The following is a 118,950-nucleotide window of genomic DNA, read 5'->3' on the forward strand; positions in this document are numbered from 1 at the left end:
GTACAACAGGTATGGACAGAAAGCATGAAGCAGCAGGTTTATCAATCTTTATTGTGTGGTATGAAAGGGACAAAGTATTTCTGCAGTTCTGTCCAAACCAATACAGCAATGTAACCCATTAACACAGTACATGTATAGCATCTCAACTAGGGATTGCATTTAGCATTAACATTGACAGAAATCAGAGCTCACACATAAAGTATGCCAAAGTTATGTCATTTATTTTCTGTAGTAGTTTGTACATCTTTCATATCAATTTTATTTTATACTGTCATAAAGCAATTGTTGAACTGCTCCTATTTTTGATTATTTTCATTACTACATGGATGATCCATGATCATTATTGGGGTGTGTGGGGTAAGAGGTTGATATACTCCCCGTTTTCATCTTGGATGCTATTTTTGTTTCCTTCAATTAAAAGCACGGTGTTAATGCAAGTTGCCATCCAAACTACTCAACATCAAATTGTAGTATCTCTGCAATATTGTGACGATCGAGATAATGGTAGTGGGTGCCTGTTCAGAATTGATCAAAGCACTCCACTACACGGACACGGAGTATTATGTTTTAACTGTCAGTGCTGCGCAAACTGTAGTATATTTTGTACATATTTATTTATTTGAGTACAAAAGACCACCCTTTCATCTGATTATTAAATTGAATTATCTGCTCTGACATGTGTTGTATCGTGTTTGATGTTATGTGTGGATAAGTTTTTACTGAGTGTCAGGGATTGAGTTTAATAACTGTTTTGGCAATAAGGAATTGAAGCATTTTAGCATTACTGATTATTCCTTGATCCATATCAACTTTTTCAAAAGCCACAAAAATATGTCTGTCCAATTGGTCTTGATAACATAAATTGCATTACATTTTTAATCATAAATCTCTACATTTGTACTCACTTCAAATTCAAGTTCCCACCATCTTCAATCTATCTAGCCACAAATTCATCCAGCTACGTAATGACACCCGGGCATGCACCAGAGACCTGCTCGTGAGCCGGGCAGAGGTGTTAACGGGGCAGACACGAATATTTTGGTCAACCTTCATCCCCCACTCGCTGGCACAGATTTACGCCACTGATCGTGTCATATCCACTACTTTTTTTCAGCTTGTCCAAGGCTAACAAAGATTTAAAAGTCAAATCATTGACAATAATGAAATTTAACATTGGAAGTTCTTAAAACAATGCAAACAAAATCATCAAGGCAACTGCATCAACTTCAAAGGCAAGTTTTGTATTGCTATAACGCATGATATGCTCTAAATAGCGAAAAGATTGTATAGCGCCGGGCCGCTGCGCGTCTTAGGGTGCGCGCAACGTGCAATAGATCAAAAAGGTTGGATGAAAATTCATGGTGAATGGAAATAAAAATGCACAGTTATGCATAATAAAGGCCACGCAATGCTTCAATTGATGTATGCCGCGTGGCCTACAATCCTCCAATCAAATGACGAGGATCTACTTGGGTGTTATATAATACAATATAAACCATTTTTTTCCAGGATGTCCTGCTTCAGATGCAACTCCACTGATGAGTGTTCAACATCATAATTTTAACATACAGATCTATTATTGTGGGATAACCTTTTTTTCTTGATCCATCCGGTATATTTCACTAAGGCAAATATTTTGCGACAGACATGTCTGCAGACATTCACGTAGATTTTCACTTATTTCAATTTGAGATAGACTAGTTTATAATACATCGTTGAAGGGCAAAACTCAATATGGAATTGGTGTATATTTGATTAATTAATCAGATGTCAATAAGGGGTTGCTTTAATTTTAGGCAAATTATAACTATCCTCCCTCTGTAATTAGTACAGCATTCAATTTAAGACACTCAACATATTTCAGTCAAAGCAGTCAATTCATGTTTAGTGTGTAAGAAATCAAAATCAAATTTCAATCTTAAGTTCCCCCCCCCCCCAATCATATTTTAAACATACCAATCCATTTTGAATTTCTGTTTGCATACACCCAGTAGAACCAATTCAATTCGAGTCAATGACCAAAAGTACATCACTTATTTTTAAAGATTGTTTCAAATATTTCACAATGATGTGGGCTTCAGGAATGTTCAACTTTGTTTTAAAATCACTACATGTAATAGCTGTACGACTCCTGTAAGTCTGTGACTGGCATTGATTTCATGTCTTAAAGAAACTTGATATGTGTATATACTTTCACTACCAAGTATCAATCCAATATCAACAAAATGGCACGTTATGTCTAGTCTGTTGGCTGTTGGATTTCAGAAGACATTAAGATTTAGAAACTTTACATTGTACAAAGGCATGAAGAATGAACTCAAATTCCAGCACATTTCAAATTGTCATTTCACTTTATTTTACTTATTTTAAATATTTATTACAATTCCCTTTGAGGCTAAAACATCTAGCAAAAACCTCAGTACTCTAAAGCCTATTATAATTGCCAAAGCAACCAGTTTCCATGAAAAAAATTATTCAACGTACTGTCACTATAAAATATAAATTCAAGAATCACCGATACAAAATGTTGTAGTTAGAAAAATAAATTTGGCATTTCAGAGCGAGATTAAATTTCAAACCTATGCAATTAGCAAAGCTATTAGGACATCATGCAGGACCATAGCCAGACAGGTCTGAGGAGTGCATCCTGTTAGAGCTTTTTTTTTAAATTAAATCTGATTTTTTTTTTAGTGTTTGACCATGTATGCATTCAACCAATGTCTGGATATTTTTTTTATCAAAGGACACATTCAAATTTAAGTAAAACGTTCTGTTGGAAAAAACATTATCCAAGCATAAAGAAATTTTGTTAAAAAAGATTCAAAATGGACAGCTAAAAATTAGACCACATAAAATGGGTGGCTCAGCACCCACCCCAGCCCTGGCTATGGACCTGGGGCCATATTCATGAAACCTTACTAAGCCTAGTTGCTTACTAAATATGCATGTAGTTGCTTACTAAGCCTAGTTGGAAACTAATTGATATTCATGAAACATTGCTAATGCTAGTTACATTCTAAGTTTCTTACTTAAGTTAGTGTAGATCCAGGGCAACTCTAAGTCACTAGTTGGCAACTATATCATTTTTTGTTGTGCCAGACTTGGCTTTTTAGGTGGTTTTCCCCCTCCGGTTGCCTTCTTGGACTTTCTCATAAGGTGTTGGCTGAGAATAGCCGCCCATGCATCTTTCTTTTTCTTGTTAGTGTTTGCATCCTTATGCTTAATTCCTCATACTTGTCTGCCATAATGAGTTAGAACTCTTCTTGAGAATAATTTGCCTTCCTTGCCCTTTTTACTTTATATGCAAATTGCTAGAGAATTTGATGTTGATTCACTTACTTGCATTACACAATTTTTTCCTTCTTTTTTTGCTAATCCACGCAAGTGCTGGACATGGATTAGCCTAATGCACCTGTATGTGTTGTCATCACATTCCATACATGCCCACTCCATCCAAAGCACCCAAATCTAGTTACTCAGGTATGCAACTAAATTCTCCTAGTATGTCACTAGTTAGCAATGTTCTTAGTAAGGTTTCATGAATAACAATTTAGTTGTCAACTCCATATTAGACTACTAGGCATTTTAGTATCCTACTAAGGCCTAGTTGGCTGCTAAGTTAGTAAGGTTTCATGAATATGGCCCCTGCATTATAGTCTAGTTACTGACTATAAGTATTGTAACCGGCCACTGATGTAATTGACTTGAATCAAGTTGAGTCATTCTAAGGCAGTGACTTGAGTCAGTCATTAGGCAAACAAGGTCCTGTGCGTCTGCCTTACTGAAATTGTGCAATTATGTTGAGTCAAAGTTTTGCTTGAGTCGATTCAAGTCAGGCATCTTGACATCGTGCTATTTTAGTTAGCACACGCATAACAAACTGAGATTAAATTCTGCAATGATAGTATGACACCGTACTAGGAGGCCCTGCTATGGAGTACCGAAGTGTGACATCATTTAGAACCAGAAAGTGTAGGGCAAACGAATGGAGTACGCGCGCGTGTTGGTTCACGGGCTGAATCACGTGCTAATGTCTTTTACACACATTTACTGCGTGTGACGTATTCACTCCGGTACTCCATGACATACACCTGCAAGCCAGCTAACAATTTGACATGAAGTAGGAACTGGAAAGTAGTCAATGCAAGTCATGACTCAATCAAACTTGAGTCAAGTCACTTAACTTAAGTACTAGACTACAATAGAGGTCATAAAACATTGGTGCTAAACAATTTAGAGTTTTGTTCAAAAGCATAACTTATCTTGTCAATGTATAATTTCAGTTTAATAATGGTAATTTTCAGAAAACAAAAGAAAAGAGAGTTCTTTTCAATCGTTTTCATTCATGTAACTGCAAACTGCTATCTACTGGTCCTGAAAAAGTACAAATGGTACGAAAATGCTCACTCCACCACGTCTCGACTTTGAGTACCTCAAAACAGACTGAGGCCAATATTCCAAGGAAATAACAAAATTCATAAATTATTATTTTTTACAGATAATTTATGCTAAAAAGTTATATTAAAAATAATAGGGAATTAAATTTGAATTTTGCATGAATTCAAAAAGTTAACCATTTAGTACAAACGTTTGTAAGATTTTCAAAAACAAACTATACCTTTGGTATAAAGTTCAAATATACACATAAATCGACTGTTCCTTAATAAATGTACTTATTAAAACCAAAATTTCAGCAAAATTATTTGTGCAAACTCTCTGATGCAACCTTTGAACCTCAGGAAATTGGGCCTAAATTGACAAGACTAATCTTTACATGATATTATTTGTAATGAATGTATATTTAAAATCCAACAAGGGAGCTTACTGCATTAATGCACACCTAAGCTTTGTTTAATCATTTCTGACCAAGTGTGGCTAATACACTGACCAAATGGGGACAGTTAATTCAAATCTCCACACACAATAGAATACAAATGACTGCCAAATAAAAGTATCTTTCCTCATCAGTTTTGTGCCTTACTTTGGTCATAATTCAATGTGCAAACCTGTAACAAGTTGAATTGTGCTCAATCTTGGCCATAGTTTAGGAAGGCATGGCCAATAGCTGTCATGTTTTCCACATTTCTCTGAGACATATTGAGTACAATTCAGAATATGAGTTTCACTTGGTGACAAATACACCAATGCGCTTACAAACATCCCAACTGGCCTTATATTCAATCTAATCCTCCAAATGAAACACAAACCTTTTCACAAATAAAAAACATCAGCCAACAATATGATGCAAGCATCCCAAGCAGGGACTAATAAATTAACTTTATGTACAGCTATTTCAGTGCAGAGAATTTTATGTTAGTCAAAGTGCATGTGCTAGGATGATACTTATGATCAAGAGGCATTTATTATGGCTGCGGTTAGGTTGCACATGTACTATACACAACGCCTGAATAAATCCCCTACATCTGATTGGTGAGTTGTTGATCGCGTCATTGAATTATTCATCCTAACGCACAGCGCGGCTGCACCGCAAAAATAGAAGTTCCATTCCACTGTAAACAGAACTTCCTTTGCACGGTCTCACTATTGGCTGCACTCAGGTGGCTCTGATGCTGTATACCAGTTTACAAGTTACCAATCAGATGATGAGGATTTATTCAGGTGGTGTACAAAACCAATAATGAATGTTTCACATTCGTGCAATGGAAAGAGTAATTTCATTGGAAATAGATGGGATGTTTCATTCCACTTGGTTTCGTCTCGTGAAATGGAACTTTCCATCTGTCACCACATGAAATTCTTACCACTGCACTCATAAACATTCCTTATTTGTATACTAATGAATACAGGCTCACATCTAAAATGTACAATATTCACTCTAGCATCAGCTGGATTACATTTTGACTGACATCAGAACAATTGACTTGGACTATCAAGAGTTCAAGTCAGATGTGATTATTCGAAATTGAACTGAAAACTATGTTGCAATACAAACCTTAGCATTTGAATGGAGGGTGTATCATTCACTAATACCAATCATGCTCTGATATCAACTCCTCCAGATTTTTGTCCATCAATGCATTGGTTTTGTCTATGAGTTCTTTATTGCCAGGGTTTGGATGACTGGCTGGCTTAGGTGTAGGGACTTCAGTACAATAAGCCTTACATGCAACCATGGACGGCACAGCGCTAGCACGACACAGTCTGGTACCTAGACTTGTCTGGCTGTCTAAGTGGCATTCTCTAACACTAGAATTAGTGAATGTTTGTGTACAGCTTGATATGTCGCTGTAGGTCATTGGAGTAACTACATCTGGCCTGAATGCACTACCTCTGGGTCTGCCATTCTGCAATTAAGACAAAATGAACCAATTCAGAAGTGTTTAATTTAGTCAGTAATATGAAAGTGTAGGTATTCTATATATTCAAGGCAAAAACAAAATATACACCTAATTGCTATACAGTTATATGCTGATGTGTCTTTTGTATCACATGAATTACAAACATAAAACACAATAGGAAATTCTGGGAACGACAAAAGAAATCTCAATCCTACATGAGTAATATTACGAGGTATTATCATGGACTGGTGGTTTCACAGGATGTCAATTATACCATTCAACAACCCGGTACATGATACTATGTTCAAGTTAGTGTGGAAATTCAAGCCAAACATACATACATGTACAGGTACAAAAACATGAAGTTTTTGTAAGACCACTTTTGTACAGACTAATTGGGTGATAGCCATTTTCTGAGGTGACACCAGGCTCATGCAAGAGGCGCTCAGGTACATGTACTAGGTAGGCACTCCAAGCTCCCTCGACCAATAGGGCTAACAAAATGCGCACGTGCCTCATCTTCAAGAACGCATGCGGCATGCGCGTCGACGTGGTTCCACCATAAAGTACTCACACAGCACACAGCAGTCAATATAGGTGCAAACACATCCATTCTCTGCTCTCACAGGTTCCCAATTTGTGACAAATCCTCCTCATGTCCTAGGACTGCAACCACACAGACTCCAATCTATGATCAGCAGAGTGACTTACACATCTTGAATTTAATACTCTAGACCACGAAGCATAAAGCTAAGAACGTTGCCAGTTGGATATACATGTATATTAAACTTATATATCCACCTCCGACTATCATTTACGTCCGAGGTTCAACAGGGTTGAAGTTAGTTTAGAATTCTCCATTATATAACTACATGAGAACAAATCCAGAAAAAGTAAACAATAAATAGTCATTATACTTATATATATGGCAGTATGTGGCAGTTGGGTTTCTGAATTAGGATATTCTTTTGAAGCAACTTACATGTACATTAGACGTATGTGCTGTGAAGGGCTGACTGAGACTCCTCACTTGGCCTGTGTCAAACAAATGCAGAATGAATGGAATACATAGATATAGAAAACAGAACTCACACATAATGCCATCAAGATCCTTGGTCAAGAAAGTTAAGTGTCTTTTTGATGAATGTCTTTTAAAGAAACACAGACTTTGGCACAAAACATAAGAATTCTATCACATTCCACATAGTATACATTGTCTGCTAAATCCTCCACCCATGGCCTAACAAGGAAAATGCAAAGAAACAAGCAATTCTTCCTTGCAGATGCATCATGGGATGGGGTATATAGGTCAGCAATACTAGATCCAGACTGTGACTCAACCAATCACTTACAAGCAGGAATTCTAAATGCTTTTCTTGTGTGTGTAATGTAAGCACACTTCACAACATGAACTGATTTCACAATCAAGTCACCGATTAAAACAATTCATGTGAAGACATTATCTTGACAGATTAACGCTAACATAGGAGCAACAATTGTATGTTGCGACAAATTTTAACCTTTTCAAACAATGGCTTTAAACACAGAAACTTATTACATCATGTGCAGTTATAAAACACAATGTATGCAACATGAAGCAACTAAAAGCAAACACACTGAGCCACAGGTGACAACGACACCTTGACCAAACAACCATTACTCAAAGGACCAAAGCAACAACTACTTTACCTTGTAAACTCTGTCGATAAATAGTCCATATGAAATGATGATCAGCAAGCAAAACATGGTTGGGGGAAAATAACAGAAAAATATTGCAACAAATAAAAATGAAGTGATAGGAACTTGCACTTTATCCAACACGAAACATGTAAAGACCAGTTCATACTTGGCGCAGAGGGAATGCACATGTCAAGTTATGACATCACGCAAAGTACAGTGTATTCACATTGAGAATTCACAAATGTTGAACTCATTTCAAATCGGGGCAAATGTCACAGCGAATGCCTCTCGCTTGAAGTATGAAGCAGCCCCAGATACACGTAGCTGTAGATGTGCATTGCTGGTGTTAGTCAGCAAGATATAGAGGATGTACAGGCATGTAACTGGCAAGGAGTTTGAACTGATGGTGGACAGCAAGCAAGCATGTTAGACATGCATTATGCAAATCAACACATCCACACTTGCTCCAGTGTTGAACTCTGCACATCCTCTATACATGGTATGCTTCTAAACATGTTAACATTTGTTCAAATAACCATTCATTAAATAACCTCAAACACGTTTGTCTACAGTGTACTTTTTATTAAACGACCTCAGAAAATACAGGTGTGATAATCAAATGTTTATCGAACGATTTCTACTTCAGTCCATTATGAGTCAATCACAAGTCACGGGATGAATGCTCCTTTGACACTGTGTGGGTTTTGAAGATGAAACATGTACCCGTTGTTTTTTTAAAACTCTACCTTTGGTGTACATGCGTGCGTTTAAATTTGACTGGCAACTTACATGTTTGAGGTATTTATGGATGGAAATGCAAGTAACAGCCTTCTCAATGCACAGCACTTATGACTGAATGAAGAGGAAAACCCTTGGCATGTACATAACCAGCATGCAAATATGCAGGTGCAAAATAACAAAAACACTGAACATTTAAAAACTGTTCAGTTTGCAGCAAAACGAATGTTTGTGCTGATCAAGTAAACTGTGAAGATGATGACTGTAAATCAAGCAAACAGTGGCATTAGTTTATTAAAAGTGGGGAAATCTGGCCCTTACCTTTTTGTGTCCCAAAAAAAAAAACCTCATATTTTGGTTCTTAGGCAATTCAACCCTTAACGTGACCACATTTCTCAGTGTTAAATACTGTAACCCGGAACATGAGGCAAATCCTGCATATTTTTATCAAATGTGGAAATTTTATTTAAAAAAAATAATAAATAAAGATTGATTGGAACCTTTTTTGTAAAGTTCTAATACCAAAACTGTTTGATCATTTTCAAAACCCTTCAATGAGTTGCTGAAAAAGGGTTGAAAATGCAGAAGTTTTAGGTGTGAATATTCTCAAGGCACATTACATGCCTTCCCTTGTTTCCCCCTTTTCTTCCCCTCTCCCCCTCTCACACGCCCCGCCCCCTCTTTAAGACTCTCGTTTTCCTGTAGAGGTGCAAGTCACCTGTTTCATCTTGCCACTCACTGGCTTAATCCTTAATCTGACATAATCCTTTTAGCAATTTATTTCTATTATAAGTTTTAGTATTTTTAAATCTTTGATACTGTATATCTTGTAATGTTCATATTTTTGTTAGCCAGTGGAAAAATGTAATAAAATAAAAGTAGAAAAACATGCTTTCAAAACTCACTTTGCACACAGTGCATTTCGTCATTGAAGGGAAACCATTTCAACTTCATTCAATTGCTAAATCCCATCCAAGGTCCATGTTACAGTGCTTACCATATGTCTGCTGTGTACCAGTCACATTGTTTCTCCGTGTATCTTCATGCATGCCTGGCATGCCTGGCATGCCTGGCTGTGTTACGCCGTTTCTTCTGATGTCTTCATGCATGCCTGGCTGTGTTACGCCGTTTCTCCTTGTACCGGTATCTTCATGGGTGCTTTGCCGTGACATACTGTTCATTCCATCTTCACTTCCATGTATGCCATATTTCTGCCATGCACACACTGGTGCTTTCTCAGTATTCTCACCACCTAAGAGTTGAGATGAGTATGAGAGCCAATTGTTGGCAACGTATGATTCACGTCCAGCGTTTTGATTCCTATTGAGGCTTGTCATCCTGCTGTGGGCATCACATGATCTTAAGTTGTCAAGAGTCTTCCTGTCATTCACAAACACATCAGCTGACATTCTAGACCTAGGTACATGTATGTGTGTGTGAGTGACCTGTGATTGGTTGGGTCTCATAGCAAGTCCACCATAATTCTCTTGCTTGGCAGACTGTGAGCCTTTATCTTGCATGTACAACTCTTGAAGCTGCTGCTTGAGTCTGTCAACTCGACTGCTGTCATCAGAAGCTTCTTGTAAGTTGATGAGATTTAAATCTTTGGCCACTAATGGTGGCTGACTTGGACTGTGAACAAAGCACAAAGAAGAGTGTCATTTGTTAGGACAGTTAACCGGCAGTATCGGCCCAAGACCCCTATGAACTAGTCGGTAATGGTAACAAAAAATCATGTTAAATCATGTAAACAAAAACATAAATTAGGGCATCAAACCAATGTTCGGCTGAGGGAAATAAAAGTGCTTTAGATATGATCAGATATTTTTTTTCTGAAATCTTAAAATTTCCTAGATTTTGCTTTACAATTCAAGTCACAAGCATTGCTGCAAAAAGACATGGGTGACTGTGCACATTTCCATCACCACAACCAATAGTATTGTTTAAGATTTTGAGCAAAAAGGACCATACCACCATATATCAGAAACGATAAATGAATGTATGTGACAAGTGTACCGCATGTACATGGGCATAGTACCACTTCTGTATGGGTTTCTTATTGTGTTGGCTGGATTAGTCGTCGTGTATAGTATTAAGGATTGTGCGCATGACAAGAATTGCTGACCTGGCAGGAGACGTGTCCTTCTGACCAACAGGATAGGCATCCAGGTCACGTAATATAGTCAACCGTCGATGAAGGTTTCTGGACTGTAGCACAGCAGTGTTGTATCTACTGTGTAGTAACTGTCGCTTCTGAGAAGATATGCCATCCAGTTTCAAACATTCCTTTAATTTGGCTGCAACAAAAGAAGGTACGTATGAAAGTAAACTGATTAAAACAGTGCACAAATGAACAGTAGCATACAGCATTTCAAACAAATGTCCTAAATTTTGTCATATGAAATATTTTGATCTCAAGAGCATAGGGATAAATCTGGCACCGTCAAGTTCCAAGAATGTAGTATTGTTTTTTTGTTTTCGGACAAGAACATTTTGAATCATTATTATGGGCAAACACCTATTTAAAAAAAAAATCAATCAGATAAAGTCTTAAGGCCAATGAAAACAGCTCTCCAACAAAGTTCAACAAGATTCCCAAAATTTCTGAAAACTTCTCATAATCTCAACAAAACCTTGCACTCTTGATTTCTTGGGAGTATACTAACCCTATCTGGTCAAATTTCAAATTACTGATTTGAATGTTAAAAAAAGAAGCATGTTTTAGATTACTGTCATTTTGTTCCCGTGTTATTGTTATACTTACTAACTGATGCAGTGCAGAGAGCTAGAGCTGTAGCTAAGTCACCAGCATCTCCCTTCAATCTAGACTGAGCCTCCAGATCAGCACATTCAGCACAAATCTCATCACAGACAGTATCCACATCCTGTAGCCCACTCGATGCTTGGTAATCATATCCGTCTGTTTGCATCTGTTGAGTGGATTCTCTTGCTGTATCCACACTGTCTAGTGGATAGCCTGTGCGTGTAGATGTAGGTGTCTCAATGGAATACACACTACCAGAGCTGGCACTGGATCGATCTCTGCTTCGATACCCAGAATCTCTGCTTGCAACTGAATCTCTGTTTTGAAGACTCTGACCTGACACCAGGCCTCTTCTGCTTGTTTTAGGATCAACGCTGGTACTGTGGGAATTGTCGGTGTGTTGTAACCCCTGACTACTTGTATTTCTAACCAATGATTCAGACTTATCGTAATCCCTGTCTATCCTTTGCATGTTCCTCTGCTTAGCTTGGTCCTGATTGATGTTCTGCTTGTCTGGCTTTAAGATACTATCATAGCCATATCGATCAGTTCTTGCTGCCAGTGATAACTCTTGATCTGATGTGACTCCATTCCTGCCCTGCTGTGACTGATGCCCATTGCTACTCCCCAATGATACATCACTGGTGCTAGACCTCTTCTGCTGGATATTATTCTTGATAGCGCTGGCCAGTATTCCTTCCTCGGCCAATGCAATGTTCTGCACAGACACTGACTTACCAGCTCTCAAATCAAAGCCTTGGTGTAGATTGGGTACACTGCCAAACTGGGCCTTGGTTTGGTTGGTTGGAAATCCCGCTATTGGAAGAGCCTTGTGGGGTGGCATCATGTTAGCCAACCTATTAGTCTGACCACTGATTGGTTGCCTATCTGGGATGCTAGTGGGCACAGTGCGTGGCTGTGAGTCCGGTAGTGTACCGTTACTAAATGAGCTGTGACGCTGAACTGTATACTTGTTATCAATATTCCGCCTTGACTGGGATGCAAGGCCCATCGTATGACTAGGACGTCCACTCCAGGATTCATGTCTCTCCAGTTTCTTAGGATGGGGCATTTGGGTGACAGCTGTCATACGATGAAGAGGATGAGTAGACCTGTCATTTCTATCTCCTCTTGGGACAATGGGAGATGCAACATGCATGTCAGATACCGGGAAACCTTGAGATCTAGTAAGTGACACATTGCCAGTGACTTCCTCACTCTGATGTGGATAACGTGAACTCATCATCAGATCATCAGCCAAGCTATGGCGTTGATCACCTTGCATCTTTGTTCTACTCTGTGCTACTGATGATGAATTTGGTACAGTACTGGTCGTATCAGTACTTAGCTGGTTAGAAGTTAGAGGCTTCTGAAGGGTCCTGTAAGATCCTTCATTTTCGCGTACACTGGTCTTTCCAGCATAACTGCCTGGGCGTTTGTGTACTGAAGACTGACTATTTTGGCTTGTACTATGCCCACCATCCCGCCTAGTCTGTAGTTTCTGCACTGCATCATGGCCAATCTCTACCACATGTTTCTGTCCTGGTGCTGCTGTATCTTGGCTTGCATAGACTGGCTTATACTCCACAACTGGCTGCATTGGCTGATATTTGCTCAAGTTTGAAGTGCTACGAGGATCACGTGCAGGATGGGCTCTTGAATTTTTGTCTGTGGAGAAAGCGATAAAAAAAAACTTGATGAAGGTACTGATCACATCTTATAGAGAAACAATACAAACTGGTATGTCTAATGTGAAGCAATATTTCCTAAGTACACCCATATTTTGTTTATCTTTGTTACAATGTCTTCAATTCTTTGAAGGCTGAAGAGGACTAAATAGCTGGTGAGAATGTCTACTGAACTACTAGAAAAGTAATCTACACTCATTGTGTCCGGACAATCCAACAAATAAAAGTCCTGATGAGCAAAGGAAGATGTGATAGAAAACTTGCAAGAAAAATGAGAGAAAGAAATGTGGTGCATCCTCTGAAACAAATTGGGAGACCTTCAACATAAACCAGGATAGCTGAGTCGGTGAGCAGGAATACAATGATTGGATCCTGCTCAACCCATCATTATATCTGATGGTTGAGTCCAGCATCAGGTTGAATGTTTCAAAGCTGTTTCATTGAACCTTTCTTCCTACTGACAAGCTGAACGCAGCCCTATGTTTTTCCCAGCCTGTTGAATCAATGTTCCATGCTTGAGGATTAAAGACCAAGTACAAGATGAGATACAATTCCTACCCTTATTCTTGGAATACATAACTTCTGGTGTAACTGGAGTTAGTTTCATTTATTGTTATACTTGTTTCTAGTGGGTCCCTCGGTAAGAGATGAAGAAGGAAATTAGTTTTAGAGGTGGGAGGAAAATCATGGATTAATATTCACGGGGAAAAAACCCATAATCAGCAGAGACTGAACACCCACAGACATGTAGACCCTGGGCAGAATCAAACCTGAGTCACAGCTGTGGAAGGTGAGGAAAGCATCACTAAATTAATCTGATTCTCCCGATGCAACACAAGTATGTGTGGTCCTCTCTAACTTTCTGAACCTTCGTACAATGTTGCCTTCAGACCAGAGTTTTAGTCAAAACAATATAAACTGGAGGTTTTTTTACCAAATAAATTATTTAAGCAATCAATAAATGATGTACACCTGCATCAGATAGGCCCAACAACTCAATGCTTAAATGTGTTGCATTGTTGCATGTGAGATCAGATATAGAATCATGACAATGTACCTGTTGGACTCTTGAGCTGTGTGTAGCCAGGTAGTACTGTGGATTCCTTAGGAGCCATTTCTGTAGGTACTGGGGTGCCATCAGGGTTTGCAAATAACAGTAGCAATGGCTGTGAGTGACCACGCTTACATCTGTTCACAACATCTCTCCAATTAGGTCCAACCTTCATGAAAAATATAGGAAAGATGCATAGTAGATAGAGATAGAAACCTGAAGACTAGCATAAACAGGTAAAGACTAATCTTGAGCCTGTCACGATTGATTCTGAAACCTGCACACACAACAGAACACCGTTTGGTCAATCGCACTATCAGTGCATATCACATGTGCTGAACTTTAAGTAAAGTGCACATTTGTTTTCCTACTTACATGTATGCAATGGTATGGCAAGTACGACATGCAATTTATAAACAAGTTTGGGTAGTAGTCAACTTTAACCCAACTTTAACAGGCATAGCTTAATGTTCAATTGTCCTGTATGTACACAAAATCTTGGACAATCTACAGATTTTCTTCAAAATTTACCAATGCAGTAACTTTTTGTGGTTTTGTTTTAACCGTTGCCAGAACTTTCTGTGGGTTTAAGAAGTGTGAACTAACAGTGTATTATCCTGAAACTCTGTTACCTGTTTGACCGTTGCATCATCAAAGTACACCCAGAGTCTCAGTGCTGTGTTGTAGAAGAACGTGGAGTAGTGTTTGCCATAGTATGTTACCACGCCAACCAAATGAAGGGCAGCTCGCTTGGCTTTTTCATCAACTACAGAATTAAACAACTGAAAGCAAAAAACGACAACTACAGATTAAACTCTTTGCTCTAAATTTTTTTTTTTTAGTCATCTTCAAATGAACCTTGTCTCAAGACAATCAAATATAAAGATGAATGAATGGGAAGTATTATTTCTTTCATTTCATGAGATTCGTTGATGGCACAGATGTACAGTATAACAATTCCATTCATTTATGAGACTAACATTTACCAACCACAAAAACCAATATTGTAATTTCAAGTCTTCTGAAGTACATGAAAAACATTGTCATAGCTTTGAAACAGGTTTTAACAAGTAACCAGTAATATTAAGGAAAGATATTTTTAAAACTCATCAGATCTGGGTAATCGTTGCAAAAGATGGAATAAACTTAACAAATTTGTGAGCATCACTTTAGAATCATCTAATCCCATATTCTTAACTAGAAGGCTATAACTATTGGTTGTCTTACATCAGGCATTCGTAGTGATGTACCAAGACACTGGATGACGTCCACAATGTGATCCTTCTCTGGACGATCACTGTCCCAAACCAGGCCAATAGCAACTGCAGGGAAAATATGGATCAACAATTCAGACATTCAGCATGGAAGGGGGTTGTGCATAGTATTCCAACATTAGCTAATAGTGGTTCAAGGTGGAGTAGACCATTTGCAGCTATCCAAAAATTAACAGACCAAATCATTGTGAAAAAGCTTATTTGGTTACAGATAGTAATGACACTAAACTCCCTGTGAAATTATTCCTTCTGGAATGCTGTTATTTTGAAGAAAACAACAAAAGAAGGTCATTTCCAAAGATGTGTCAAGTGGCACATTTTTGGAAATTTCCGTGAATGGCAATGCGTTCTAATGTGTAGTTGGTTTGCAATTGGGCAAATCCATGAATGGGTGACAACCGGTTGAATGAGAATCATGTCCCGAATGCCGATTTCAGGATTGTGGCATGAGAGGGAGCAATTCAAAATATAACTCGGCAACTTTGGAATTGAAGTGGAGATCCAGAATATTGTGTTTATGTTTGTTCTGTTTTCTTGAAATATACAGCACTCACAAAGCTAAAACTTCATCAGGTTGGTTATTAAGAATCTGCCTTTAGATTTTGAGCACTTTCGTTGGTTCAAACCAAAAAATGAACAAATTACAAATGGTCTACTCTACCTTTATTAAACTAGCCACACAAATAGTGCCTGGGGTGCAATGGGAGGGAGCCGGAGGGGGAGGGGCACCCAATGGGTTTCAAACTATAAAATACAGTTTTTGTTCTCCCAATAGTTTTAAAACCATCTTTACTACAATGTCAACATTTGGGTTTGGCCGATAGACATATTCAACACCTCGATAAAACATTTACACTTACCAACATCGGGGCAGTTCATGAGAACCCTTCTTATGTTGATCTTCTTTCCACATTCACTCTAATAATAAACATACCAAGTTGAATCAAATTAAAAGGCTTGTGACAAAATTCCTAGGTAGCTAGGTAGGGAGGATGTCTCCCCTCATCCACCACCTTGCTCCCATCAGACATTATCCATGTACACAAAGCATGATGTCATTTCATATCACAGCTTTGATTTCTTCTAGTATCTGCAAAGCAAGTTCTATAAGGAATCACTCCAGTTTCTCATCACAAACTGAATTCTTACCCTGATACCCTGTTGCTTATAAACCTTCTCCCTTCATGCGCAGCATCAATATTTCTACTTTGTGAACTGTTTCTTCATGTTTCTGAGGTTCTTTCTCTTTCCCTTCTTTGTGTAGCCCTAACCTACGCTGGTCTGTCCACCAGTCAATTGATTGGCTATTTTCATAAGCGTTGGTGTAGCGGTATTTCCTTACCTTCCACTGCTGTGACTCGGATCTGAATCCCGCCTGGGCCAACATGTGGATTGGCTTTTCAGTCCCTGCCTGATTCGATGGTTTCCGCAGAATATTCTTCTGGGGTTTTCCTCCCACCTCTAAAACTGCAACTTCTTCTCTGTAAACTGTAATGGTAGTTTGCGAACTACAGTGCTAAGGCGCTTTTGAGGAATCCTTGGTTTCATTACCAGAAATAAATATTAATTTTAATAATAATTATTAAAGAAAACAAAGGTGCTGAAATTATATCTCAACACAAGAATGAAAATAGTTTGAGCAAAGAGAATGCAAGCTGTCTTACCGGACAATCTCGGATGTCTCCTACTGCTCCTGCATTCCTCAACACATGACCAAAGCAGACAGAGCTACTCCAATGGTGTCTCTCTCTTAACTTCTTGGCCTCGGTGCTACAAAGATACATGGACAGACAAAACAGCAGAACGTTTCATATTACTAAGGCTGGACCTGACTAGTGACTATCTATGAATGATAGGGCTTGTTTGGCCCTATCTGAGGTATTTCTTAGGGCTATACAGAGATCAAGGTGTATCTAAAGCAACATGCAAACCACAGCCTGTCTTCACTTCAGGAAGGAACTTTTAGCGGTGAAAGTGCACATTAGAAGTTCTTCAGTAAGTTTTTTTTGTATGAGACCAGATCCTCCAATATGGGTCTGGAAGGACGTTATTTTTACATATCTGTTATTCATAGCAGTAGAAACAGCATATTACCCAGTATGAAATCTTAATATATACGTGGAAATATGTATGAAATCTTAATATATCCCAACATTATGTGGGTGAAGTTCCTACTGACCTGTGCACAAGATTTGTCAAAAGGTTGTTATTCAAAAGTAGTTTTAACTTGTGACTCATTTTGTTGGGTTGGGTCACATACAGGGTGAGTTAAAAAGAAAGTGAACTGGATTAATGAATTCTTCCCCTTAAAAAGCAATCAAATTTAATACACCAATGAAGCATGTATTGTGGAAAAAAGAATCACTGAAATTGATCCATGCTATCATCAGATGCAAGTTTTACTAAAAGAATCCACTTTATAAGCTGCCCATGCTTTGAGGTTATTCACCTGAGTGAGAACCACAGATTTCACACAGGCACTCAAATTTAAATGAGATTTCTATCATTTGAGTCAAGTATGAAACGTTATTTTTACTGTCAGATTTGTGTTTTGTATACAAGGAACAAATCAAGTCTTTGTTTTTAAAAGATGATAGGAATTTGGTCTGTTTTCCTGTGCAAATTTCATTCATTCATATTTTTTTCTAACTCGGTCACTTCCCTTTTGATTCATCTTGTATAAAAATTAACAATTGGCAGACATACATAAACATGCTGTGCAAATACTAAGCAAGTACTTACCATATAGCAGTACAGGAAACATAATGTACCATTTGAGTGAAGGGAAAGGGCTCTGATGTAGCTCCACATGTACAGACACTCTGTCATCAAACATACAATTGATGCCAATGTAAATCAATTGTGTTGTTAAGTCCATCACAAGTCAAATCACAAGTCCAGTCACAATGAACAGGGGATGAACATTAACAACAAAGTCTTTGACACGGTTCATGTAAATAGCTTGTGGCTTGACTTTGAGGAGTGATGGACTTGTCAGGTCTTGTAATGGATTTGAATATAACACGACTTGAAGACAGTTCATCATAACTTGATCGCAACAGATCAGCAATTTACGCAGGCATGTACATGTATATAGACTACAATCCCATAAAGTGGAAAGCGTCTCAAAAGAGGAATTAAGATACAAAACAAGACATTTAAAAATAAAAATATTTCTAATTGCATCTAGTTTTTCAAATAAACTGTACAATGAGACATTTGTAATCAACACTCTTTGCAAATCTAAAGATTTTAGTGTTAATGCTAGTGAACTTGAGTATTATTATATATTCCAGTAGGCAAGAAGGTTCTGTTGATTTTTTTCTCTGTACTTGCCAGTTGGGTCATACCAACTGATATAGTCACAGACTTCACCTCGCAAACATGTGCGCAAACATGTGCACAAAGAAAAGCCAGGATTTCAGTTGGTACCTAGGCATCCATACCTTAATGTTTTGTGAAGTTGTCAATATACAATTTGTCTTTAATCACACCATAGAACTGTTAACATTATTTTCTTCAGCAAATATTGCTGATTTCAACACATACATGTATTCATGTGGAATACTTACATGTTCAATGAGTGTCATAGCAAACTTGCGATGTGGGATGCAGTATTTAGCATCACACAATTCCTCCTTGATATCATGGGCAAGATGAAAGTGGATGCGAGTCAAGATATTCTCCTGTGCAGAAAAGCAATCAGCAGGAATAGTGAGGGATATTTAGAGTGCGGTAACAGCCATTTTGTTTGACACATATCCACATACATACACATTTCAGTGGAAAATTGATAAACATACAAAAACGAAGTTGGCATGTCTGAAACCCAACTCTATTTTGGTCCTTATTCTATTTGATTTAGCATGACTCTGGAAGGCTAGTCAGAACGAGGCATTACTGACTGGATTGACTTGACATAGACAAATCATCAAAGTTATTAGATGACATGGGAACACGAACAAGTTGCAAAAACCATGTTCACTATTTCCTCACTGTTCCCATGTTACTTTTCCTTTGAGAAGATTCTGCAAATATCCAAACGCCAAAACCTCTGACTTTTACAATTTTGCAAATACACATTGTTAATTTACTCCCCTTCAGATTATTTAAAATGCAGAGCCACAATATAGCAGAGAGTGTCCAATTCTAACATAAATGTAGATCACCCAAAATTGAGTATATACTTCCGATGTCAGGTCAGTTGACCAATTTAGATTTAGATGAGACATTTTAAAGGAACATCTAACACTAGGTTCAGACAGGCGTTCCAGAGTCGCGCCGAACCAAATGAAAGTCTAGATTTGAATTAAGTGCGTCCAAAGTCTGACGTCTGAAACAATTAGTATTGACCTGACGCGCTCGATGGCGAAAGATCGACTGTTGGAGTCGTTAGAATGACTCAGGAGCGACTTGGTTTCAGACGTCGCTCTAGTCATGAGCCGAACTCAATGCAAATGTATGTAAATGTATGTAAATAAGTAGTGACCTTCAAAAATAAGGACTGCAGGCAATGTGTTTAACGCGCGACGCTTATAATTTGAAAGTTTTCTTTTAGCAGATTTAATCCTTTCAAACACGAGATTTTGATGTCGTGTTACAAAGCAAAAACTTACTGTACGTCCCACTGTCGCCCCAATACAACACAACATACATTTTTTTTAAAGCGGAAAACCGAGACTTCCAGTATCCATGTTGTACAGGCACGGCGCAGTCTTGAAATACAAATTCTTCGTACGTGGCGTGACGTGCAAGAGATAACGCGAGCGCACATGGCGTACGTGCTAGCTGTCTTCTTCGATACACGCGCATTTCGCGCAGTACGCTCTCAATCAGCGTCGATGCATCGATTACGTATTACCATCGACGCTGCATGTACATGTATTAAGTTCGCCTGTCTGAAACCAAAATTCTAATAAGGTCGACCAGGAGTCGCGCCTAATCTATTTGGTTCGGCGCGACTCTGGAACGCCTGTCTGAACCGGGGGTAAGTAAGACCTCTGTGATCTAATGAACACAATGCCAATTATGGCACCTTAAAGACACAGCCCTTGTAAATACAGACATTCCTTCTTCTTATGTGAGTGAAGTTTACGGTGGGTTTTTCCACACCTCATCTAAAGAATACCAGAGTGAAATTGGTACCAAATTGCTGTCAAAGGTCTTGCAAAATTGTCTCTGTTTGAGAAATGGAAACACTTATATATTTTTTTTAATTTTTGATATCATATATTTTGTAGCCTAATAATTTGTTGCTGCGTATACTTACGAAGCATTCGGCAGCATCATCCATACAACCCAGTTGGAAGCGATGTTCATCTTGGAATGCTACAGCCATTGCTTTCCTGAGTGCATCGGGAGGAAGGGATTGTTTCTCACTGTACCTCAACTGAGTAAATAAGACCTTCAAGCAAACCACAAAGCATACAAGATTAAAACTTTGCTAATGTCACTAAATTTGCCCCCCAAAAACTTTGAATTGATTTTGTTTAATACACAGTGCCTACATTGTATCTTATATTCAGGTGTCAAACAAACTCACATTAAGAAGGGTGTGAGACTTTGCAGAAAGCCCTTAAATTGCACTACTTGTATAAAGAATGTTATCACAATTATGTCAACTCACAGCTACACATTAACCTCCAGCAACAGCAAATTCCATCTCAACTATCCAAACAATTCAACATCTAGCAGGTTAACAACTGGGGCAAACTGAGGGCAAACTGAGGGCAGACTGAAGGACAATCATGGCTCCTATTCTCCCTAAGCAATATTAACCCATAATTAAGCACTTGTAATACATTGTATTACATTGTGCTTATTCTTTAACCCTAACCGCCCTGAATCCTCCAAAATCCTTTTTGCAAATTGGAGGAATTTGCAGGATTGAGGTTACATGGCAAAAGTGCGTTGCTGATTTCGGAGTACGCACTTGTGTTGTTTATGCTCAGCCTTGCATAAATTTAGTCCTTGATTATACTTGACATCCTCCGCACTGCTCCAGGATGTCACTGCCTCTGCCTCAGCCTATTGACAGGCATAGCCGGAGGATTTTGCAGGATTCAGGCAGTGGTCATCCCTCCATGGACCATATTCAAGAAATAACGGAGGAATTTGCAGGATTGAGGCTATATGCTATTTTTCCATGAGGCCAATTGGAGGATTTTGCAGGATTGAGGCTACATCCTAGCAAAAAGGCCTAGGGAGTTAGGGTTAATAAATCCATAAACCCTACAGTGCTGGGGCCGTTTTGGGCTGTACAGGGAGTAACGTGCAGGGTGGTTTTGGGGCTAACAGGAACTCATTGGTCAAAACACTTGGACACACTGTTACACGAAGAGACCAATCCATCAGCCCTATCCACTGCACACCCATGGGCTACAACACTTGGGCCTCTGCAGTACCGCACTGCATGTTCAACACAGGCACGTCACATGTCAAGCATGTCAGACATTTTGTGGATGCAGGTTGCACATAAATCACTGGGAATCATACATGTACATTGGTCTATTGGGCAGTAAGTACGTAGAATCTATACATGTGCATACACTTCCATGGAATTACAGATTTGAAGATTGCTTACCTTTAATGCACAAAATATGCAGGCTTTACCCATGCAGGCATGCCCTCCCATCTCCCGAAAACTCCTTCGAAATACATCTAAATGCCATAGTACCTGCAATCATGGAAACAGACAATGTCAACATTCTCAGACTTCAAATGTCAAATACATTGCACTAGACCTACAAATACACGATGCTAAACATTGACTGCTATAAGTAGCCCGACTCTATTACAGCTGTGAAATATGCATAAACCATGTAAACCAACCACTGAATACAAGTTATGTTCATGAATTGTATTCTGTTTTCATTGAAGCATAAGAAAACAAGTAAAGCAAGCATTGCAAATAAGTTCAATTTCTTTTATGTAAACATGAACAGCTCTTTGCACGATATTGCTACACTGTATACTGGAAAATGGCAAGGCTAAACATGCATACAGTGTAACAAAGTCTCTGTAGTACCATCACTACGTATACGTACATGTACATGTACATGTACATGTGCATTGTACGTGTACATGTAGGGTGCTTACTTGCTGCCTAAATATTACTTCAAGTATCCTCTCTTTTTGTACTCAATGTAAAAAGGGCCTATAAATGTGCTTTAATGTGCTGTATGGAAAAATAGAAATGTACGTAAGAAAATGAGGGGGGAAAAAGGTTTCATATACGATTAATGACGAGGCCAAAAATTTGTGTGTTTGGGGCAAGGCCCTAAAAAGTATAAAGGTAGGTAGGAATATAATTTAATATTGGTAACTTTTTGTTTGCCTGTCAAGCGTTTATTATTATTATTATTATTTTTTTTTTTTTTGGCATCAAAAAACACATACAAACAACAAACATAAAAACAAAACAAAAAACAAGGAAACAAAACAAAAGCCAGGGGCATATGCCTGGAATTTAAAAAGTTTCCCTAAAAACTGTGGCCGGAAGGCCTTCAACTCCAATACCTCTGGCTACACAACTACATGTATAAAATTGTATATAAATCTATAAAAATCTATAAGAATTTATTAACAATAAACACATAATATTCAAAATGGCAGAGGTTTAAATGCTAAAAAGTTAATGTCCCCATTTATACAAGTTTACTTTGTTAACAATATTCCGTTTACCTCTTTAATTGTTTAATTAACCAATAACACACACAAACACTTTTACATTTTTAATTTTTTGTCAAATGTGGCAAAAAAAGTTCTTAAAACTTCAGACATATGAGATGTACATGAGCATACAAACCTGCACGGCACTGTTTAGGAAGCAGTTATTTTCTCCAGGAGCATTGAGTAGACCTTTAGAGAATATGACAGAACTGGTGTTCCTTGGTTGCCATACACGAGCTGTTGTTTGTTTGCTCCGACTGGCAAGACTCTGATATAAGCTTGCCATTATATTACTCAACCCTGTCAAGAAAAAAACACAACATTCATTAAAATCCCAAGTGTTACGTTTTACATGAAAATGCTGATGAACGGCAGAGTAGGCATGTCTTTTCCATTTCCTTCAGTGCACCAAAACATTTCAAAGTTTGATTGTACTCACTTCTCTGTATGATGTGGTTATAGACTAATTTAAAAGCCATTGTTTAAGTGGTGGCACCACGTCTAAGCGCATGCTGTACGCGTTCTAAAGGACAAGGCTGGCGCGCTTGTTGGTAACCCTATTGGTCCTAGGAGCCCGGAGTGCGTGTGTACTACCTGAGCGAGACAAGGGCAAGCCTTGTTCCTTCTCAGAAAATGGCTGTCGCCGGATTAGTTTATAATCAAAATGATGAAATTGTAAAATACATTTATTCTCTTTTTCAAAGCATAAGATTTCCTTTTCTGTAATTCGATGTGTAACTAATACTCTCTTCATGTGTGAGTAAATCATTGAGACCCAACCTCTTGCATACATGCTTTTTAGTTCGGCGACTTTAGCTAGGCCTATTTAATATTCCAGACAAACTAGACGGTTAGATTTTACTTCCGCACTTAGTCTATAACCCATTCATTTGTACTTGAAATATGATCCACCAGTGCTACAGGAGAAAAGTTTGCTGTAAAATACGTATATGCGTGCAAGGTACCATAAGACCCTCCAAGCTGGTGGGAAACTACACTCGAGACAAAACAAAATTCACAACACCAATGTAATGATTTCATGTTGCGAAATATTTAGCAGTCATGAAATATTTTGAGATGTCGTGAAATGAAGTATTTACATATTTGATGTCCCTTTAGGGACACCATAATTAGTGGAACTTTACACCTAGCCAATGCTACGTATGGTACTTTCATTCCTCTGATCAATAAATGCATTGTCTGGCATCTTCTGCTGTATCAATGCAGTAAGCCACTCAAGAAAGTCATTGTGGATTGAGGTTCCACTGCATTATCAAAATGATGCAAGTTGCTAGGGTTACACAAAGGAAAGTATGAATTGCTTGTGGTATTTTGTTGGGTCATTGTAAATTCATGACCCAAGGATGATAAAGTGGTGGGAATAAAGCTTTTATGTACTTCTTTCCTAAAAGAAGTATAACCAAATAAATACAACAAATACAACGTAATGAACATGAGCGAGTCTTGTTATTCTACTCAACAATGAGCGCCAGTAAAATAGCGTCAACAGCAAACTTATTATGCACATTTCTAACTGATGACATCATTAAACCAGAAGTAATGTGTAAATAAAATGTCTTTTGAAATCTATCGATCCCTAAAGGATGCATTTGTTCAAATAAAATAGTTCTGCGCTCCATCCCCCTGCGTTTGTAACAAAGAAAAATGCAAAACCTCTTGTTTTTCTGGAATTATAATGTCAAATTTTTCCCTGAAGATTAATTTTTGTACATTTCTCACTTGTACCAAAGCAAAAGTAAGTGGAATTTCTCTTCAAATATTCAACAATCCTACGTGTATTCATGGGCATCGCCAGGATTTTTTCCAGAGGTAATTTTTTCGGAGGTGGGTGGGGGGACATTTGCCCACCCCACCCCCATTGACACCCCTGTGGACGCCCATGTTGTTAAATGTGCATTAAATTAACAGCAATATGACTACACGCCTCTTCTTTTTTTTCCTTTTTCGGGGTGCTTTTTCATGCCCCCCTCCTGGCGACGCCCATGCGTGTATTACAATGTATAATTAACCTGTCCACATTATGTCACTCAATATAGACAAAAATAGCTCCAAACTAAATATTGCAAAGAAAATTCTTCACGATTTACATACTAACATTTAAGGCAATACGTTTATTTATTAATTAAATGAATTTAAAGCTCGTCAACAAAGAAGTTGTGCCAAGCTTCTCCTCTACAAACGAAAAACGGCATTATCATCCCTTTCTTCTGAGTATCTTCATGGAAATGTTTTCTTTTTGCCCTTTTCAACATCTACAAGATCATCCTTGTGGTTTACATGTATGACCCGTTGCATTTTTTACAACAATATCGAAGACACTCTTTTTATAATACTATTCACATCATTCTTGTTGGATTTAACCATTCAGTTCATAGTCTGGTTCCAAGAGCCAAAGATTCTCACGTTGAATATTGTCAGGTCAGGGAACCAGACGGTCCTCTGCCGTAACAAAAGCCACTGCATTTAATTAATGCCCACAACATAAATTATAATTTTATCATCAGATTGAAAACAAAAATTGATGCGGGCAGATGGCTACTTTTTTAAATTTCTTTTTGGTGTGCAATTCTTAATGCTATGGGTTCCGTGCGCTAACAGAAGAGGGCGTGTTTTTACCACTTTGAGAGCCCCTTGGACGGCACACCGCGCATGCGTATGGGACTGCTTCGCGCACAAAGTACGCGCGACTTATTTATCCTGAATGTCTACAAAGCTAAGCCGAAGCGTCTTCGCGCGTGAGCGTCAGGCGTTGTCGGCGCGAATACGTTCAAATTTAACTTGTGATGGTCTCGCAGACTAATCCCCGCCCCCAATAACTTTGGATCATTCGAAATATGCAGTGGATGGACTGGGAACCAGTCCACCGGCAGGTCACCCCCAACTCTCCTTTTCTGGCCGTTGAAGGGTTACTTGTGCACGGAGCGTACAGCACAGTGATGTACAAAACGTACATGTACATGTCGACTGCACATGCATTCAGAGCACGTCGCAAGGGCCACAGGACCAAGAAGGGGAGCTGTTGCAAAGATTTTATGAGATATCAATGCCAGAAATCTCCTTCAGTACCCAGTGTCAATGATTCTAGACCAAATTTATAAGTTGCCTGAAATGGTGTACATGTAAACTTCTGACAAAGTGCAGGAACTTGTCCCGAGCGTGTTCCATCATTTTTCCTTTTTACTAACTTGTATTACGGAATCGCCTCCAAAAACAATCGTAATACATTAAAAATCGCCACTGAAACAAGGCACTTTTATCGACCAAGAAAAAAGATCTCGCCTTTCAAGCATTAAAAACAAGCATGTATGTATTGATGATTCACTTTTAAACATGCAATCCCAGCTTTGGATTAACTGTTAGAGAAAAGAATACATGTACTTGTACATCACGCACGGCCATTTGCTCATTGTTGCTCGATCATACGTGTACATTGCGTGTTCAGTGCGTGCTGCGCAGCAGTGCACTGATATACCGATTCCCATCACCAAATATATCCACAGGTAGAATGCTATAAGAACAGACAGGAACTAGCTGCACTAGGCCACAATGACGACGACCAATCCCTGCACACGTGTTTTTCAAGGTTTGGCAACGATACGTAGTTAATAAAAAAAAGCTTTCAAGCAAACATCGTTTCACATTCCAAACTTTGGAATGTCATCAAAATGAAGATTTGTTAGTCTGCAAACTTGATTTCTCCTTCCTCGTGTTATTTTGAGGTTTTTACGCCCATACATGACAACGCGGCGTAAGCAGCGTTCAAACCAGTGACACTGACATGACTGAAATAAACATTCACAAGTCCTCAAAGTAGCATATATCTAGCAGGCTGGGTGGGTTTGGCAGGCCGCGTTGCAACTTATTAAAAAACAAATTGAAAAATAAAACATAAAATGTTTAGCAAGAATTCTGTATGGCCATCACACATTCGCCGCCATCTCCACTAGTTTTTAATATAATTCAGGTTTCAAAGGGATTCTCTTTATGGGCCGGGGACAAGGCAACCATATCCTGCCTTCAGTTTATTGTGTGACTTTTCTGCCAGATGCCTCGATAAAGGAAGACATCCTATGTCTCAAGGCAAATTCCCCTAGGACCCATTTGCCATCTACAAGGCGGCCACATTTGTATTTACGGCGTCCGAAATCTTTCCTGGTCCACTGATGGCTTTGGTGCTATACTGCTGGACTACATGGAGGTAAACTTCGTGGCAATAGGTAAACCAGTCGACAACAGTCTCACTGCTCCAGACAGGGCTCTGGAGTGCTCTGAAACGTGCAAAACTAAATCAGGCCCACTTTACTCACAGTTTAGCCAGCAAATTTCTCCAGAAATTCCACTGGGGCAAAGAAAATATCCTCAGTATTTCACCAACCAAGTTTGCAGACTTAATTCAATTTTTAAAGGAGACTTTTCTTCAATATTTTGCACATGAGAGGGAAGTCAAGTGATTTCAAAATGGGGCTAAATACTAGACTGGTACATGTCCAACCATGGTCCAACTATTTGTAAAGACTAACCTCTTCATTCAGTGTCAATAGTCTGGTGGCTTGACTATGGAGAAGTGTGTAGTAAATTAAGACTAGTTCCCGCTTCGTGCCACATGTTTCTTCAATTCTTTTGGTATGATTGATTGATGCAGTGCTGAAGCTGTGTTGGACTGGTTGTTTTAGGTGCCAGTCTATTTTCTTGTTTTGCATGCTTTTAATACCTTAAATTTTGGGACTCTCATACACAAAATTGAGAGTCCCAAATTTTCGGACTATCACTGCTCATGCCCCTGTTATAACTGGCTTCTCAAATTGCTGCATCGTTGACATCCATGCAGCCCAGCAGTATGTCAGAACCAGGTTTTGTCGAAGGGCAATCTACTACTGGCGAACCAACTGCCACAGTGGATATTCAAGTTACTGGAATAACTGCTGCATGATCTTTGGATTCAAGACGCTCTGTGGTGCGATCTGAGGCCATATACTATTTCTGACCACTTTAAACCCTTTTTTTTTTAGCAAAAGGCTGAGGGCCAATCGGGCAGGGGCGTAGGTAATCACCGTCAATCTCACGTACTCGTCCGTAATGTACTTCCGGAGTGAATGCATTTGGCATCATTGTCGGCGTTGCCAGGCAGGGGAATTTTGTTCACCCGTTCTTGATACCATTTTTGTTTGAGACTACCAATTTAATGAGTGATGTTTGATCGATTTCTGCTGTTCACATGTTAACAAAATGAGGTTATGAACCAACCTGAATTTCCCCAGACTTAGTTTTTGGGGGGTTTTCTTTACTTTTCTTTGTTTACGTAAAAGAACATCGATTACGGGTTAACCATAACCATAACTGCAAAACATAAGGTTACATGAATAATTTCAAAACAAGAAATTTGCAGGCGTAGATACCGGGGTAAGTAGTTAGAGTTAGGGGGGCTACAAAAAGTCACTTTGGAAAATTCGACAAATGACAGTCATTTCCAAAAACTAAAAAGCAAAAGTCATTTTTGAACGGAACAAGTAAAAAAAGCGAGGTGTCCTAAATTAACAATTACCCTATTTAGGAACAAGACCCGTTAACTTCACAATTGCCCATTCGGTTGACAACCGACACATGTGCACCCATCAACTTCCGTCAAAAAATAGCAACGGCGCTAGGCCTACCGCATACCGCGCCGGTAGTAATTCCAAAATAAAGAAGTGTGGTTTTGTTTTGCTGCTTAGCACCAGTGACCACTACACGTCACTCTAATTAAAAACTGTCTTAAAAAGCGAAGTATATGGTTCAGTTACTCACTCTACACTTTTGCATACTTACCAAGAGCATCGAGCAATGAAGAAACGGTGAAATTGATAATATTTAGATGATTATTAAGAGTTAAAAACTAATGTAAGTAGGCCTACACATTGTCGTTCCATGGTAAATGCGTGACATTTGACATTGCGTACGTCGACGTGATTAATCCAAACATTTGTATGGTTGCCCCAATCGGACATTCTCGGTTATTTCACCGGGAGGAGGCGATTATTTTTTTTCTGCAACCAAGTATAGTCCATTTCCACAATGCGCATGCGTCAGTTGGTTGGACGGTACGGTTCTTTACGAAAATGAATATGAAATTAAGTTCATCGATCAGGACGTGATTAAACAAAATTAAGGAAAGACAATTCACATCTGGGGGAAAAAGACAAAAATGTACTGCATAACAATGAACCGTTCCAAACATCTCGCGACGGCAAAAGCTGCTCCTGGCGTATCCCTAGTAGACTTGTCGGGGGATGTGGATGGTGTATTGAAGGTCGGAGGGAGATGGTGTTAATTGAAGAATTCTCACTGACAGGTGGTATCCGGCGGAATTGAACAGAATGAGGGAAGATGGAAGACAGCCACTTGTCTATCTTTGTGAGTTCCTCTGGAACAAGTCGGATGGAGATGCGATGGATGTTGTACGTCACGAGGTCATCAGAGCTCTTCCACTTGCCTATAATGAGATCCACGAGATCGCCCACCGTCTTGATCCCACACGACAGAAGGCGAGGGGATAGGAGCTGGTCATTCTCAAGATGGTTTTCAATCAATGTACTGTTAAGTGGTAGATTTAAGATAAAATTAATAGAATCTGCAGAAACAGCCATTTGGGCTCTCAAAAGAATCCAAGCACGTACAGCATCGCTGTAGAAAACCGAGAGATGGGTCAGGAATTTAGTTTCTGGTCTAATGAAGAAAAGTTGGTATAGTCAAAAAGTACATTCCGATAATTTTAAAGGAAATACTTCATGAATATAAAAAAAACGGATGGGAAGACATGTTCAGAAATTTTTGAATCGTGGTAAACCGGTAAACTAAGGCCACCTTTGTCTGGTGATTTATACAGAATGTTTTCTCTCAGACATTCTTTGGAGTTCATTTAGGATATCCTCGCGGGGAGAGAGAACTGCAAGGCTATGCAGAAGTTTAGACGTATAGCCACTTGGTTTTACCTCTAAAGGATACAAATTTGGACAGACCTTTCCAACGTCCAAAGGTCTTTTGAAGTGTGTCACGCAGGTCTTCCAGTTTAATTGTCGGTAATTGTGGGAGTTTCCTAAATGAACTTCAAGGAAGGCGAGGCCTTCGCTGTTCCACTTGAAATTTAAGGGGTTATCGGTTCTCTTAGCGATGGTGAAAAGCAGTCAAGAAAGAAGGCACCCCTGCCTGATCCCTTTTTTCAAAGGGGAACGGTGTAGTGAGGGAGTCCGCAAATTTTGTCGAGGCTCTGAGAGGCAAACGTTGTAGAGGACTTTAACATAATCTATGAAGCGATCTCCAAAACCCATAGATTTAAGGACAAGAAACACATAACGGTGATCAACATTATCAAAAGCCTTCTTCCGATTGAGGTTTTTAAGATAGGTAGGGGAATGTTGGCAGAGTTAAAGTAAAGCAGAATATCTTTGATGAGATTGATAATATATATTGAACTACCAGGAATAGTGTAGCTAAGTGATTGACACTATCAATCAGCCTATCATAATAGCAGTTATTTTGAAAGAATCTTATAGTCAGTGTTTAACAAAGATACCGGTCGCCAATTGGCGATATGGAATAAATCACCTTTCTTAGGGATTAAGGTAATGATGCCCCTTCTACAAGAAATGGGTAGATGTTGACAGTTCATCGATTCATTGAAAGCACTAAAGAGCCTCGTGTTTAATAAATGGCCAAAAAGATAAAATTCGACGGTATAGACCGTCGAGACCAGGGGATTTGTCTGAATTGAGTTTCTGAGAGGCCATTTCCATTTCTTCAATGGTTATGGGCCCATCAAGGTTTTCAGACTTATCTGGATAGAGTTTGCAAATATCATCGAGTAATTCATCAAGAGAGAATTCATCTATCTCCGCACGACTATAAAGATCTTTATGAAAGAAGTCGCGCGCACCTGATTTAATATCAGGCTGATGTTTGGTGATTACACCTGATGTGGACGAATTCTAGAGACGGTTATAGAACCAGAGGTACTTCTTTTTTAGATAGAAAAAGAATGAGAACAAGTATCAATTTCATTGATATATATATTTTTTAAAGTGATGTCACAATAAAAGCAGGCACTGCGTACACCGCCATCTTTTCTTTAAAAAATGGTCAAAGTGGTCAGAAATTGCCTGAGATCGCACCACAGAGCTTCTAGAATACAAAAAATCGGGGCCCTTAATTAAGCGGGCCCCGAAACCCACGCCGTAGTTTTGGGAACCCACTTTTTGGGGGACCAACATTCCCCCCCCCCCCCTTGGATCCGCCCTTGTTCTTTCCATGGATAAAGACCGGGGATGGATTAGGGGGGTAGTATTTGCATTGGAGGTATAGGGATATTTTGTGATTTCTTGCAATTTTTAATGATGTGACCGCGTTCTCCACAGTTAATGCACTTGACAGAATCATTGGATATGTACTCGGTAGTTTGTTCCAGCGTAAGTGATATTCATGTGATCAGGGATGGTGACATTAACATCGATTATAGCATGAACCTGACGCCTGTATGACATGACATGGGAAGGGCTTTGTTTCTTGATACCCTGAGGTATGGGGCGGATTGGTGAGACGGTTTGCAGAAGCTGGACAGATTTTGTGCAAGGATTCGGTTCGGGATTCGAGGTATGGAGAGAACTAATCGTTAAGATGGTTGGATTAATGGCGTCACTTCATTGAGAGTCATCATAGTAATACACCATGTACCACACAATCTTCACTGCATCTGTGGTCTCTTATAGTATAAAGCCACTCTGCCGTTTGAAATACGGGAGGCGGAAACAATGGCATCGGGTGAACAATGCTGACCGTACGCTTCTCATGCGACTCTTTCCCGATCTCCATCAACATTTCGAACTTCAATGGCAGGCGCGGTTCTAGAGCCTATATTATTTTTAGGGAGCTATAGCAGGGATTGATCCAGAAATGTTTGCAGGAGGCGTGCTGAAATGTAGAACCGCGCCTGTTTACTGGTGTTTGATTCCGCACGGCGGAGGACGGGCAAAGGAGCTGGTTCATCTTGCAACCTACTTCATCATCAGTCTCAAAGCCACCATTTATTTTCTAAACTCCCAAAATTCGTTTCCTGATCCTCTCCTGGTATGGAAACATCGTATAAAGAGCAAAATTCTCGTAGATTTCCACTTCTCTCCACTTCTTATTCCTCCATGCTGCTATACATGCAGGTACAGACGTTTCTTCACCATTGTACAGCAAATTTGGCCACCAACATCTTTGCCTGCTTCATCCGTCTCGGATCTGTTGTCGACGACTCAGGGGTGGATCTTGCTTTCAGGAAACGGGGAGGGGAGGGGAGTGGTGATATCAGAGTTGTAATGACTCGAGTCAATTTTTGGTGACTCGACTCGAGTCCCTAGGCCTAATGGTAAACAACTCGACTCGACTCGAGTCACTGCAAGCAAATGAATCGACTCGACTCGACTCGAGTCCCTTACCAGATGACGGACTCGACTCGACTAACACTCGAAGGCTAATAAGACTCGAGTCCCAAAAATAAAAGCAATACTTTGCGAATAGTATTTGCAATGACTTACGGTGCAAAATATGTACGCGTCACTTTGCAAATACAGTACGGAACAGCTGCTTGTCATGTACAAACATACAACTTGTCACAGACTCCCGCCTCGTGGTTCTAGAACGCACAAAATATTATCCAGGAACCGGATTTTAAACGCATTTTCCGATTCTTTTTTTTTTTTTACAGCTCTTGGATTCGAACGCCGGCTAAAGGTGTGCGCTCCTTCTATAACTTTTGGTGTACAGTGTTCAAATATTCCGACTCGAATTGACTCGAGCTACATATTTGACTCGACTCGACTACACACTGTGACTCGATTCGACTCGATTCACTTCTTTAAAATGACTCGACTCGACTCGACTCGAGTCACAAAAATCAGTGACTCGATACAACTCTGGGTGATATGAAGGTGTGCCGAGGGCACGTCCGGGCCACGGGGATGCCCCCTTTCGAAATCTCAGATACTTTCTTACTTTCTCCTGCATTCTGCAAGTTGAGGATAAATTTAGGAACTAGCATTCCTTTTATTGTTTTTGACCCCCACTTTACTAGGATCATGTCAACGGCTTGCCCCCCCCCCCCCCCCCCCCACCTCGATCCGCCACTGCGGCTATTGACTGACGATCTGTCACGCCATCTCCTGGGTTCTCTGCGGTTGTACTTGCATAATTTATTGTAATTAACTACAATTTGTATTTGATTGATCTCCTCCATTGGTGTTATTTTTGCATTCCCATTTTACGATTCATAATGTTTTGTTTGACCGCGTTTGCAAGGAATAGACCTATATTTCTGTTTTATTTCATCTCACTTTGTCATGTCGAGCCCCGCCGCATTTATACTTGGTTGCAGAAAAAAAATAATTGCTCCACAACGCCCTCTTGTGACCATTCCGTAGACGTTTATAGCAATAGTGTGTACCACAAGCGGCGCGCCACGCTAGCAATAATCTGTAATACGAGTCCTTGGGACGGTTCTTGGGACGATCCCACGAATGGGGGATATGAACGTAAGTATTCCAACACAAGTTTTGACAAAGACATTAATTTAACGAGACATAAAATTTAAAAAAAACAGTATCTACTGTGACTTATACCATGGACCAGGGTGATCATTAATGCAGTATTGAATAACGGAAGTGCGCAAATGTCTCTAGTTTTCCTCGTACACTACGCGTAGTAGTACGCTATGTATCCTCGATCCTCCTATTTCTGCACAGATCATGCAGATAAGGCTTTAAAACCAAGTAGCTTAAAAACAGCAAAGCAACCACTCTTTTCCTCAACAAAACTTATATTGTTGGCTTACGATCATCCACCGTACCGTTTAACAAAGCGAAATCTCTTTATTTGTGGCAGCAATCGCAAGCGGGGAATTCCAATGGCAAAGCATGCAGTTTTGGCGTTGTCTGGTTGTCAGGTTGTAGAAAATAATCCTGCCTAGTTCTGCGCAGGGGACGCTTCATGAAAAACATGTGCTGTCCAGGCCATGTAATTCAATATAAACTTTTTTTTAAAATAATTTAGACTTGTTGGCTTTAGGAAAATATATTTCCTGAGCTTTTCAAACATATTTTCTTTCTTTTTCCTTTCTTTTTTCAATGCCAGTACACAGTTTTAGTAATTTCACGATTATTTTCAAAATCCCATTTTGGAGATTTATAAAAAGGCCTACATTTACATATTTACATAAATAGATGTTAAATACATATTTACCTTTTAAATGTAGATCCCAATGATATTGTTATTCTGATCATCCAATCAACAGAGACAGTTTTTAAGATGTCAGATTTTAAAACTTATGACATCCAAAATAATATAAGAAATGTGTCTTTTTAGTTGCACCGTAAGTTTTACATGCTCGTAGAAACTGCAAATTCTTATCTATGACATCTTGACTATAATACTGACGATATTGGGAGACCAAGAAAGGTCACCTTTCGGTCATATTTTCGACATCTGCAGGCCCGGAAGCATCTGCCTTCATTTGTACTTAGTAATTAGCTGTAAAATGCCGATATTTTTCCTTTTTTTGCCTGAATTCCCGGTAAAGCCTTCAATTTCCACATTTTTTTTGGCTGCTGGTTAAAGTTCATGCATCAAAGGATAGGATCCCAGTGAAAGTTTGTCATTTTTTAGGATGCACGCCTTGCAAACTATAACTTAAATGCGAGTGCGCTGAAATAGGAGCGCGTTGCTTTAGGAAGCCTGACGGGGTACTAAAATCATTGTAGTGTGTTGTTTTAAAAGGCGTCCCTTTTTATTGGGGGAAAAATTCGGCTACCCGATTACCACTTTTTTCAATTAATTTTCTAGCGCCAAAAGTTGCATCTTTTATGGTTATTCCCTCCACTTTCCCTCCTCTACTCTCACCCTCTCCTTTCCTTAATTTCTATTTATCAATCAGTCACTCACTTCATCGAGATTCAAACCTCGGACGCTTGCTTGATACACGAGACTCTTAACCGCTAGGCCGCGCACGATCGCTGTTGCAATGATCAATCTTTGGACGTATTTGAAGTATCCATTGAAATAAACTAAATATTCATGAGAAAATAAATATTCATAATGACGTATTGTACTATCATTGGCCGGCTCATGCGACATCTCATGCGACGTCATGGTTATCGATGTCATGCGTAGAACGTACCGCTGTTCCAGACACTTCAATCAGTTTTGACCGGCTGCTTCAACTCGGATCTGCACTACTTGTGCATGCAAAATTTGCTCTAAAAACACATTTTTACTAATTTTTTTTCGCATGTCCACTGTTTCCTGGATTCCTCTTCAAGGTTGAAATCACAAGGTGAGGTGAAAATTTGGATGTTTGGCGGCAGGTAAGTGGTGATCGGTTAGCCGAATTTTCCCTTATTGGGTTCCTTGCTTGTGAAACCACAGGCAAAGAGTGTTGCAACCTGACGTCACTTTTTTTCTTCATATATCATCTCAATAGAGGTCAGTCATTGCAAAAATGCTTTTTTGTGCCAATTAGTTTTTTTTTTGGCGATCGTGTATGTTCTACGGGCCCGGTTCCTTTGTCCGAGTAACTAGGACTCTACGAATCGCCGTTTTTAACATTTGGACATGGTCCTAGTTGACAATCCAACTAAATATTTGTGAAATTCTTTCTTGTTAGTTGTTGTTTTTTTATTTTATTGCTTTATTTAAACAAGAAAGAGATCGAGAATGTTGCCGCTGTTCGATCAGCAGAAGTATCGCAAGCGAGGCGCACGGCCCGCTGCAGGCCTGCGCCTAGCTGGCGGCACTGTACCTCGTGCCGTCCGGCCAATGTGACCGTCGCTGGCCCAGTGCATGCCGGTCAATGGTCCTTCCATCCACGGCCACACCGTGTCCGTGACATCATGTGTCCGCGCCTGGCCGCACAGCAGGCCATGGTCCGTGATTCAGAATGTGTTTTAGTGGAGTGTGCCATTTTTACGCAAATTATTATTTACGAGTCTAGAGGCCTAGTGCTAATTAAATCCGACATCCGTGAAGTTTACAACTAGCCAAGAAATCTGTGAAAGAAACAGAAAAATTTGCAAGAAAATTCAATCTTTTTGCGTGCATTTTCCCATAGGGACTGAGCCGGTTACAGACCGAGTTAGTTACGGACCGAGTTGGTCACGGATCGAGTTGACCTGAAACCATTGAGAAAATATGTATGTCGTACTCATCCTAATAAAGGGCATGGTTTTGAATTTTTGAGGAAAATTTGGGTTTAAAATGACGATGACAACAACAAAACGCAACATGAAAATAAAGATGGCGATCACCGCGTGATGTACCATGTCTACCATGAGCACGCAAGTCGCGCTGCACGGCACCAACTGGCCCCTAAACCGCGTAGGAAAATCGTAATTTCTACCCCAAGAAATCAGATTCATAGGGTTTGTGGAAAGATTTCCGTACTAGACCTCCACTTTTAATTAATTTTCAAGCGCCAACTTATTTCTCCACTTTCCCTCCTCTACTCTCACCATCTCCTTTCCTTCAAGGCTTCATTCCTCTTGATTAATTAATCAGTCTCTTACTTAAAGGTTTAGTCCATCATTTGTAATCTGTGCATTTTGTTCGTTTGAAGCTTCGCCGAATAAAAAAAAACCGAACTACTGTACTAACCAAAATGTCCAATGGTGTGTCTTAAGACGCACCATTGGAAAGGCCTTCTTTCGTTGATTTCTTCAAAATGACAGCATGCCAGAAAGAATAACTTCACCGGGAGTTTAGTCCCCTTACTATCTTACAACCAAGTATGTTTTTCAACAATAATTACGTCAGTTACTTTTTGGATAGCTGCAAATGATAGACTGTAGCTTTAACGGAGATCCATCGAGATTCGAACCTCAGACTCTTCTTTGAAAGAGAACACTTTTACCACAAGGCCGCACACAATCGCTTGTTGCAATTAATCAATCTTTGGACGTATTTAAAGTATAAGACTAATGAATAAAATAAATTAAAATAAACCAAATATTCATGAGAAATTAAATATTCATAATGACGTATTGCACTTTCATTGGCCGGCTCATTACTTTCAACTTGATCATTATCGGCCTTGGCTTCATGTCGGTACGTTTTCTTGGTTGTCCAAGGCGATGTGATCGGTCAATGTCAGCTGTTTGCAGGTTAAGATGAAGTTTGTCATTGATGGTCTGTATGACAAGCTTTTCTGTCTTCTCATCCGATGACTATTTAATACCATGAAGCAAGAGGCAGTTCCTACGACTATATTGGTGATCCGTTGCTTTGGAGGATGTTTTTTAAAAGGGAAATATAGTCCAAGAACCATTTGGTTGATGGTCTGGTTCCGAGACCAAAATCAAACGATCCCGACATCGGTTATTGTCAGGTCAGGGAGCCAGACGGTCAACTGTCTGCCATGACAATCATGAGTTGACACTGAACAAAATAATAAAACCATCTTAGGCAAGATGAAATTGACTTCCTCTAATGTACATTAGACTTGCACCTGGTTCTCACTCAACTGCATAGCTTCAAAGCAATTTAGTGTTCTATGGACAGCTGCAAAAATGGCTTCTGGGCAATTCCACACCAAAGTGGACATGACACCAAAAAATTCAAATACATGTGACTTAAACAAATTTGGCATCAAATGAAAGCTAAAAGTCTATATTTTCAAGATTTGAAGTCAGAATTTTATTTTTTATACATTTCGGTACCAAAAAATAGGATTATGTAATAATCCTGTTTTAATCCTAAAAATGTGATTAATAGTGATATGAAAGTATTCTACCAATAGACACACAAAAATATGTACTAATGCCATCAGTTTCTGTCATGAGAAAGTATTGGTCTTGAAAAACCGACTAAAACTTGTTTTTAACATTTTGCGTAATTTGTTTCGCTTCAGTGACTTCTAATATTTCAGCCTTCGAAAATGTCCTTCCGTTACCGAAAAAGTACATATTTTTAATTTATTTTTAAAACTTGCAGTATGAATGCATTGAAAGTTATTGTGCAAAGCAAGTTTAGGTAGGCCTTCAATATGACATTATAACTGACACTGCTGTTCTTCTTGTTTTTTAATTACAATTAATTAAATCACGTCCTTCCGTTACCAAATTGGTAACGGAAGGACGGTAACGGAAGGACAAATCGTATTTTTATCAAATGTTACGACATTTGCGCTCATGTTTGAAAAATGAAAATCACTGCAAATACATGCATGTACAATGAGCATTGAAAGGACATTCATGTGACCCACCTTCACAAAAGCGGGATAAGCAGGGCAAGGTGTTTATTACAAAGGAAGGCACAGGCATGTACAACATGTACAATGTACATGTACATATATGCTGATGTACCAGTACATGTACTTGTACATGTATGGAGTTGTTGCAGAAAATCAAATCATAAAGTTGCTGCCATCAGCATTCATGGACAATAGAGAAAATACGAATTCTGTGAAGCCATTCCAGAAGCAAATTAAGTCAAAAATGAGATGGCAGAAAGTACCGGTACTTTGGGGCACTTTCATTCAATTTACATGTGTAAGATATGTGAGGTGCAATCTTTGACAAATTATGCCCAAGTTAACAATTTCAGTTTGGATGTTTATAAATTAATTGTTACTAAGTACTCTAAATCATTGTAATTTGATTTCAAACATTGATTTTAGAGTTAAATTAAAAGCAACACCTAACTGAAGCCATCAGTTCTACCGGTAGATGTTTTTACCTTAAATGTACCGTACATGTAGGCTGGTCGCCCCCCCCCCCCCCCCCCCCCCCTTTAGGTAAACCTTTGAACCTACCGGTATTATTATTAAAAGTTGTTGGTGAACATGTAACCAATATACTCAAGAGTTCAAAAACTGTGTATTTAAACTTTTAAGGATTGAGGTGATGGGTTTGAAGTCTATTTCTGTAGTAGTCCAGTGATCGTGAATTATGTGTTTTGGGTTGTTTTCGTTTTTCTTTTGTTATCATTAATAAGCAGGCTTCTATCTTTATCTCAATAGTTTCTTGGGTATAATTATTTATGCCAGGTCTGCATATTGTTGATTTCACATTCACTTACACAATTCAGCAATTTGTTTTACTTGTATAATTAGTGTAAATTCACATTTTGTTCATGCTATAATTGAGTAAACCTTTTGTCCTTCCGTTACCGTCCTTCCGTTACCAAATTATAATCTGCTTAAAACGTTGTAATTATATTACCGAAACACTTAAAGTCAAATGAAAGGCGGTATAGTATGGATAAAGCTTCAGGGATTCCATTTCCTACCTTTAAAATATAATTGCCCCATAAAATTCACAGAGTTTACGCAAAACGCGAGTAAGTTGAAAAACCCTTGTCCGTTTTACCGTCCTTCCGTTACCGACCTCATTAATATTCATAATTCATAAACGGGAGGCATTCATGCCCCCCAAAAGTGTGGAAAATGAAAGTAGCATTATAGCAATACAATTGTGACATTTGTTTGCTGTAACCATGAACAGTGTCTGTGATACACACATTTGAAATTTTGTTTAATGAGTGAAAACGTCCTTCCGTTACCGTGGAATTGCCCTTCTTTTAGTAAAACATGCATTACTTCTCATAGCAAAGATCAGATTTCTTATAGATAAGTGGAAGAACATACTTGTTTAATATGTGCTTCTTTAAACATGTATCTTATTTAATTGGTTTTCAAAGGGGAAAAAATGAATCCTGGTCACTTTCTTTTTGACTCACTCTGCACGTGTATATCACATATGTGTCATGTAAATAGTTATGTTGACTTGATAGTTATGTTGACTTGCACACGTCCCTTGACCCACTGTACATGTACATGTATGCATGCCTTCCTTCCTGAAAAGGTCACATAACTGCAAGTACATGTAGACTGGAAATCTGCCAAATCTACATTGTGTAATACTATAGGCCTAACTGATGTAGTACGTATTACATATGAGTTCAGAACATTGTGAACGTGAATTGAATTCTTCGCGATTGTGAAACTTTTATTGAACATTATATTTCTATGGATATACACATTTTTTTTCAATTTGAAAAATCAAAATGGCAATGAAACCAAACTTATTTTCAGCACTTTACATTTGTAAGATGTATATTATTGTCACACTTTGAGAATAAAATGGGTAAGACTGTTTGAGACCAAAATTGATGTTCGTGTGTGTAAAGTCTATGGGGAGTCATCCAATTTTGCAAATTTATATATATGTTCTATTCATAAGATGGAATTTGCGTCGGGGTGATGTAAATTTAATATTAGCTTTTGCCCCGAAAAAGGGCAAAACCTAATATTAAATATATGCTCTAACAAAATTGGTGTTTCTTGATCCAAAATGTTTTTTTTCCTATTCAACATGGTTGCAGTGACTTACAGTTTTCTGCATTGTACATGTAGTATACATCATTGTACAAGGTGGAAAAGTGGCATAGAAATAGAATACTATCTGAAACTGAAAGGCAATTAAGCATGTATACACAAAGCGCAGATTACCCAGTAGGCAGTCACTGAGGGTTGGGTCGTGATCAACTTGAGAGCAGCAAATTCACAGGGCTTTCTTTGCCATAAATATGTATGGACATACAGAGCAAACTCAGTAAAATATTAATTAACTATAATGAATCCCTGTACTGCCCCAAACTGCCTAAACATTCTATGATTTTGGATTAATAAAGTGCAGTAAAGGTGCTTATAATGGGTTATTGATTAAATTTAAATGTTACAAGATAAAAGAGGTATTTGAATCAATGTTGGTTTTCTGGTTTAGATGTTTGTGTTTCATTCAGTGTTTCTACAAAATAACTTTGTTTTACGTTTATTAGACGTGTTTCACAAGTACCTTTATATTCTTTTTACAGTGTATGTACACGTATACATGTAGTTGTGACCTTTGAGTTGTTAAACAGCATGACCATATTAATAGAAGAAATTAGCATATGTCTACCCTGCAACAATTTTTGTTTGTTCTTTTTATTACTCTCTTGACACTTCCAAATCAACCAGGTCTGATCTTATCCATTATTACTATGTGTACATGTGCCTCATACATATTCATGACTGAAGAGCCAAATTGTCACTGATCTTCTCACCACCATGGTTTACGCCAGATGCTTTTTTTGCTGTTTACCAAGCGCGGGTACGAGTATTCATGCACAGGCTAAATACGCATGTGTAGTAGACTGTCGCACAGGTTAGCTGTGCGACAGTCTACTACGCATGCGCTTTACTAAGCAACCATGGAACTGTCGCACCAGTGTAGTACACACGCGCGAACATCACCCTAGCTAGCTACACATGAAAAGATGGTTGCACGCATAATGTTAATTAGCGTTTTCCCCAACTCAATGATGCTGAACTGGAGAATATTGTGGGCAGTAAAGATGCCTCCTGTACTTACAAATCAGTTATCCACAATGGGGTAAACTCTCAGGAGTTACTGTATTGCAAACGAATTGAAAGTTTCTGAGGTTGAGCATTATGAGCAATAATATTCTTCTGGTGAGCTGGACAAGTTTCTTCGAAGATTTTATGCCCGCGAGGTGCATACTGCAGCAAGAAAATTAGGCTACTGAATATGCATGAGCTATAGTAAAACAAATATAACGTGGTTTATTTCAGGTGGACAGTCCATATTAACTCCCCTTTGTATTGGAAGTTGACAAACTAGTTCCCTCGGCCAACTTCCAATACCTCGGGGAGCAAATATCGACTGTCCACCCTCCAACCATGTCATATTTGTATATTGTTATCTAATCTACATCTTTAACATTTGCCTGATACTGTCTAATCATCCTGGTTTCAGGTTGGTGGTCATACCTAATTGTAACTAATACTGACAAGTGTCAAATAAGTCAACAGATGGTGGTAATAAACTCCATATACACCATAGTATACTCACTAAGGCTTAGTAAGAAAATGATGCCTGTTATTGTAACTTTTTTCTTTCTTTTCTTTGTTTAACTTTTCAACAGATATGAGTCTTGGCTTTGTGTGTACATCGATGTGAGTCTCCTCTAAATACTAAAGTAAAATGGATTCCCGTGAACTGCAGGAGCACAGAGATAGGTTGTATAGAACCATTATTCAAAGGTTTGTACACTTTCTAAAACAAGTCTCTACACTATACCATGTATGTAAGATGTTCCAGTGCCCCAATGCCCTTAAACCTTGCATACATATTGACCCCTTTGAAACTTAGTAGTTTAACATGATGTCCCCATATGCCTGATGGTAGTCAAGAAAATCACCATCACTTTGTGCTATTTTGAAGTTACATGTACATGACAGTTATTGTCATAATTATGCATGTACCATAAGGAGATAAACATACATAGGGATTTGCATAATAGTTAAGATAATAACCCAGCGCAAAATTTGGTTCAATATTTAACTCGGCTACACACGTTTCATTTGTGTGCATGTAAAGCCAATGTCGTACCCAATTTTCTAACCATTTACCACATTTGTCTGGACAAAATTGAATCTGAGATTGTACTCTATGTCTATGTACATGTAAGTGTATGTCAGAGCTCAAAACAATAATTGTTCTTGGTCATTTTTGTTCCATCAACTTTTGTGTCACATGTCATCTTCTGCTGTTTGAGAATATTTGTGAATACATGACAAGAAAATTGGCAATTAGGAATATTATCATTAAAATTGTGAGTTTCCAAAAGACACTGATAATTGTGTAATTAACATGGGTCAATATATGTGAAGTTATTGTTCTCTTAAAATTCACACTTTGCTCACAATTGTATCAATCCCAGTGGTTTTCAAAAGTGGACAGTGGTGATTCATAATGTCCTAACATTGCTCTTCTGCAGAACCTGAGTTAGTTAGAATCTTGCCTGAGTTTGTGTTGGCTTGTCCAATTTAGTATGAATAGAAACCCTCAAACTATTTCATCATTCAAATCCATACAAAACTCACAATGCCAATTTGGCCATAGACCATACCAAATTACGTGCATAACCTGTATGGTATTGTATGATGAAATGACATTTTAAAAATGTATGACAATTTCAAGTGTCTTTTCAACTTAATAGTAATACACTAGAATGATACATGGTGAATGAAGTGGGAATCAATGAACACAGTTACCCCTTTCAAAAATACCAAACCTCTGTATTTGAATGCCATTTCTATTGTTTATCTTTGCAGTGCGGCATTTATGTCTCACTTTAGAACATTCAACACACATCTGAGAGACAGCAAGACAAACCAGCAGCTACAAGTGGTCCAGGTAAGCCGACAGGGAATGACATATTTGTATTGCATTTTTATTTCAGTTTCATGAACTGAAACCTCCCCAAAAAGAGTGTATTTGACCTTCACCTCAAAAATTTATTACTTTTCAATACTTGTTTCTTTCAAGTGAACAAGAAAACAGTGGAAAGCATTCCATCACAGTTTCCTGTCTTGATGAACTCTAACTCAGGTCAATTTATATTTTCTGCTGTCTCTGTAGGAGAATGGTGTGCATGTTCTATTTGGCATGCTTAAGATTTATTGGGGAACGCAAAAAGTGATACACCTAAAGCAGGAAGAGCTGAGCTGGAAACGTCGGAGCACACGTTTTGCATTTGACAATGGATTGGATGAAAACCTCCTGAGTGCTATGAGAAGTGGTGATGAGAACAGACGTCCAAGCACAAAGCTACAATATCTTGAAGAAGCAGGCAGTCAACATAGCCAGCAGCATAATGCAGGACCACCCAGGGGCATGCACAGAGGCAGGAGCTTTGATATGGCTGCAGTAGAGGGAGATGCCGATGAGGGACATATGGAGGAAGATGGTGATATCGTAGCAGATACTGTGCACATGAGAACGGGTCAGTCCTCTACGATGCCACGCAAATGCAACCTGCAAAGAAGAACAATGTCATTCAGTGGCCATCTCTACAATAGTAAGGTGAGCAATGACCTCTAAAACATCAGACTGTAATTGCATTAAACAGTGGGAGTAGATTCCAGTGCCATACATGTAAGTCTGAGTCATTCTCATGACTAGAGTTGTGATCACAAGTCAGCCAGTCCCACAACTGACAATCTAATCAAATCAACTATGGCACAGGAATTTCGTCTCTCTGTTCATGGCCATATGATCTGACTTGCTGCTGACTTCTGATTGACTTGATTGTCTACAACTCTGCTTTTGACCCAGCCCAAGGCGAGGGCCATTGTCATTGAAAACTGCTCCATCACACTATTATTCTCATTCATTAATGAGTACTGAAGTGTACGCATACATTTGTATTCTGGTTCACCACATAGCTTACGTGTGTGAAAACATCAGCATGCGAATCAGCGTCTGAACCAGCACAAAGACAAATGATATCAGACTTCGGTGCTCTATACCTTTTTTCAGAAACTTAAAAAAAGTTAAAAAATAATGACAAAATTCGGATGATGTTTTGTGAAACAATTTTACGTTATTGCTGTCCATGTTGGGGGGCCATTTCAATGAACAGAGAGTCTGATTGCCATTCCTCGTCCCCCCCAACAAAAAACCTACAAATATTGAAGAATACATTTTCGCTTTCAAAGAACATAAAATACATTTTCGAAAGCAGAAATTTATTGTCCTGATTCAGGGGCCAAATTTATTACAGGCCAGTTTTAAGCACTTCTCAGCAGTGTTTAAACAACGGTTTAAAACCACCGACGTGACGGGCTCTCGACCAATAGGAATAGATAAACTGTCTCAGGTATTTATGAAGTGCAGTTTACATGTTACTTGTCATTTCTCAGACTGCAGTATTCAGGCCTAAATATGGAACCGTATCCAATGTGAGGGTGTCAAGCAGACAGACTACAAATGAGGTCATTACCCTGTTACTCAAGAAGTTTGCTGTGGAGAATAGAGTGGACGAATTCAATCTCTACTCGGTCTTGCATCATGGAGGTTGGTACATTTATAAGATTGAGATGTTATGTTGTGTTTCATGCATTCTTTAAGAGACCTTTCTTTCGCTTCATCACAGCTTTGATTTATTGACGTGCAGTGGTTGGCAAAGTATGAGTGGACACTGATGTAACACATCGAAGCCCATAGCTGATGGTACAGACATAATCATAATCTTTGCTGAGTAACAAGCACTAAATGTCTACAACTTGTGCATTATCACAGATACTGATAATGCACAATCCATTGCATCACAGGTACATACATGTACTGACAATTTCAAAACTGAAACAGAACTGGATAGTGCACAAGCTCATCAGAGATCAGGAAGAAAACATGTAAGCAGAAGGCCTACCACCTCACTATGACTCAACGTAGTCTTTACCATTGTAATACCATCTGTGGGTATGATCTTGCTAATCAATCAAGTTGTTTCATTTCTCATTTTCAGAAACACATGCATTCCAATTGAATGACTTCCCACTGCTGAAGAGAGTGCAACTGGGTCCAAATGAAAATGTTGCCAAGATATTCATAAAGGAGAAGAAATCGGATGAAATCTCCCCTGAGGTAGGTATCCTGACCTGGTTCAGCCTCACTGAGTGCCTTGGTTGGGCTAGCATGGAGGTAGTCAAAGAACTGTGAGTTGCTTTGAAGGTGGTCAAAGCAAAGATCAAACAGGAACAGTTTACTTTATAAAACCTGCATACAAACAGGCAGTGCATGTATACCTCCTTCATTGATGTGTGGTGCTCGACTGCCATGCTATCTTCTTTCTAGAACCTGATCTAGACATTCAAGAGGCTGGCATGATTATTGGCTGTATTTAGCCATTATTTCCAATGAGTTAAATCAAAATAAACAGGCAGTTTTGCATTGGAACATTAAGAACAAAAGGCAAATGGTCTGATGAAAGTATCTCCCCTTAGCTGAATTTGAATACATACTGTACAGTCCATATCTTTGTTACATGAAATGACTGTTAATGAATTTGCATTTTAGGCCCCGTGGATTAATTCGATTTGCGTGCGCCCCCGTGCGCACGCGTGCGCACGCGTGCTCATGCGTGCTACCCCGTGCTGCACGGGTCTGCCCGCAATTGCGTGCCGTTGCGTGCCGTTGCGTGCCGTTGCGTGCCACTGCGTGCCATTGCGTGCTTATGCGGGCTATTGAGCACAGGCAAGGGTTGCTACACTAATCCCTAGATTAACGCTGACAAAAGAAATTGGGTAGCCGGCCAAGGCGGCACCAGACAAAGAGGTTGTGATAAATAATGAAAGGTTTGCGATGAAAGGGCTGGAGTTCCAATGACATAAAAGACGTTGGTGCCTGGCAGTGCCACAATGCATGGTGTCTGGATTACTCTTTTATGATACGTGACATTACATGTACATGTACTACACTTTACGTACGTAAGGCTAGGCTATTTTCATAGCTTTTTTTGCGTCGTTTGATTGAGCTCCAGACATATTATATTTATTTTTATTTTTCGTTGAGAGCTTCGGTTTTAATTGAAAGACACCGAACGTTCTTACTGTAAATATGAACGTCAGTTGAAAGACTGCTTTATTTATGTCATTATTCTTAATTTATATTAATCTGCATTTTTAAGAAAGTTCCACTCCATTATTCAAGTTAAACACCAATTATTGAAAGAGAAAGAATACACATCATCAAGTTCATTTTCATCATTCAACTTTATAGTCCTCCGATCAAAAGTCATGATAGGCACTGCTGTACATCAATCATAGGCCTGCACGTACGTATCGTCATGATATGTTGATAAAGTAATAGGCCTCATAATTGGGGCCGCGCCCATTGAGAGTCAAGTTGATTTTTTTGTTGCAATGGCGATCGGTATTTTATTTGCTGTAGGCCAATGCATGCACAATTGAAGTTGAATGTTTTGTTCGTTTCATTGTAACTGTTGTATCCATTTTCTCATTGACATAAAAAAAAATGTTATGTGCTCTCAAATTTTCAATTTTGAATTACACCAACCCAAGTAAAATTTGCACTGACGACATTCCGGTACCCTGGCCGCGCGGATGCCAAATTTCAAAAGTAAATACATGTATCAGGTGTGTTTATGTTTATGAAGTTGATACTCCAATCAATCAAAGACTGTGACTCACATTTACATAATTAACAAGCAAACCGCGTAAAGATCGTGAGACTGTCATGGAGACATGATTCGTCGCCGGCCCCCAAAAAGTATTATTCACGTTCCCAGTGCCGGCCCGGCAAAATCTAGTAGTCAAGCTCCAGGAAATCGGTCACAAAATATGTAGGCTACAGCGAGTGGACGTGAACGTCCGTATGACAGCAGCAACATTAACATATGTCATATTTACCAATCAACAAAAATGGATCTGACAGTATTGAAAACAAAAACAAAAACACAGAAATCCCCCCCCCCCCTCCCGTGTATTAAGGAAATTCGAAACTGGGCCGCCTATTTTGGGGGGTATAATTTCACGAATTTTTACGGTGCGATCTAAAGAATGACTGAGGGCGCAGTTCAAGATGGCGGCGCCCTATGGCAGAGTCCGAATCATGCCTGGCGCGCGCCTACGGAGTACGGTTGCGTTTGTTTTTTTTTTCTTATAATATTTTGAGTGTATATTATTCATGAGCTCGGTGATATAGTATACAAATATTGAGTGGCTATGGGAGGAATATTATGGTATAATCGTAATATATATTATGGTTGCACGGCGCGTTATTTTCCCGAGCTCAGCATGATGAGGCCGATGCCGAACTGGAGAATATTTATGGACAATAAAGATGCCTGATTGCCTCCTGTACAAAAGTATGTTGTACACAAACTACTGCATTTACAGCTGCACTGTATGGTAAACGAACTGAACTAGTGAAGTTGAGCAGTATGATTTTTTTGGTGAACTGGACAAGTTTTTCAAAAAAAAAAAAATTGGTGGCGCATACTGCAACGAAAAAAAAAATATTATTTGCTTTGTTGAGAAAAAAAATGGCTAATATTAGTATTAGGATCAGATGGGAAGAGATTGGACTGATATTGTCCAAGTCAAATTGTAAACTAAATTTAACTAAGTTAAAAAGCGAACACAGTATCTAACGTATGTACGATTTGTTTTTTTTTATTCTCAAATATTCACTATTCATGTTCAAATTTTATATACACAAAAACAAACCATACATTTATATAAAAATATAGATATACATATACACATATTCTGCTGATAAGTGCCTTATGGTACGAAACAGTCTGTCCAGAAGAGAAATATGCCAAAGTTTGATTAGCTCATATTCTGAATTTATTGCATGATTATAGCTCTACAGAGATGTATCGAGTACTTGGATATACATATATGTTCTCAACATTTATTACATTATCGCAAGACATGTGCCCGTAACTCCATGCTTCCCTAAATCCCCATTTATTGAAGATGAGAATGATTTTTTTCCAACAAGTATCTTAAAGGAAGATACATTTGCCAACATCAAAAAAAGAAATTATCAAATTATAACAGTATAAATGAATGACAGTATAAAGCATCCTGTAAATCAGACTACAAGAACATGGTTGGTTTTCTTTGATTGTTCCAGCATCTCCAGTCCCAAAACGTGAAACAAGTCAGTTTAACAATATTTAGCGTGTGTTCCACTAGTTATTTTCAATACATGTTCAATGTACATAGTCAGACTCGCAATGGATGGACCTTTCTCAAGTGATTAATTTTGTTAGTTTTTGACGTATACACATACGGCAAGGGGCACTTGTCACATCTTCCTAAGCCACCTTCGATGTAACGTGGTAGGTACTCGTCAGGTGCACATCTCTCCGTCTGAAGTGCCTCATGGAATGTTCTGAAGTGGCCTTCGGTGTGTGGTGAAGGTACAGGAGAAGGGAAAGTTCTGATGCAACCCCAAGCACTGATGTCACGTATGGGGTTTTCGTTGCAGTGTACGCATAACTCACTGTGGCATTTGGAAAACAGGAGCATGCCGATGCGTCTGTCCATATGCATATGAGCAAAGTCTACCTCAGCTTTGATACCTGGGCTGTTTACGAGACCTGAGTAGGATCCATTGATGATCGCACGAGCCTCATCGTAGTCGTTGAAGGGGGCATTTGGAGTCCCGCTTGGGATGTTCTGCACCTTGACTGGATGACCTGCGAAGGTGGCATTCTCCCAGTAGCCAGCCAGGTTGTCCATTGCCTTGTCAAAAACCTATTATGAAATCAACACAAGATACAAAACAAGACTGTAAAAGTACAGGGTTCCCCCACCCCCCAAAAAACGAACCCTCATGCCATCCTCTTTGTCACAGCTTCCAAAAAAAATGCATCAAGGACCTGCAACTGCATTTTACAATTGTTATCTTTCATCAACGAAAACATCCTTCAGATTGAACTTTTTTTCTCACCTCAGAAAGCTATTTTTATGCATAAAGCATTATGCATACATAAATTGGGTAGAACTGATAAGCTGGCGGCCATTTTTTAATGTTTTACATGGCAGCAATCTTTGAAAAAAATTAAAAACAATAAGCCACTCATCCTCCTTTTTTTTTTAAAGAAACCCGGACAATCCATTCATTTTTTTTTTTACTTGGCCTAAAGTGTTGCCAGCATTGTGCATTTACATTTTTGAATTAAAAAGGAGAAAGTTTACACTGTCCAAAAAAGTTGTGTGTACACGTACCTTGTACTCCTTCTGCTTGCGTTCACCTGCAGACAACTCTGTTTGATGGCAGGGTGGTTTGTTTTCGCCCGGCAGGGTGTCATCAAGGTAGACTGAAGTAAGCAATCTGGTCAAGGGTGACCAGACATGCTCAATGGGGTTTCTCCTAGAAAAACCAGGGCAGTACGAAGTGATGATCATCCCATCCAGGTTGAGTTGCTTGAAGATCCTGGAATAGTACACCTCCTTGGTCTCGTGGTTTACGTTGTAGTCAGGACCACCATCAACAATCAAGACAACGATGGTCTTCCCATCATCCTTCAACTCCGTTGAGAATCCCATGAGGTCATTGGCATGTGCTTCAATGGTGCACGGCTCCGATGGTCCTCTGTTGATGACAGTCATCCCTATGGTCTTTGGAAGTCTGAAAGAAAAAAACTTCAAAGTGTCAAATTGCTGAAACAAATTTTGTGGCAATGTGAATTTTGACTTTTTGGGGTTTGATACATGGGCCTCGCCAGGATGTTTTTTTATAGGGTGGTGGGAGTGGGGGAAAGAACTTTTTTCCCAATATCTTTGTAATGTACTTTCTGTAGCATATTCTAAAGGGGGGAGGGCGGATTCGCCACCTTTTTTTTTAATTGGCCGCGATTGGACTCAGGAAATGACATAAAAGCTTATGGGCTATATCATGATATGGGCTAGATGCAACAGACAAAGAGGCCAAAATGATGTCACTGTTGAAAATGTATCTGACCAAAACAGGTAAGATAAGATATATAATGTGCAGTACAGAATAAAGAAGAAAAAAAACTCACTCAAAATGTTTTCTTCCAATTTTGTCTACGGTCAGTTGTGGGGGATGAGGTGGCTCCAATCTCAGGTAACCAGCAGGTGTGATCAGATATCCTGGGGTCGGAAAATCATGATCGTAGTAGTTTGGGACATCGTTGGTAGGAAAAATCCGGCAGATCTGTAGGTGGCGGTCAACGGCAAGTGTCTTTGACCCGACCTTCACCTTATTTTTGTTGTCTAGGGAAAAGACTGTGGCTGACTTGTCAAACTTGGCTGCCATCTCCAAACAGTATCGGACCCGTGCACTGAAGTAGTGGTCGTTGTCATCTGGGGAAGACCGGCTGTTTGATTTCGGGGGCACCTTAGCATCAATCAAACCCGCATACTTCTGTGATGCCTTGAAGCGTCGGTTAGGGGGTTGAAACCAGTGGCTGATGGTCTTCTTGTCTGAAATAAGCAAATTTATAACATAATGAAACAAATTATTAAGTATGCATCAAAAATGAATACATGTACATGTATTGCACTCATGTATGGCGAGTTATTTCAAGGTCATGATTAGCTCCCCAAGAACTGCAACAAATGACAATGATAGAGGAATGAAATATAATGTTATGCCATCTTTCTGAGAAAATGATTTTCTTTGAACTGAGATGATGGAATCATTTGGAATTTAGCATAACAAACCAGACGCGGGTCGGCTATTATGAAATGAAATTAAGAAATATCAAAAATGCCAAAAAATGTTAGCATTGTTTTATATAGGCTACCTTGATCCTTATATCTTAAAAAAATATTGGAAAAGACAATTTTAAAAGATCAATTATTTAAATGTACCTAGTTTGGTGTTTGATTCCTTCAGTTGTGGAACAACAGTCATGAGGTGGTCTCGCACTTGACTCAAAGAAACGCCACATGTTCCATGAGACCTTCTTCGCCGGTGGGCTTCAAAACCATTGTCGGTTATGAAAGATCTTGCAGAGTTCACAATTCCAGGAAATTTGTCTGCAAGTGCTTGACGACCACGCTTCCTGCCTCTCGTCTTGTCAGTTGAAGAAGCACCTTGAGTTGTCAGTGGCACAGTAGGTGCTTGTTCTACAGTTGGCCTCAATCCAAATTTCTCAAAGTTGATCTGATCAGCTGAACTTTCTAACCAAGCGATGTCGGCATTTCCAGGGTCGCCACTTACCAGACCTGGATCTAAATTTTCTCTATTTTTGATGAACCAATCTACTAACGCTGCCATTGCAACAAGACGCTATCATGGAAGTAAAAATGACTTATAGTTTTCTTTACTATAGTAGCGTGTAAACCTTTGAACTGAGCATAAGATGGGCTTGCATGCTGGTCAACAATGGCCAACTTCATGGTTATTGCAGGTGCACTCATTAGCATTTTAATTGATGCCAGGTTCCTACATCATGTCCTAGAATTCTGGAAAACATGCAAGGTCAAAACCACATCAATGCGGCATGCATGTTCAGCAAAAGCACAAACGTTTGACTTGACAGCCCAGCGCCCCTGCTCATTATCCAATGGGTGACAATGGAACCCGAACCGTGACATGCATATGCTGAATGCCATGACATGCTGTACCGATTCCTCCATGGTACACCATTGTCCGCAAGCTGCCATGGCTGCCTCGGAAGCAAGCACACACGACCCGCGTACTTGTCCTATATGTACATGTGTACATGTATTTACTTTCCATCTCCATGGTCCAACATACAATAATTCAGAAAACAATAATTCAGAAAACATCAACAAGACAAGAAAGAGTGACACCAGTGCACTATACATATGCACTAGTCATGCCACTTGCCAGTCATTATGAAATCAGGGTGACCGTAAGGTTAGAGCCAAATTCTGCTAAATGCGCATCAAAAAACATGTCAGATTTATCAAAAATCCGCCAATTTCCCCAGAATTACTCGAAATACACTATAAACGCTTAAAATATAGGAAGATTGGTGGTATTGCCTTAATTAAGAAATCTGAAATCTGCCCAAACAACGTACCCATTCTGTCATTTTCTGTCAAACTCGTTTTGTAACAAAAATTCTTTCAAAGTTAGCCGAAATTCGGCTAAAACGGTCACCCTGATTAAAATCCTAGTGTGGTGCCGTAATGCGGAGATTGAGAGTGTGCTTTCTCTGTATACGCAAACGGAATAACGACGTGCCGTTTTGTATGGGCGGCCAAAAAAAATACATAAATTTTAACCACGATTTGCAACAAGATTGATAATTAAAAGACACATTTATTGTTATGTCTTGGGATTGCACAATGTAATTTTAATTTGTATGCCCTAAGTGATTATAGTGTTTGTAATATTCCATGACGCTTTACTGGACCTTGAGATTATTTTTTGGGATAGAGGAACAATTGGCCGGCCGTAGTTTGTCATGATAACAAAACATAAACATTCTCCATGATTATGGACAAAAAATAATCAAGTGATTTCTGAGGTGTTTTGCATTGGCATTTGGGGCCTATTAAGTACTTATAGTCCACAGTTACTGAGCGATCTATGAATAGGGAGACCATTGATAAGTCTTATTCATTGTAGTCAGCACTCGGCAGGATGTTTCCAAACATCGTGGTGTCACAGTCAGTATCCAACCAACATGACCAAGAGCATGAAGAGTGCCGCATTTCAATATGTGCCGCACTGACCGCATTCATGAACGTGATGAAGAAAGAAACACAGCTTTGTTCCAGTTGTTGTACCACCATGGATGCCCAGTTGGTAGCAAGACGCACTCCGTCCTCGGCGGTCTACTTTGATCATCGATGGCATTATTGGTATTGGGTGTTTGGTGCAACTGCGTGGATAATTATGCGCAGTCATTGTTCACAGTTCTACTCTCCACTTCATTCTGTTCGGCAGTTCTGCTCGAGACAAGACTTCTTCACTTCCATGACTATTCTGTTTGATGCATACTAGCATAGCATATCAAAGTTAATTGTACATTGACTAGCAATATGGCTTCTGTTCTTGTGACTTGGCTTGAACCCGAAGAGAAAGCTGGTACATCCGAGAGAGTTGCAAGAAACCGCGTCAAGTCAACGGATGAACTGCGTGTAAACATGACGGCTGATGTTGATGTTGCAGGAAAGCGGTTTAAAGCCATCATTGTTCACATTCACAGTAAGTAAAGAGTTTGCAGTCCTTTGAATAGAAATGCATCTATTTATTGTACGTTTTGGTGGATCGAAAGAGCATGGTTTATTTTTCAGTCCGTACCATTTTTATTTATAAAGTTATGATAAAGACAGTTCGATTTTTCCACATCATGAAAATAGACTGGCACCTAGTATTAACAACCAGTCCAAAACTGCTTCTGTATTGGATCAATCAACCATGCCAAAAAAGAATTTAAGAAACATGTGGCACGAACCGGGAACTGGTCTCTATTTTACTACACATTTCTGGATAGTCAACCACCAGACTAAAATGACACATACTGAATGAGGAGGTCAGTCTTTTCAAATAGTTGGACCATCGTTGGACATGTATCAGTCTAGTGTTTAGCTCATGTCCAAAATATTGACGAAATGTCTCCTTTAAAATTTGAATTGAGTCTGAAGACTTTGCTGAATGAAATCTTTGGAGAAATTTGCAACAGATTATTCCATTGAGAAATGTTATTTGTGGAAAAAAAAATAAACGGGAATTGTAGATTTAGAAAAAAAATGGCACGTCCCTTGAGTACAAATTACAAATTGATACAATGGGGTTAACATTGTTCTGTTTTCTTTTTTTTTTTAGCCCGCCGTTCTCATCTTCAGCAAGTTCAGCTACCAGACAGTGGGTCAGATTCTGATTCTGATGATGTGCCTCTGCAACAACTAGTGACAAGACGAGCCGTTGGCCAAGCTGACACTGATGTCCATATGGAAGATGTTTCTGCTACACCAGATGATAGTCTGCCATCATCTTCAGCATGTCGGCCTCTGCACTTCAGCACCCCATCGCCAGCAGTGAATCAGTCCGCTTCTGTTGACGATGAATCATTCATGTCTCATGGTGATCTCGTTCGCCTTCTTCATGCAGTCAAGAAGGAACTGGTAGAGACAAAACAAGAAGTAGTCCAGACCAAACAAGAGGTGGCCGAGTCAAGACGGGAGATGAAGATATTGCTGACCTCTGTCACCACCATGTTCACTATGGTGCGTGGCATGTCAGCAATACTTGGAACTGTCAGCACAGGGCCACCTGCATTCTCTCTGCCAACTGAAAACGATGAGCCACAGCCTGCCAGATATCACGAGCATCAAGAGCAGCAGGCGAGAGGGAGGCCCCAACAGCAGCCAGATGAGTTGCCCCAACAGCAGCAGGAAGAACGGCCTAACCAGCAGCACGAAGAACAAAGACCTCAGCAGCAGCCTGCAGAGAGGCCCAACCAGCAGCCAGAGGAGAGACCTCAGCAGCCGAGACAAGGACCACAGCGCCAACCTCTGCAACTACGGCAACCACTTCAGCCACGTCAACCACCACAGCCAACTGTTCCACAAGGAGGACATGGACCACATTATGTCCACAATGATGACCACACGGACAATGTCGTCATTGGCTCCACAGACGGTGGCTCAACTCTGACTCTTCCTAGGAAAGACTATGAGTCTGTGTACGACAAGGCAACATGTGGAAAAGAAATTGTAGTGGGGCTTCTGCCAAAGGCATTTACTCTGGAAGAACTGTCAAACTTCAACTACTTTGGGGGGTCAGTGCTATCAGGGGGTGTTTCTGTTGAAAAACAGTCTCTGCGCAGTAACCACAAGTTTAAGGCAATAGTGATGCAGGCCGAGAGAGAATTTCCAGGATGCACAGTAGGTACGATGACAAAGGATATCAGGTATGCAGTCAATGCGAAATGTAGGAAAGCCAGCCAGAAGCTACGTTTGACTTAAATTAAATAGATAAAACAGTTAACTTCAGAAATAATGCAAAGAATATGTAATGCCCGCAGTATCTGAAAATAATAGCCAGTGGAAGTCATTCCAGTATACCATTTACATTCCAGCTTTAACTTTGTGTAAATTTTATTGACCTCTCGCCCAGTGTACATTGTATTTCTATTCTAGTGATTCACTTTCGTCAAGATAAAAAGAAAACTTTCTCTTTGAAAATATGTGTTTGTCAACAACTGTTTTCGTATGCAGCCTTGATTTATGTACATTGTATTTTTCACTCTGGCATTGCTGATAATAATAATAAATTGTTATAATAATACATAGTCTGAACCCTTACAGTTGCCTATCAAATATTGTTGTTTGGGGAGATTTTTTTTTAATACATTTTTTAATGAGGGGAATGTTTCACTGCAAGACTCATGATAGTGATGAGGAAGTTGTTTTTTTTCCACTAGCTCATACGTTTAAAATATCACTGTTCACATAATCTTTTGTTTTTAGGTGACAAGTATTTATTTATTATACATGTGTATTTATGTTTATAATCTTCCTATGGGCTTGTGAAGAAATATTTGTTCTTTTCATTGATCGTACATGTGCATGATACCTTTTTAATAAAGTCATTGATATGTGAATTTCAAATTGTGTGGCAAAATATGAAATTTTTAGGGCACTTAGTGCTATTAATAAGCATATTAGTGAAGTTTTGCTTTTGGTCCCCAAAAAGTGAAGTGATGCACCATATTCCACGAAACTTTACGCTGAAATTTCCAACAACTTCTAGAGCCAAATATGAAAAGATTCCCATATCTGGCCATCAGTAATTTTTCCCTTAAATGACCTATCAGCCATCAAAAAGTGATACTATATATGTCCTAAAAAATCTAAATTTGCAGGGACAAGTTTTGAATTGAGAAAACACTTAGAAATTTTCAGACCTGCAGTCCCGTAGGGTTTGTGCACAGGGTGACAAATGATTACCAGATATAGGAATCTTTCCGGCCATTTAGTTAATCCGGTGTTTATCACCTCCCGCCCCGATTTCCACGCAGCCCTGATTTTTTTTGGCACAATTGCAGAATACCCCGCCACTCAATCTACCAAAAGTATAGTTCCGATCCCGCCCAGCACAACGCAGCACACGGATATGTGTCCACGCATTATCCCTGTTTATAAAAACCACCACCGCGTGTCAGACAACGTCTGGCAATGGCCGATCCCGCTCCACACAACACGGAACATGCGTGCACGCGTTATTACTGTTAAATACCGCCAGCCAGACTACATGTAAGTCTGACACCACTTCCATCAGCGTACAATACCATGCGGTTGTAGACCAGTCTGGCTGCGTCTCGCCGTTTACAAAATTCTCTCATTTCGCTTCTGTACCCCGACCTTTAAAATTTCTTTGCGGCAAGGTGCGGCAAGCTTTTAATAATTTCTTTTGATACCACTGTTTCAATAAAAGTCTGCACTTAGTTCTGGGTACGAGTGTACCAGTCCGTACCATTTTTATTTATAAAGTTATGATAAAGACAGTTCGATTTTTCAAGTAGATTTTAATTCTACACGGTGTTTTAAATGAAAGTACCGGCTCACGCGGTAATGTTTGGGGCATTTCCTGTCCTTTCCTGGGCACTTTTATCATTTCGTTAAAATTTCCTGTCTTTTTGGAACGCGTGTAATTATTGGTACCACCAGAGTAGATGAGTCATGCTTGGCCCTGCCAAGTGTTTACAATTAACTAATGAGCGGATTAAGGGACACAATGGCTAAAGTCCAAGACGATGTCTATTGTGCATTTCTGCGGTTTGTTTGTAATGTTGTACCGCCTGGCACTGAGTCCGTTTGCGTGCCACTGCGTGCAAGTCCGTGCTAATGCGTGCCGATGCGTGCCGATGCGGGCCAGTGGGTTCAAAATCTCCTTTGTTCGAGCTTGCCTGCGTGCGCACGCGTGCGCACGCGTGCGCACGGGGGCGCACGCAAATCGGAATAAATCCACGGGGCCTTAAATGTTTGTGATAATCTTTCTCAATATTGTGAGTTATAAACTGATCAATAGAGAGACTTTGGATGCACAATAAGTACAACGTTTCTATACTTGAAGATGTTTGATGAATTTCTAACAAGTTGAGATTTTTGCAGATTCTATCAGCAATACCCGCTTATATGCCTGCCAAACATTTAAAATGCAGGGGAATTGGTTGATAGGTTTTCTTGAGGGAATAAATATGCGCTTGACCAGTTTGAAACAAGTACATTGAAAACCGACTAGGGACCTGGACATGGTCCAGGATAATTGCCCAAGCCAAAATTGAGGGCCACTATCCACAACCAGGCCCCTAGTCGGTTTTACACATACTTGTTAATACCGGCCAAGCACATTCCCAATTTATTCCCATTCTTACATGTAAATACCTTTTTGCTTTCAAAAGTTTTGACAGAAAAGGTATTTATTAATGGGAATAAATATGTGCTTGGTCAGTATTAAACACTATGTTTGAGACCGGTTGGAGTCTGGATGCTGATAATGACCTTTGGCTCGGTAGTTATCAGCATCCAGGCTCCAACCGGTCTTAAACAGAGTGTTTAAAACCGGCCAAGCACTCATTTATTCCCTTATTAAATGGTCGATTTTTCAATATCAAAAATGCTGATATTGAGGGAGCGTGCAGAACAAAACAGTTGTTTGGATGATGAGTTGTTTGGAGTTTTATTTAGTTTTTAATGTGTTGTCCAAAGGGTTACACAGGTGAGTGTTATTTGGAGCTCATGAGGTGAAGGTGAAGCGTCTCATTGTTTCAATTTTCAAACTGACTAATGCTTCTACCCTTTACCCATAGGACTCGGGAGTTTGAAGTCCCCTGTATAGTTTTTACTTAAGATTAATGTTGTAGTACCTTTTGCTTCCTTTCATGATAGGTGGCAGGATTTATGAATCTTCGAATCCCTGAGTTGGAAGCCATTTTGAGAAAGTTCCAAGAAGAAGAAGAGAAAGAGGTCATGAAGATAAGACAAAGGTAAAAGTTTATTTATGATGAGGTCAGGAGAAATTTGCTGTCATGGACTGTTTTAAATGAAAGAATGGCATGATAAACCTGCTGAAATTAACATGTTTAATGCACACACCAGTACTCATACTCGTACACGAGTGCAACTCGAGTACCGGTAAGTACTTGGCCTGTACTTAATTTTCAGTACTAAAAAAAAACAAGTACTCGGCTCGTTCTCGCACCTTCGTACCGCGGCATGTTGTTGATCTTCGAGAGTCCAGCCGGCTGTCATCACCGTGTATTTAAACTAACATCCAAAATGTCTGCCTCATCAGAAGTGGCATGTACGTAGGTTTTTTTCTTATAAATCAAGTTTCATTTGGAGAACATGGAGAACCTGTAAACGATTGAGAACTTAAACCTGTGTCACATTTTTAAACACATCTTTGTAATATGTTAATAAAAATCAAGGAATCAAAATGAAATTATCACTCTCCATAATTCATGTGTACGTTTCTTGATAAACAGGGTATGCAATGAAATAATAGCTGTAACATAACTTCCATAAATGTTTGATTTGGTGTACAATGTACTCGTACTCTGCCCGTACTCGACTACTTATGTACTCGTACTCGGGCCGCACTCGGACCCTGAAAAGCTCGGACTCGAATTTTTGGCCCAGGACTCAATGACAAAGTACTTGGACTCAGCCCGTGCAGCCATGTGGTTGCGAAGGCCTTAGTGTCGCTGTTGTTAGACAATGTTAATCCAATACGTACTTGGATGCTACAGACAGGGCAGTGAAATTCATGCACCCAAAAAAACATGGCTTTTTGAACATTGTGTTTCTCAGAAAAGGTGCTCAGTATTATTGAAATATTAAATTATAACAGAAGAAGAAATTCTAAACTTCATGTCAGTGAAAAAATCGCCATCATTGATGCCGAAACGTCAATACTGGTTACTGGTAAAGCTGACCTTAAAGTCGTGAAGAAATCGTTCGAAAATGTCTCCAAATCTATGTATTTATCTCAGTTTCTAGGAATACCCACATATTGTTATTTCACAAGTAGTTGAACACTGATATCATATAAGCATATTCCAAATTTCAACTTTATCTGTTGTTACAAACGCTTGTGTTACACCTTGAACTATCTCCAAGGAAAATTTCGATGAGTTTTTTCTGACCAAACTCACGAGCATGGTTTTCAGGTTGGCCGATTTTGGGGCAACAATGACGAAGCGCATATTAGCATATTCATTAGCATGACTCGGCATGACTTCGAGTGGGTCTCGTTATCGACCAATGGAAGCCGGGAAAAATAGACTCACCTTGTAGATTTCAAAGCATTACAATGCCAACGCAAGAGTACCCGACTAAAATCAGAAGTCTCAGGCTGTCCATGGTAAAAGTTTCCAAATGTTGTGGCTGAAGACCAGTCGGCTGTTTTGAGAATGTCCCTGGTGGAGACACACGCTGATGCTGCAGCAGAAGTGGATGCACTTCTGCTTGAATGTGCTTTAAAGTGTTCAGTGTCTATACCAGCTTGTGGCATGATGTCTTTGAGCCATCTAGTAATAGTATTTTGGACTGGCCATCACCCCGGTGAAGTTGGGTTCAGTCAAGATATTCTTCCAAGGCTCGTGAAGCACGTGAACTTTGCGGCCTTTCCTAGCCTGGAGGCAGCTGATCCATGTCTGAAAATGTAGTTCCTGTCTTGCTTGTGATGAGAGAGGAACTTCTGTTTCATAGTTGTTGCTTCTGTAAAGGACAGAGATCTTTTCCTGTTGGAGGTTTGGATAAAAAAATTGGAGATAAAAATGCTGCCTGTATTCTTGCCGATAATCTGCCGAGAAGACTGGTTAGTTCTCGAGCTGTAACTTTCTCCGCAGTCAGGATATTCTGGCAATGTGTGATGATTCTGTTAATCTTGTCTCGACTTAGGGAGAGGGTGAGGCTTTTGGGATCTAAAACAAAGCCTAGAAATTGTATGTTCTGTGTTGGTGTTAACTGCGACATGGTCTCGTTCACTACGAACCCGAGATTGTGAAGTAGACTGCCTGTCTGCTGTGTGTTGGCTAGGCATACCTGATGTGAAGACCCAAAGATAAGGATGTCGTCTAGGTAAAATGCAGCGGATACCCTGTTCTCTCAGTGTCGAAGCTACCGGTTTCAGAATCTTAGTGAAAACGCGAGGTGCAGAGCAGAGGCCAAAAGGGAGGCATGTAATTTGGTAGATGACTTCCTTCCAGATAAAATGTAGGAACTTGTGATGATTTAGATTGATTGGGACCATTAAGTATGCATCTTTTTAGTCAACGGTTGTCATGCAATCTTTCAGTGATAGAAGATCTTTTACTGATGAAATGTATTCCATCTTGAAGTTTTGATAGGCAATATGCTTGTTCAACGGACACAGGTTCATAACAGGAAGAAGATCCTCTGTTTTCTTAGGTACCAAAAAAAGGAGGAGATAACTGTCCATGAACTGCAGATTCTGATGTGATTGCTCCTTTATTCAGCATTTTCTGTATCTCTTGCTCGAAAAATGGTAGCTTGACTGTCTGACTGGGCAGGGGTAGAAGGTGAAAAAAACTTGACTAGGCTCTGACAAGAAATCAATTGTATAACCAGAAACTGCATCAATGACCCAAGGATCATGAGTGATGGACAACCAGTGAGATACAAAGGACTGAAGGCATCCAGTAAGGGGTATAGAAAATGCTGGGGTGCTAATGCGATGGTTAAAATTACCAGTTAGTTTTTGAACTGGAATTTGATGACTGTGATAAAGATCCATGTTTGAAGACACAGGATTTTCCAACATTTGGATTATAGGTGCCTTTGTATGGCGTCTGGTTGTTCTGGTAGCTGCGAAAAATGCCTCGGCGTCGAGGGGACTGTACAATTCCTCCTTGTAATCCTCGAGCGTGAGTTGATGTGTTCTTAAATCTTGCCACCAAGAAGTGACTTGATCTGAGATGGGGTTACCTGAATCCTTCTTGTGTGGGTTGCGGAGAAGGTTTTTCTGCAATGGAGCAGCTGAAGAGATGTCAGAAATGACGGACATATCATCGTCATCGGAATTGATCAAGATGGCGTCAGTTACGTGAGTTACATTGGCAGAGCATTGGTACTCGCGCTCCGAATTCACGCTGCTCGTGTTGGCGGGAACTATTGGAGCCGACGGCTGTTGAATGAGCACTGGCAGAGTTGTAGCTGGAAAACCCCATAGTGGAGGAAAATAGTATGACGGAAAAACTAGGGCCCAAGTGGGGAAAACTCAAGTTGAAGCACGGAATGGAGCTTGAGGGTATGCAACCGGTACCGGTCCCCAAGGGGGAACGGCAGAGGACCCTAAGCTGGGTGAGTCCATGGTTGAGCTTGGTAACTTGCACTAGCTGGAAAGGAACCCACTGATGAAGTGGGTTGACTAAATACTTGTTGCTGGAAACGCCGATGGTGCTGTGGTTACAGCAGCCGATGATCATGGCCGAAGACTAGGTTTGGGATATGACGGTTCACAAATCTGAGAGCTGCCAGCCCCAGAAGGGGCTGGTGCTGGGTGCCCTCCCGCCGGCTAGCCCCGGGCTTAGGGCGGAATCGACTCACCCTGGCCAATTTCCCTCACTGCAACAGCTTGGATATCTATGGTGTCGTCCTCTGGTGGTTTGGAGATAGTAGACGGTACAGATGAGCAGTGACTTAGGCATTATGTCTACTAAAAAACTGAAGAAAGTTGATGTAAAAGTGTTGAGAAAAAAAAATGTACATAAATACACTAGAAATACCGGAGGTGGTCCTATCAGACTGCAACACAAGTAACAAAAGACAACGTTCAACAGGGAGCATTGGGCTTTTCACCTACGCTACTATTGTGAGAACTTTTGCATATTAATGAGGGCTTCAAAAGGTGGATCAGATTGCGTCACAAGGGACAATCTACATGGTGAGCCTATCCGGAATTGGCGTAGTATAATCCATCCACATCAACAGTGTCAGTCCTTTGTGTAGTTTGTTTGTTTTATCTCGTGATGTTATCTTTGTATTTTCCAGATATGTCCAATACAAGGCCAACCTCCAGAAGAAGCTTGCATTACTGGCAGCAGAAATGTAAGTAGATTGCCTTGGTGGATTAAATGATCCAGCCCAATTAAAGAACTGTGTTTCTTTCTGTTGTTTTGGCTTGCCAGGGAATTCTACTCCTTCCCCCTTAAACTGCCAAATGTCAACATCTGATGTTGCATGATGTTGAAGGACTTTACAAAGGGCCAATAAAGTATTACTTTCCACAAGAGTGATGAACCAAGTTTGTCAGCACAGCACAAGAGAATGTGCCGCAAGTTATCTGTAGGGTTTGGATTTGTGGTTGATTTTTGAAGCATCACAGTAGAAGGAGTTTTTGGAGTGACGGAGTTATGGGAGTTGAGTTTAAATATACATGATAAGGTTACGGTTAATATAATACAGTATTTTTTTCATAATAGATGTAAAAGCTGAACAGAAATGCTGAATGGACTAATTATAAATGGGCTAATCCCTTTCCTTTCAGCAAATAACTGATGTATGCATTTCTATTCACATTCATGCTCTTCAGTTGTTCAACAGTAAGAGCTATGCCAATAGCTTGTTGTCGTGTGGAACAACTTTGTAGAACTTACTGCGCTTAACTCCATTTTATCTGTCTTCCTTTTAAAAACTCAAATCTCAGGTTGAGAATTTCTGATTCTCCTTGTATTTTCATCTCCAGTTCTGGGTAGCCAGTTGTTAATAACTTTTTCTTGTAAGTGGAAGTACCCACTAGGTTTGGTACTATTGTAAGATCACTCCCAGCACCATTGTATTAAATCGGTACAGTCTAGTTTCAGTAAAAGCTTAATTTCATTTCTTTCAAATTCACAAGTGATTTTGCTTTTGACATTTTTCAGTGAAAAAGAATCCAAGTCCAAAGGCAAACGCAAAAGCAAAGACAAGAAGAAAGGCAAGGACAAAGGCAAGGGTAAGAAGAAATAGAAGCAGATAACTCCAGCTGGCTGACAACGTTGACCCAAACAATTACAGTAAATATCAATGGCCTTGAACAGGTATATTGCTGTCTACTGTTACTTCATTTGAGACTACATGATTTAGATTTTAACCTATGGGCAGTTCCAGCGTTATGAAAGGAAGTGAAATGTCCGTGACAGAGCCAATTAACCAGGATATCTCATTAATGATTCAGAGAAATGATCCAAAACTCCTAGTCTGCAATCTCCTTGACCATTACTAGATGATGGATGTATAAGATTGGAAAAAAATACATTTTCAGGTTTATTCACTGAGCTCTTAAAAGCTCTGTCACAGACATTATATCACACTGGAATTGCCCCAATGACTTACATTTGACATGTTTGGGAATGGAATGGGGCATGAAACAAATGTAGTACAATTGCTATACGGCCATACTGATACAGTGTATAATATAAAATAAACAAATAGTAGAACTTCAGGGGGGGGGGATGATGCACAATCATTGCAAGCAGGTCTTAGTTGTTGATTTAGAAATGAGGGAAAAGATTGGCCATGTGTAATATAACCCATGTTTCCCACCATTGATATTATATTATCAATTCAAAGGATGTAGAAGTGATTCTGCACAAGCAATGATTGTAGTGGACTGTTACAGCCTGTTAATTGATAAGATCGGTCACAAGAATTAAGGTAGCATGACAGTGTATCCTTGAGTTTACCATATTTAGTATTGACTTGTACATGTACATGTTTTTATGCCAATACTACATAGAAGTGTTTATGGCAGAGATAAGCCAGGCTTAATCCATTTTTAGTCAGAAGCAACATTTTTTTGTTTACTGTCAAGAATTTTCAAAAACGATACCCACAGAAACACACGTAGAATAGAATAGTACATGTATAGAATGGAATAAAATAATTGTCTTAGTCAGGCATTAAAAGATGCAGGAAAATTATCTTCCTCAGTTATAAACATTGTTTAAAATTCTATTTCACTATACATGAACAATTACACCAAAAACTCAGGTAGAGTTACAATTGACCTATCGCCGCTTGCGAGTTAGCCACGCCCCTTAGACAACTCTATGGAATTTTGTAGGTGAAGTTTTGTTTGTCTCAGATTTTGTGCGTTTCGTGTCCATTTGTATATTACGTAATTGGACAATATTCAACAAGCTGCATTGACGCGATTCTAACGCGATAGGTTAATTACATTACAAATACACAGTAATGTTAATAAAAACAACAAACACAAAACACGTAATATACCTGTGTAATGTGGTGCTTATATAGCGCTTTATACCAAGGGTCTCAAAGCACTTCACAATTACTATTTACAATTATTACCCCTGTTCATCAGGCCATGAGACCAGTTTCTGCAGCAGCTCGAGATCAGCGCATTCTGGTCTCTACCTTCACAGGTACCCATTTGTACACCTGGGTGGATAGAGGCAACTGTAGTAAAGTGTCTTGCCCAAGAACACAAGTACCATGTTCCCCGTCGGGGTTTGAACCCACGTGCCATGGCACGTGAGTCGAACACTTTAACCATTGGTCCACAGCTCTCCACTTCCAGTGCTTAAAAAAATTCAAAAATACTCTTAAGATTAGAATGCATTAAAATTTCAGATGGTTAAAATACAGTTACATACATGTACAGTGGAACATCGCTATACCAACACCGCTATACCGAACATTCGGCTATACCGAACATCATCCTTGGCTCCTGATTTTTGTGTACAAAATGTATCGAACATTGTTGTTGAAAATGTCAACAGAAGAGCGACAAGTGACTATTATTTTTGCAAGGAATAGAAGGGGAAAGCCACCCAGTGCTGTAGGTAGTAAGCTCAAAACTGTGTAATTACATAATTCAATAGTCGGCACGTGTTCAAAGTCGTCTTCCAGTAACTACCAGGGCATGCAGGGTGAAGTTCTGAAGGGCGCTATTTATTGAAAAGTGAATACCAGAGCACCGGCAGCTTAAATTCACTATACCGCCAAACTATCACTTTTACGAACAATTGCTTTGGATCCGGCGATGTTTGTTGTATAGCGGCATTCCACTCAAACAAAGCATGCAGGGTCTTTTGGAGTGATTATTGTTGGAAGCTGGAGTTGTAGACATTGCACTCCTGAGTAAGAATGAATTCCAAAAAGATTATAGTCTTAGTGACAATTTGACGGACCTTATCAGATTGGTTAACGATAACAAATGAATTCAGTGGGTGAGAAGAATCATTCTTCATTTGCTCAAACTTGGTATGTAGTGTCTTGTCCAGAATATCACAGCCAGTGATCTTAGAGGCCATTTTGGTCACATGCTCAGTCTTTTTACAGCCCTTAACATGAAGTGAATGGAACCAGACGACACAACAGAAAGTAATAATGGACTGAATTGGACTACCATAAAATAACATCAGAATGGTATCATCTACACTAAAAAGTTCAGTTTCCTTGCAAAAAGCATTCTTTGTTTGGCCTTTTTGCACATGTTTGATATGTTAGCATTCCAGACCAGACGATTATCAATGATTGTTCCCAAGTACTGACATGTATATTCAGTTACCATATCCCAGTTTCATAGGCTCAACGGGGTTTCCACCCCTCTGGAAATCCAAAACAATTTCTCTCTTCAGCTGTTAAATGGATGAACACACATACCAACAGAGAGACACCAAAGCCCTAGCAGCCTCATTGGCGTAGCAACTAGTGAATATGACTACACACACATCTATATATGGGGATGTATGGGGTACCACAATTTGTAGACCCTTAGTCCATAGGGTTTCATCTGAGGGGTGCTGAGGTTAATATCGAATTATGCCGGTTCATACTTCATGCGAGAGCAAAAGAGAAGTGAATTTCATGACGTCACTGATTGAAGTTTCTTAGTGAGGTTTGCCATTACCCATCACTTTGCATTGAAATTCCTGCTCACAATTTATATGCAATAACTCACATACCGACATTGTATTTTGTTCTTTTTTTACCCAAGAAAGACTTTCTCTTTGTATTAAGTTTTATAATTAAAATATATATTTTGGTTATGTATATAAATGTACAAACAATGAAAATTTCCATAGCATCCATATTTTTGATTTTTGATACATACACTGTGACAATATAAGAAGTGTAAACAGAATTTTATGAAATACTCTAATGCTCAATTGAAAGATTTGAAGTGGAAATTATATTTTATGAATATTTTGAAATGCCTACTAGAGACAATAATAATACAATATTGATGTAATATAAACAGATCCATAGACATGGAAACATTTATGACATTCCCATTATTCTGTATATTGCAGATAATCTTAAGCTTTTGAACCGTTTGCACCAATTTGTTGCACCACTACAGAGCCTTGGAGGGGGCATGCGCAAATGAACAACTACTAACGGAAACATTATGTTACTGTTTGAGATATTTTTTCTCTCACCTTGTCCCTTCCTGGGCTCCGTATGCAATTCTATATTTGATAACTTTTAAACAGTCATAGAACTGGAAGATTTTCTTTTGTTTTAATCCAGAGTTTATTAAAGATGTATCATGTTGACCTATGCATATTTCTGACACAATGTTAAGATTTTGTAATTGATAAAAGAGCAATAAACTTGTATATGATGTTGTAGTCTATATTACAGTGTCCATTTTCATTCTGTGCATATCATTGTTGATAATTGGGTCATGCCTCATATATGTAGTCATTGTCTCATCTTGGAGCAGCAACATTGTGTTTATTTCTTCCTTTCCTGTGCTGCTCTACAATGCTGAACAACATGCATGCTCAAAGAAACACAAATGAAAGTGTGTTTATAAAAGAAAGAGTCTGCTCATAAAGCGTGAGTACATGTGTATTATTGGGTCTGTTTTGTGATATTTTAATAGGATTAGATATTAAATATTGTATCTTGCATTTAAAGACAGTATACACACTATTGGAAAAACCCCAAGGCCAGAAAAAAAAATAGTTCTGCTTCCGGTTTCCTTACCTACCCTATTCTGACAGCCACTACCCTAATTTGTTCATGGGAAAATGAGAAAAACAAAACAAAACCATCAATTTCTACCTTTTACCCTTGACTACACGCAGACGCCTCCATATGATCGTACACACACACAAATTTGGCCCAAAAAAAAAATTCCCTACCTACCTACCCTATTTTCAAATGCCATGTTATCGGAAGCGGAACTTTTTTTGGCCTAACACTGAATCAAGACAAAAGGTAACACTGGTAGATATTGGGGATGTACATTTTCTACAGTTCCTAGGAAATCAATTTTGTTTAATGTGGTCCGATTTGCACTTGGTTAGTTAAGGCTCAACGACATCGTCGATATTGGAGTTTATACTGTTAATCTTACACAGCGCCCTCAAGTCTAGCCCCATAAATGTGGCCAATTTACTGGACTACTTCCGTAAATAAAGGCCACACTTGGAACATGTACCCGAAAATGTAGAACTTTGTCAAATTTTGATTTTCACATCAATGCTTTCAAAAAAAATTGCAACAAAATATCTTTTATATAAAATTTCTGTTTAGAAAAAAGTATTGTGTACTTTCAAACCACTGTATTTTAATTATTCAATTGAACAATGGGAGCGGTTGAGACTGTTCCCTCCCCACATTCGAATGGAGGGATCGGGAACCAGTGCATAGCTAGCTTCACTTCTTTGTACATCTCGTCTTTGAACATCTCGGAAGGCCTACGAGCTATCCAGATTTGTTCGGCAAATCGGCCACGCTGCAACGAAGAGCGCCTACAACGGTCAGATGGTGTCCAGCCCTATCCCCACCCCACCCGGCCCCCACCCCACCGCCACTCCAACCCCACCCCACTACATGCATATGATATGATTAAGCGATGAATGGCTTACCGGAAAAGAAACTCCTCTACCTTACAACACAGAGGGTCTGTCGGCATTTTATTGTCATCCCCCCCCCCCCCCACTCCTTCAAATCAGTCTCGCTACGCCCCTGCCTATCAGTGGTGTACACCAAGGGTTTCATTTGTAGAGAATGGCGCCCTTTGGGAGTGCTTTCGGGGAGGGGCAATCAATGGGTTTTAAACAAAAAGCCTAATATTGCTCACCTCAAAGGCTGACTGGGGGGAGAGCATAATGGTGTCCAGGCCTTGAGCGGGGGGATCCATGCCACCCCACTCCTAGCCTTTAGTCAAGTCCCACGCGCTTACCCGGACACGTAACGCATCCCGGATGCTGGCACGTAAAAAGACTAGCAAGAGCGGCGAAGCCCCGGGGGCCTTTACTATCTCGTGGAACTAATTACTTATTCATTTATTCACGTAATATAAATCAAGCAATATAAACCAAGCAATATAAACCAATCATCTAACGGTGGCTTGCGGTTACCAGCAACAGCACGTGCGCCATCGCGCGAGTGCTGACTGGCGCCAGACGACGGCTGATTTACGTTAGTAATTCTACATTTTCATTGGTCAATTCACAACGGGTAATGCATTATGCATGTCTACCAAATCGGTAGACAAATGTTAAGAAAAACATAAGCGTTCTCCACGAGATGGTAAAGGCCCTCGCGGCTTCGCCGCTACGGTGCTAGTCTTTTTACGTGCCAGCATCCGGGGTGTGTTACGTGTCCGGATGGTCCGGGTATAGGCGCGAGGGACTTGACTAAAGGCTATCCCACCCCTTGATCCTGAGACAGTCATCTCAAGAAGCTGAGGAATGGAACCGTATTCCATTGGTTTATAATAACAGTGCAGAATGCTTAAATGTCACGGGGTGACAGGCCTGACCAGAGCGTGTGCTGATGAGTAACAAGCCGCCTACTTCCGCATCAGGCCGCCTTCCAACCACTGCTCTATTTTAAGTGTCTTGGCGCCCTCGTGGCGATCAAAACTTTAATACCGCGACCACCAGTGGAAGTCTTCTAAGTATCCATGACAACTATACCAAAACCATTTGGGACCAAAGGGGATTTCAAACCACATTTCGTTTTGGGAAGGCTAATGGGCCCAGAGTAAGAGAGGTGAAGAGTTGCTCCCGTTCAAACTTTCAAATTTGTTTCAATCCATGATTGTAAACGTTTCAGCACCGTATAACGGAAAATGCAGCTCTCGTGAGTTATTTTGTGGTATATGAAGCAGCAGTTGATCAAAGAATAAATCTGCAACATGTCTTCGACCTCAATCCCCCCCCCCCCTCCTCCCGGAAGAAAAAAGGATATTACCGGGGGATAGTCTGAAGAGGAGGAATAGAAGCTAGGGAAAAGCTGAACCGCAAAATATCATTTCATCCCCCTTCAATTACCAACTTCCAAGCGGAGGGGGGTAACCCATTACCTCCTTACAATAATAAGATAAGAGCCCAGTGTAATAAGTTATTTTCACATGAGACTGCGATTTAAGACCTCTCCAACTGAGTTTTTACCGATTTTCATTTTCAATCTTTTAACTAAAGAGCTGACTGTATAGCAACCAGACCGGCGTCTATGTAAATTGTCGGAAGTTGAACAACTGCTGTAATTGAATCGATGACAACTTCAAACCACTAATTTGACGGTCAATATTTCCTGGGGTATTGTCTGAATACTAACCGGGTCTTGTTGGAAATGTTTTGTCGATTGACAGGGGTGGTATGCGGTGTAAAAGGACGTGTGATATGCGACCTATGATAAAATAAAGACCCATGGGAATTGATTTTTCATCGACTGCATCGCAGTTATTTAAATCGTGGAATGTGTCACTATGAAATATTAATGGCGATGCCAATAAGCCCTTTGAAAAATAAACAACAGGTGGCGCCTTTTAAAGGAGCAGTTATATATCTGCGGATTGGCAGAAGTCTTTCTTCGTCTCAGGCTAAGGACACTCAGATAGCTGTAGGTCTACCTCTCTGTTGGATTGACCTATACTTGAGAAAAACAGTTTTCTTATGAATTTTGTGACGCCATACTTCATAGCTTTCGACCTTGAGGGCGCTCTACCACGTTTATTTGGCGATCGCCGTCACCCATGGCCGAGTCTATGGACGTTTGGAAATGAACAACTCATTCATAGACCATTGTTGTTCAAAGGCAGCTCATACTTCCGTCTTTGAGAAAGTCTCTCAGAGAATCCGTGTTCAGTAGTTCGATGGGAAAGTTATGTTTATTCACAAAAAAAGAAAACACGCCACATTATCCATATACGATCTTTGTTATTATTCGGTTAATAATTACTACGATACGAAAACGGCTACTGTTGAGCTTCAACAGTGGCCTAAGTATGAGGTACGCTATGGATCGTAAGATCCCCGGTTCCAATCTACCACCCACTATTTTTCATCTACTACTTTTCTTTTCCAAATTTAAAGTTGTAATATTTTTTAATTTAAGGGAAAAGAAGAGTCCGAGAACCTCGGGGATCCATCGAAACTATATATGGGTTCTCTGAGAGACGTTCTCAAAGAAGGAAATGTTTATCTGCTGTTCAAAGTAGGTGGCAACTATAGACGGGATAAAAGGTTGAGCTCAGCAGGTGCTCCGTTGGGGTAAAAACTGAACCGCGTTAATTAATTGTTAAGTTTATTTTAGTCTGTGTAAGTTTCTAAACTACAATGTATAATCACTTCAATTGTTGCAAACAGTTAAAAAAAAATAGGTCACTTTGGGCAGTGATCATGTTTTATCAAAAATATATTTTAGATAAGTGGGTAACCTCCACTTTAAGCAGCACGCGAGACCCACACAGCAGTGTGAGACCCACACAGGGAGTTAATTCCACTTTTCACCCGCAACTTGTCCGGACCTCTGACAAGTTGTTCTTAAAGCCGCACTTTTTGTCCTCATCGACCCATCTTGCTTATGTAATGCCGCTCGGCCAGCGCGTGCGGATCATTAAATAACCGTGGATCGATATTACCTTTAAGACCTGCGTGCCACGTGGGCGGTTCCTTGGGGGCACACTTGGGGTAGAGTCGCGTGGGGGAGGTGTTGTCATAGACTCAGCCTGCCCTCAGGCCGGGGTGAGCTGATCGCGTAGGCCTACTGCTTCGGGCTTGGGACAAAATCGATCAAGATTTTTTTTTCGTCAACTGAAATTTCGGTTCAGAAAAAGTGAAACGAACAGAGCATTTTTCTGTCAACATCACAACAATGTATGAACATTCCATTTGCATGTTTAATGGTTCTTTGGAGAATTCGTCACCGTAAAGTCATGCCGAGCAACAATTTGTATGGTCTTGTTGGTATTGGGGTTGAGATACCTAGGGTATACCTCTACTCGTATTACAGCTTTGACATTAAGAATACCAAAGTAGGCTTATTACATCCACAGTTATATTATTAGAAACAAGATAGCGACTGCCGGGGTAGTAGATTATTTTTAACAAATACAATAAAATTATTTAAACGAGTCACGTGTCTCCAATTTGTTTCTGAAGATAATGCCACTTTCGAGTGAGCTATGATAGTCTACTTCTGAAATTCATTGCTGATATTCAAAAATCATATAGTGCAACACAATTGGAATGTCAAGAGGTGCAACGCCCGGAATCGGACCGGAATTGGCCCGGAATCGGCCCGGAATTGGGCAATACGTAATCATGAAACAATGACGACACACCGTCCACCAATGATGTGTGAGGACAAATACACACAGGACGAAACAATAAAATAGATTATAGGATCGACGTAACAAATAAATATATATAGGACGAAACTAGCATCGTTTTATATGTCTTGCAGCTCTTCGTCCTATATCTATTTTCTTCCTATATTTATTTTGTTTCGCAATAAAGGGCGCTATATATAATAATGATGCGTGATGAGATTGCAGGGACAGAAAAACAAACAAGACAATAAAACGGGCAGCGCGGGGTGGCAAGGGGGCGGGGGGGGGGATGGTTTACCTGCTTCCAGGCATATTGCACCCACCATTCGCGCAAGTAACGTGTTCCAGACCGCGTCAGTGGCTTCGTCCGCTAAACATGTACTTCGTGATGTCATAAAAAAAAAATACGACGAAAGCTGTGTGGGATTCACCTACGTATTGTATTAATAAAGCTTATTGTTTAAATTTCATGCAATCACGAACCCTATACAGCGACGGGCAGTTGCGTTTTTGTTTTGTTGAAGAATCCAGGTTGTGAACTAAAGGAAAATATTTTGCCCAAGTAATAATTGCGCGGAGTTATTTTTGTCCATTCAAGGGCGTCGTCACAATCCGAACAACTTGGCGAGGCGGTAAATTCCTAACATGCTTTCCGTTCTGAGAATAATAATGGGATTATAAAGTATCGGAACTGTTTTGAGTTTCGAACATATACCAATTGAATTTTGAAATACAATGTATATGTATTACTAATATTACTCAATAAAAGAAGAGATCCTTGTTGGCCGCATTTTTCGGTAACTGAACTTGAGTAAACCCTTTATATTAAAAAAAAAATGCATCTTCAAAGATATCACGGCCAACGACCTTAAAACACAAAGAAAATGACAACCCGCAAGCCAAGTACGTCCATCAACAAACAAATGCAATTCAACGTATAACAATCATAGGAAATGCTTTTGTTTTGGGACTGAAAGTTCCCTGTACAATTGGTTCTTACCATGCATGACTAATGAACGACAGGGTTGTTTGTTGTTGATAAACAGGATATATTTCTTCCAGCGTGTGAACGGAATTGAACAGAAAATTCAATGTCGTTCATAAAATTCTTGCACTACAACAAGTTTCTAATCTTTTGTTATGGGGGCGGCTAACACACAGGCGGGTGTATTTTGACTTCAAAGCAGCCAAACATGTCTGGAATTTCTGTGGCTATAAAAAGCAAATCCCTTTGACAACGAGAGTTGCTGCTCTGAGTGCCACAGCTTTTTTTCCCCCACAGGTATTATGCACAGCATACACAAACATGTTGTAGATAGACTTTCAAATAGTGCGATCATTATCCATTTGTTTTCTCCCGTTTGTTTTGCACATCGCAAGTTGATTTTTATTTTATTTATGAGACGCAGCTTCCTTGCTGAATGATAACAAAAAATTGGGGAATATTGCTGAGCAAGATAGAGCGGATATTTATTTTCTAAAATAGGATATCTGGGAAAATTGAAACAATGGCCCAATATTTATGATAAAATTGGCCTTGATTAAAACAAAATCTTGAAACTAACTTGCTTGAATATTCCCCCCAAAATTTGTGATCATAAGTATAAAAGTCTCGCCTGTATTTAGGTCATACGTCCGAAGGTTTGTTTTGTTTTGTCAAGTAGCCTAGTTTGGAGTGTTTGTTAAAATGTCATTAAATTCCTCTTCAACGATGGAAACGTAGATTAGCAATAATATCAATCTGGAAACTTGTTTTGGAAATTTTGTTGACATATTCCCTTATTTGGTGAATTCCAAAGGGCAACGAAATCAATACATTGTATTTATTTATTTTTGGAAATCATTACACCTCATATGTCCGGAATAGCAAGGATATGTCGAAATGTCTCGAACATCCACTTCCGAATTCTCTCAAGAATTCCAGTTATGTTATGGCTTCTGTTGTTTAACCACAGGAAGCAAGCGTAAAATGTAGTCTGACGATTTTCTTTGCCCAGTCGTGTGGGGGATTTCGACTCAAGAAAATCGAATCCTTGACGGCTGAATTACATGATCGATCCGAGTTATCACCATGACTAAGCAATCAATCGAATTAGCGACGAACACATGTTTATTTTCGGTGACAACAAGTTGCAACAACTATTTTAGACTTTGTACCCCATCGATTTCACATAACAAAAGTCGAGAAAAGCCAGCCAGCGGCCGGCTCTATAGCCGGAATAAATCATTCACGAGTAGGGATGGTTGCTAAAACAGTTTCATAAACAATTCCGTACAAAAACTAAACTTATCGAATAGACTATATGATATCAGTTTTTTACATATGTTTGATATTTTTGGCTATTCGGTTCGATTCGGGGCGACTTTTTTTGTCTGCAATTGGATTAAAACTAGCTTCGCAAATGATTGCCCCACCCACCAAATAAATACAACGGACCAAAATCTCTGCACTGGGTCCTACTGCGCTTGCGTGTTCCCGTGTTAACGTGACATCACAGTCAACAACACTTCCGGGTGAAGGTGTTTTATGTGCAGGGGGTGTTTCCCAACTTCCCTAAGCGTGTCCGAGATCTTTGATAAACACACGTCAATGCCACTCTCGAAACCACAAATTTTCCGACAGTTGCATACCATGCACGTTATTTTATTACAGGTGCTTAAAGCAGTTACTGAGACCACAAGTCATTTCAGAGCAGTTGAATAGCGCCACGCAGCGGGCAACATCGTTGTTTTGTGCATAGAGAGCCGTGGGTTTTGCAAGAGAGAACACACTGCACGTACTGACACCGGGAATACTGTCAAAAGTCGCATCTGATGCCGGTGAAAATCTACACTCTTTTCAGCATGGATGTATCAAAGAGGATCACTTCAAGAACGTTTTCAAATGGCACCTTTGTTTTAGCTTTATTGTTTACCATCAGTGCATGCAATGCGTGTCAACCAAGAGATGTAGAATTGATAGAATCTAAGTTTTACCGATCACCAGTTGTCATCCAGGCGAGGGTTTCGACCAGGCAAGGAGATGGTGTGGTTGTCCGCGTGGATAGAACTCTCAAACCCACGGACGGATCGGGAGTTGTTACTGCTGACACTGATATTACATTAACAGGGTTTGGGACGGAAGACCCTTGTTTCTTGGAGGCTTCGGATTTATCAGACAACTCTGTATACTTCTTCTTTCTTGATAACTTGAAAGAGGATGGTTTTTACCCTGTCGTGGCTAATCCCGTGGAGGCTACAAAGAACGAACGAAAAGCTATCAGGAAGTTTACACAAGAAGGTATGTAACCAGCACTATCTAGTATTACTATTGCTCTAATTAACTTGACAAACATTTCAACTTCAGTTCCAGATTGTTTATTGAAATTATCGCAACGAAAATTCCAGTTTGTGTACTATTGGTTAAAAATGCAAACCATAATATATCGTGATGATGTACTAAACGAAAACTCTGTTGGGTTGTGTAATGATGAATGCATCATAATATCCCACATTGATTGAATTGAAGGTCATTGTTTTACTTGGTTTCTACCAGAAAGATTGTGGTATTTTACTGTGAATATTTCGAACGTGTGAAAATAAACGTCCCTTATTTACAGAGCTACATCAGTGAATGCAAAATGACAAAAAGCTGGATCGTGACGAAAGTCCAAAGGTCTGTGGGAAATCCTTTGATGTGGGTTGAGGTTGCAGTCAAAGCATGAGCCAGAACGGAAATAATTATGTACACAATCGTTACAATACAGGTACTTGCTAACCATTCATGTGTGACAAGAGAGACGTAGTCGTAAAGTATCGAATGGTGAGAAATACCTGGACACTTTTGATTGAAATAAAACCAATTAGTTTGATTTTGAAAATACAGTTCAGCACAGTATTTAAAAAGAAGACAAGGTACTTGCGTAATAAGGATGTGACTTTGCATTTAATTTTGTAAACGTTTAGCAATATTTTAAGAAAGTTTAAACATTTAGCCATTCACAAAGGTTGATGCATGCTCATTAGATTAGATTAGATTAGATTAGATTAGATTAAACTTTATTATCCCTCACGAGGGAAATTGAAATGGCCTTGACAGAGAAACGGGTTATAAAACATACAATCATTAAGTAAAAAGATGTAAAAATGATTACAGTTACCACAAACTTATAAATCCAGTTATTACATGTAAAAAAACCAAACTTCATGTACTAAATAATAACATATATATATCACACATACCGGTACATGTATTGTATTACGTTAATGAGGGATCAGAATCAGCTACACGACAGCTCATCGTCCCAGTTGTTCATTGTACCATTTGATAGCTGCTGGATCGAATGAGCTGCCATATGTCCTGATCCTTTCTGCAGACCAGCGTGATTGACACAGTATGCTAAATCAACAATGGCAGTCATTGAAAAAGTAAAAACTGAACTACATGTGCCTTGCATATGATCAACTAATGTATTGAAGTGCTTCAAAGGCTTTGTAAATTAAGGTTTGAAAATTTCATTCATTATTTGTACTAGGTAGGTTTAACTCAAACAAAGACTTTGTGAACGTAGGTCTCTTTTTTTTTATAATTCGGGTTTTGTTAAGGCCCTAAACATTTTGAATTTTTTTTATATGAATTTAGGATTTTTTTCGTCTAAACGTGTAGGCTTCACATCCTGATTAAGTAAGACGTTTGACATGTTGTTTTTTGTATACGGCAGTTCTGATACTAGACTTCATTGCTATAAGTATAATAAGTGAACCTTGAGTTCAGGTACACCTTGTCATTTGTATTAATCAGAGTGCCTATAACCCTTCATCCCCCCCCATGAAAAAAAGAAGAAAAAAAGAAGAAAGGGGGAAAGGGTAAGTACTAAAACACTTTACCTGTAATCACAGCTAGCTGCCGTACCTACCGGTATGAAAAAAGGTGTGAATATTCGTAAATGTAATGCTCCACTGTATGTATTTTCATCCTTCAACTAATAGCTTTTGCATTCAGCTGTCCTTTACCAATCAAAAACTTGTTTTTACCAATACCACCGCCTATAAAGATATCAAATTCTATTGCAATCCTGTAGGCTACTCTGATCTCTTTTTAATAATTCAACAAGTTGATTCATTGCCACATTCAACTTCAAGGCAGACATGAGTGAGAGGTAAAAAGGAAATATGTCAGCCATGCCATATTAACCTTGTCGTCCTTATCGGAAGATTTGGCAATGACCTGATTTAACAAAGGACTGCCTCTTAAAATATATTTTCTGAACCAGTACAAGCTATTAACATGTCAAGGTCTTTAGTCATTACTCTACTGTAGACAGTCGTTTGTTGCTTCTTAGTTTCCAATGGGTATTTCACAAGTCTTAGAGAAAAACAACAATTCCCTGTTGTTTGTACACAACCCTGTTGTTACCCTCCAACCCCCCCCCCCCCCCCCCACACACACACATTTTTGTGAACTTGTATTAGACCTTGAATAGTGGTACTTTCAGCCTACACGTCTAGACATTGATTGTACTTGGCTGTGTGGTATTATATCATTACGACACTCTCACTCATTGACAGCATGGATTATGCAATCAAGAATTCGGCCCTATAGAACTTGATCTCTTGGCTTAAGCTTGAACATTCCAACCACACACGCCTGCTCTTCCACTATCCAAACTATCCGTGATTGATATGGTCGCATCTGATAACTCAGTAATACTGCAGTATGATGCACTTTTATGGACTGTGTTAATTGGAGCATGGCTGGAGGTATGGTGCCAACTGGATGAAACACACAACCAATCAGAAGATGACAGACAGTAGAGAACATATGTAGTGTTCTTTACATGTCATCCTTTAGCTCTTATGTTTCTGATTTCTTACATTTTGGTTGAAGTCATTGCCGACGTTCTAGTGATGAGAGTCATATTTCTCAGAAAACTGCCCCCATTGTCTGTCAGATACAATTTGCAGTACTTTTGGGATCAAGTTGATAACTGGACGTGATGTGTTACTACCACCACCTAGCAACCAAAAGCTTAGTTTGTTTCCAGCAATTCTGAAAGGGGTCACTTACAGTCACATACATACGTACACAATATGTAGGTACAGTGTAAAATGGGAGGAATGATGCCCACATGCCAACGTCCCTAAGGGGAAACCATGAGATTTACCTTTAATCAAATGAGAGCTGCTTTAATGCCTGATCATTGGCAGTGGCACCTGTTGAGCATGTTAGGCAAGCTGTTGAACTTCATAAAAAAAAGGATCAGAAGGAATGTAGATTGTTCATCATAGCAAAAGCAAAGCCTTCATCTTCCAAATGGAAGAAAACAAATTATTTATTGTACAATATTTCACTGTACAATTGTATGTCAGCCACAGATTTGAACAAACAGGTGATTTGACTTCAAATTAAGTTAATGGTTAAAATACTATGTGGCAACGACTTTAAATAAATGTTAAAAACAGGTATGTGTCAGAGATGATTAATATAAGCTTTAGATTTCTTGCAAGGAATATATTTGACAGTGATACATGTAACTTTAAAGAAATAGATTTTTTTTTCACTCCATTTTCCACATGTGTTTCCGTCTGTTCTTAGTTAGATGGGAGTTTCCGTAATTCCTTGGTTTAAGTAGGGTTTTCTGGGCAGATATCCTGAATTAGCTGCTTACTCATACCCCTCGTGAATAATTACAACTACTGATAAAACCAGATCTGACAAACTAGATAGGTATTCTACATTGAGTGAAGCTCTGAAAAAGACCAGGTCCCTAGCAGGCTAGGACTGCCTGCATAAAGATAACATCATAGACTAGCACAGTCATGGTTTAGAAAACTCATGTAGCGCATATATTCCCACTGGTCTTTACCAAAGGAAGCTAGTGGTGGAGAAGAGCAAGCAGGATGTGTCCAGTGCCTAAAAGGCTAAAGCACAGGTCATTTAAGACATCATCATGCTTTAGACAATGCCTTTGGTTTCTCATTATAGCCTATCCCAGTGTACATACAACACTTAACAACATCCAAAACAAAATATTATGAATTAGGCCTATCTTATTTGACTGTAAGTGAATAATAGTCTCAAGCATCCTGTGAAATCATGGCACCTGGTGTGCTTTTTTTTTTTAAGAAAAGTGGAATTTTTTGTATAAATTTCCAATGATGGTCATTGGAATATTGTGCCATATTTACCCAATTAAGTTAGTCCACATTTTGTTTGCAATTGGTTACACATCTGTGAACGGGTGCAGCCACCTAGTCTGGTTCCCTGATTTGACAATTCCCCATCATCTAAAAATTGCTCCGTTTCATCTGAAGTAGGGCGGGAACCAGGCTTACATTTACAAGAACAGTATTATTTTCTTGGTTTTTCCAGCATCCATGAACATACATACAGCAAAAGCAATTTATGTTGTATACTGATTTGATATAATCCCTGTTTTTGGTTGTTTTTTTTTGGTGTCAAACTCGAGTCGTGCACTGGAAAATTGTTAACAGTAGTCTCTTGCTGGCAGTGAGCTCATGCATGGTTGAAAATTGCTGATATAGCTCTTTCAATTATTCAATAGGCATTAACATGAAGGGGAAATTACTCAAGGTACATGTATGATGGACACACACAATGTACCAATGAGCTAGTATCAAATATGTCTGCATTGTTTGATTCGCAGAAATTTAATTTTAAGTGAAGATTTTAAAACAGAGACATCAGTTGTTATGAATGATGTGGCCCTATAGTTTGAAGTTCATGCACACAATTTGCATTTGTTTAGAGAAGCACTAATTTAGGTGTACAGAACTTAAGCATGCTTCTCATTAACATCACTACTTTATGACATTCAAGTGTGAGATTAATGCATGTCAGCATGAACATGAAAATAATTGTTTGAATGGTCTCATCATGGTTGCATAATTACTTAAATGTAGCTTTTTCTACTATCTCTTTTTTTCAAATTTATCTTCTTTTTCTTTTTTTGAGGCAAAAATTTCTGAGTCATGGTAAATTCACAAAATTGTTAACAGAAAATATGTGGGCTTGAAAGGCTGGTCTACACACAGTCCCTCAGAGATTGTAATGCTTAGTAAAAACTGGTATGCACACGTGTATTAGGACAGACAGCGTAAGGGTGTGCAAAGGAGCGACGACACAAAAAAAGCAGGGTCGTGAAGGAATAAGATAAGCAGACAGCTTTCCTGTTTGGATTATTAGAACCCCATATGACTCCACAAGCATCGCAGTGTTTCACTCTGGCTGTGCAGCAACTTGGACTGGCATGTTATTGGGAAAGTTTGAGGTGTTCCTTGCTCCAGGCACCCAGTATGTGATCCTCTAGGGGGATGCAGCCCAGCTAGCTTATCACATGTACATGTACATTGGGCAGAGTTTGTAGAGAGACTGTTGAGGTTGGTAGATGATGTGATGAGGATTCACAGCTGACGGTTGTAACCCTAACTCACTGGATAAGGATGCCAAAGGTTTTAGGGGAAGCTGCGGTTTAGGGGATTTACACGATCAGCTGATTAGCTGGTTTATACTCTGGATTTAATTTCCCCCAGTATGTGCATATATGTGTGAATGACTTCTGGTTGAAATTTACCCACTACATTAGCTCAGCTGCATAACCTGAAAGAAATACTTCCAACTATAATGAGGGTAAAACACAAGGTTTTTGTTTTTCAATTTTATGCCGCATTTTTATGTCATTTCAATAAATGCTGTGGCTTTTTTAGGGAAATATTTCTTTCTTCTTTTTTTCTCTTCAGCTGTTGCGTCAAATTCTGTTCAGAACTACATAAATTGAATGCTGGTGTGGATGGGTGTGTGTTCCATTTCATCTTGGTCTGGATTTCTATCTTGTTTTGAGTTTCAATTTGAGATGTAGATGGAAAGCATTATCTTCTGACATGGAATGATTGATTTCAGGAGGGAGAAAGAAACTTGTGGGTGTAGAGGAAGGTCACAAATTACAATGTAACTAACAGATAAACCCCAGAAAATTCCCCAGGAGCTGAAACCTGCATTGTTATTGGTTGGCAGGATATCTCTGCTTTAGTCATCGCTTTTAACCCTTTTTGGGGGTCTTTTTTCCCTCCTTGTTTTGCGAAAGATTTAGGGTGTAGGTCTCCCTAATAAATTAAAACATCTGTTGGCTAATAGACCTACATGTACCATTTAAAATCAAACTGTTATTCCTTCTAACAACAACTGAATCCATTGTACGCAAATGTGGACTCAACAGAGGATGGTGTTGAAATAAAAGATGTTCATTGATGCATGATTTCCAGTGCAGCATTATTGAGTCTCATCACTATGCCCTGAGTACTGTGCTTAACCAGTGCTATGGATTGGGAGTGCTGGTATTTACTTATCATCCTTAGTACTTTAATTAGCTTTCAAACACATCACTCATGGACCATTTCATCATCATTGTGCTATGGCTGCCGTGATCCGTACAAAAAAGAAAGATCCACAAACTTACATGATCATTGGTTAGACATGGAGCAAGAATACAGTCAAAATCTTGTGAGAAGTTCAGGGCAATTGTGGCCTTCGTAGCGACAGAAGCATTGCCTGTCCCCGGAACAATTGATGAGTAATATCCCTCACATAAAAATATAAATGAACCCCAGGCATATGTCGGTTACCATTATGGCTTCATTTAGTACTTACCCTGATGCTGGCAACTTTTAGCTAAATGTTGAAAAATAACTTGAAATTAATGTTTAGAAAAGTAAAGATTGGTTTTGGCATGAGTTAAGGGAAATTTTGTTTCAGCTGTGTGTGATGTTTCCCCCAAAATGGAGAAAAATTGATGTATTTGATATCATAAATCCTGTGGCTAGATCCACTTGAGACCCATTACCAGTGAAAGTCAAGGTTCCAAGCTCCTTGCCTCCTGCTTCCCAGAAAATTCCATATTTGTCCAAGTTACAGCAAATTCTAGACATTCCAAAGTTGTCAGTGGACATAAAAAAGGAAGTTGAGGGAGGCAATTAATCATGAGACTTCGGAAGCAGTTTGGACACTATTATGAGTCACAAAAATAGACCTTAAACAGTGGGAGACAGGTGGCTTCTTAGGCCCACTGAGAGAGCCTCCAAAAAGTGAATGCTTAATTCACCCTCCTGCTAGTCAAACAAATATAGAGAAATATGGAATTCTCTTCAAAGGTTTCCATTTACGTCAGATCCCATCACAGCGTTGTGGGTTTGTACCTCCTTTATTGCGACATGGTATGTGAATTGCCGCTGCTTTTGTGCAATCCCGGCTGAGTTTGCTTTGTTGAGGATTAGTGGGAGCTAGGGTTTTGTAATGAGGTTCGGTATGGTTGGAATGCTGTATGCGTGTAGGACTATCAACCCAGGATTATCACCTATTGACCCACTTATATGATTGGAACAAGTAAACTTTCTGGTTGAGGTATATTTGTCTTGTGGCAAGGTTTTCTTATGTATTTGTTTTCTCTCCCAATATGGATTCCCATGTTAAAAAAAAAATGCCTCCTGCCGCCAATAACAAAAAAAAACATTCTTGGAATATTTTATGTATGCTTCAAATACATGTAGCCAGAAGAAAATGTTTTTACTAAATACGTTCATGTGTTGGAGATCATGCTCACTCAGTGGGGTTGCAGGAGGGCTTTGTGGTTAGGCAGAATGTCACAACGTCAAATATTCAAATGCTTTTTTTTTTCTCATGTTGAATCAATGCTAAGCAGCATATTTCTATCCACGTTAGTAACCAGGTAACATCCTGTTACATCTGCATGTACTTAGTGAAATTGCATTTGTTTAAAACATAAATGTCAAAACCTCCCAAAATAACAACATAAAATGAAAAGCAACATTTTTCTTTCCAAATTAGATCCTTTATATTAATCATCTCCTAAAATCTGAATTTAGTTTCCCTTGCATTTTGCAAGATTTTGTTTGTGGAACGCAGTGTGTGTTCAGGGGAGGTTTGTGGCCAGGCTGGCTGAATTAGTTACATCCTGGCTCCGGACCCCCTTACCCCTTCTGTGCCAAAACTTTCTGCTTCTTTTCCTTCAAAGAGGAAAATGCGGTCTGTGTTATCCAGGATGGTCACTGTCCTTGGCCCTGCCTGGACTCTGTCTGTAGGAGAAGAAGTGTGGGCAACATGTGTCTCATTTGTCAATGCAGGAAAAAAATAGCTAGTGATGTCCATGTCTACAGGTTAAATTCATGCAATGTAAATGTAGGTTCAAATCTGACATTGCTGTGCTATAGATTAACTGGTGTGCCATTGAGAAACTGCCCTTTTTAAATACTACATGTAGACTAGGTTTTATAAGTTACCTGAGAGAACAATAATGTCCATAAGATGTGATGAATTTAAATATTGAAAAAACATTTTAAAATCTGTTCTCTGACTTGCAAATGATGATCATTGATGTTTATTTTGCAAAGACTCGCATTCTTTTGTCCAAAGGAATTTCATGTTTCATTTCCTTTGTTTCATTTTTGGAGGAGGCTTTGTAGACTCCAAGGCCAATAGTGCACAATTCTGGATCAGTGATCAGGGAGAATTTTTCTCATGCAATTTTAGAATGCTAATTTACATGTAAGTAAAAATCCACTCTAGAAGGTAAGAAAGAGAGTCTGTGGAGGTGTACAAGCCAGACAATCTACTTCATCCTACAGTTATATTCACCCAATCAATGATGTTAAATGCAAGTCTGGTATGCAGAGAATGGTATGGTCTTTGAGAACCAATAGAGCAGTGAATGTCTCTATGGGGAGCTCGTTCTTTGTGTGGTCCGGTGCCGACACAGATTGAAGTTTTGCAATACTGCTCCTGTATTGTATTGGGGATTCCCTTTATTTGTCCCATTTCTTTTGAATAAAAGATTACAGGCCATTAAAGGCATGTTGATAAAAATCAATTATGTCATTTCCATTTTAAGAAATGATTAATGTTTTCATTTTGTTCCCACGGGAACACAACTTCACAAGGACTCCTTCTGCATGGCATATATGTAGGTACCGGTACGTGTTTAAGGTAGTGCTGGGCATTTTCAAATAATTTAGTATTTGAATAATGGAACATGGATTTGATCAAATATTCAAATGTTTTGACCAATTGACATTGACATAAAACATGTATTAATATTTTGTGTCATGTACAGTTGTATATGTACCGGTATGTGTTACATTGTACACATATACATTTTATGTGTAGGCTTGTACTGTATTCACAATAGTTTTATATTTTTTTCTTTATTTTACACAATGTATAAGGTTTACAGGAGTAACTGAAAGATAGTTTACTACTGTGGAATTTAATTTCTTGCCAGATGTGCCTCACTACAAAAGTTTCTTTTAACTGGAAAAGATGAATATACCGGTAGAACCAAATCCTAATCTGGGAACATTGCCTTGAAAATCTTGCTGTGGAGTTGTTTGTCACTTCTAGTTAGGCACCTTGTATTCAAATCAGTTAGAGTATATTGGTTTGAATAAGACGCTCCACCAATTACATTCCCGTCTTCTACAGTGCAAACAACCAAATGACTAAAAAAAAGAAATGGAAACAAAAGTTGTGAGATAGACTGCCCCTGTGTAGAGACTGGGACTGTTATTGCCGTGTCTCCTCTATATCCCTCTGGGAATACTGGCTATAATTACACAGATGCACAGCGCCATGTTAGTCACGCAAAAAGAAGAAGAAAATATCAAATCAATTTCCTAACCTTTAACATGATAATTGCATTCATTTGGATAATCATTGGGAAAAAGACACAGGGTTTTTCATTTTATTAATATTGTGAAGGCGTCTCCAAATGTGTGAAGCATGTATACGTCTTCTTCAGTAACCAAAATAGGAGAAACCTTTAATTACAGTGTTGAGTTCCATGGTAAGCCAACTTATAAATAGAGACATCAATTGGAGTTGTCATTGATCATGTATATTTGCTGGAGGAAATAAAATGTCTGTCTGCAGTAGTATCGACATTGTCTCCAAGGCAGCCAAGCCACATATTTTGTGTGTTTGTCACACTGTGAAGAAACATTTCAAGCAGCCAACAATTTGTGGCATACCAGAAGATGAAATAGTGCTGGACTTGGTAGGCCTAAGCCCTGACTGTCCTCCACACAAGCATCCTGGGAACTAATGGAATTTTCATGAAGGAAATCCGCCAAGCTCATAAAAGGCTGGGAGTCAATCCAGCAGGATTATTTGACAAATATTTCGAGGTTCAAAGTTACAGATTGCAAGCCAATCATTCAAAAAGAGATAGTACGTGCTCTAGGATAGTATTAGCCTTTTATATGTCATGCTATTATAATTCCTATATTGTGGAAGTTGTATGAAAGGATTTATTTTTATTGTTGGGTATTAATTCTTGTGGTTTTTTTTTAGTACAACACATACATGTACCTCAATGTCACTGTGTTAAATTGAAATCTAAATGCATGTGAATATAGAAAAATTGACTTGGGTGTGGTTTGAAGCCTTTTGCATGGATTACGATGTCATACAATAGTAGACTACTACCTGCATTCAGATTAGGATACAGGTAATAATTCATTTTGTCTTTTGCACTGGAGTCACATTTCAGAAATGGACCCTTTTCTGTACATTGAGGGAAAGCCATTCACACAATGTCTGTGCTTCAGAGATGCATCATTCCTTGGGGATACAGAAAGTGGAAGGGGAAACCATAGAGTTTCTCATGATAATGCCTGGAAATTGACCCATATCCGCTTGCTTTATGCCATCTTTTTTATCTTGACCTGGAAAACACAAGCTCATCAGTTGTCCATCACAATAACCAATATACAACCCCCTGAGTACACACCTGAATTATGTGTTCATTTAAGTGACAGATCTCGGAAGTTCAGGTGAAAACCGCAAAATATCTGAAACGTGATTGCACAGTCCTGTACCTCTGGTCCCTCAGGCTTTCCCCCAGGGTTCTATGCCTTGTCAACATTTTTATCTTGGTGTAGGAGTCCGTGAGTCATCCACAGAAGAACATCCTGAGTTGAGCCCCACACCCAAGTTTGCTGTGGGTACCGGTACTTCATTTACCCTAAAGATCAAGGGGTTTTGTCCAGATGAGGTCTGTCACAGAATACTGTGTACATGTATACATGTATGTACAGGTATAGTTGTACAATAAGCATAATCAGTACCGGTAACTCATAGAATATTGTACTCGTACATTGTACGTCTTGACTTGCAAGCTCGACAGAATGAGTTGGGATGCACCTGACTGAAACCAAATTGGCAATGTTGCAAAAGTGGGACATTGATTGATGGGAATGGCTGTGTACCTTGCAGGTGAGTGAAGGAGGAAGGGCTGGATACTCCTTTGCTTCTCAGTTTATCCCTCAGACAATTTGTTACTGTGTATGTGCCCACACTGCCTTTGGAGAGGGACATTTGATTGAAATTGGTTTGAAATGCTGGTTGACCCTTTATCATGAATTGGCTGACTCATACTCTTCAAAACTCTGGTAAATATGGATCAGTTTAGCATCGTTTTACAAACACCAGATTTTGCTAAGAAACGCTTTTGACAAGAGCTTTGAAGAACCATTTAAGATGCATAGATACATACCAATACTCCAAGAGTCTTATCAGGGGTAAACCAGACTAAGATATCCAACTGCATATCCCGACAGAAATCAGATGAACTTTACTTTGCGTTGATGATTGGTCAAGGTTAACTTATCCAGCACACATCCTTCCCCCCCCCCCCCCCCACGCCAACTTTGACAGAAAACTGACTCATTCACCATCTTATTAACTCTACCATGACAAGGAAAGGGTACATTGTATCCCCCATCCCCTCACCCCTGCAAACAATTTGTAAAATAATATTCGTTGGCTGAGTTCCTCAATTTTTGAAGGAGAGATGTTGCTTGACTTTATCATGTACGTACATGTACACATGTATACCCCCACCCTGCCCTATTTCCTTATCATCAGCCTATCTCTATGCCATCATTAACATCGCTTTCTTCAGCCCTGTTACAAAGGATTTGACTTGTTTTGAAGCATAATAACATAGGATAGGAAAGTAGTGGCCAGAGGTGTGAGGGACTGTCTAAAGATATCCTCGATAGTGTCAGACTGTTGTCCTCCTGAGGATTAGGATGCAGTGCATTGACCAGACAGCTCGTAATGGACTATACACAGCCACATCCTGCTACTGTGTGAAAACACAACGTGTAGTATGCATACGGGCAGGTGATTGCCCACCTGTAATGTGTACATCTAAAGGGATACAGGTGAAAAGGGATAAAAAATACTATATCATTACGACCTAGAAACAGACAATTGTATTGTTTATCAGAGAGGGCTCCATTGGACAATGGGTGATTCTCAGACTACACATTTTATGCATGCAGTGTAAAAACATGTAAATACAGGCTTTATGTAGGAGGAGAGTATGGGGAGGATGTTCAGACATATTTGAAGAAAGTCTCATCGTCTGTCTGTGTAGGTAAAATACACAGCCAGTGGTTGCTGGCTGTAATCTGTTGATCTTCTAGGAATTAACTTACAAGGCAGATGATAAAGCTTCCTCCACTAGATTACTACCCCGTAGATACAATCTTTTCTTTACTGGGTCACATCTGTATGCTGTCAGCTTGAATTTTTGCCAACATGTTTTGACACATCCAGCTGTCAGACTGTTATCAGTCTATGCAGGATGCTGCACCTGTACATGTAATTGTGTTCATTGTAATTTGTTCAATCTTGATACACTGCCAGATAGAGAGTCATTGTTTTTACATTGGAGTTGAGTAAGTACTAGATTATACCCCTTAAACATCATCCCAAATTCTGAATTGAGACATCTTTTCGCAGTTCTGGGGATAATTGGATTATTTGCGATAAGAAATGATTATTGTTTGATGTTTTGGGAAAGCTAAATGTATAGAGGAATATTCATAACTGTAGACAAGACTCTACTGGTTGTAGCTGCATACTTGAGTTCATTCGTTGCTCATACACCCAAAGAATCAAGTTACAGTCGACTCTCGTTAGTACAAACTCTGTTAATACAAAATTCTGGTTATAACAAACATAAAACCTTGGTCCCGACTGTGCATTTATGTGCACAATGAATGGGACTGATGTTCCTCTTAATACAAAATTCTGATATAACAAACAATTTGGCTAGGTCCGAACGAGTTTGTTATAACGAGACTCGACTGTAGTTTGTTGTCATAGTAGATGATAAAATAATAATTTAAGTAAAACTTCAGAGATTTCTAGACATTCAAACACGATGTGCAAATTGACCAGTCATGGCTTTTATAAAAATACAAAAGAAAAAACCTTTTAACTTTAAAAGGACCATGCATTTGATCCAGATTCATTTGCAAAAAGGAAGGCATTGTTCTGTCCACATCACCTTTCTAAGAGCTGGCACTTGGCACATTGTAAAATTGCACAATCTTAAACTAAACCAATCGGTTATCTATAGTAGATGTATTTAAAGCTAATAAAGTATTGAACTGTATTTGAAAGCCACTTATACTCCTTAGAATACAGACAATTTCACCGTCACTTGGTCCATGAGGAATGTGGATGTCAGGAAGCCACAGTTTAGAATAATATTTGTTGGCACTTAATGGCATACAATTTACTGACCCATATAACCTGCATACCCTTATTCCACTGACGACATCGTTTTTTCTGATCAAGCTTTGCATTTAACATAACGTGTACAGCAATTTAGTTCCAAACATACATACTTAATTACTTATGTACATGGATGTCTTGATAACTTGTTTAGACCATTACAACCGTTATTGGTATTGCTGCTGAAAACAAGACTGAGAATCACTGTTGCAAATCTTGAGCAGTTTAGAATGTCCTTATTTTTCTGACTTCACGTTCCTATTTATTAGCATTATTAAATATTAAGAAGGGGTTTATATTGGAAAATAATGTTACCATTGATCGATGTAGCATGAAGATTGTTTACATATTGAAAATAATTTTGTTCTAGTTTAAACCTACATTGGTCTACATTCAGACTTGTTTCATTGAACACTGTGTCACTGGACATGACCAGTTTCATCACCTAATTCCCTTGTTATGGAGATTTTGGTCAGTTTACATTACATATACGTACACCTAAAAAATTCAATGAATAAACTAATAGTACACGTAATTGCCTGATGAATAAATTTAATCTTTGAGTACACACAATTTATTGAGTTGATTGCATCATGGCATTTGAGCTAATATACAGGGATTGGCTCGTTGGCATGGCCAATATCGTCACACCGTATGGAATGAAGAATCTAAGTTACTTACAATGTTAATAAGATTCCTCACGTGTACATGTACAAGTACAAGCATTTTTTTCATATTGACAGACATTACAGCTGTAGTAAAATAATAAGGAAAAAATCACAGGCATAATGTACCAGTAGTGTCCAACACATTTCCACTTGCATGCACACTAATGCCAATCGTATGATTTGCAGTTAAAGTACAACGCCCTTCTTAGTCTCCTCATCGGCGATAGATTAAAATTAGCAGCAAGCAAAGTGCACAGCTGGAGTTACAGGTGCTCTCAATATGGTCAATAATTTGGTTTCCCTTTGCTACAATATACAATAAAAAAACCACATAATTTATTCATTTTGAGCAATTTATTCTCTTTCAGTTATTGTTAAAAGTTTATGGCTCTGTCTTTCTTCAAGTGCAATTCTGCTGCTAGCAAGCCTCAACAATTGCACATAGCACAAACATTGCATTTGGGCCTATTATCAGTACTTCTATCTACCTGTACAGGATTGGTAAATATCATATTTCACAGGATTCTTGTACTTGTATGACAAGACGCTGATGTAGGGAAACTTAACTCCAGGCATTAGACTGATATTCAAAGACGTAACTGAGCCTGTTGATAATCCAGGTCTGTAGACAGACAACCAATAATCATTGACATACAATGCACTGGCTGTACCCCCATCCAGGGAAGCCTCTCTCTCCTAACGGCATTTGATCCTGGTTACTTAAATGCATTGAATATTAATATATGTAAATGAATATTGACTCCATCCAGTCTGCAGTCTTTCCCTGAGCGTCTTAATATCATCTTGTCTTCTTTAAAGGCCTTTGAGATGTACTTTGCTCACGTGCATGTATAATACATGCAAGTACAGATCCTCCTGAGGCTATAGGTCTCAATTTGAGATCTAGGGCAGTACTACTACTATCTGCCATACTAATAGCCTGGTCATTGCCCCATGGCAAGGAACTGTCCATAGGTACTTGCAACTCAGATAGTTTTCAACAATACCCATTGAGCTGGACAAATAGCCGAAGGGGCCAAATGCACATTATCAACAGTTATCAACATGAATTAACATTGAATGCATGGAATTAAATGCAGGTAGTTTGGAATTGGCAGGGTAGCAAAAAGTAACATTTACATTTTATGGTTCTCCAAGCAATTTTTAAGATAAAAATTAAAATTCATAAATACATTTATAAGACAGTTTACCCATTCCTATTGGTCGAGAGCCCGCCCTGTGGGTGGTTTTAAACGGTTGATCAAACATCAACTGGTTTTAAACACTTTGTTACTGCACCACTGCACGCCAATCTCCATAAAAGGAGATTTTTAGCACTACGGGCGTAAGGCACATTACCGGTGTCACATGAAAATCCGACTCCTATGAAAATCGGACCCCTTTTCCCCTATTATTGGATAATCCCTCGCACGTGACAGGTCACTCTCCCGAAACGATCCTAAAAATAGCATAGTATCGTACTCACGCGTGCGCAATACTACCAATGAGTCCACATTTCATGGAGTCGGATATTCACGCTACACCGGTACCATAGACATGGCAAGAGGGGTGTTTCACAAAACATGAGGTAAAATTGTTGAACAAAATCGCAAAAAAATTGTGAATTTTTGACTTGTTTTGACTTTGTGACCAAAAGGTACATGTATAAAGTTTGCAAATGAGATGTGCTTGGCAGATATGAAGCAAGTAAGTTTAAAACAGGGCTGGGGGCCGGGTCATTATTTATATCTTTATATATCATGTTTGCTCCTTTCTTTAATATTTTATCAATTCACAACATTTTGTGATGTTGCCCTGTGTGTTCTGGGACTAACCAACCTGGAACCCGGATTATAACAATCTTTACAGCGCACCAGCAAGCACAAACTAGGTGCATAGCTGACAGGGACCACCTGTAGTTACTGCATGCTGCTTACTCCAGCTACTGTACTCATTACTGTTACTGTATACACCACTCCCTGGTCTGCTTGATCCAGCCAATTAAATTGCTAACGGAACTTCAAACACAAGAGATTGATGTCTTACTGCGCTAATCTGACAGGTGTTTGCCATAAGACTGCTCCCCTCCATAGACATGAGGACTTAAAACCTTGCCTGTTGTCAATTTTTTTAATTTTTTTATTTCACTCTCTGGTACATGTATGCTTTTTGGAGATTTCAGCTGTTTGTTTCTGATCACACGTTAACATCTCTTATCGTTTAGCTGTTAAATTTGTTACTCCCAGACTCAAGTAATGCTCTTGACCAGGCATGAAAAATGCTTGTTAATAAACTTGATGGTATAAATTCCATCATCCTTGTGAATTGACAGATTGGAAATGCATTTCTGCATGGTTAGCAGAGAAAGCAGGTCAAGTATTCACCTGCTCCAGTCCAAATCACACAGCAAAAACAGAGGCTTTCAGCCGACAGGCTTGACACAGCATGGCTTCAGTAATGCAACATTATTGAGCTTATTCATCTGGAAGTACCTTGCATTGTTATTGACTTCCTTTAGTCTTGTAATTGCCATTTTAATGGACGAATGGCCATGTTGTCTACATGTATGTTTTATCATGAAAGCAATCCCATAACATCTGATCCTATTACTTGTGTACCACCTCTCCCAATAACCTGGATTTAAGGTCACACTTAATCCAGGGCCAGACTTCTTATCCCCTGGGGAGGAGTCTAATTTGCCAATAGCCAGTACAGTGTTAATTGTTAAGGTAAGGGTCCTGCTGAGTGACCTCCATATCAGGACAAGGAATGTGCAGTGATGGACAGCCAATGCTGTGTGGTTGTGTGGTGGTCCAGGGACATACATGTACATGCTGAACATAGATGTTTCTCAATGGCAAAGACCTAGATATTATTTCTGATTAACATTAAATGCAAACTTACAAAGCATCTCTGTAATATCATGACTTCAAATCATGTTGCTTTTGAATTACCCAAAGTTCAGTTAACAGTAGAAATAAGTCAATGTTTTCAAAGCATTAAGCCCTCAAGGAGACCAGATTTTATCAATGAACTCATTAGATGCTTTTCTAATAATTCCTTTTTTTTAAATGTCCACTTTCTGTTTTGGTTTGGGCTTGATACAGGGCATGATGAGAGGTAAGGGGAATAAGGAAATACATGTACCGGTATGCACTTCTCACAGGAAATTTGATGAATCAGGGTTCCTTGACATGTATGCTGGAGGATGGCGACTCTAGGTTGGGTGTTTGCCCAATCTAGTCTTGCCACGGTTTGTAAGACGTTATCAACAGGTTTATGTTAATGATCACTTGTACATTTGTGCTTCCTTTCCTGGAGGTTGTAGGGAGACATTAAGCCTGCCACCTGTTTCTAGATAACTGCTCTTAATTAATTAATGTCATTAAGGAATTGGTGGAGTGTTTAAATAGATAGGGGTTCCTGTTCTTGCTCCATGACGTCACATACATGTAGATATAACTAGCCTGAATGGCAACGTCTCCCACAACTCGTATGTTAAGGAAAGCTTGGGTTGCATGCCAGTTGTTCCAGTTGTGTGAAAATATGCTGAAGTTTCACATTTGTCCAATGTCCATTTGGGATTATTTTCTTGTTAGTTGTTACGGATAGAAATTGGTTAAGTGTTACAATCCGAAAACAAACTAAAGAGCCCAACTTCAGTATATCTCACCTCTAGAGAAAAACAGGAAAATAAAATGGTTTTATGACAAAATGTTAATAAGTTATTGAAGAGGCTGAACATGGATTTCAACCTGTGAGAATGTAGATACGGTAACTTGGAAAAGAAACAGACATTAGGCAAAATTTAAAAAAAAACATGTTTAGCGTCCTGCCTCTTTGACAAAAAGGAAGGAGGAGGCCCTCTTTTTTTTTTTTTTTCCTTTTCAAAATGGCCGCCCGACACATTTTTCAAGACAACGCGGCCGGGCTATTTTTCAAGATGGTTACCAGCTTTTTTCAATATGGCCGCCACTTGGACTCATTGACTATTTCCACAGCTTTATACACGGTATAAAAATCTAAAAATATGGTTTCCTTCGTCAGAGATCGTTAAAATTTTTCAATTTTTGTCTTTAAAAAAACAAAAAAACAAAAAACAAAAGGAGGCGGCCTCTAAAAAGGAAGCGGGCGGGGACGCTAAACATGTTTTTTTTTTTACTTCGCCTTATCATACAGGGACATGTTGTTGTTACGTGGTATACAATCATTGTCGCCTATAGGCTTGGGTAACATGTATGTTATCAGTTGAGGGGTGCATAATGAACCAATATTTCCCTGATCTCCAAGGTGGAGTGGAGTCATCCTGTTTAAATTCAGCAGAACGGAACACCCTGTCGGCCTCTGTCATTTTTGCATGTATTTCACTAATGGATTGCACATTGTCTGATATCAGTTTGGGTGATGAAATGTGGCTCAGTGTCCCTAGAGGTACATGTATCTATGATGGAAATCACAGTTGTGTCCATCCACAGTTCCAATAGTCACAATTGACAGTTTGAACAGAATAAAAAGTGGTTGACTTGGAGAAATGGTTGATCAAACTTGACTACTTAAGGAGCTAAAAAGACTAAAAGTAAGTTTTCGAGGCCCTGGTCTTTGAAATGTTTAAAATTTGTATTACTTTGCTATATTTTAAAGTACTTAAAAAAAAACATGCTTGCAAGCGATACAGAATTTAAATACTGATTAGATCTTATTCTCTTCTTAACTTGATGTGGCACTGAATTTCTTCACTTGGTGACCTGAAGCTAGTACTTCTGTTTAGTTTTTCAGTTTTACAAACCAATGAGCTTGTAAAGTTCAAATGTTACCTGTCTTCTCGGATTTGGAACCCGCAAGCCTCAGATAATTTGGTTTCGGATTGTCCAAAGACTACTTTGAATTCCCTCTTGTCACATTTACTGAGAAACTAGGCTAACCCACAAGAACTTTTAGGTCATTTTGTTAGGAAAGGTCATAACCTTTTGACCTCTGGACATTGGAAGTTTTAGGGATATGTCCTCAGGGATTACTCATGGCTGATTATCACCTCCTCTTGCCCCCACCTCAAAAAATGAGGTATGTTTGCCAGAATTGTTGGTGGAGGGTTGGGTGGCAGAAATGCATCCCAGCTGGTGTTCAAAACTTTAATCCCTGAGACTTTGGTACAATGGGCTGGGTCTAAGGAATATTCATTGCATGGAGCAAAATGACCCAAATAGACAGTGGTATCAGGCTACAGTAAGGGATGTCCAGTGCACGGCCACAAACAAATGTTTCCATATACCCCCTCCCAAAAATAAAATTTGCCCATTCCTAACCCCCCCCCCCCCCATTTTCAGTGAACAACATTTCCAGGGTATTTCATAAAAGTTCCTCCAACATCCTAAATTTTCCCAAAAAAATTCAATCTAGAAGCAGAGCTGTTGATTGAATTCTCCAAAAGAAAAAGACTCTAAAGTAGATGGGAAATACTTCACAGAGTCCTAGACAAAGTGCACAATTATTTTCCTACTTTGAAATTGAGCATTCCTACAATTACCGTAGACATGTACTGAACTGTAAATGTAATGGAAGGGATGCTACCGGATTGTTACGCTTGACTTCACATTATGGACGTGTTTGCTGCAAGATGAACATGTAGCAATCATAAAACCAACGCTGTCTGTCAAACAGCCTTGCAAAAAAAAAGACTTTGTACTTTTTTGTTTTGTTTAAAAAACATAGAACTAACTCTGTGTTTTTTATTACGTTTGTGCCAAATACTTCGCTGTGTGTCAAACAGCCTCGCAAAAAAAGACTGGGAAATACTTCACGAGTCCCAGACAAAATGCCAAGTTATTTTCCTACATTGCAATTGAGCATCCCTAAGCACGTTTCATTTAATGTGGTTCAGGAAATGCTGCCTTTGTTACATCTGGTGAAGTCATCAAGAAAGTCTGCCTCCAATGAAATACTTCCTCTACAATTCACCAATGTGTGACATTGTGAGGCCGGCTGGAGTTAATGACTTTGGCAAATGCTACTCAATACAATCTCAATCCAAAATGCCAACAGTGACCTTCAGTATACAGTATTCGGAGATTATTTACGTCACATTGGACTATTTTTATAGCACAGATAAAAAGAAATTGGACAAAGTTATGACATGCTCCGTATACCGCTCTGCATGCATACTGGCCTTGTCCTGATGAGTATAGTCAGAGTCAACTCACACATTCTCAGCTTCATCATAATTACTGACAAGGACAATAATATGTAAAGGGCAATTTCAAAATCATAACCCTTTGTGTTTTTCAGATGTACACACAATGCATCAATGTACACATATGTAATAATACATTCAATAGTGGGTTTTTTTACGTCAACATTTGCTTTCTTCATCTTGCCTTCAGCATCGTAAAGTACATACACGCACATCAAAAGAAACAGTTAGAGCTGCAGAATAACAGAAAAATTTAGAATTTCTTCCTGAATCATATGCCCCATGCATTATCATCAAAAGGCAGTGCAAAACAAAAATATAAGCATATCGTTTCAATTATTCATAGAAACTACGAGAAGAAAGTGTACAGGTTTAGGAAGTCCCATCGTGCAGATGCATTGCACCATTAAACAAATCACATTATTGATTGATCGTCAGTGTGCCATGTACGTAGGTAGCGCAGCAATTCCTGGGCCCAGTACTGCCCAGGATAGGCAGGAAGATGCTATAATTACCGTAGACGTGCAGTAACTGAACTGTAAATGTAATGGAAGGGATGCTACCGGATTGTTGCGCTTGACTTCACAATATTGAAGTGTTTGCTGCAAGATGAACATCCTACGGTAGCAATCAGGAAAACAACGCCGTATGTCAAATAGCCTCACAAAAAAGACTTTGTACTTTTTTTGGTTAAAGAACATGTACATGTACACTTACTCTGTGTTCATTATTACGTTTGTGCCAAATGCTTCCTTATTGGAGGAAAAATTCACTGTTTTCTGTGTACCGGTATGTGCATGTACATGTATACACACTTGGCTTGTTCGGCGGATTCCAGAAGATGATCCATTTGTTGCAGATCATCAGACAGTGAAATATGTGCTTGTTTTCTCCAAGACACAAGACGACAAGGACATTTCCTGATGAAGAAATTGTTGGCATTTTATACACCCCCTTCCAAAAAAAAGCTTGATAGAGTGGAAAATTCATCAACCTTGAATGTTAACATGGCTTACATATTTTTACAAGGTGGAATGTGCATCTGGGAGATATAAATTTTATATTGCGTTTTGCCCTTCTCTGACATATTTCTTTTATATTTTTTGTACCATGTATACTGATTGTACATGTATACATACGGGTACATGTAGCTGTTGTGGTTTAGATCACCTTTCTACATCACTGGCTGTGAAAAATTGAGATGTTGGTAATATTTAATTTGAAGTGTTGAATTTTATTCCATATTGAGCCACATGTTGAAGATGCAAGAAGAGCTTGCAATTGCATTAACGTGAGTCATTCGTCAGCAATTGAAGCTGATATTTACTCATTTCTACCTTCAATTTTAACTTTACCTGCTTCCAAATGACTTCCCACTGAATATCAAGTAGTTTGTCAGTTGATTGAGTAGTATCAGCGTGTCCCTGCTCAGTGTAAGTGAAGTGTGTAGAGGGCATGCCTGTACTCACATTAGCAGCTTGTTTGAGGAATCAATCCATGCATCCATCATTGTCTTGCTCGCTATCACTCTACTGAGGTGATAGTGTGTCAACCCTGGGCTAGGGTTAAAGATGTGAACTCTGGTGTCTGTCTGAGATAACTGTACAGTAGTCAGATTTTGCTACTAGCAAATTGTAATATTGTACATTAGCTCATTGGACAAATAAAGCCATCCAAACATTTGTGCAAGAATAAAGTTGATCCTTCTTGCTCACTAGGGAACCTCCCACTATTACAAGTGACACAATTCATACATGTACATTGTTGTAATATACATGTGTTGCAATATCACCAGTGAAGGGACTAATACAAGTTAATTCAATGTGTTTTTTTTTATAAATACAGAAACTGTCTGTTTTCATAGAATCACTTTGCCGAGGGGCCTTGTGGAATTTTGGTCAACCATTATCCCCATGTCCTGTTATTCAAGCTTTTGAAGTATGTACATGTAAGTCAGTAACTCACAGCACTAGTGACATGAATTGTCACGGCGGTTTCAATTTCCTGACTGTGGAACTCAGCCAAATTGTTCTGCACCAAAATAGTCCCCAGAAAGACATATTTTTCCACGATATCGTAGATGTGGGTGTGTAAGCAGGTACATGCAAATTCCTCACTTTTCCTGTTTTCATGCACAGTTTTTTCTTGGGTGTGACATTCATAGCTAATAAGTTAAAGGCAATGATATGGATTGTGGAGTTGGAGGGGGATACTATGTGTGTAATACAGATGTTTCTATCAGGAGAGGAGTGTAAAATGACGTGAACCAAATAATCAAACAACAAGCCAATAACACAGATGAATGGTAAACCTGTACAAGAAATGACAAGGAAATCACCAGCTAGGAAACCCACCTTACTTTACCATTAAAGAAAACTAACATTTCCTTTAAAATTGTCATGTTTGTTTCCTTTGAACGTACACAAATATCACATTTCCATGTGATAAATGTCCACACATGAGGTCTGGAAAATGTTGACATTAAATTAACACAAATCTGGGTCATTTGCAAGACTTCTGTTAAAGTTACGTGTTTGCTAAGGACACCTTTATCTAACAATTTATAGACACTGAAGGAACAGGTCCATGAAGTACATGTATGTGCTAATATTGGCCCTATCTACATAAATGTAGAGGGACTTTAAGAACTAGATAAAGTAACCATATTTGCAACTGGAGTGCCAACAACTTTGAAAGACAAGTGATTAAAATGGTGTTTAGCACAGTACACACAAATTGATGCACGTATGCTACGCGTTGATGGTCAACCATTTCCAAAGCTCACTTGTAGTTCTGATGAACAAATAGTGAAGGTTATAAACAAATTGTGTGTGGTAACGGGGTGGAATGTGATGATTGAAGCTGATGGACTGCTCATTATCACAAGCATGAAGAAATTGCTTTGCTCATAACAGATGACAAGCGTCAGTGAACTTGAAGGATGTGACCATGGCTTTATAATCATAAATGATTAAATATTATTGTCTTGGGACTTATACTAAATCTGGACAGAATTGACCTGAATGTAACCCACTGTGGTAATGTGAGGGCGTTGATGCAGACAGACTGTACTCACCACAGTAATGTGAAGATTCCTGCCTGGCTAACCACCTGAATTACATAGTCAGTATTCAATGACTTTTTGCCAAGTTACTGTGGTGGTTGCTTATAGGCAACCACAGTGTCTCCTACTTTTTCTTCTTTCTTTGCCCTTATTTGTAAACAGCACAAAATCTTTAAGTATTTTTACATCTACAATGTAAGTAGCATGTATGCCTACATTGTTAATTTTTACATACAATCTGACCAGAAGTAGAGAAAACTCAAGCAGTTGTCATCAAATCATTCCATCTGGTGCATGGCCAACCCAGAAATATTTTTCAAACTGGATCAGGGAGAAGTCTGTTATTGAATGTGTATATCAAAGATACAGTTTTTACAGCTTTTTAGTACAGCAGAGTACATGTACATGTAGTTTGTCCATACAAGTTTTCCATACTCCTAAACAAGGGCAAGGCCAAGGCTGATATGACATTCCTCTCTAATTGTGTTTGTCCTTACCTATCAACTGCCTGTTACTTGTTGTTGCCATCCAAACAGGTGTGATCCAGATTTTCTTAGGACATTTTGTTAATGTCTGAATAGCCTTTAGAAGCAAAATTCTTTCCTCTAAAAAAGTTGGATAAACCAATAATTTGGGGAGTGCATATAAAAAAGTGTCTGACTGTGAGTCTGACTGTGATGAGATTCATTACACATGTATGTATGTCATAGTCATCAGATTTTAGATTGAAGAATACTCTCTGAAATCTGGCGGCGCCTACCCTGTACCAGAGTGAAGTATAAACATGATGCTCTATTTACATGTTATAACCATTTGCAGGAGATGTTTGCTCTGATTTGCAATGACGCATCTTGATTTGATCACTTGGTTCAATGAACTTGACTCAAATCTGTGACCATTCATGTTTAAGGAAGTCAGGAATTCACACAAAAATCCGATGTGAAACACTTCTGCCCGTCCAAGTTGCCATTTGATTGGATGTACCAGGTGATCCTCATAGTACTGTGATTGGAAAAGCAGCTGACCGTGATGGAGAATAACTGGGCAGGATTTAGTGACAGGGTTTAACTGGATCATGCAAGGGTATCCAGATAATGCAAGAACTGCAATCCCATTAACTGATTCCACAGATTCTTTAGGGAGGGGGAGGTCAGCAGGTTCTACTATGCCGACATTTTTCAGAAGTTCTAGTAAAATTTGATATCGAAGGTTATTACACTTATATCATCAAATTTGGCCAGATTTACTTTAAATTACACATGGGAAATTGAGAAATTACACATGTAATACTATTACTAGGTTGAATAAAGAAATTGAAATGGATTTAAACCATGCATCATCCACAGTATTGTAGGTTTGAAGTTCAAGTTAGTTTCTTGCTTCAACCTTGTATAAAACTTGGTACAATATTTTTTGTATTGAGGGAAAGTATTGGATAATATTTGACTATTTGATATTAGAATTAATTAATGAGAAAAGTCACAACCAGATATTTTGAATTACATATTTAATAGTTAAACTATCAAATACAGGATACAGATTATAGTTTCAAATTTGGCTTCCTTTCTTGGATTTGTCGTCACTCGGCATTTTCAAAATTGCTCTGTACCGTTCCTTTAAAGTAAAATATAAGGTTGTTGTTTTTTGCTTTTCCCCCAAAATGATGTGTCCAAATACTGTCAAGTTAAGTTGATGACATATTGTGTGTATATCTAGACATGGTCAACATACGTGTACCGGTACTTCAACTCCATCTATTGAGTGCTTGTTTTTCTCGGCTTTCCGTTTCCCTGTGGAATGGAAAGAAAATTGAAAAATGTCACAGCAGCCAATATAGAGTTAGTTATTAGTTATTGGAGCCCTTAGCAGATAACCACATCACTAAATCAGTGTTATTGGCAGTGAAGGATTTGTTGAGTTTCATCAGGAATGGCTGTAGTATGTAGAATGGTTCTGATTATAACATTGCCATATATGGAGTGAAAACGAAGTTATGATGAATGTTTACGTTTGGGTTTGTTATGCTTGGGATTGAAGGTAACTGTTTGGATATGGATGGGGGGGGGTTGGTTGGGTTGGGATTGGGTTTGAACTTCAAGGTGAATCAACAGGAATGTGAGGTGAGGAGAGATGTATGACTGTGATGGAATGGAGCACAGATGTAGGCTAACAGGTGTGTGCTGGCTTTCTGAATCAGTGTGAGGGTGCAAGGTCCTCTAAATATTATCCCATAGATGAAGCTGCAGTGATCTAGACCCTGCATCTAATGCATTGACTGTGTGAGGAAAGTAAAAGCTACATGACTTACTTTCACTGTTAACTGTAATTATGTATCCCACCATCCATCTAACAAAAATATGATAATGTACATGTTCCGCCGGTAAGGACTACATAAATGAGAGTGTATTTCTCTGGATGTGCATCATGTACAAGAAGTAAAATTTTGAGGGACTTGAAGATACATGTACATGTATCAAAGTTGACAGTTTGACAGGTTTGAGTTCTAAAGTAGTATCGTGCGTCATGCTGAGTTTCTGCCAGTGTCTACCTTTTACCATGTACTGTGCAGCTCTAAGCTCCATATTTTAATCTCAGCTGTTGTGACAGATGTTTTGGACCTTTTCCCTGGGTGAGCCTACTAATTAGAATGGCACCTGCAATATGCACACATCTTCCAACTGACAAGGCTGTGTCACCTCACTTTTCCCACATTTTTTGCAGGGGGAGGGGGTTATAGTTCTGATTCTAATCTTCAGTGTACTGGCCTGGTGTATCCTTCCCCCATCCCTGTCCTTTCCCTCAGAGACCAACCAAACATGTTGATTCATGAGATTTGGGCAGGAAAAGGCAGGTATCAAGATCCTGCACATGCTTCCTTCTTGTCAGAATGCCCTAACCTGCTTGATTGTTGAGTTAGGAAGACACATGTATGTATTGAGAGATCAAGTGAAATGATGCAGGAGTAATGAATCTGGATGAGTTACAAAAAAAGGGATTCTTTTGCAACTTGCGTAATTTCAAGAAATTTGTAACACCTGTCATGTTGATCTGCCTTTCCTCTATCTAGAGTGGAAAAGTCAAGTCTGTAGTTCAGAAGGGAAGGTTTTGTAGTCCACCCTTTCTTTTCCTCTGGGGTAATTCTAGCTTGCTGGACTGTACTTTTTATCAGAGAATTGTCTTTAAACATGTACATGCAGAGTACAGTCTCTGTGATGCTAGAATCCCCAAGATTAAGTTAACGTTAGGTACGTACATGTACATTGTAAATGAAATCTCAACTATTCTTCCAAAATTCCAAAAAAAGTACATGAATTAGTTTCAATGTTATTTGATGCCACCTTGTGTAAATGCAACTATTTTCAGGATAACGTCATGTACTGTATGAGAGCACGCTTTGGGATAACTTCAGGATATAGACGATTAGATGAAATCAGGGCCTTACCCGAGCTTGAACATCACTTTGGCCCTTGGAAAGTCAAAGTGCCTAGACTTCATGGAATACTCTGTACATGGCATTACTGATTTGACAGATGGACCGAGCAGAGACTATTGCAGTCTCATGGTTGATAGGAATCACAAAAAAAGAACTTCCTGGCTTTGTAATATGTGACATCCTGAAGAAAGAAATATTCCAATTCGCAATCTCTCAAGAGTGTCAATGGACAGGCTTTTTATCCTTTAGGCCACGATTATGCCAAGAAATTCTGAAACTTTCCATTCCTCTGTAGTATGAAGGATGTTTGTATCCAAAGTCTCTGAAAGTCAAGTTTCCCTATCAATTTCCTTCCCCAAACGTTTATTTTCATATCAGCACAATTTTAAAGTAAGAGTAACCATGTGGATGCAAAACACTATTGAATCATCGCAATTGTTGGATTGATACATTTCTTTTCATCTGTCTATCTTTATTGATAATGAGTGAATGTTGCAAAAGACACCGGTACAAACAATCACAAACTGTTAGTGGTTGTACGCATGTGGTCTTCTGTGCCATTGACTTGGGAAAGTACATGTACAACGTGATAGAGGAGATTTAAACATCCCTATAATAACGTACTCCTATCTTAGCCCTTCATCTCAACTCCTGAGATCTATGATGCAACAAAGTGATGAATCAGGCATGTATGTAAACAGTTTAGGCAATAAACAATAGTTTGGGCTATACTGCAGCTAATCCTTCACTTCTACATGTACCGGTATGTTAAAAAAAAATGATAACAGTGACCAGAGCAATATTATGTGCAGATCTGGAATGGGTGTGGGCAACATTCCAAATCCAATCCCACAGACTGATGATGTGTGCGTCACTGACACTTACTATAAGTAAATATCAACACACGGAAGCATCTGGTCAGAATCTAAATAAAAACACAAAGTACATCTGACACAATTCTGCCTAACATCTTTGATGTTTCAGTGTTGAGTTGTTGGACTTCTCTTTCCTATTTGGCAACTGTGATTGTCTGAACAGTGGAAGACAGGGGCGCGAGTCCTTCAAGAAAGCCCCCAGGGATCTTGAGGAATTGCTTTCAGATGGACTGACAGGAAATTTCAGACTTCCATGTTTTCAAGATGTCTATCTTGAAATAGGGTTTGTCATCATTAAGCTTGAGGGTTGTCTCGGAGTCTTCTGAGTGAATAAGGCCAAAACTAGATTTATACATGTCATTCAGCTGAGGGTGCATTGTGAGAGAGCATTCTGATCTCTCAATCTTTCAACTTGCACTTTTGCAGCCTAATTGGACACACAGTTACACTAATCTGGCATGGGAATCTTTTTGTACCATACATTTATCATCACATTATCTTTACCAACAAGGGAATAACCCTGGAATACAATTAGAACAAGACTGAGTGAAAGTACTGTGTACTGGGATGTGGTCATCTGCAGGGCATCCACAGAGGGAATAATGGCATGTTGACACAAGTTTACTGTCACAATTCCATATGGACTCTATGTGCACAGGTTTCATTGGCAAGCTATGTATTTTCGCCCAGTTGGAATCCTTGGGTTATGTGTATCCTCGCTCAAGGAGAATGCTACATTTCTCCACCCCAGTCAATACCTTAAATAGTTACTCGTCAGCTTTTACGAGTGGTCCATAGGTGACGGTGAGGCATCTAGCAAACATGTCAAGTTTGCTGGATGCACATACTCAGATGTTAGCGTCACAGTGTTTGAACCATGAATCAAGCATAGTGCTTTTAATACACAGTGATCTCAGTTAGCATGCTGTGTGCACTTACGTTGTATCATTGACATTGACAATAAGCTGTCAGTGACTGACGTAAGATATCCAAGGCATGTCCCAGGAAAATTTGTTGTCTAAATACATGTAGCATGATTTAGTCCAGTCATAGATGAACTTTGTATCGTCCTAGCCCTGTATGGTCTGGTGACTTAACTTGGTCTAGGTATGCAAGGCATGTGTCTAGAGCAGCGAGAAACTGTCTCATTTACGTAGATGTCGAAATCATAAAATTAGAATTTGAAAGGGCAGAGCTGCCAGCCAGAATGCCCCCTTCTTTTGGCTGTTACAGCTTATGTATTTGAAGAATCACTTAACCTGTTTTCTTTGAATATTACTCAGGAATTCAGAGTGGTTCTTAGATCAACACTGAAAATTATGGCAAATCTGGCTGTTGCAAAGAATTTGGACCAAATTTTAGATCAACAAAATAGAAATGGTTCCCAGTTGACATGCGTGTGCCATATGTTTGGATAGAGGTTTGCTGCGGAAATGCTCATTTGAAATGAAAACAGAAGCATTATTTGTAGGATAAATGCATCTTGTTTATTTTGTCAAGTGTGGTAAAAACAATTTGATAGAATTCTAGAGAGAGAAAAAAAGGGAATATCTGAAGATGAGAATTTAGCTTGTGGCTTCTCTGTGAAGTTTTACACAAATTGTATTGTTTTCATCATTGTTTAGCTATGAATTAATGAGTCTTACTGGCAAAAATGCATGTGGCGCTGAGATGGGCAATTTTTCCTGTTTGTATGCAACATATTTGCAGGTAATATTGTTCAACAAGATAAGAAGAAGATTACTGTGAGACCACAGGCCAAGTGCAACAAGTTCATAAATTATATAATTTTCAACAAGTTTAGCTAAAGTGGATAAACTTTTACCTTAACTTGTTTTGCTCAATTCCCTGGCCTGTTTGACAACACACTTTTGGAAGCACTTTAATGAAGTTAGTTTAATCACAACATAATGTACATGAACCTCAGCCAAGGCCAGTCCTTGACAGATGTTGAAAGAAAATCTTGTCATCCTGAAATCTCATCCTAAAAAGAAAAAGACAATTTCCTTCAAAATAATCTAGGGGGAGTCTCAGTGAGCTCGACATCATATAGCTGTAATCATCTTGGGAACAGTTTTGATTCAGACTGGATCATGTCTTTAGTCACGCTCAGCAAGCTTATTTATCTTAAATCAACTCTTCCATCCAACAGTTCTTTGGTTTATATTATGCATCAGAATTTACTTGGCTACTACATGTATGCATGCTCCTATAGCTGGCTGTAGCCAAGTACCTGTATGTATGTAATTTGGATGCAGACTATCATTCTTATGATTTTTTTCATGAATTATATTGTGTATAAATAATACTCCTCATTGAATAACATAATCTTTCCAGATCATATTTATCTAAAGATCCCATTGGGGAGATAAGGTGGTTAAGATGGTGCAGTTCCATGAAACACATACAGTGTATTTAAGATAAAATAAAAATTAAAAAAAGGTTTTACAATTTCAAAATCTGATTTCTGGAAAGTTTCCAAAAGTTTCCAAAATGTGCCTGTTATAAGGTTGGTCAGCTGAGAGACAGTGTCACATGGACTTTCCTTCTTTGTACTCTCTTGGTACTGAGGCATTTCCTCTCCTTCCTGACTACCTGTCAAACACCATAATGGTCATCTCAACTAATTGTGGATTAGGATCAGGGATTACCTCAACAGCCAACAAGCCATCCAGAAAATCTAACGTCAATGTTGATTTCCTCTCCCTATGATATACCATAACTTCTTGCCCTTTTCACGAAGCATTGCCATACTTTTGTTTCAGGAGCATGCTTGTGCCGTTGTCTGAGTTCCAGGCCTTCGTCTTTTGCAATTGGTGCACGGTCACTTGTAATTGATGGAGTGAGGGTTCAACATAGCAGTGCATGTGTTTTCACCTGTATATTTCTTTGATTTTGGCAGCATGAGAACATGACTTTTTTAGTCAAATCAAAGCCTAGAGTCTGTCCACTTTTGTGAGTAAAAGCCTCATCAAACCCCCCCCCCCCAAAAAAAGACTCTGCGAAATATTTTATCACAAGAATTGTGTGATTTGAAGCTACCGGTACGTGTAAGAGCTTTTACCAGTGCATCACTGGTCAGGATTGTGGATGGTCTGTAAAGTCTGACTTCCAAGGTATTTGTATTACAAGGGAGACAACATTTGAGAAGAACTACGTCACCTACAATAATATCTTGATTTGTTTTACTGCAAGTATAGGCTGTAGTTAAATGCATAATTTGTGTGTGATTGGCTGAGTTGGGGATGCAGTGCAACATGTTAGTGAATCTGGCCTTTATCACTGCCATGATTTATTCCTCATTTCCTTAAAGCATCAATGTGTCACTGTACCCAGACTACTTATTGACATAAAAGATAAGTGTTGCCAGACAAGTGTTAAAGAAGAAAATAGCAAAGAGGAAATCAGAGATCCCTCAGCCCGCAAAGTTGTGGATTGGTAGCAAGTTGTGGCTGTGAAACTATTCCAAGAAGACTCCCAGGACTCACTGATGAGTGAAGCAGATGGCGTAGGATGACCACAGAAGGTTCATTTCCGTACATTTTCAATCAACAAGCCGAATTAATATTTTCCTTTTTGATTCAAGTCCTCATTAACTTCCAGACTCATGGTATACATACACTTACATTTTTGCTGCTAGTATTGCAACTATGTGAAGATGGAAAAGACAGGTTAAAAAAATGTCTGAAGTATCAGACATATGCACTTCAGATGTTTTCAGTTTTTGTCAACTAACCAAAGAGCATGAAAGTTAACTTTTTAGGATTACAGGCACTGGGAGAAAAGAGCAGGGATGTACACTGTATCTGTGATGAATGTCGTTTGTTTTATGCTTCTAAACCTTCTATCAATTACCGGTATGTAATTATGACATCGGCATCACACAGTGGTGCACATGATGACAAACTTAATATTGCAAACCTCAGGCAATTTTAACTTATAGTCAGATATATTGCTCACCAAATGTATTATGAAGCAAGTAGTATCATAGACAAAAACACTTTGTTTGTCCAAAGCAAACTGCAAGTCCATCAGTGACTTCGCATATACTTAAGAACAGATTTATGAAAAAAGTATATTAGAGATGGCTATTAAGACTAGTGAATGGTAAAATGAGACAGAGCCAAACCTATTGGCGTGTATTTGTGTATTATTGTCTGCACTGCTAACCTGCCAACAGGAAATTACAGGTGTGAATGGATTGTACTGACTTCACCTCATGGAACCCCTGGAGCAGCAATTAATTCGCCAAGCTTCCTGCTGGTCAGTATTTATGCAGTGAAGTGTGTAGCAAATTTTCATCAAAAAATGAACTCCATTATAGAACCTCGGACTGGACAATACAGGTCTTTATGATTGAGTACAGATCTCAGCATGGATAGACCATTGCTTAGGTCAGTACACCATGGGGGTTGTGTTGACAATAAAGACAAGAACAGTTTTGAGGTTTGTCAGTGTCATACAAATGTAGAAATTGTCACAGTATTTGACTTCAGAAGCTGTTTGGATTGCAATGAGTTTGGAACATCATGGTGTTTGCAGGTGCAGCACTACATACGTTGTACATGTATGTAAATTGCATGCTGAAATAAATCTGAATTCATTTTTTGAATACGAGGGTGTGTTTTGCTCACACGAAAAATGGCAAAAGCTTTTCCCCAGAAAGGCACAGAAGATCACAATCATTGTGATTGGATGAGTGGAACATGTCACATCCTCAATTTGTCAGTAAATGGTTGCTTATTTAAGGAAAGATATTTTTAACATTATTGAGCTAGGGCAAGTGCAAATTGTGGAGCTGTTTTACATTCTGTACAGGGCACTGCATTTTAATTTATCTATTAAAAAAATATTAAGTACTGTGTCAAAGGTTTTGCAAAATCTTTTGGACGCTTTGAGATATTTAAGTTAAACATTTAGTCTTCAACAATGTGTATCCTGTATGTATGGCATAGGCCTACTGTACATGTAGGTTATTTTCATTAGTTAACCTTGACTTCACAGATAAAAATTCCTTAATCAAATATTTCCGAAATAAGTGAACAACATAGCCCAGTTGTCGTCATACTGTTCATGACGTGACGCTTGGTTAATGGATGCTGACAGACAGGCCATGGCACACCTAGTAAGAATGCTTACAGCTTTTCTAGCTATCGTTAACTTTGAAGTCAAAAATTGCTGGTTGAGTTATGTGTACTTCCTGACACGCTCTGTTTTAGGCTGTCTGGCAGTTCATTAGTTATTCTACTATCTAGCGGGTAAACATGTCACAGTGGTTTAAAATCAGATAATGTTAGGCCAATATGCAAGCTGTTCAGTGTGTGTGCTGTTTTTGTTTTAGGGAAGCCAGTAGAACTCATTGGTATTGATCGAGTGAACCAAAAATTGAGTTTACATTTCCAATGAACTCATTCTCTGTGTAAGTTTGGTTTATGTTATGTATACATGTGCAACAGAAAGTAATTTTTAAAACAAAATGAGTACCGGTAAGTGTTCATGAATTTACATGTACTTTTCAGTTCGCATTTCTGGAAGATTTTTTATATCTTTTAATAGAAGGTTTTCTCTTTGTTTTAACAATGTTGTGAGCACTGTGTATGTATGTTTGTTCAATGTTTTTCATGTTTTCCTAAAGGGTAAAATTGCAACCAAAAATGTCTAAAATGTCAGTGCATGTTGATGAGATGTAAGCAGGAGGTTGTGGGTTCAAGTCCCACCTGAGTAAGTTTGTGAAGTTAGTAAATGGCAAGAACTTAAATCCTTCACAGCCTGTATAGATTCTCTGCATTGCAGCTATCTTTGAGGTGTGTGCTTTTGTTCCACAGAGATAGGCAGGAGTAGACCTTTTGTGTATTCATTGTTACTGAATTCAAAGTTTTAAAAAGTGCATTTGTACAAGATGCTTGCTCATACTGAATGCGAAGTCTATATTGTTGGTTTTTAAATAAAAGTCTAGGACATTATACAGTTCACTGGCCATTGGTTCTGGTTTCAATGTCCATTTGTCCTAGATTGTCACCACAGGAAATACTCTCTCCTTGTTACTTCCTTGTTTCTGTAAAGTCTATACTCAGTGACGCCAGCTGTTGGATGCATGACTTGGGCAGGATATCCCATACACTTCAATCCAAAGCAATTTGAGGACAGTATTACAAAGAAATCAAAGCAAACGTAGATGATGACATTGAATAGTCTGGCAGCTTGCTCTATCCTTACATGTAACTCACTCTATGTACTTCCTCTGTCCTGAATAAAGTCAGACGTTTATTCCTGTTTACTTGGATGTCCTTAAATTTCAAAGTTTCTAGATAGCTACTGATAAAATTTTCATTTGGACACGTAGACATATTTGTCTAAAAAGGATATGTCGTATTTGTGTAGATGTTTCTAGATGCATTGCAATACATACACATGTACCGGTATGTTTTGCATCGACCAACCAAAGTTGATTATTGCACTGAGTTTATTCTTGTACATGTACCTGCTTATTTCGGTCTGGAATTTGTATGAATCGATTGCCTTTTTATTTGTCCAGTCACGTACTGCACAGTCCACATACGTACTTGTACAGGATGTAGGACTTAATCACATTTTGATGGGAAATACTGTGAAAACATCTTTAGTTATTGAATAAGTCGGAACAGATTAATTCTAATTTTGTTAGTAGATTCAAACACGCAAGGCACATTCCTGTCCTGTCTCAAGGTTCAATGGAAAAAAGAAGGTCAAGGTTGACGGTAAATATAGAAAAATTCCTATCAAGTTGAGATAAATCAAGTCCTAAAGCAGGGAGGTCTGTAGCACTTCATACCCAGTCAGCCTTCAACTTGATCCTAGTGGAATGTTGCTCCTGTAGTAGCGTTGTGGTGACGCCGCGGTACCACTGGGCCAACAGATACTTAAATAGCATTCACACAACCCCCGTCAATCAAAACATGCACAAATAAAGGAATTGTCACACAGCGATCTCTCGGTGGGTTACATTCTTGATATTTAGTCAATCTGAAATGGTAGTGCTGAGAACTCCGGTTGGAGGTGTTTATCAATTACTGAGATTCTTTGTGGGTGCCGTATTGGCTTCCTAGAGTGCTTAGAGTAGCATTTGGTCATGGTGGGAGGTCAAGCTTAAAATCTCCATCTACTTATATGTGTACATATATACTTATACAGGAAACAATACTTTGTCAACTACTTATTTCTTAATGGTTGCCTGTTTGAGATGGACACATCATACATGTACTACCAGTCTGGAGTTCATTTCTTCTCATCATCTTATGCTTTAATCCCGATAAACAAATAGTGGTTAAACCACAGACCCGGTGGCCATTCATAGACATGGAAGCAGTAACCCCCAAAATTAATACCATTAATTATCACACAGCAAGCCAGTAATATACCACAAATATTCAGTTGAAAAATAATTGGGTAACAAGTTTGAAATCATGGCATCTTTGATCACTATTCCTGTGATGAATTAGCAACAAATTTGTCTACATTCATGTTAATTGCTACAAATGTTATGACCATTAGTCACTGAGAGATGGTAAATACCACCAATGACATCACATCACATACGTAAAGAGGAGTTGGGTTTTATTTGGAAGGTTTTTGCCTTCAAAAGGATCCTGTTTTCCCCTGCGTCACCAGCTGAAATCTACACCCAAATGCAACATTTGGTGCACAGCAGGCCAGGGACAGGGGAGCATTGGTTGTCAATTGGCCACAATTGATGGAGGAATGTCACTGGATTCACAGGTGGTGCAACCATATTGCATACACAACTATTCTACCTCCTTGGCCATGAAGGTATAACTCAAAAACATGGAAGAAAAAACAAATTGTGTGATTTGCATACAAAGATGAGAAACAGAATGTCAACTTTCCAAATTTGTTTGCTTTTAATGCAACACTCCTGTTTTAGTCTTGATATCTTTTAGTGTTTAATCTATAAACCAGTGAAATATTGTACATGTACAACATAGTTACACATGTAAATATGGTGTTTGTTTTTTTACCATTTCGGAAGATTTAAATGACAAGTTAGAAAACATTCTAAAACTTAAAAACAATCACGTAAACTTTTTTATTTTTAGGTACATTGTACCTTGCCAAAAAAAAAACTATTTTGAGCCCCCAATTTTTGGTCTTTAATTGAACTTTAGAGGTAAGGAGGAGGCCTCACCCTTTTTACCCTTTTACGGTTACAAAAAGAACTTGAAGGCCCGACAATTTATTTTTAAGGGTTGAACCCTGGGCTTTTTACAGGTGGCAGGTGCACCCTTAGGGCTGACAACTCAGCCTCCGAGAAATCCTCAATTATTAGCATTTCCCCCACTGGAAATGGCCAAATTTTGGTGCCCTCCCTTCCTTAAAGGGTGTAATAATATCCCCACTCACTAACCCACGATGTGCCCCTGTAAACACATATCCTGGAGTGGCACCCAGTCCAGGTACATGCATGAACCCTGTTTGGAGACCTGGGCATGCTAGCCACCCATTACTGCCAGGCAAGCCAGGTTGATCATGCTGATTTCAATCCCAGCATGTTACCTTCGACAGTCAATTCAAGGCATGTGTCCAAGTTATGCTTTGAATTTATTCAAAATACAATTAAGTTGAATACTGATCTAGAATTTCCTTTAACACATTCTAAAAACAAACAAACAAACAAACAAAAACCAAAGAAAAACATACTGTTTCTCTTTAGATACTGCATTTTTCAAAAACAATTAAATTAATTCTTTTCAATTTTTTTTTCCACTCAGTTTTAAGAGGAAAATCATCCCAATTTGGACTTTTCATTATTACATGTATGCCCCGGTACATTTCTCACACGAGCAACATGGATATATATCCTTCAACTACAATGTGTGATATGCGCAATGTACAGTACATTGTACATTGACCTAGCCACTTACAAGATGTGGTCACTACTACATACATGTACATTGGCCTCATCATCACCAATAGACACTGGATGCTGCTGTACCCACTCCTGACTGCCTGACTGAGGCCAACTTCATGTTGCTTGCTAGAGACTGTTTTCGTAATTGGCAAATTAGTTTGAATGCCATAATCCTATAGTACCTTCATCGTGTTTTAACAAATTTGTATTTTAATTCACATGTAATCCTGACATACCCTTTTAATAGACCTGTAATCCTGACATCTTTTGAATGTGGTAGGTCATGGCAGAGGCAAATTATGCATGTTGCTGGTCATTATCTTTTCATTCATGATGAAACTAGGGCATAGATGGATGTGTAGCCATGTTAGTTCCTGTCCAGTTAAAGGACCATTCTTTAGGTTTAAGTCCAAAAGGTTTTTTTTTGGCCAAAAGAAGTCTTGCAATATGAATGCCCATAATCTTGTCATTATAACCTTAAATAAATCTGACCGACTTCTGAGTAAAGGAAGACATTATTCTCTGTATGGAATTGTAGAATTGCTTTTGTTGTTGCCTAGTTACCTTACCTTAAAAAGTGAATCAATGATGGAAACACTCATGTTTATTTTATAATTTGTATAGGCCTACATGTACCAGTACATGTATATCACTTCCAGATCATAGGGTGAAAGTCATCATGGTAAAGCACTTCGGAAGTTATCTTGTAGTTTCCCGTCTAACAGGCCCAAAGTATGGATTGATATTTCCACTGCAGGGAGTTGCACAGACACTTTTTGTGTGGGTAACCCAATTCTGTTTCTATTTAAAAACCTAAACAAAATGTCATACCCGGAAGAAATGTTATATTTTTTTTAACAAATATTGCACTAAAGTTTTTGTACTGTTGATTGTTTGCACCAGGATAACAAAATGTCCCCATTCAACACAGGAAGTAGTTTGTAGCAGCCTTCTTCCCTAATAAAATTGATAAGCATTTAAATATGAAAGTTTTTCTCCATTAGTATATAACATTGAATACTGCAGTAACAAACTTAATTTTAACATACCAACTTTTATGCCATTCACATTGTTTCTGAGTGTAGCGGTACGAGTTAGATTACTGAACTCATTAAAAAAAATTTAGGGGGCAGTTTCCCTGACATGATATATTTAAAGAATTTTATACGCCCATCCAAAAAGAAAAAAGATGAAAGAATCTTTTTCCTAAAACTTGCAGCCATTTGAACTTGTGAGGCTTTGAAGTTATCCTCAGCAACTACAACTGACTTCTGCTGAGATCCCATCAAAATAAAAAGAACATTCCTATGAGTTAACAATTATACTAAATTGTACTTTTCTTTTAAGGAAATAGTATTATATCGTTTTGAAGTGGGTCAATTGAAGCTTGTGGGGTTTTTTTTCTTCTACAGCTCTGCATGCAGGAATGCATAAAAATTGAAATGTATCTTGGCCCATCTGCCCTCTTATCTTGTAAAAACCCAAAGATACAGGGCAGATGGCATCTGAGCACAGTCCCTGGGATCAGGGGGACAAGTACCTCTTCTATTGAATTATAATTGATGTTTCCATGGCAACCAATTGACCGTCCTTGCACCAAGAGCCCTTCTGCTACGACGAGCAGCTAATGTGGGCATTTTACTTCTAAATAGCAAGAGATCTGCTTCCCCAAGATTTGGTGGAGATATCAAGCTGATGTGTTGCTATGGAAACGGAAGTAATATCCCCTAAATTCTGCTGTGAAATGTAATACATGTAGATGTGTTCAGGACGCAAATTGCTTACCATAATAAAATTTGTGGAGATATTTTTTAGAATGTTAAAAAATACAGGACACAGATGCTCTACGGAATTTTGAAGCAGTTAATAGTTTTTTTGGTATAAGTGTAGTGCTTCGTTTATTACTAGAATCTGAACTGATGTTTCTGCTTGTTTGCCCCTGATCATACCCAACTTACATGAATTCTGTTCAAGCCATGTTCCTGACAGTGTTTGCCAACAAGTACATGTACCGGTATGTCATTTCATGAAGCTTTTATATATCCACATTCTGTCACCCAATGAAGAGGTTCCACTCAACCCCGTGTTGTACTTTGAATATGTTAACTACATGTACATGTACATGTGAGCACTTGTGCCTTTTATATTTGCACATTTTTTCCTGGTAGGGGCAAGAAAGCATTCTCTAGTAATACTGTCTTAAGTTGTCTGATGGTATCAATGTTCAGTGTGTTTCAGATAGACCACCTGATGTGCTGCATTTACAAAAACCTGCTGAATTACAGTGCATAGGAAAATTAATAAAAATTGTGCAGTCTCTGGATCAGTGTAGTTATTAGTTAATTGTTTTATATCAAAATATACAGTATGTGTACCTGCTCTGAAGCAATGACAGGTGGGGCTATTTCCTCTTCTGTTACTATGACTATCTCAGGTCTAAATGTTAAGAATAAAGAATTGGAATAAGGCTTACACAAGGTTACGCCTTTTTTCTTCACATATTCTTACATCATTGTGATAGTGCAAAACCTCAACTTCCCCAAAGATATTGACCCAAAGGTAGGATCAGGCAGCCTCTGTCGGTATGATGCACAGGTCTTGAGGCTAGAATTACAGGGAGGAAATTACTAAGGAGACCAGGAAGGCAAATGGAAGGTTGTTATGGCAACAGGCTCTTGGCCTGATTTTTTTTGGTGGCATCACATGAACATGAATATTTTAGGGGACGAAATTGTAATCTGATCAAATGCTTGTCAGTGACAACACCCCGTTTTCTGCAGGATACATGTCCATCTATATTTTGATGATGCAAAGTTATGAGTATGATTCAAGCCAGAAAAATCCAGAGTTCATACATATGTAAGTACTGGCAAAGTCATTCCAAGAATTGATGATAGAAAGTGATGATAGCATTATTAGAATCCATTTGTATAAGAAAAACCAATGGTAAGGTTTAATATCATTGTTTGATGCTGATAGGACCTTAAATGATTGATCACTTCATAAAGTCCTATGTAACAATGTAGAAATGTTGCCGATGACAGAAATAGTTGTGGTTCTTGGCTGATAGGGCACCACAAATGAATTTGAATTTTGCAAAAGATGAGATGAATAAAAGTCACCTTTCACAAAAGTTGAACGTTTTGCTGTGATAAAACACCTTTTTAAAGGACGTCAAAATTCAAAGTTAATTTGTGACATGCTGTTTATTACTAAAGAAAAACTTTCAAAAAAGTTAAGGTTTGATCCAAATATACAGGCACATGAGTTTTTCAGTGTCATTTTACGTCAGTGATATAGGATGGAAACCAGACAGTCCTTCTTGTGCATTTCTATCCTAGTCACCATCAGAAAAGATTGAGGTTTCCCGTTTGAAAGCACTGTACATAAGTCTAATCTTTACTATTTATAAAAAGCATGAATTTGCCTAACTTGATATACACTAGAGATTTGACAATTTACGGACGCGTACTTCCCCCTGCCCCCACAGCCATCGATAAAGTTTCCTGAAAACCAGCTTTTTGTACTTACTCTTGGAGGACTATTTTGTTGTGACCTTGCAGGGTATTTCAACAGGAGATTTCTAACTTTCAAATTAGGTTGGAGATAATATGAAGCGGAGGTATAGCCAGGTGTAGAATTTGGATCAATTAGGTCAGATTCAAAGCCCTGCCTTTCAAGTCTTCCCTGAGTTCATGGTCTGTGCTTGTGTTGTGTCTCAGTGTCTGACAGGCAAGACCTCAGCTGTAGCAGCAGCACCTCCTGGATTGGCTGCATCAGCTGCCCTAGACAATCCCAGGATGAAGTAATTGTATTTGACTTCCCAATTTGGCATTTTGTAGAAAATGCCTCTGGGAAGAGTAAGTTACAGAGAGGCTGCTTGGGGCATACATGTATACCTTTGTTGCACATTCAATTCAATTCAATTTCATTTATTGGTCCTTTGAAAGGAAAAATAGTTCTTGCATTTGAACCTCTTCACATGTTTTCATCAACAATTTGATTTTCTTATTTGCCCTTTGTTTAATGAAATTGCCTTTTTTTCTGTACTTAAGAAAGAACTTTCTGAGTCTTGTTTCCCACCTCTTGTTTGCTAGAGTGCTAGAGTGCAAACCCCTCTGCCGAATCACGAATAATGCACTGGACAAACACACAGCAACCAAGGAAGTTTCTATCTCTTCACAGGATCATAGCATTGGTCTCATTTTGTGATGTGTTTCTGGAAAGCCCGACATTTGCAAAGCCGCAGTCATTTGGTTTGGAGTTGAAAGTTAATATAGTTCCAAGGAGTTACAGAATGTTGCATTTACACTGTTTTCAAAAAAAATTAAATACCATCCAAACTTCACTATTATATCATGCCTGATTTGGCAGAAATATAAAGCTGTTCTAGTTTACTATACAAGAACATTCTCATGCCGAAAATCTCCTCCAGTGTCTGCATTTTCAGAATTGCAATCTGCCAGGTGAGTTGAGCCCACTTGATTGGCTCTCATGCCTGTCAATTTAGGTCATAGAACTCTTTATTCTGTAATCCATCAGGCAGAATCCAATTTCTAATTTTAACAGACATTATTGAATACCATACTCTAAGACCCAAATTTCTTGGGTTTTTTCTTGATACCATTTGAGGAAGTTGCTGCTTCCGTTTGTGGTTTAGTTCTCTTCCTCTGGCTGCCCACATGATTGCTATTGGTGGTATGGTAATGATGGAAGTGTGAATGATGTCAAACATCAGTGCTGTCATCACTGCTACTCAGCCATCTTGGTGAAATATTCATACTCACAAAAACAGTGGAGTTCACAGCACTTTTTTGGATGATGAGAGTGCTCCAAAATATGTAAAAACACATATGTCTCAACCTGTGGAAATAGAAAATCAGGAAAAATAGAAAATCAGTGTCAAGTCATGGTTGTATTTTTGTAAGCCCACACCGTTGTCTGATGATCAAGACCATGCTGCCAAACACTTTGGGGGAAAATGCCTTGTGGTTAACCAACAAAGTGATTTTCACTTTCAAGGGTAAATGGATATTATGTTGATTGTTGTGTAGGATTGTTGCCTGTGGCTAGTCTAGTCAACTTGTGTTTTAGTTTCTGTCTGTGTTAGCTGCAGGAGTTCACTGAGGAGGTCTTCTTCTGCTATTACCACCAACCTTTGTGGTATCATAAATACTTGGAATACTTGTCTTTTGGCTGATATGTTACATATCGGTATATGAAGTGATAGGAGGGGGTTACAAACACTTTTGCATCTAGTACACCTGTTTGGATTCATTTATTAGATTGTTGTTTATTGATTGCTTTCGTTTTGAAATTTCTAATATCTTGATGATAAACAAGTGATTGTTCTCAATAGACACATTATACACAAATAGAAGACGAACATATCAGATTGAGTGTATGTTTCAATTAACAATTTGTGTTAATTTCTTTTGTTCCAGTGTTTACTTGCTGTACAGGTTTATAAGGGTACTATTATGAAATTGACACCCCCCAAAAATATTCAAATTAAAACAAAAGTTTAAATAATGAAGTGCATTATTCAAACTTTTTTTTTTTGATTTGACAGTTTTCTCTGGTGAAAAGAAGTAATACATGTATGTATAAAGTACCGACTCTAGTGTTGAATGGATAATACCTTTTCAAGTTGGGGAATAACATGTACAGTTCGTGCATCAAAGGTACATTGTGCATGACACTAGAAACAAAAACCTTTACAAATTTCTACACATGAACATCGCTTGGCTCTTTAACTTCTCAACTTTCTTCTCAACTCTTTGTTTCCATGTGCTTGTCTTCTCTACAGTCTCCCAGTCTGATGTCATTTTCAATTGACTGTATATTTCTTCCACCACTTAAAGTTTGGTCACTTTAAATACTTTGTGGCCTGACCACAAATTCCTTGGATCACAATACAGATCTTCATTGAGTCCTTGCTAAGGCTTAGAGTGTGTGGTCCTCAAATCCAAATGTTGATTCATTCAGACTTAATTCCACTTCATTGCCTGTCACATCAACACATTATCATAGTAGGGATGTGAAGCATGCAGAGATATCTAGACCTTGGGGAAGGTAATGCACACAGGACACCAAAAGGAGGGGCAATTGTTATGTGAAAGCTTCTTCTTTGGTCACAGCAATAGAAAGTGTAAGGTCAACAATTATACTTAACATAAATTCTGAAGAGCAAAACCTAATATTGATTTACATCACCCCCCCCCCCCCCCAATTTATCAATTGTATCAATTTCCAATGATGGCTAGGCCGACCATTGTTGGGGGGAAAAACTGCCCACATTAGTCCACATTTTCTTTGCAATTGGTTACACATCCTTGAACGGGTACAAGCCAGGTAGTTTGGTTCCCTGACCTCTATAAATTGCTCTGTTTCGTGTGAAGTAGGGTCAGGGAACCAGACAACAAGAACAGCATTGTTTTTTCCAGCATCTAGAAAACAAAGTTTAAACAGGTCAGTATAATAATGTTTGCTATAAAATACTAACCCCCAAATTCATCCATATCTGAAAATCACAGCAAAGCAAATGTTGTATATTAACTTAAATGATGAGTTACATGTAAGCAGATATCAGTCTGATTGGAAGTAGAAAATACTGTCACTTGAACAAGAAGACAGAGTAATAATATCCATATTTGGAAATCTAGTACATATAAAATTAATTGAATACCTTGTAGCTGACAAACTTATGATTTTGTGTATGGTGTCAGTTTCACAAAGTTGAATTTTCAGATCCATTTATAAATAGCTGACCTGCTGTGGCAGAGACAACTGGGCTAATTTATGGTAGCAACACGGTAGAAACAGGAAAGGTAGCCTGACAGTCCAAGATGTAAGATTAATGACATTGACCTCGTGGAGTGAAGTACTAATTATTGAAACGACTGCAAAATGCATCTTTGAATATTAATGTTTGTATGGACATGTATAAATGTCTCTTGCATTAAACGCTAACTACTAATATTGATGATGAATGATATTGCTGCTGTTATCACCCAGCAGTATAGAATTATGAAGGAAGGAATCGAGAAAGGAACAAGGAAAGAAACCAATTAGGAAGTTCTTGAAAGTTAATCTCAACAACAATCTTATAATCTGAAGAGCTCTAAGAAAATGAAAGGTGTGTTGACAGA

The 118,950-nt window shown here is 38.9% G+C and overlaps 4 protein-coding genes across 10 annotated transcripts; 2 read left to right on the plus strand and 2 right to left on the minus strand.

The window, feature by feature from the left end:
* Window positions 1-2,332: 2,332 nt before the first annotated feature.
* LOC119731342 lies at window positions 2,333-29,173 on the minus strand. 5 transcript variants are annotated; one of them, XM_038204521.1, is made up of 18 exons: window positions 28,992-29,173; window positions 23,302-23,465; window positions 22,078-22,170; window positions 20,764-20,898; window positions 19,067-19,180; window positions 18,237-18,316; window positions 17,159-17,264; window positions 16,355-16,412; window positions 15,448-15,542; window positions 14,853-15,002; window positions 14,227-14,389; window positions 11,482-13,149; window positions 10,843-11,014; window positions 9,829-10,349; window positions 9,715-9,786; window positions 7,989-7,998; window positions 7,282-7,334; window positions 6,170-6,305 (listed from the first exon to the last, which is right to left on the minus strand). In XM_038204521.1, exons 2-17 carry the CDS (start codon window positions 23,449-23,451, stop codon window positions 7,289-7,291), a joined length of 3,633 nt encoding a protein of 1,210 aa, XP_038060449.1. In that variant the 5' UTR covers window positions 23,452-23,465; window positions 28,992-29,173; the 3' UTR covers window positions 6,170-6,305; window positions 7,282-7,288. The 5 variants fall into 5 exon arrangements, with proteins under 5 accessions (XP_038060447.1, XP_038060445.1, XP_038060446.1 ...); XM_038204519.1 differs by lacking the exon at window positions 7,989-7,998 and having other exon boundaries at window positions 2,333-6,305; XM_038204520.1 differs by having other exon boundaries at window positions 9,715-10,349.
* A 4,451-nt stretch (window positions 29,174-33,624) lies between these two features.
* LOC119731347 (ras association domain-containing protein 2-like) lies at window positions 33,625-64,448 on the plus strand. Of its 3 annotated transcripts, XM_038204526.1 has the most exons (10): window positions 33,625-33,730; window positions 35,513-35,526; window positions 42,174-42,291; window positions 43,366-43,447; window positions 43,673-44,116; window positions 44,956-45,109; window positions 45,561-45,679; window positions 58,411-58,508; window positions 62,539-62,595; window positions 63,411-64,448. In XM_038204526.1, the coding sequence occupies exons 3-10, from the start codon at window positions 42,233-42,235 to the stop codon at window positions 63,493-63,495; spliced, it is 1,098 nt and encodes a 365-aa protein (XP_038060454.1). In that variant the 5' UTR covers window positions 33,625-33,730; window positions 35,513-35,526; window positions 42,174-42,232; the 3' UTR covers window positions 63,496-64,448. The 3 variants fall into 3 exon arrangements, with proteins under 3 accessions (XP_038060454.1, XP_038060453.1, XP_038060455.1); XM_038204525.1 differs by lacking the exon at window positions 35,513-35,526; XM_038204527.1 differs by lacking the exons at window positions 33,625-33,730; window positions 35,513-35,526 and adding an exon at window positions 35,539-35,557.
* Window positions 48,204-52,429, minus strand: LOC119731345. Its single transcript, XM_038204522.1, has 4 exons — window positions 51,409-52,429; window positions 50,595-51,018; window positions 49,798-50,200; window positions 48,204-49,323 (listed from the first exon to the last, which is right to left on the minus strand). Exons 1-4 carry the CDS (start codon window positions 51,815-51,817, stop codon window positions 48,790-48,792), a joined length of 1,770 nt encoding a protein of 589 aa, XP_038060450.1. The 5' UTR covers window positions 51,818-52,429; the 3' UTR covers window positions 48,204-48,789.
* Window positions 52,803-56,130, plus strand: LOC119731346 (RNA polymerase II degradation factor 1-like). Its single transcript, XM_038204523.1, has 2 exons — window positions 52,803-53,722; window positions 54,344-56,130. Exons 1-2 carry the CDS (start codon window positions 53,557-53,559, stop codon window positions 55,483-55,485), a joined length of 1,308 nt encoding a protein of 435 aa, XP_038060451.1. The 5' UTR covers window positions 52,803-53,556; the 3' UTR covers window positions 55,486-56,130.
* Window positions 64,449-118,950: the final 54,502 nt, after the last annotated feature.

This window comes from Patiria miniata, unplaced genomic scaffold (assembly GCF_015706575.1).
Source record: "Patiria miniata isolate m_02_andy unplaced genomic scaffold, ASM1570657v1 HiC_scaffold_23, whole genome shotgun sequence".
NCBI classification, from domain to species: Eukaryota; Metazoa; Echinodermata; class Asteroidea; order Valvatida; family Asterinidae; genus Patiria; species Patiria miniata.

Excerpts from the sequence above, each read along its gene's own strand:
- LOC119731342 (XM_038204517.1), bottom strand. The coding sequence starts at position 23,451 with ATGGCAAGCTTATATCAGAGTCTTGCCAGTCGGAGCAAACAAACAACA. Across the intron at positions 19,181-20,763 it reads ATGATGCTGCCGAATGCTTC|GAGAATATCTTGACTCGCAT; the intron begins GTAAGTATACGC and ends TTTTCTGCACAG. Across the intron at positions 11,015-11,481 it reads TCTCTGCACTGCATCAGTTA|CCAAATTAAAGGAATGTTTG; the intron begins GTAAGTATAACA and ends CTTTTGTTGCAG.
- LOC119731347 (XM_038204526.1), top strand. The coding sequence starts at position 42,233 with ATGGATTCCCGTGAACTGCAGGAGCACAGAGATAGGTTGTATAGAACC. Across the intron at positions 45,680-58,410 it reads CGGATGAAATCTCCCCTGAG|GTGGCAGGATTTATGAATCT; the intron begins GTAGGTATCCTG and ends CTTTCATGATAG. Across the intron at positions 58,509-62,538 it reads GTCATGAAGATAAGACAAAG|ATATGTCCAATACAAGGCCA; the intron begins GTAAAAGTTTAT and ends TGTATTTTCCAG.
- LOC119731345 (XM_038204522.1), bottom strand. The coding sequence starts at position 51,817 with ATGGCAGCGTTAGTAGATTGGTTCATCAAAAATAGAGAAAATTTAGAT. Across the intron at positions 51,019-51,408 it reads GGAATCAAACACCAAACTAG|ACAAGAAGACCATCAGCCAC; the intron begins GTACATTTAAAT and ends TGCTTATTTCAG. Across the intron at positions 49,324-49,797 it reads GCAAGCAGAAGGAGTACAAG|GTTTTTGACAAGGCAATGGA; the intron begins GTACGTGTACAC and ends ATTTCATAATAG.
- LOC119731346 (XM_038204523.1), top strand. The coding sequence starts at position 53,557 with ATGGCTTCTGTTCTTGTGACTTGGCTTGAACCCGAAGAGAAAGCTGGT. Across the intron at positions 53,723-54,343 it reads CATCATTGTTCACATTCACA|CCCGCCGTTCTCATCTTCAG; the intron begins GTAAGTAAAGAG and ends TTTTTTTTTTAG.